Source organism: Larimichthys crocea, chromosome I (genome assembly GCF_000972845.2).
Source record: "Larimichthys crocea isolate SSNF chromosome I, L_crocea_2.0, whole genome shotgun sequence".
NCBI classification, from domain to species: Eukaryota; Metazoa; Chordata; class Actinopteri; family Sciaenidae; genus Larimichthys; species Larimichthys crocea.
This window is the reverse complement of record NC_040011.1, coordinates 2880693-2994287: the sequence shown is the minus strand read 5'-3', so window position 1 is coordinate 2994287 and position 113595 is coordinate 2880693. Positions and strand designations below refer to the sequence as shown.

Genomic DNA, 113595 nt, shown 5'->3' with positions numbered 1-113595 from the left:
GTCATTATATTTTGCAGCGTATATTGTGAGTCGGACTCAGATTTAGAAGCTGGTACATGAAATAAGTGAGAGAGTTTAGTCCATGAATCCACCTGGATAGTCTCTGCTTCACAGACATTTCAGGCTGTCTGTGAAATGTTTGACTGATCTGAGTGTCTGATTGGCTTACGGGTCGTGACGTGGGGCTTTTCCCAAAAGTCGAATCTGACTCAACTACTCTCCCGGACCCCGACAACGTTTTTTGCAGCAATGCCTGCGTGGTGCTGCCGGTGCGGAAACACATGACCCCCACTGAAATGAATTGAAAAACGCTGCCGGTGTCCGGTTTGCCTCTCCCTGTGTGAACGTACACTTACTGCTAAACCTAAGACGATAATAAGAAAACAAAAGTTTGACAATATTTTTCTCTTTAAATGAGAAACTACTGTTTAAATTCTTGATGGTGACTAACCCTTATCTTCCTGTCCAGGTTCAGTGTTTCTGTTTGTGGTTCTAATTACAGAATTGGTCTATATTATAATCACCTGAAAGAAGAATCGTTATTTGGTTTTGTTAGAATGAGCCATGTTTGGTTGAACAGCCTGTCTTTCACGTGTTTTATGTCCACTGTAGCTTTTCCTTCACACTTGCAACGGGAGGGCAAGTAGGAGGGGAGTTGCATTTCCCAGTTACATACTGATACTTGGATGCTATATGACTGTGTAACTAATGAACATAGAGACAAGAAGAAAAGTTGAAGCATCTGGACAAATACAAATACAAAGATTTGAGGTCTATAACCTCTTATCCTCATCAGGGTGCTGACTATGGGTGAGAGGCGGGGTACAACCTGAACAAGTCACCAGTTCATCACAGGACATAGAGAACCCACGCAGACATAGGGAGAACATACAAACTCCACACTGAAAGCTGAGGTTCGAACCAGGAACCTTCTTACTGTGACAGTGCTATCCACTGCATTCCACTGTAAATGTCCTGTAATAGATGTAATAGAACTATTAAAAGTAATGTATGTGTTATGTATGAGGATAAATCTTTGCCACATTCTTTTACGGAATGCAGTCACGCTCTTTGAAGTCGACTAGTTTGTTTGTCTGATGAGAAGTGTTAAGAGTGTCAGCTCTGGTTTCAAAGGTGAAAACCATCAAACATGGAGTGTGTGCACCTGCCCTCTGGCAGCCATTAATCTGTCCCAGACACACACTCAACCAGGACGGAGAGTTTCTCTCCGAGGTGTAGAAAAGTATGGTAGTAATGTGACTGAGGGGCAACAGGTTAAAAAGCTGAGCAGAAAGGGAGCTTGTTCCCAGATCTGTGGAGACCAAGGTGTCAGCCACTGACTCAGGGTCAGCCAATGGTAGCGCTGCTTCTTCCAAAGTTGTCCTTAGGGTAGAGAACAGTATCATGCCTGAGTGGCGGCTCGGCCAGATTGACTGATCTGTTCGCTCGCACCTGTGATGTCAGATTACCACAGTGATAAAGCACAGAGAAACGCTGTGTTGTCAAAAGCTGTCTCACAGCTCAATGCGGCGGGCCCAAAGCGGAGCCCCGGGGACACCAGCAACAGACACTCACTATTTAGCTCATATTTAGACGAGAGCGCCAGGAATGTGGCATGTGTGGGGATTAGCATTCCTGTAAGTGAGATCAAATCTACAGACGTGTGAAGAGGCAAAGCTGCCTTCACTCATGTTTAACAATCAAATCTCACCTGTTCTTCACTGCAACACGCGGCCCTTTATGTTTGTTTATGAAACAATGCAACATTCTTCTGTCTCTGACCTTCACATCCAACAGGGGGCGCATTCACAGCTGTCTTTGGGTTCATTTGGTCCAGAACATAGACAGTATAAAACATGGATGTAGACTCTGTGACATCCCCCAAAGGTTTATGAAGAGTCAAGATCAGTGTGGTGGTAGTGCTGCGTCTGCTAATCAAAAAATGGGCAAAGACATAGATAGAGTTGAGTTAAGCTGAATAAAGCCCGGTCAATCCAAGTGTCTTAATCCTGCATAACTTTAGTCCTTAATATAATGTGAACAGGTGAGTTGTATATAAATTCACCCTCAGTACAGTTGTCATGAACGGGGAAATTAGCTATAGAGACCAAAACAGTTTTTTGTACCAGGCTGTGAACATGTTTATTTCTGCTGTGAAGTTGGACATTTGAACATGGGGACTTATGGAGACTGACTCACTTCTGGAGCCAGCCTCAAGTGGACGTTAGAGGAACTGCAGTTTTTGGCACTTCTGTGTTGGCTTCATTTCACATTCACAAAGGTTGCAGCTTGGTCCACACCAATGGAAACAAAAGAAAAAATGAACATTTCATTTCTGGTCTAAATCATAAAAGAACCAAGAGTAAACACGAGGTAATTCAGACCGCACAAACAATTCTACAGCTCCTGTCTATGCATGCATGCCCAGTGTGGGTTTCATTCGGATGAATTCAGATGTTTGTTTGATCTCGTTTGAACTTGATGTTTGTTAAAAAAAAAGAACGAAAAGGTGACAGCCCTGAGAACTCACATCACCAGGTATCATGGCCACATATTTTAACACAGAGGGAAGTATTTTTGAATGAAGTATTGATCTTTTATTGTCTCTGTTGTTAGTTAGCAACAACCTCAAACTAAACTTTAGCAAGAAGAGAGAAGCTCTGAGTGATTGTGTGATTTGTAATACCAAGAGTCCTTTATTTGTTTCAATAATCACAGGATTTCTTTTTACTATAAAAATTGATCTTGGGCAGCACAGTCATGCAGTGGTTAGCACTGTCACTCCAGGCACCGTAACCCTGACCCCATTGTTGTTTGTAAATATAAATGTTAATATGTTTTGAGAAATATTTGGAATACATGTTACTTTTCCTGTTATTCTTATTATTAGCTATCTGACGAAGCCCCAGTGAGGAGTTCTGTGAGTGTGTTTTGTCATCTTGGCCTCTGAATCACCTGGGAAATGTTTTCCGGTAACATTGAGGCCAAACGTTGTTGGGCTACAGGTTTCATCGTGCAGAAAGCCACTGACATCTGTCTCACTCTGTATCTTCCACCTGACTGAACTCAAACCATGAGCTGTCTTTGTGTGCGCCGTGTATATGCATCACTTTTTTTATGATCAATTGTTTGGCAAAGAGGCGGCTGTTTGTCTTTCTGCCAGCAGCTTGACGGGGCGGAACAAAGTTATTCCACTCATGTTCACTCATAGCTCATACAAAGAGGAGGAAGGGATTTGTTGCATGGTGGGTAAATATTGTTGCCGTCTGTCAGTCATGAAACCAAGTGGAGATGTGGGTGGACTACATGTACTGTTTAGTGACCCAGATACAGCATGTGCGCCTATCGAGGTAGGACCTCTAAAATAAAAACCACATTGCAGGGAATCAAATCTGAGACTGACTGTTTGAAGAACCTGTGTAGCTGACTGGTCTTAGAGTGTACCTGTTCTATTTGTTTAAGGATCAAATGTTTTAAGGCTCAGAAAGTGAGGGGACCTAAGGATTAGACCTGGGTTTGAAGTTCACATGATTAGACGTTAGATGACATTAAAGTGTGTGTGAGGTGTGAATTTAAATCTATGTAGCTATAACTTTAATTATCAAGTTACTGTTTGGATAGTGTTAGTGTTAGTCATGGTTTATAAAGAACAAACTAGAAAAATTTCTAAAGAAATTTTGAGTGTGGCTGACTCTGGCGCCGTCGCCACCATACATTATTACTGACACTACTAAAATTCAGTATTAATGCAATAGGCTATGTAATTATTGCTTTTTTAATTAGCTCTTATTTTGAAGGGACCCTTATTTTGAAAGACTTTTGTCTTGTCTGTGTGTGTGTGTGTGTGTGTGCATGTCTGCTTCTCCTGTCTGCCTTTGTGTGTGTGTCTGTGTGTGTGTGTCTGTCCTGTGTGTGTGTTTGTGCTTCTCTTGTCTGTGTGTGTATGCTTGTGTGTCTGCCCTGTCTGTCTGTCTGTCTGCGAGTGGTGTGCGTGTGTCTGTCTGTCTGTCTCTCTATGTGTCTGTGAGAGAGAAGGATAAAATGGCCGACATTAAAATGTAGTCTTGATAGTCATTGATATCATACAGAGACTTCGACAAAGTTAGTCAAAGGCAGGCTTGAGGTTGCCAAGCAACCGGGGTCAGCTGCAGGCCAGAGTAATTAGGCACAGGTGCGTGTACATAGACATGTATACATAGACGCCGCATTGAGCGGGTTGGTCGTTGGTCGCGATACGTAAACGGCGCCGCCATATTGGTTCGGGCGGATCTGCCCGTAAACTAATACAAGGAAATGGACTGAACTTCATAAAGCGCCTTTCTACAAAGTTCTTTAAGTTAATGTCTCTTATACACCCATTCACACACACACACTAATATATCTGGGAAACAAACAGGCACCAAAAAACAACGTATGTAACTTTTAAAGTGATGATTATAAATGTTTACTCCTTATGTAAGCACCAAACCAACGTATGTCATTTTTCTAATGCTGAGTGTTTACAGCTACTAATGTGTGTAACACTGTTACTGTGATGATAAATATTGAAATATTTATATTTAACATTTAATCTGTGTTTATAATAACCAGATCCTGAAATGTAGATGTGACATGAGGGTTTTCTGAATAAAGAGCACACACACACACACACACACATATATATATATACACACACACACATACATAGAAAACCCTCATCTCACATCTACATTTCAGGATGTGGTTATTATAGACACAGATTAAATGTTAAATATAAATATTTCAATATTTATCATCACAGTAACAGTGTTACACACATTAGTAGCTGTAAACACTCAGCATTAGAAAAATACATACTTTGGTTTGGTGCTTACATAAGGAGTAAACATTTATAATCATCACTTTAAAAGTTACATACGTTGTTTTTGGTGCCTGTTTGTTTCCCAGATATATTAGTGTGTGTGTGAATGGGTGTATAAGAGACATTAACTTAAAGAACTTTGTAGAAAGGCGCTTTATGAAGTTCAGTCCATTTCCTTGTATTAGTTTACGGGCAGATCTGCCCGAACCAATATGGCGGCACCGTTTACGTACGATTCAGCGCTCAATGTGGCGTCTATGTATATATGTCTATGTGCGTGTATGTCTCCCCTGAGTATTGTGCCAAAAAAAGGGTGTAATAATGAGTTTGTTTAGTTTAACAAGATGCTTTTCTGTTGCATTTCTGAGCTCTTCATTAAATGTTTCCTGTACTATTAAACCACACTTGCAGTTACCACCATTAACTACAAGTGTCGTCAAATCAACGGCGCTCAAATTTGAAGGATTATGACATAAAATATGTTGTTTTTGTCTTGAATTGCCTGTAGCATCAATTAACCTAACAACATGTACAGAAACATAAACACACTCTGTCTCCATAGAGACACAGGAGCTTTGGACCACCAGGAGGAGGGGAATCTAGGCAAAGAGGCAAAGAGACATAACAAGAATGAAATAAATTCATCTTTGTAGCTAAAGGATCAGTGTGTAGGATTTAGAGGCATCTAGTGGTGTAGTTGTGCAAGACAACAACCCCCTTCACTTGTTCTCTTATTTCAAGTGTGAAAGGAGATTATGGTTGCTACCAAATGCACAAAAAACATGAAACATCCTATCTAAAGTCAGTATTTGGTTTGTCCATTCGGTGCTACTGTAGTAACATGGTGGTGCTACATGGTGTAATCTGTGGAAGAGGACCTGCAGCAACTGTAGTTATAAAAGGTTCATTCTAAGATAATAAAACAAAATGATTTGCAGGTGATTATACACTAATTAAATCATAGTTATATATAATACATTTAATGTCTGCCATTTTATGTGTATAGAGCCCCCAAATTCTGACACACTGGACCTTTACACAGCTGGGATCACTCTCACTTTCACACAGTCTGGCATCAACGGATCCAACTCTTTGTTGTCTTTTGGGACACCCTGTTGTCTCCATTCTTTGTCTTCTGTTCCATTTGGTATACCTCCTTTTCTGTGTACTCAAGTTTTGAATGAATATGCTTGGCCATCAAATTAAAATGCTTTGCAGTCGTCTTTATAATATTCCACAGGCTAATCCACTATTACATTTAGCTTTTTGAGCCCCCTTAGAGGACAGTATAATTGCAGTGGAAGTCAGCGTCACACATGTAAACCGGCATGTACAACTAAACATGCAGGGTGATTACAATATTTCCGAAGCCAGCAGTCATGTCTGATATAATGGCAATGGCAATTGGCAAGTTGACCCAGATGTAGTTGCCTATGCTTTAGTCTTAATGGCTATTACAGGGGGTATTTTAGGTCAGATTTAGAGTCCGGGATGTAAAATGATTCATGTATGTTTACTTAGAAAGCTGTAAGGGTCTCCTGCACCTTGCCCTGAAATGTGTATTGTTTTGCACTCCTTGTGGTGTGGTACCTCCTTACATTAGTAGTGGAGGTCGAGACAGCCTCTCCCGGACAGAGATCCTCACGTGGAAATGTGTTCAGAGCAGGGAACATGGTATCAAGCAATATTAAAATGACTGCAGTGTTATAGCTTATTGTAGGTTTAGTTACAGTCAGTGTAACAATCTATGTTTTTATGTAGGAAGAAAAAGGAGAGCAAGAGAAACGTGAAGGGACTGATGAGTAATGGTCAGCACTCATCCTTGAGGGTACTAGATGACAGGGGGGAGCATAAGAAAAGAGCAACCAGGTCTAAGAGAAGCAGCTGCTTATTAAGACAGATCTTGGTGTAAGTTTGGGAGGAACGAGGTGAAGCACAAATGCCGAGAAGGTCCGCTGTCAGGATGATGGAGGAGATCGCCAGGTGTTGCTTAGCATCTCACAGTGTTATGCACCTCAGGCAAAACTCTCACCTGCTGATTCCTGTGAATTCCTCTCCACCTTTTCCTCCTCACTATTTTTACTCTGACTCTTTCCCTCTTTTGACTTTCTTTATCGTTTATCTCTGTCATTCTCCTCTATCTTCTCCTCTCCTTTTTCCCCCTTCTTATTAGATTACATCCCAGCTTGTGGGAAACTGCCCTCAAATTACATTTGAGAGATGAGGATTTTTTTTTTACTTGAGGCTTGAGGACTCTGTTGTTGGTCTGCCCCAAGCAGCAATCACAGAATCTGATTTTCATAGTATCTTTTTCACAAACCTGTCACCAAGTGTAAAAACATGGTTATAGCAAACATTGTTTCAGGTATAGTTAAAACAATTAAAACATTTAGTTAAGGTTAGGAAACCATTGTGGTGTAACGTTTACGCCACGTCACGTTTAATAAAAAGATTAACCTTAACTACAGGACTGTGTGCAGGTCTTGATGTGAGAAAATCAACCTCCAATGTTCACACCTTTGATTTTTTTACATTGGTACATAAAGGTCACACTACTTTGCACTGAATGCTGATATTACACGTAAATTGTAAAGTGCAGGCTTGCTAATTCCTAGTAATTCCTGGGCTCATTTAAAAGGCTGTGTCTGTGGTGGTCTTGTTTTGTCATTGTTTGATTGTTTTTCCTGACGTTCATACTCCCCACAGAATGAATCCCACTGTCTTTGGTGATCGCCTGACTTCCAACTATTTGGACTTGGACTGGATCATATTTTATGGAGAAAATGTTTTCTGGTTTTCCCTCTGATGTCCTTCGGCTGCTCCACCTCAACTCTCTGTGATTTACAGAGTTTATGATGGACAGTGAAGTAAACTGCTGACAACTGTAGCTGCTATTAGTTAATGTTAGCTCAGTTTGTTAACTGGGCTGCCCGGGAAGAGAGTTTAATACATCGAGGGAGTGTTTGTGTTTGTACCACAGGTGATTTGGACCACCGGGAAGAAGAGGAGGTTTACAGGACCAGGGTGTGGGAGAATGCTGAAAGCGAGCAGAGCCTGTGTCATGACAGACCCAGAACGCAGTAAGTGAGCATTGTAACTGGTCTCAGCAGCCTGTGGGATTACATTCTGAAACTGGAGGTGCAAAATCACAAAAATACCAATTTCTACATAATGTCGCTTGAATTTGTCCAATACTTTGTTTTATGACCAAATCATGACATTGTCATCAGCCTCAAAGCTGTGGTTCATGGTAATTAGCAAATGTTAGCTAACAGGCTAATCTATGAGGATGGTAAACATTACTCCTGCTAAACATGAACATGCATTATTAACATTGTCACTGTGAGCATGTTAGCATACTGATGTTAGCAGTTAACTCAAAGTACAATCCCACAGTGTGGTCAGTTATTCTTACCTTGTTGACCAATGTTTGGAATATACAGTACTATTTTTGTTGATTTATTTTTGTAATATCTGATTAGGTCAGCCATCCTTGCCATCCTCAGGTAGGCCACAGCTCCGTAAGCCTGTTCCGAAGCATCGGCGAAGATGCGCACTTCACAAGTGATAGCCTCGAAGTCAAGGTCTGTGGGCATGTATGCCTGAGGAAGGGTAAGGACAGGCAAGAACTTCAACTCATCCTAGTAGAGGGCGATCTTACGGAAAAAGACGAACTTGATGAAACATCCCCTTGATGTCACTTACTGCGACGGGATGCTCCCGGAACCTGAGTAAGACACCCACCAAGGAAGCTCCAAGGGTGGGCCCAGGCAGCAAGTACTGGTTTAGAGTTTGCCCAAGGTATTGATGCGAGCAGTTAAAGACGAGCCGATTCTTCCCATTGTGAGTGACTAGGTGATGGGGAATATACCAACAAATCAAATTAAATCAAATAAATCAAATCAATTTGTATAGCACAAAGTCACAAAGTACATTTGCCTCGGAGGGCTTTATAATCTGTGCAGGGAGTGACACCCTCTGTCCTTAGACCCAACACTCTTCAGGTGGTTTCTCTTGGATGACCTCCTGAACAGCACCTGCTTCAATGAGCTTCTGGTGCGGGTCTGACTGGTTCTTCAGGTGTTATGAGATGTGACTGATCAGAGCCGAGAAGGAGCAATGGCTTGGCATCTGTCAAGGCAGGTATGGGAAGACCACTGAGGTGTTTATACTTCTTCTGAAGTTGCTCCATGGGGTAAGTATGCTGAGCTAAGCTGAGGCGACTAGCTGTGAAGGCACCGTCAATCGTATACCTGACCTTAGGATTTGGAGCTGGAGAAACCTGTAAGGATATCTTATGTCCATGTAGCACCTGGATGCCCCGCCGAACTGTCTGCAGAGGAAGATCATCAGGGGCCACCCTTTATTCCCAGTGATTTGGCTGCAGCTGGTAACAACATGGACCGCTCTGTACCATCATCCAGCAGAGCGAAGGTGCTGAGACTACGCCCTTTGTGATGCAGAAGCAGCGGGACGACCTTCCACAGACCCGATTGCTGGGTCGAGGTAGAGGGAGTCAGAGGCAGAGCTAGTCAGGCAGCTCTCTTCCTTCCTTGCAGCCTCCTTATTGCTTCTCTCGGGCCTCAGGTTTATCTCATGAAGGGCTAGGAGGTGTTTCCCTTGACATATGCTGCAGGGTTTCTTCAAGGTGCACTGAGCTGCTTGATGGTTCCGCACACAGCGCCAGCACTGCTTGTTGACCTGAATCCACTCCTTGAGCTGTTTTTTAGAGAGTTTGTCGACCTCACTGCACTGACTGAGGTAATGTTTACCACTCTGACAGTATGCACAGTAGGCTTTCCTTCACAGGATTGGATGTAGAGACGTCCTCAGAAAGCTCTCCAAGACCGTGTAGGACCATCACTATGTGTTTCCCAGAGCGAATATCCGGTCTAGGAGTCTGTCTTTCCCTGTAGGTTCTTGCGCTGACTTGGCTGTCAAAGCTCAGGCACCAGAACTCGTACCTGAGCCATTATGACAGATCATGCAGGGTGTGTGAGGTCCCAGGCTGCCTGAACCGATGCAGACGGAAGTCAGTTTGCTGTTCTGCTGGCCAGGAGATGAGCTACATGGGAACCGCAATTGAGTTCAATCTCTTCCTCTGGGCCTAAGATCTTGAGTAAACCCACTAAGGATTAGATCTGAAGAGAGAAACTGTATGCTGCAGAGTCACCACGTCTAATTTCAGGGGCTTATAGAACACTAGCTATCTTCTTTAAAGCTAGTTGATGAGGCTGGCCAAATCTGTTGTACAGAGCTCTTATGGTGTCAATGTGTTGGTGTGAATGCTTAGCTTCCACTAACTTTAAGTGAAGGATCTGGTACCTGAAGAGTTCTGTAGAGTCAGTACTGGGGGTCTTGAACCTGTGTAGATGGGAGCAGGGTGAGAGGGTGACTGAGCTGCACCAGGGGATGAGACAGGGCCTGGTCAGAAGGGGTCGGATGGGTGAACTGATAATGTGGTGAGGTGGAGGAGCAGGCCAATCCTCCTCAGCTTCTTCCTCAGGCTGTAGTAAAATAGGGTTGGGCTGGGATGTTGCAGCACTGGCTCCTAGAGGTCTGTAGCTGCTGTGACTTGAAGCTGAGCCAGGAGGCCGTTCCATATCCTCTCTCAATGAGCGGGCTTCACCTATTAGCTCTTTCATCTCCTTTCGGGCTTCATACAGTTTCTTTAATATAGCCTGAAATGCCTGCTGGGATTGTAGCAGCTTTGCATTCTCTTCCTGGATGCCTCAGATATATGGATAGAAGGAGGGGTCTATATAAGAACTCCACAGCTGTGAGGTAGGAGCTCCAGGTAGGATATCCATGGCTAGGTTTCTCCTCTGGAGGTGGCCTTGGGCTACCTGAGGTGTCTTGTAGTGAGCAGCATCCCTAGGGAAGCCACCAAAAGGAGGCTGAGATGAGTAACGGTGGCTCAGATTAACTGGACCATACTGGGGGAGGAAGGCAGCCTGCTCTGGGGGAGGGGGAGAGGGTGGCGGTTTCCACTGTGATGAGTCTTGAGGACGATCTCCCACGTAGTCCACCTCATAATCCTGGAGCCTGGCAGGTCGACGTGTCTGACACTTGGGTCTCACATCAGCGAGGAGCTCTTCATCTGACTGCATCTTGAATGCTGTACCCGGCTCGAAGGACCAATGTTTGTGAGGTAAGGATTAATGCTCGCTCGTTTAGGGTTATACAGCAGAGAAGATGCGGTGTCAGTCAGGACACAGGAATAAGGACAGGATATGTCTTCTTTCCCGGCAGATCTGAGGACTGCAGTGATTTATTGAACACTTGAACAGTGTTGTCACAGTTCTGGAAATAATGATAATAATAAATCACATTATACACCATCATCTCCATAATCATAAATGTGCTCACATAAGCAGAAAAATATACACAACTCTCCGGTACATGTGCAACAATAATAATGACATAAATAAACCAACAGAAATACGTATTAGCCATAATAATAGGTTAACTGCTCCAATAGCTCTATCTACTGGCTAGTATTAAATAAACAATGGCACGTGACGCACATGTCGGTCCCCTGCTGAGCAATTAACCACCAGAACTATGTCAAGTTACCGACTGCTAGCTCACTGGACACTCAAAACACTCCCAAACATCAGCATTCACATTATATTCATAAACAATGTTAAACAACGGACCTCCGTCACCTATCGACGAAAAAACCCACGTGAGAGTTAACAAGGTGCATCGTAATGAACACAATATAGAAACGATACTTACTTCGTGCATCCACTTAACACTCGGAGTAGCACAATAAAACACACTCCAAACAAAAAACAACCTCAGTTAAAGGCGAAATATACTAAAAGTCCCCACAGGTGTGTCGAGGTGTAAAAAGCAGAAAAGAAGAAAAAGTCTGACCGTCACTTCATGCTCCTCTGGGGCTGATTGTGTCACTTCCCCTAAATGCGCCTTCAAAATAAAAGCCTTTTATACAGATTAATTAAAATTTCCTGTCAAGTCTTTCTCATGTGATTCCACAAAAGATGACAATTCAATAGAATGCATTTGTTTATTTAAAGTACCAACACTTTTGATAAGTTAGCAAATTAAAAATGCACTCTTAGGATGTCCAGATGATCTCAATGGAAAAAATAAATAGCAAAGCAATACTAATTTACACACTCATTAAAACAACACAAATACTGTGATAAATAGCAGAATCAAATAATCAATGAATTAGGATGCTTGTTTTGTGTATGTTACCATGGGGATCATATTGTATTTTTAAATAGAAATTTGAGATTTGTTGTATACCAGCACATTGGTGAGAAATAAATAAATTGCTGTCCAGCCTAACATGCAAAATTGGATGTTTCTGAAGGACAGTAATTATACAGAGAGCATTATATACATTCATCAACGGGTATCAATTAGTTGGCTCACAGACCTTTTTTACATCAAAATTATGTTTGCTTCATTGTGCGACTGAAAACAACATATAACAGAATTAATATTAAACTGTATTATGTACTGAGAGACATGTAGCCATGTTTCTGTGACACTTTCATTTGAATTAAATCTCTGACTGGAGCTTTAGTTCAACTTTTCAAATGACAAATAAACACATGATATCTGTACAAATGACAGCTAACCCTTCCAACAAAATGAACAAAGTTGAAAATCAACACACAAACTAAGCTTGACTGTTCTGTTTCAACTCCCCCCATGCAGACAGCGGGGGGCATGTGGAGGCATGTGAAATTTCAGTTTCAAGTTTTCCCTTTCCTTTGGCTGGTGGAGGTCAGTCAGGTATATTTGGTGGATTTCCGTGAGATTCCGTGACCTGTGGGTCTTGCATCTGTACTGTTGTGTACTCACTGGTCATGGCCTGGCCTGAAGATGGTATGGTGGCTGAGGTTGTACCAAAAATGATGGCGGGGTCTCAGGAGGCAAAGTAGGAGCTCTGCATGGAGTACAGGCGGTCAATGGGGTTCCCTGCTCGAGCCTGAAAGGACCCTACATCTGGAGTGGCCATGAAGCAGTCACTTAGACTTGTCAGAGAGGTGTCACTGTCAATGTCGTGGAAGATGGAGTCTGTACCTGGAAAGAGCAGAGAAAAGAGGGAGTCAAAGACTGCTGCACTAGCTTCACTGCTGAGATATAGTTTGGGTAATGCACTTTAGAGGGTGGTAGCCATGACTGTAAATTAGTCACTTAGTCACCTTTGCTTTTAAGCTTAAACTATTGGGACCACCAAATGGCTATGTATTTCTGAGTCAACGTCAAGGTTAGTGAATACAGCATGTGATGTACGTGTTATTGCATTGGGCCAGAGTGATTGATACGGATGGCAAGTGATGCATCATGGTGACTGTAAAGAAAAGGTGGATGCAGAATGCCGCGTATTCTAGGAAAAATAGACAAATGATTCTTACTTTGTTGAAGTGAAAGGCAAGCCAGTGTGCCTAGATTGTGGCGAGGCGCTGGCAGTGATGAAAAAGACAAATGCTGAGCGCCATTACAGCTTAAACATGCTAGCCTTGATGAGTTGAAAGGACAAATGCGTTTGGATAAAATTAATGCTCTTCGTCGGAGTTTGGGTGCTTAACAGGCAGCTTTCACACGACCACAGACTGACAGAGAGATACGTAGAAATGCAGCAATCATAAGGCTTAGTAACACAGTGGTTATAGACTTTTTTTTTGTCTTTTTTTTTTTTTGCACCCCCAGGTATGTGTTCATAATAGTATGGCCCTCAGAGGACTTTATAAAAATTTAAATGGCCCTTAATATGAAAAAGGTTCCTCACCCCTGGTCTAGCTGATGCATTTTGGACCAACAGCCCAGCAATTATTGGGTGGTAAACAATAAATTTTAATAGTCAAGATGGGAGGAAACGAAATCTTTTTCTATATCTTGACAAGATTTTGGCAACGTTTCTTTATGGTGCACTAAAAAGCACCAGTTCTGGGGCGGTTGGTAGCGTAGTGGGTTAAGCAGCCGCCCTGTGTGTGGAGGCTACTGTCCTCGCTGCAGCTGGCCCCGTTTCGAATCCTGCATCGGACGGCCATTTACTGCGTGTCACTCCCCCTCTCTCTGCTTCCTGTCTATCTTCAGCTGTACAGTACTATCATTAAAGGCATAAAAGGCCAAAAAAAAAAAATCTTTAAAAGCACCAGTTCTCATGTGCCCAAGAACAATGCAGATGAAATCCACGGGCAGGTTAAGTCTGTATCAGCAGCAGAACAAAGAGAACTGAACTGTGTTAGACAGCAAAGATTACAGCTACAATTTAGAGAAGATGACACTAAAAGAGAGCACTGGTGAATATTATGAATAAGGAATAAACCAAATTATGATGATGTGACTAAATACGCTGCTAGAGAAGGTGGAGAGTGCTACATGATGACAGATTGAAGTGTGATTTTGGACTATAAAAATTGACTGTGATGTTCATGCAGCTGTATTATGGCATATTCTAACATGTTGATGAAGGATTCCATGTCTAATGTGACATGTTTCAGATAAAATGACTTTGTCTGAGCTTTAGAATTATTTTCCAATCTGTATGTCTATTTCCTCTCTATTTGCCAGAACCACTCAGTGCTTCGTTGACCTTTACTTCCTGTAGTTCAGTGGTAGAAGAAGTACTCTGTACACTGCTGTTGCTATGTTACATTTGTAATATCAAAATTCATTCAAACTTTCAAAAAACAGACAGAATAGCTCTAATAGCAATAAATCCCAGAAAAAAGAAAAAGAAACAGTTGAAATTGAAATAATACAACAACTCTTATACAGTGACAAGAACACATTTGGTAATGGAAACCATTTGGAACAATTCTCTGTGTGCTCTGTGTGTGTGTGTGTATGTGTGTGTGTGTGTGTGTGTATGTGTGTGTGTGTGTGTGTGTGCACACTGTTCTCCATGTCTAATATTAAATTGTAGGGATGTGCAGTACTGCTCTCCTGGGTGTTACTCAGATTTTATTGGTCTCACTGGGTCTAAATTATGACAACTTGATGGCTTATCCATTTTTAATCAGCTGCCACACTTTATTGGTTTTACTGGCAATGATGGGAATCACTGCCAATAAAACAGGAGTGAGGGTAACATTGATAGCTGCCATCACACTGAGGCTGAGAACACAAGGCAAGTGTCATATCAGCCACAAGATATTTTCAAATACTTGTGTTGGTGTGTCTATCCCAACATGCACAGGATGGCAGGTAGGGAGAACATAAAGAAAGACCATATGCACAATATAGAGTGTGACACTTGTTATAGAATTTTATATCCTTAGGTTACATGAGGTCACGTATGGGTCTTGAGATCCTCGGCAGTATTAATTGTTTGGCTTTGATTGGGAACAGTAGGTGCCAGTCTATCTCAACACTGTGGTGACCAGGGTCAAAGAGACCTATTGCTGCCTTCCTGGACATAATAGATAGCTGGCCTTGATGTTCCAATCTGCGTAAACAGACATCTGTGTCTCCAGACTAGAATATACTGATAATAACACCTGCATGAATAAAAACATTCTCTTTGACTAATTCTGGGCGTGTAGTATTTGTGGTGTTATCTTGGGGTTTAAAGTCGATCCACCAGGATGAGTTTGGCAGAATGTGAGACTGACTCAGGCACTTCTGATGAACTTTGAGAGTGTAATTAGTGTAAATCTACTTCTCCTTGGCCAAGCGTCAATAAATAATACAGCATAAGACATCAGAGGCTCCTGAACACTTTCTTTCCTCCTGACCTCACCATTGACCTTTGACTTCAGCAATTTCTCCACAACAACACTCACCATAGGGGTTCATATGGTCACCGGGCATCTGTGGTGGGGTGAGGCCCTGCTGGAAGGGGTCAGCGCTGTAGCTGTTGTGTTCCATGGTCACCAACTGCTGCTGCTGGTTTGGAGCTAGAGGCCCTGAGTAGGAGCTGAGCAGGCCCTCCAAACAACCTGATATCACCTCTGTAACAGTCAGAGGCAAACAATGAGAACATGGTTACATCTCTCAGCTGCAGTATTCATTCTAAAAAGTTACAGAAGAAAAGCAGCATAGCTCAGGCAAAGCCAGGATTTGAAGCTTTGAATCCAATGGCCAAACTGTGTACCACTACATGATGCACAGTGAATTTTGAAAACAGTGTGAAATGTGAAACAGTGAATTCATTTTTTGAATGTTGCAATCTTCCTAAAATGACTTGTTTCGTTCTCACAATTTGATCTATTTGGTCCAATAACATTTGGAAATTCTAGAAGATGAAACCATTTTATACCCATTCAGTTAGCAGAGGGCTAAATTGGAAGGTAACAGCTGTAGTGCGGTTGCTCTCCAATACTGTATCCAGTTCTCTTTATACATCCATGGCTTAGGCACGACATTACCAGTTAAGCTAGCTAGCCAACATCCATCAGTTGAATCGACTAAGCACAGGAATGGACTAGAAGGGCTCAGCTCTCAGTCGACACCACTTCCTCACAAATCAGTTCTCGCTTACCCACACAGATCTTTCGGTGACTGCACTGATCCAGGATCAGTTAAATGGTACAGCAGCAAATTACATATTGTACTTACTTACAATAAATGTGTCACTTAAGCTGTCCTTGTGATAGTGGAAGAACCTCTAATGCATCATGTGGTTATGTATAAATGTGGTATATGTTTGAATGTGTAACATATAACAGGATTTTATCCTGATATGAGACATTTCAAATCAGCCTTTGTTGCCACAATTGGGATTTTCTGGCTATTTCTGTTTATCGCTTTAACATTATCCATGTATATGTATTGGATTACTAGCCTGTATGGTTGCATGAATATATATCTGTGGAATCACGAAGCAAAAAGCAATCAAAAAAATTGTGATTTTTGCTCTGGAGTATCGAGCACCAATCACCCCTATAGATGTGAACACAGACACTACATCCATGTTTTCCTACAGACTATGAATGCTGTAACAGTCGACTTCTTAAAAGCGTATACTGTTAATGCATTGTCTAAACTGACTGGCTGTTTGATGTTCAGGATATCTCACTCGTCATCCAGGAGGCTTCATCTCATCCTAACATCAACTTCAAACAACCCCCATTTGCTGGTTTGCTTAGCTCATTTGGTTTACAGCAGCAGCTTCCACTATAATAAACCCTGCTGCTATGCCAATATTGACATGCTGGAAGTCCCTGAACAGATAGAGGCACTGCTTGCCAAAGCAGTGAGACACTTATCTAAACTGTCTGTTCATATCCGCTGTGAGACCACAGTGGCAATAAGCCTGCAAGCTATGAGGATCTGTGCTGCAGCAAGAATCATGGCTGTGGCCCACACTTTATAGCCCCCGCGTCGGAAAACTCATATTTACCAGCAGAGATGTCACTCTGGCTTCTGAGTATGGGACTCATTCTAAAGCCTACAAAACTGGGAGTGTTTGCTGAGTGACTCTACTCTGTTTATTGTTCCCATAATAAATTTAATATTTCAAGCTGTTTCTCCAAATAATTTATAAATTACCTAGCTCTTCTCAGTAATCACTGTCATTACAATTATAATGGACAGATTACATCTTGCAGATGGACATCAACTGTGCTTTTGTTTTTGTAACATCAGAGAAAGGAGATAAACAGTTAACCAGTACACAAACACACACACACACACACACAAACACACACACACACACACAAATCCTCACCTTGGCCTAGCCTTTGGCTGTTGTGTTGCTCCTGCTGTTGCTGTTGTCTGCGGGCTAACTTCTTCATCTGTAAATAAATAAACACAGTAAAAACCTTAGTACGCGTCTCGCTGGCAATAATCGAGGAGACAGTGACAGATTGAGAGCTCACTCCTCCAAATTATATATTTAAAATATTAAATTACTGACAAAAGTGTGTCATATCAAATTCCCTCAGGTGATCAAACCACACCTGATACCACCACTAACAAAAATGTGCTCAGAACTCTGCTGACTGCTTTGTGTGCAGGATCAGAAACCACCAATGGAAATATACAGTGACATCATCTGACTACATACCGACAATAACAAAAATATAGAATAAAATAATGAAAGACTTTGAGAATGAAAGTATGGTGTGTAAGCGGTGTGTAGGATTTAGTGGCAAAAAGGTGAAACACCCTCGATCCAGTGTTTAGTTTGTCTGTTGTCAGCAATTGTAGAAACTTGGTGCTTAAAGTGGAGTTTCAGGAGCCGGACCACACCTCAACCACACCACTTCTGTCAGTCCTATAAATACCCTCCAAACCCTCTGGTCCTCTTCGCTCTCATATTCCACACACCGCTCCCACCCACCCCATTACTTTCACCTATTTCCCCTCTCTTTCCTACTCTAGGGTTCTGAGGGTGGTCCGTCGTGCATAGGTGCTACGACAGATTCCGTACCGAAGCTTCCTCACACCGCAGCATCAGACCAAAGTACACGCTTCACTCTCAGTCCTTCATTTAGTCAATAAAACATTTAAACGTATCTTGTTGATGGTGTGGTCCATGCTAGTGAAATTATTTTAACATGATGACTCTGTGTCTGTAGATATGAAAGGTTCATTCTACAGTGACAAAATCATAAGGGCTCTTATTTTCTTTTGAAAACTGAGTTTTTAATTATTATATTCTGTAAATAAAGCCCTCTAAATCAGATACATTGGACTTTTCAATATCAAAATTGTCTACACATTTCATTATTTCTTATACTGTCAAGCACACATGTTATTTTTTATAGGTGATGTGTATTTTCAGCAACAGAATATATGGAGCCAGGAGCACAGGTGTCTGCCAATATGCTGCGCTGCTGATGAAGCTGTGTACTGAGCATGTCCACGCTGTACTGAAAAGACATTCCTCTGACATCAACACTGATCTTTTTTCAGAAGAGGAGAAATAGTGACCATTTGAACAGAAACCAACTTCATCAAACACTTGAGCAATGATGCTCATATACTGTAGACTGTAGAGTAAACAAGCGATGTAATACTTATAGACGGATCACTGACTGCAGTCGGGGCCTGTTGGACTTCAGACTTTCAGACTTTGACAAGCTTATTCTCCCAAATGCCACCAAGCCAAGCAAATAGTCGATTATAAATTCTTGATCCACTGCAGCTTAACTGATGTAGAACTGGTTTAGACATTTAAGCACTTTGGCATAAAGAGACAGTAAGACCCTGTCTTCACATGTGATCTAGATCTGGATCATGTTATCAGTTCTGTCTGCATTGTGATCCTATCTCACATGAGGTTGGTCAAGTTGATGGACTTGACAACAAACACGGTGCTTCTCAGGTCAAAAGAAGGGATGTGTGAAGCTCAGATGACAAACACAGCTATAAGCATTTGTAGGCTACTCTCCGTTAGCCCTACTTAATGTTACCTCTAATGTAAGAGGCACGTGACTCTTATGCTGCACATCATAGCCATCATTTTTCCTTGCTGGGTTGGTGCCGTTTGGGATGTTTTGAAGAGGTAGCTGAACTGTACAGATTGCACTGACACTTCCACTGCACTATGAATACATGATTTCAGTTTCTAAGCTGTGTTTACTGATGCCAGTATGGATCTATTTTGGATCAGAACAGCAGAGCAGCTGAAATGATGGCAGTAAGACTGTAAGACAGCTGAAATCTCCACTAATGAGTGAAAAGCAGAGGCACAGACTGACTGATTTCCTCTTGGGATGGGGGGAACATGTTGCCTTTACTTGTAAAGTTTCAGTTATTTTACCAAAATCTGAACTCCTCGTCTGATTGCCCAGCTGTCATAGTTCAGTTGAGAGAAAAGATGACCTTTAGTTACTTTTGTGTACTGAAAGTTCCAAGCATGCCTTGAAGATATAAAAAGTTGGATGACCTACAATTTTCTGATGTTAAATTCAGACAAAACTGAAGTTCTTGTAATTGGACCCAAACACCTCAGAAACTCTCTTTCTAGAGACTTAGTTACTTTAGATGGGATCACCCTGGCCTCCAGCTCCACTGTAAAGAATCTTGGAGTTGTTTTTGATCAGGATTTGTCCTTTAACGTCCACATAAAACAAATTTCAAAGACTGCATTCTTCCACCTACATAACATCGCTAAAATCAGACGCATCGTCTCTCAAGTGGATGCAGAAAAACTAGTCCACGCATTTGTTACTTCTAGGCTGGACTATTGTAACTCTTTGTTATCAGGCTGCTCCAATAAGTCTCTTAGGACTTTGCAGTTAATTCAGAATGCTGCTGCACGTGTTCTGACAGGAACCAAGATCAGAGATCACATCTCTCCCATTTTGGCTTCCTTGCATTGGCTACCTATTAAATCTAGAATAAAATTTAAAATTCTTCTCCTTACTTACAAAGCTCTTCATGGTCAGGCACCATCATTTCTAAAAGAGCTCATAATACCTTACTACCCCTCTAGAACACTGCGCTCTCAGGACGCTGGGTTCCTTGTGGTTCCTATAGTTTCCAAAAGTAGATTGAGAGCCAGAGCTTTCAGCTATCAGGCTCCTCCTCTGTGGACAAACTACCATTCTGGGTTTCAGGAGCAGACACGGTCAACACTTTTAAGAGTAGACTTAAGACTTTCCTTTTGATAAAGCCTATAGTTAGGGCTGGCTCAGGTCATCCCTTAGTTAGCTAGGACTATATTAGAGTTAGTTATATATATATTATATAGATATATTATATATTATATATATATATATATATATATATATATTATATAATTACTGTCATTACTGCTACCATATCTCCATTACAGTCTATAGTTAGTTGATGATTTGCTGCTGCTGTGCATCTGTGTGTCTCTATCTCTATCACAGGTTCCACTCACTGTAATCATTTTATCATCATTGTTTTTTTTTAATTCATTGTCATTTTATCATTCACTGTAATTCATTGTCATTTTATCATTCATTGTAATTCATTGTCATTTTATCATTCATTGTAATTCATTGTCATTTTATCAGTCATTGTAATTCAATGTCATTTTATCAGTTATTGTAATTCATTGTCATTTTATCATTCATTGTAATTCATTGTCATTTTATCATTCAGTGTAATTCATTGTCATTTTATCAGTCATTGTAATTGTACAATATGTTTGTGTTGATTTGTTCTGTACACGTGACATCCATTGCACGTCTGTCCGTCCTGGGAGAGGGATCCCTCCTCTGTGGCTCTTCCTGAGGTTTCTTCCACCTTTTTTCCCTGTTAAAGGTTTTTTGTGGGCAAGTTTTTCCTCACTTGAACCGAGGGTCTAAGGACAGAGGGTGTCACTCCCTGTACAGATTGTAAAGCCCTCTGAGGCAAATGTGTTTTGTGAATTTGGGCTATACAAATAAAATTTGATTGATTGAAAGCAATCAGCTCATCAATTTTATTTTTACAGATTTTGGTTTATCTTTATTTTACTGACCTTTGCTCTCTGGTTCTGGAACCAAACCTGGACCACACGTACACTGAGTCCTGTCTCTGCAGCCAGGGTCTCTCTCACCTGCAAGTCATAGCAATCACACTCATCAGCCATTTTTACACACTAAAAACGTGTGTGAATATTTTCATTAAAATGTCTCAGTGAGTCCAGCCCGCTCACCTTTCTGCAGGGTTTGGAGGAGACCTCAAAGGAGGCCTTGAACGCTCTCCTCTGCACGGTGGTGAGGATGGTGCGTGGACGTTTGGGTCTGCGAGGATCTTTGCTGTCATCGCTGCCTTTCCCTCCTGCAGGGCACTTCGCTGACTTTACATCCAGATCCTCATCCTCACTCTTATCTGTCACCACATGGTTTTATTGCAGAATCAATATTTGATTTAGAGATTAGCACATTAAATCTTTAATTGGATGGGTTTGTAATAGTCTGTTATAAAAGCTGTAGATAGGGTTACCTGAGTCTGAGTTGTCGAGACTGACTGTGCTGAGCAGGTCTTTCTCCCTCTCATAGTCAGTCTTGCACAGCAGCTGACCTTCTTTGAGCACAAACTCGTCTCCCTTGCAGAGCTGGCGTTCACAGATGCAGCAGCAGAAGCAGCTGAGGTGGTAAACACTCTCCAGAGCTCGCATTACAAACTCTGTGGGTGCTATCTTCTCCAGACAGCCACTGCACTTGGTGGCAAACAACCTGAGGGCACACAGAGAGGGCTGTTAATACAGAGTGTGCAGTAATCACATTTCAATCAATCAGGAGAGACTTGATTCAAAAGAGGATTAGTTTGATTAATTTATTTGACACTGTGCACAAAAAGAAAGATGAAGAGATTTGAAAGGAATCTTTGCAAATTAGTGTGGACATGGATCGTGGTGGTAAAGAGCAATGGCTGAATGTGATGTGCTGACTGGAAGGACCAATGGATTCTGGATGTGAAGAATCTGACACAGAACAGCTAACAGCTGCAGAAAAAGGCACAGTTAGAGACAGATGATTGGCTCACAGAGGTTGTGGTAGTGAGCGAATGCACGTCAGCTGATTGAACTGTAAGATAAAGGAAGTCCTGACCAACCTCCTGCAGTGGTATGAAGTTACTACTCAGATAGTGTACTTTGACTTGACATAACTGGAAATGCAGTCAAGTCATCAGTCACACCTCTGGCATGTCAATGTGGATTTTTGACTTTATTTGTGCCATGGCAGAGATCTGCAAACACGTGTGGAGATTTGTTTCTCTACCTCAGCAGCTTACGCCTCAGTGATGTTAAGCATGTCATTTGCGGGCTACTGTAGGTAGTTTTAGTGGCTGCAGTAGATGAACTACAACTTCTGTGGTGTACTTCCACATCAAACATCCAAAATCACATTCACATTTAGTCATTTAGCTTTTATCCAATGTGACTGTGAAAGGGATACAATCATGGTACAGTGTGACTAGGACATGTCAGTGCAGCAATGAGTACTGTGACAGTACTAGAGGGGTAGATGTAGTTGTCTAGTTGTTTGTAGTGTTGGAGAGGAGGTCCTCTCTGAAGAGCTGGAGGTCTTCAGGAGGTTTTTAAAGGTAGAGAGGGACACCCCTGATCTGGTAGGAACTGGTAGGACGTTCCACCAACAGTGAACAACAGATGAGAAAAGTCTGGATTGCCCTGGCGGAACAGGTGGTTAATGGATACTATCAAGTTTAAAAATAAGGGTATTGAACATGTCATTGTGATGGAAGCTGCCATCCTGGTTCAACTTCATTTTACATCATTTGTACACTGACAAATTATGAGCATCCATTACCCATTAACCTTTCATTGGTCAACGCTGACTTAAAGCACAAGAATCTTTCAGTATTCAAACAAAACAAAACCGTCATGGTTTCCCATCCTTAACCAAATGTTTTATAGGTTTAAGGTTGATGTAAACTAGTTCATACAAAGTAGTACAGTCAGACCGTAAGTGAAGGCTAAGTTTCATTGTCAGTGGCTACTTTTGAGGAGGGGTGAGACATAATGAATTGCAAAGACATACAGTCTCTACTCAAAGGCATCATGGTGTTGGATTCACCAAGTCGTTGAGCACCTCCAAATCCGACGCCATGGTTCTCAGCCGGAAAAGGGTGGAGTGCAGTCTCCGGGTTGGGGATGAGATCCCGCCTCAAGTGGAGGAGTTCAAGTATCTCTGGGTCTTGTTCACGAGTGAGGGAAGGATGGAACAGGAGATCGAACGGCGGATCGGTGCGGCTTCTGCAGTGATGCGGACTCTGCACTGGTCCGTTGTGGTGAAGAAGGAGCTGTGAAGCTCAGTGTGGTGGCTTTGATCGCCACCATTATGGCAGTCCTGCCTCCACTGCCTCCCGGCTAATCAAAAAATCGGCAAAAACTTGGATTGTGGATGAAGCTGAGGCTGGCTGAAGCCTTAATATAATGTGAACAGGTGAGTTGTATATAAATTCACCCTCAGTACAGTTGTCATGAATGGGGAAATTAGCTACAGAGACCAAAACTGTTTTTTGTACCAGGCTGTAAACATGTTTATTTCTGCTGTGAAGTTGGACATTTGAACATGGGGACTTATGGAGACTGACTCACTTCTGGAGCCAGCCTCAAGTGGATGAGAAGAGGAATTTCCACGTTGGTTTCACTTCTCAGCTGCAGAGTTTCTCACTTGCATGGCACACACACAGGCTCACAAGGTGAAAACAAAAGCAGCTACTCTGTCTCAGCTGCAGTTCATGTGTGTTTCCATTCACTAAGAATATTAGAATAATAGTTTAGTAGTGGTTGGATCATTACAAATCACAAAATAAATCTGTTTTGACAGTGGTTAGGTTTAGGCAAAGATCATGGACTATTTCTTATAGTTAGGGGACCTTTGTCGCCATGGTTACAATAAAACTAGAGCAAGCGCAGAGTGGGTGTTGAATCTGGGAACAGGTTAAAAGAGGGCAGGGCACAGGAATGGGAGGAGGAAGGAGGTGGCTATAATGCAGGTACAGAAGGGCTCAGTGTTTGGACAGCTGCACTCCTCCTCTCTGAGCGGGACTGTCCTCCTCTATTCATCGGCTCTTTCTCCACTCTGTCCACCTTCTTCTATCACTCTCAGTTTCTCTCTTTCAACCTCTGTGTCTCCGGCTGTCTCATCAGAAGGTGACATTTACACAATGCCTCTCCAGACCGGTAGAGGAAACAAACATACAAATATCTTTCTGATAGAAATCTTTTTTTTGTAGGAAATGAACTGACCTAATGAATAGAAGCTTCGTTAGTCATTATTTCTAAAGCAGTTCAGTAGTTTTTGTGGTTTTCATGTTGTTAATTTTTCAGTTCTTCACACATTTCATTCACATTTGTCCCATTTATTAGAACCACTCTGTCTGTGGTTGGTTAGAAGATCGCTGTGTGTTGGTCAGCTGCATAGTATTTAAAATGATGCAAATAGATGAACAACTCAACGACACATGGCTGACACATGGACCCACAGAAACTTCAAATACTCAAAATAGAAAAGAAAATGACAATATGATGTCAAGATCGACTTAAATCCGCAGATCATCAATCTGCTTTATCCTCTGGAGGATGTCAGAGGACAGAATGAGGAACATGTAAAAAAAAAAACTAAAAAACTAAAAACCACCAAGAAGATTCACAATGATGACAAAATAACATAAAACATCTATGATCAAGGCTTTGTTTAGGATAAACCCAGATGAGACACAATGGTTGGCACGTGAAGACAATAATCAACCCAGGTTGGAAGCGATTCACTTTAATAAGACACAGAGAAGACTTGATTTGATTCCCATCAGAAATGTAAAAATACAGGGAGCAGTATGCACAGTTGTTTGTTCATCTCACAAACGTCCTATAATTTACACCTCATCATCCAAAAGGCAGATTTTGATTATATTTGGGAGCACATGTACGCTCCCATGAAAAACGTTTTGATTTTAATGAGCCCATGACCTCTCTTCAGGACAATCTTTACATGTTTAGAGCTACAGCTGCTAAGGCTTTAAATATAGCAGAATTAGCATTCTGCTGTTGGTTCTGTCCCACACATGTGGGGTCTATGGAACACTGCAGCTTCAATGAGCAGCAAGTGAGGCTTTAGACTTTTAGTCCTGTTTATTTTAAAATCTTGTTTGGTGCAGCTTTCAGTGTGAGTGAACATTTGTTCCAACAGGGGATTCATGAAAAGTCCTCAGCGGTTCATTTCAGTAAGGACCTGGACCACCACTGCTAGGGGCCACCTCTTTGCAGGAGCCTCCTTGACCTCCTGGCCCTGCGCCCTATGCTTCCACACTGCTCCAGTGGCTTAACAAGCATAAAGAGGTACGGGATTAAAGAGGATAAGAGGAGTGGAGAAAGGATGAAGCAGTAAAAACAGACTGTGTGTGTTCCTTCACTGTTCTCTTGTTTGTTCTCACTCCTGAGGGAGCTGAGTGACCCAAAGGAGGAGGCTGGGTGGGTGGGTGTCGGCTTCGGGTGGCAGCTTGTTGGAGTTTTAATTAGTAGGAGTAATCAAAAGATGATTGTGAAGGAGGACGGGGTAAATAAAAGCAGGATTCACAGAGTGGGAATGTGCTGTTTGCTCAGCCAAAGCTCAAGAAGTCAGAGTAAGGCCTCAGGATTCTCTGGGGACTCAGTTTAACATGTTTATTAGCAGGGAAATGATCTCAGCAATCAATCAGACGCACTCATTTATTCACCTTCTGGAGGTTCAATAAAAGCCTGAAGGAGAATCAGAGGTGTTGGTGTTAGATAAAAGGGAAAGAAGAAGTATGGTGAAGTTCGTGGTGAGGTTGGGGAAGCCTTTTATCATTTCATACCAAAATGACCAAATGTATGTGGACACCCAAACAAAGTCTGTCAAATCCTTGTACATATGTGATAGATAAACATGTGTTCCAACACCATGTTTCAAGAACGCTTTTCACCAAATGTTGGTACCTGACTGCAGGGATTGAGCCACAGGAACATTAGTGAGGTCCAACACTGATGCTGGTTGAACCGGTCTGGATCGCTGTCTGTCTGTTTATTCAATCATGTTAGATGGGGTTCAAGTTTATGGAGTTGACTCTGTGGATGGGGGCACCGCGTTGTTGAAACAGGAGAGGGACAAACACAAAGTGTTGACATATCCCACACCAGGAGGGTGCTCACACACAAAATACACACACACACACACACACACACACACACACACACACACACACACACACACACTTATTACACAATATTCTTACCGTATTTTGCCATATTTAGTATATTCTAATAGAGATTGTTCAAATGATATGATTGTAAATGTAACAGACTGGAAATCAAATGTTTTAGTTTCATGAGGAGGATACACTGTGTTTAAAATGTTGAAACAAAATAACCTGACCATTTTTTGATCATTACTTCATACAGCGTTTTATAAAAGTACAAAAGTAGTTATCAATGAGGCAAAAAAAGAAAACATGCCCTGAGCCTGGTTTCACACATTTATCACTGCCTACAGCTTGAATTTGTTCAGCGACTGAAAGGTCTGGGGTTGTGCTCATTGCTGATTGTTGGAAAAAAATAACCGAGCCAATCTTTTTATGTGCAGGATTCCGATGAGGGCCATGATCTTCCTGTGCAAGAGGCAAAATCCACTCTAACTACAACTCTTCAGTCAGAGACTCAAAGAAATCACCATTTCCATCAAATGATTATACAGTTAGATCATGGGAAGAATGCTCTGCTCTTTAAGGGAGAATCAGAGCAGCATTGAGGATTTAATACTATACTGATACAATACTGCATTGGAAGCTTAAGTCCTGCTTTCACTTCAAGTATCCAATGTAAAAGTACTCATTAGGTAGCAGAATGCCGGTTGTTCAGTCTATAATCTCTACTGCAGATGTCAAGTTGCAGATTCCTGGAAGAAAAATAAGCACCACCTGTCTTTAAACCATAATGTGATGATGATGGAGAAAAACCCAGAAGAGGACACTTCCAGTAACAATTCCTGGATGCTTTTTCTACCAAAATCTAAAACAGACAATAGTTACATGATGCTCACTGGGCCTCCAAAAAACACTCAGATATCTACTGTGATAAAGTCCTCTTCAAACCTTTATACTAAAGGTATTTAACTCTTATTTTTGCACATACTTCAGGCCACCCCATGTCCCACTGAATGCCTTGACTTAAAATTGGCTTGGGTTTAAGAACTCAATGACCTTTCTTGAAGGAACCAATCAGTAGTCAAAGTTTACAGTCAAAAATCTGCTCATTCTACACTCATACTTTCTACTACACAGACGACTTAAGATACAGACAGGAAAAGGAGACATTGTACATGACTGCTCAGGGACAGTGGGACAGTTGCATTGTGGGAAAGGACAGGTTGCCATGGCAGCTGTTGGCAGGTTATATGATATTAAATCTTGGCTGTGATAGAGTGGTGGTGGACGGGTGAATCCCCACACTCTGGTTCTCAGGATCCCGTGTGTGTGTATGCGTGTGATTTTTGTATATACTTATGTATATGAATATAAATCCGAAATTGCATTAGTCTCCATTCATATTATACAGTGTATGTATATATCTATATGTATATGTGTGTACATATTTTCAGTGCAGATTTTTGCCTGTTTCAAGACTTTTTGACTTGGCAGAGTGCCCACAGCACCACACACTATTGCATTAAACTGTTGTATTTATGAATTCCATGTTCCATGTTTAATCAGCAGGTGGAGGTGATGGTGCATTCCACCATCACAGCAGTGCTGGATAGTGTTGTAAAGAGGACAGGGAGGGAGCTGAAGTTGGAATTGTCTTCTCTTGGCAACAAAACAAAACTAAATCTGATGCCAAGTACCACACAGAGAGATTTAAAGAAAGTGAAGGAGGGTGAGTCAACAGCCAAGAGGTCCTCAGGAGATCCTTGGATGTGGCTGTTCAATCCCAAGAATGGACTATTTTGAATCAGGTGCTTTATAGAGTCAGTGAGGCTTGTTTGCTGTCAAACAGAATCAGATGAGAAGATTTACTCACGTTAATCTTTATATATACACAGCGATGGGTCACCCTGCTTCCAGTCTGTGCGCTAAGCTACTCCTGCCTGAATAAGACAAATATGTTTCCCAAAATGTTTGACTGGTAAAGGTCCAGTGTGTCAGGTTTACAGGGCTAGAGAACATGTCAGAAATGGAATGTAATATTCATAACTATGTTTTTTTATTTTCATCTTTTGAAACACCATGGATTATTCACATTAGAGGGAGAAGGTGAGGTAAGGCAGCTGCAATCAGCAACTAAACCACTAGATGCCACTAAATCCTACTTTACCTTCAAACAAACAACGATTGATTTGTTTGGTCACTCTGTGATGGAACGAGCTCTAAACACAGCATACAGTGTCATCATCTAAGATGTTAATGAGACAGCAAACTTTAGAGCTCCTTAAAAAATGATTAGATGTACGAACAGGACACACAATTACTCTCATTAATTTACTACATTCTGCTACATCTGCATCTATGAAATATTAAAAATGCATAATCTTGTAAATGTTCACTGAGTGTTGTGGTTGCATTAGTGAATTTTGGATGTGAGATGAACTGTTGTGCTGCATGTTGTTTAGAAAAATTGAACTCAGTAAAGAGCAATGTGAGTTTGTACTATGATGTGATATCATATTCTTTTAATGTCTGACTGCAAGGGGAAATAGTTTGCATAACTGAGAACAAGAGACCCAGACGGAGAGTTGGACAGAGACACAAAGACAGACAATAGTCACTGAGTGTATTTCCCATGATAATGGCCTGGACAAAGAATCTGCACACACACACACACACACACACACACACACACACACACACACACACACACACTGTGTGTGTTCCAAAAGCCAAATTAAAGGTCCAGTGTGTTGGATTTAGTGGCATCTAGTGGTGTAGTTGCTGATTTCAACCCTCTCATTTTATCCTCTCCCTTGTAGCATGAAGAGAGAAACCCTTCTTCTGCCCTCCCGCCTCTCAGGTGCAGCCGGACCCCACCCAGGCAGTACAGGGAGCCAGACAAGTGGGCCATCACAGTGCGTGTGTGTACTGATTGGAACCCAACAGACTGTCTAGACATTGTTTCACCACAAAGCACAAAAAAAGACCTTGAAGCAAACCACAGGAGAGGAGAGTTCAAGAAGAGAAGAAAGGCTTTGTGGATCCTGCTTCAACATGCAGCTCTGATACTCTCATATTTATGTTTATCTCTATCTAGGGGATTTCTTACCCCCCCACCCCTCTTTCTCTGGGTTTGTGTGTGTGTGTGCTGTGGTGAAGGTGCCTCAGGTGATATGACAATTAGGGGTACTATTGTTCATTTGTAATCTGTGTCTCGATTTCAATTTCTATCGAGCAAGCATATGCAGGTGTACCAACCACACATAGACCTATTAATGGTGTCACCAGTTTAAATCAGTTTTAAGCTACACTGAATGATGTCATTCGTACGTCTGTTCTCTCACTATGTAACTTTGGGCTCCAGGTTGGGAGGAGTACATAACGCTTTACGGCCCTAAGTCACACAGCACCAACTATTTGACTGATTCTGGTGAAACTGGATCATATTTTATGGAGAAAATGTTTTCTGATGGACAGTGAAGTAAACTGCAGCCAACTGTAGCTGCTGTTAGCTACAGTAATGTTAGTTCAGTTTGTTACCATGGGAGTGTTAGTGTTTGTTTCTTCACAGGCGTTTTGGACTACCAAAAAGAGGAGGTGTTTAGGTCCAGGATAAATGCTGATGGGGAGCAGAGCTGGGTTTCATTCAGGGCCATCCCTCCCATAAGCACTGGTTTGGCTTATGATGGACTCATATTCCCAGGTGGATTCATGGCTGCTCCTCATCATTGCTTCCTAACGTGATGACACAGCCTCAGGCTCACTGGCTGGTACGCCTGGTGCTCCAGCTGGTTGTCACATTTCATTTGTTTCCTGACACACTGCTGTCTGTCACCGCACAATGCCTTCAATATCCCTGCCTTCAGGCCGCTAACCCCTCCTCCCCCGAGGCCGGCCTCTCACCTGTGCTCCTTTAGCGCTGCTCTGCTCACATCAACACCCCTTTGAGTCTCCCACCTCCTCATTGTTTTCTTTTCTTTCCTCTCTGTCCTTTTTTCTTTGACATGCAGCCCACACGGACCCTGACTAATGTTTCATGAATAAAACAATTTAAAATGTTTGCAGTGTATGTTTATTACTAAGACATAGCAACATCAGAGCACCATCCTCAGGTATGTTTTGTGTATGAGCCTGATCTCTCAAGAATGTTTCTTATTTGTAACAATAAATAAACAATAATTTGACTTTTCCATTAATGTATGTTCAGTCAGTGAAACGTTGCTGAAACGTTTGAGTGTCACTTAACTTAAAGTGGAACTGTCATGAGATGAGCAGCGTGATCACCCGTGAGTCCGTTTTTTCTTTTTCTTTTTTTAATGAAGAATGTTGCTGGGAGACCAAAACAACAAAACCAATCAATGTCTTTGACCCAGTGGATCGATCGATGGATTGAGCCAATCAACATCTCTGTCGGTGACAGCATCACCAGTGCTCATATCACAAAGAAAGGACACCATTTTTTTGCCATGCCTTTGGAGAGCGTCTGTTGGTCAATAGCTGCCGCCTGAAGCCGGGTTCACCTCTTCCTCACAAGGAGCAGCTGTTAAACAAGGAGCTCAACAACAAGACAAGCAGCTTCGCTGCAGTTCCACACAACATCCTCATCCTGTTCTCATTTATTATTGGGCCTCATTATGATGATCTCATCTCAGAGGTTGGAAATTGTGAGGCAGCACATTTTGTTTTCCTGTTTCTGCAGCAGTGTGTGTTTGCATGTGTGCGTGTGTGTGTGCGTTTGTGTTCATGTCTTTACCTGCAGGCCTAGATCATATAAACACAGTAGGAGTTACCTTTGTGATAACTGATACGTTAGGCTGAACACATGTGACCCAGAACGGTGCTCAGGAGTTCATTTCCTTTTTTCTCTTCATTGGTTTCACTGCAGTGTCATCTGCAGTAATAAAGAAACTATTATCCAATCATGAAGTTACAGTCTTTAAACATTTACAGAGGTCATCTGATCTGATAATGTCACATTCTACTTGCAGTGACATTTTCAGAGCAGCTGTTCTGGGCACTCACTGTACCTGCATGAGAAAGAATGCAGACAAAAAGCACCGTGATTTTGAGAGCTCAGAGTCTGTCTTGGCATCTTTGCTTTGCTTTTGAAATCCCATATTTAATCATGAATTCATTGTTTGACTCACCTTGAACTAAGAAATATTACATGAGAGGGTGTGCTTTACCTTCATTATTGGCACACTGACAGTGATATGGTCTGTAAGCATCACTGATGTGCCAGTAAAGATGGTAATGCACACCCTCTCAGGTAATAATGTGATAATACCACAATTATCAACTAAATTAATCTAAAGGTAATCAAACTGTTGAGCAATTCATCCTCAAAAGAAACATTTTATTCTCATCTCAGGATGTGATCCAAACATTTCCAGTAACAGAGTAATGTAAAGTGTAAAAGTCAAAATGTGTTGATTGACGTATTCATTTCATCATGTTTTTATCTGGTCAAATATTCTGCTTCAGTCCATATTAGTCGGACTTTAGTCTTTGAAACATTTTCCCTGTGGTCACTAAACTCTGATGTTCTTCACACAAACAAGGTAGTATCTGTATTGACGAGGCAGTCTAACAGCACCGTAAATTATATTCAATAAAGAAAGTTGATTTATCATAACAGGAGGTCTGCCAAGTCTATATAGATCCACTGCAGTTATGTTTTCATGAGCATTTGTTGAATAATTTGCTGGTTTATAAAATATCATAACATCCAAATTTGACTTTTTTTTTTTCAGATTGATTCGTTTATTGTAGCCGACCGTTTTCTCTGCTCTGACAGTTATAATCTTGACATGGAAATGGCATATAATATTTTTAGTGATGAGTAAGGTGTGCTATCACACTGATTTCATGTGTGTCCTAAATGTCTAGTTGACCAATCAGATTGTTTGGTTGGTTCGGTTACTTGTATAATAATCTTGTAAAGATCTTCGAGGATTTTTAATGGGATGTGTGTGTGTGTGAGTCCCTATTACATCTTGTCCATAATATTCATTATAAACTCATCTGAACTAACATCGATTATTATTCAACTGCGTCCTCATGCCTTTGTGCTGTTTTTGCTGTGCACAGTAGCTATGCTCTTTGTCGAGCACATTTTCTGTGCAGCTCACTGCATCAAATGCTAACAGCATGAGTTTCAGCCCTAAATGACAAAAACAAGAGCTGAACAATAAAACAGAGTGCGTGTGATCTTTTCACAGGACTGTGGGTGTTTAAACTGTAGCAGTGGTTTATGAGGCTCAGAGCCTGAGAGCATACAGGAGGACGGAAACATGCTGCGGAGGGCAAGGGCGACCTGATTTTTATGTCTGCCTCTGCATTCTCTGTTTTTCATCACCAAAATCACCATTGTTCACTGACACTGTTGTAATGAACGACAAGATGTGTTTATCTTTGTTCTTTGGGAACCCGGGACGCTGTGACTTTTTAGACCTTCGTGTTCTGTAAGTGTATGTATATGTGCGTGTGTGTGTGTGTACATATGTGTGTATGTACAACTGCACGTGTTAAGGTGTTTTTGGCTTCTTTTCTCTTTTTTTGGCCAGTGGTGAACACCAAATTACAAAAATATACATTTCTGATCCCCTGCCAGTTCTGTGGCTTAAATAAACCATTCATTTTACCCCCTCCATGTACTGTACCACAGAATGACAGGTGAAAGATGTAAAGACTGACTTGATGACATGCAACACAAAGTGAGTTATAAATCAGACTTAAACTACATGTGTTCATTGTACGAGCAGTCAGAAGAACTCGAGCGGGCCAGTTCTCCAAACATTATATGATTGTTTGACAAAATATGGCAGTCAGTCATAGTACTATCCATTCATTCATGCCTCGTGTGTTTAACAGGTAATAATCCAACACTGAGTAAGGCAATTTGTCACAACATCTCACTATTTAAATGTTGTCCAGTCAAACTGTGTTTCATTATTAAAAATGTATATAAATCCTATAATCCTGTCAGGAGGAGGTGAATTGTCTTGTGGTTCAGAATAACTCATTAGGTTAAGCTGCCTTTGGCTGTGGTCAAGATGGCGGTCTCATTTCATCTTTGTGAATCTTCATGCTGCAGAGGTCTGACCACATGAAATCAAACATGTTTGAGATAATCTTATGAAGGCACAAACTGATCTGGTGCAGCAGGAAACTAAATGACAGTCAGCACACAGCACATCAGTGAGTAAAATCAGTCTAGCCTAACAAAACTAATCTTGCTAGTTAGTAAGTGAAAATTATGGATCATGCATTGCTATAAGACATAAAAGGCATGAAAGTCATGTTACGTTCCACACAGTCTGTATATCCATGACACACTGCCGCACCGCTGCCTACAGCCTCCTCCTGTATTAGCCTTTATATGTATGTGAATTCTTTATGTTTTTTACATGTTCTTTATGTTCATCACATGTTGTGTATCTTAGGCTCTGAGGGGGTTTGGGACTTGTTGAGTCTCTGTAAATAATATTATAAAGCACAGCTCATGAAGGTGGAGGTCATCCCTCCTTTGCCCCCTCTGTCACAGTCAGAGCCAGGTGTCAGTGGTGTGTCAGTGCTGTATTGTCCTGGGAGAGGACTGTGGAGGATGGAGGCTGGGTACAGACACTCAGAGACAATCTGCACTGCCAGCAGTGATGAATTCTTCCTCATACAAATGTCTGGGCTGGGTGACGGGAGGAGGGATCCCCTGGGAAATAAAGTCCCCCCCACCCTCCCCTTCATATCTGCTCAAAGCCTTGCCTGTTTATGAGGGTATAAGTGGTGTTAAGTCTCTGTGTCTCCAGGATGTTTATTAGTAGCAGGTCCAGACTGACTGACATGTTGAATGGAAATAATGCCTCACCTTTAACCCACATAGATGAATATGTGGGAATATATTTTAAAACATTGTGCTGCAGAATCATTTAGAGATGAGAACTCAGCTGAGACAATTAAGAATAACCACTTCAAACGAGTCTCATTAGCCACAGTGGAGTGCTCTATGGATCAATCTCACATTGGTCCAGACTGAAACATCTCAACTATTGGATCCATCGACATGATTCAGACATTCATGTCACTCATGATGAATTGTACTAATCATACCATCATCAGGTCAATGTTTTAATGTGTTCAATACTTTATGACCAAATATCTGAAAAACTAATGACACCCCCATCAGACTCAGTTTTACTCATCAGCAAACATGAACATGGTAAATCTGCTACATCAGCATGTTAGCATTGTCATTGTGTTTAGTTTAAATCACTGCTGTGCCCAAGCACAGCTTCACAGAACAACTAGCATGGCTGTGTTTGTCCCTGTTTACTGAGGATCTGCTCCGAGGTTTGGTGCGTTTAAAATGGGAGGAAAAGTGCCACTGAAAATTGTGTGATTATTCTCAAGAAGTATTCTAAGTAGTTTCATTTCAGAAGATGGACAAAATAAATGTGGGAGGACAGAATGAAATTCCATACGAAAAACCTGATTCATCACAATAGACTGACCTCCTTGGAAGAAACTATCCCCACAAGTGAATAGACAATGACAAAAACTGCTTTCACAGACACACAGAGGACAGAGACAATAGCTAACAGACAAAGAGAGAGAAAAATGACAGAAAAGAAACAAAACAATGGTACTTTTTCTGCATCAACGTTTTCTGCATATTTTTCCTGACTTTTAATGGCCAATAGAAGTTCAAGTCCAAAACCACATGACTGATTCTGATCCACTTACAGAACTGATCGAGTCAAAAGAGTTTAAATGTTTTCCCAAAAGTTCATTCATGAACTGATCTTTGTGTCTTTTTTCATGAGAGTCAGATGAACTGCAGCTGGCCTTGTTTGCGTCTCACTACATACGCTGATATATTTTCAAACTGACACAAAATGTTTGAAGTCATTTTCAACAGGCTCGCTGTTAAAATGGTTTCATGTCATGATGCTCCTTCATAAACAGATATTTATATCTGAGCGGACAGAGAGAGCCAGTCTGCTCTATTGTCACACATACAGGACAGACATGGGCTCATTGTTTCCAGCTTCACACAGAGCTTGGCAGCGTGGCAGACTGTGGTTAGTTCAGGCCACCACCCTGTGAGGAACACACACACACACACACACACACACCAAGCTTAAATGTTTTTGGCCCATTTATGTTTTTTGTTTTTTTTTGCTGATTCATTTCATGCATTAATTTCTGCAGAGGTTGTTGGTTATGTTAATGCGCTTAATACACAAACAAGTCTTTGCCTTTTAAAAACAGCATGCTCTGTTGAAGCACATGATAGTGGAAAAATCTTCTTTTATTTTTTACTTGAAAAGACTGTGGATGAGCTGATAGATCAGGGATCAGATCAGAGTTAGTAAATTCCCTCTGAACACTCGACTCCTCCTTTGCTCTCATTTAAACGTATCTTGTTGATAATGTGGCTCTTGCTAATGAATCAGATGTGACTCAATCAAAAGTTGTCCCTGAACCCAAGTAACAAATACAAAAGACGGTTCCCAGGTAAAACTACAGACAGTGTGTCACAGTAAGCAGATACATTGTGAAGTAAAACAAATTCTACTCCAGTTATTAAATCCAAAGATTATCCTTCAGCATTTGACTCAATATATTCATTAAGATTCAATTCAAGTCTATTTTCCATGTTCACACTCAGACACAGTTCAGACATGCCACTCCAGGACAGTGTTTTTTTTACCTACAGTTATCTTTTTTTTTGCTCTGCACCAGTGGACAATATATGGTATATTAATGTTCCTTCAGCTGGTTGAGTAAATGTGTGTGAGAGAGAGCCAGTTAAAAAAAAATAAAAAACAGGCCTGAAGGATGATGAGTCAGCTCTAAATCATTTCTTTTAAATCAAACACAGCCTTAAGAGCCTTGCTGTGTTTCTAAAAGAGCAGCAGCTCGTATTTGTGAGAGAAGAGAACTGAAGTCCTCAATGACTCCTTCATTTTGAATTTCTAAGATTCAAGAGCTGCTGCTGATGATTCTTCCTCTTCAGACAGACTTTTTCAACAGCAATGTAACATTTGGCCTGAAAGAGGTTTGAACAGAGAGCTCATGAAGTGGAAAAGGTGAATCTAATGGAGCATGAATGCGCTCTTTGACAAAGTGTTGATTGTTAATTGATAGAACTGTTGAATGACATGATATCTACTGTCTATTGACTGTGATATATATACCTTCACTGCTACATCTCCCTTATTTACATGTAACAGTTATAAATAGATGAAATATTAAAGGAACATGCTGGCAGGTGGAGCTGTGGGTGTTGGAGGTGTTGATGGGTGCAAGAATGGAGGACATACAGCACCCCGCAGCAGAGGAAGCAGTTGATGTTCAGTTACATGTGTCGCTGTGTTGTGAATTTTGGCCTGTATTGTACAGGTATAACATGACTGCATGCTTTTATCACTGGCTTTGAGGTAAATGTATTATTATGACGATCACCACTGAGCTCCGTGCTCCAGATTGTCAGAAGTAATGCAGCATTGAAAACACAAAGATGCCACTGTTTGCCATGTATATTTGAAAAGTTTGGGATCATCCCTGTAAAGCTGCATGGCAACCTTATACCACCGAATGGCAGGAGGTGGTAACTGTTCATAGCAGAAACACTGTCAGTAAACTACACACACCATGATCATGTTTACCAGGCCAAAGTATGTCAGAGAGACGTCATGTGGTGGGATCTGAGATGTCTGACTTTGGTCCCCCTCAGTGGCACTGTACCTAAAACTGTACCTGGATCAGCACATGCAGGATAGAAAACTGAACAGATATGTTTCATAATGTTTCATTTGTCACATAGCTCATAAGCAAATACATGTCTATTCTATGTAGCTACACTCTAAAAATCCTTTTTTGAAATATATATATATATATATATATATATATTATCTATCTATTATTTACTATATATATATATACATCTCATGAACTGCTGTAGAAATGATGACACCCTGACAGACAATAGTCTGTACTTTGTCATTGTGCTGCAGCAGTCAGGAAAGTCTCACAGTGAACTGTGTGTAATTTGTACAATATGGCCTCCGGGGAGTGTCCCTGCAACTGTGGTGACTCTGGTGTGGTGAATCACCTCAGGACAGCATGTCTCAGTTTGAATGTCCTACCAGTAATTTACACATGAGAATATTTTATGTAATTATTATTGTTGTCAAACGTCCACATAATGTAGACTGAATGCATATGGTTGTAGCGTTATGTGATTGGTAAAGCACTGACCCGACAGTAAGCCTCATGATGTCGGCCATGTTCAGACAAACGTCCCGCCTGTAATAACCATGAAGATGCTTCAGTCTGCAGGGACTCGGTTTGGGAACCAGAGAACGGCTGGTTCAAGTCCAGCATGGATCACAGTACAGAGTGTGGACTGGTAGCTGGAGAGGTGCCACTGCTGAGATGCCCTTGAGGAAGACTACTTAGGGTCCATCCGTCTGCCCCACCACTCTAATATGTTTCCCAATATTAATTATAATAACTATAAGGCACTGATTCAGACAAAAAAAACTTGACTGACTTTAAATGACATATAGATATATAGATATTAAATGTCACACTGCACTGCATGGCATTCATATTTAATGTACTTTAAATAAACTTAAATAAACTGAAATATTTAAAATGAGTTACAGTAAAAAGAAGTTTCTATATCATCTTTTATGAGACATCTTGTTGCTCCATAAATACAAATTTGTATCACTCATCACTAAGCATAATACAGTTGCCGTAATTGTCGCTCTAGCTGGGTGAGATATTGTTTATTGGGCAGTATTTACTGTGTCAGTCAGTCACTGTGCAGTCAGACAGTAGTGTCTGAAGAGAGAGAGGCACACACACACACACACACACACACACACACACACACACAGATCCTGGAGGCAGACATAATATATGCTGCAGTGAAACGAGCCCAACAAGATTACAGACATCTGTTTGTCCTCATGATTAAAAAAAGAAGGGAAAAGATTTATGCAAATGATCCACAGCAGTGTAATTAGGCAAGGAATATCAATGAAGTAATTACTGTTACACTGGTGGTGGTGGTGGAGACGCTCACTGACAACATCTTTCTCCAGGGAGAATCAGACACAGAACACACGAGAAAGTGAAAAGAAAAAAGAAGCACAGAGCAGGAAAGCAAACATCAGACAGAGAGATAGAATCCTAAAAACAGAGTGAAGGAGTGTGTGTTTGTATCAGCGTGCGTGTGTGCCTTGTGTGTGAATGACTGAGGTCTCCTCTGAGAGCAAGAAGCTAATAATGTGGACAGCTTGGAGCGTGCAGGTTTTGGATGAGCCCTTGGGGTCTTGAGTCGTCTCAGCCTGCTAAATGCCAGCCTGATTCCCAGGAGAGGCCTGCAGCGCTGATAAAATGATTAAATAGGAGAAAAAGGGAAGGCAGAGGGAGGGAGAGAGAGAGAGAGAAAGAGAGAGAGAGACAGCCAACCACAGACTGGCAAACATGTATCTGTCAGAGCCGCCGTGCTCTGTGCTGACGCACTGAGAAGATAAGAGGGGCTCAAAATTTGGAATAGAACATCACAGATTATTACAACTTGTAGTGTCAGCTATCATTCCAATCAGCAATAATAACATTTTCTGACAGGGTGGGAAACAGTCATGTGATCAGACAGGGAGAGTCAAACTTTTAAATATCATTTTATCTTTTTGAATTTTGCAATTCATTCATTCATTCATTCATTCATTGATGTTCCATGTACAAGAGAGCACGCATTGAATGTTTAGACTCTGTTTACTCCATGTTGACTGAGCATTGTGATGCAAATTGATTAGAAAGAAAACATTGTATTCATTTTTAATAAAATAAAATAAAAAGATACCTCAGTTTTTATGACACAGTTATATGTTCTTGTTGGTACATGACCATTCACAATATACAATGTGTTGTATGTTGAAAGATAATGCATACTAATTTTGTTTCAAAGGCTTAGTGAACCTATGTTTTATAAAATGTTTTATTTGTGGATGCATGTGGCTGCCTTTTATGTGAAAATGATGGAAAGTAAAATGAGTGTATATTTTTCTTTAAATGTGTGCTTCACTGCTAAAACATTGTAATCCTAATTGTAGTAATATGTCATTTTTAATTCCTTAGACATGAACATCAGGTAACACTCTATGGTAACCATAATTTATAAATGATAAACTACATTTTGAGTACATTAGTAAATATATAAATAAAGAAATGTATAGAGCAGGGGACTCAAAACACTGCCCTGGGGTGCTCCAAGAAATGGGGGTGGATGAGCTGTGTCCACCCAACCTTCTCTGACGGTAAAATAACAAATGGTAAAATTTGTTAACAGTAAGATAACTATTAACTTTAGTTTAGTCAGTCTCCGTTTAACATTTATTAATGTTAATTATTATGTTATGTTAACAATTATAATTATTATTTTATTCTATTTTATTAACATTCTTAAGCAGTCTATGAACTGATAACACGTTTTTAATAAGTGCTTAAACATTTCTTTTAATATATTCATTAATTTAATTATTAAACAGCTTATAAAGATTCGAGGGGCTTATTATCTATTTACTAACTCTTATTGCACAGAAAGAAAAAAAAACAGTTTTGACCAAGTCAGCATTTCAACTGATCAGTCAATCTTGTAATGTACTACCCCGAAATTATAAAATTATTATTATTTTATTATTTATTACATAACAAGTATTGGTAAAAGTAAAAAAAAAAGTATTAGTCGGACTCTAAAGAGCTCTATGCCTCTTTGTATTCATTTTGCCATTAATGAAACTTAAAACTAACCACAACCACTTGGCACAACCTGCAAGTAGTCACTACCAACAGTCTCAGTTTTTTTACATGACACAGATCTCCTCAACAAGTGTTTGACTCGTGTTGGACCAATTCAAACACAGAACTATACTGATTTATAACCAATAATTACATAATAAAGTTCAGCTGTCCCTCTGTCCATATGCACAGCCTCTTTCTTTTCATTATCCATGTTTCTTTCTTTCATTTTCTGGTGTGATCAGGCTCAAAGACAGAAAGATGTTAGGATGATTTGTCGTTTACAAAGTTAAAATTGATGTATGTGTGTTTAAGAGAAATGTTACAACCCCACAGAGCCTAAGCTGAAATAACACACACACACACACACACACACACACACACACACACACACACGAAAACACACAGGGTTGGCAAAACAACAAAAAAAAGTTGAGCATGGCGAGTCCTGCTGCAGTGCAATGTGACATCATCTGGCACTGGTGTTAGCCAATCAGATATGTGCAAGCATTCCAAATGACTTTGTAATGTGGACGCTGTGTCTCTACAGCTACCTGGAGGCTGTGATGATGGACGATAAAATCATCAACACAAAGAACTTTCCAGAGTATAAATCTGTCTCATTGTATTATAAATACATGCAGACTTATGTATCTATCCCTGGATCGTATTTCAGGTAACAACCTGAAACAAAACGCCAACGCAACCCATTACAAAAAGTCTGGGTTTTTACAGTATTGTCTGTCTGTGAGGGTTAGGAGGACAGATTAGTGTTCATGGAGTCTGTCACACCAGAGAACAGTCTTTGTCTAAAACTAAGGATGTGCTTACTCACTTCTTCTGGAGCTTTTTAACCATATGACACCATAATAACTGTTCACAGTGCACCTTTAGATTTAAATTTCATATGTCATTGTATCAATGTCATCAACATCTCAGATCTCAGCAATAACACTGCTGAGTGCAGTGTTATCATAAACCATGGCGATGGTCAAGAGAGCAAAAACAAGACCTGGGTTGTAAACTGAAGTTACTGAGTTGATGTTTAATTGGTGGAAATGTGTCTGAAAGTAGCCAATGTGTGACTAGAAGGATGTGGGCTGTGAGCACAAAAACAGACTGTTTGATGTTGTGGGAAATGAACCCAAAACAATAAACCAATCAGTAGTCTGGCCAAGCCTCGGGTGAAGACATGACATAGTGGGAGATATATAAAATAGTGTCCACACTATGACGTGTGTCTGTCTCACATGAAGTCTTGTTGTGAGGGACGGGGAGGATCTGGTTCTTATTTTCTCTCTGGCTTGTCACTGGTAATAAAAGTAATTAATTTAACAAACTCCTCGGACATGCCATCCCACCCTACAATGCTCTATAAATCCAACTGTCCAACTGTTTCTGTCCAACAAATATCGACTCTGCCCCGACCTTCCCTACCACCCTCCACCCCCTGGTGGCGGTTTGGCTCTGTTGCTGTGGCTCGCTCTTTGATCCCCAGACCCATTATGAATCTACTGCATGAACGGCTTATGGTCAGGGACATGTTTAAAGTCGCAGCTCTCCATACTCAGACGTGGGTGAAGTGCAGAGGTGGTGCTGGGGTGGAAAAGTGAGCGTTCACTGATAAAACCGTGAGCGGTAAAAATGTGGTACGTCTGCGAGAAAGTCAAACCCGCAGACAGACACCGTTTATTGGCTATTGGCTTTCACTCAGGCATAAACAACACAAAGGCCAGCGAAGTACACAATCCTAAAAACAGCTGCGTGAGCTGGTCTGCGTCACATTGTTCCTGCGGTTATTACTCTGTCACATCACAAACATCTTCTAAGTGAACTAACTTTCTCCACTAACCCTTTCTAAAACCCATGATAACTGTCTTTCTCTACACTAATAATGATGCATATGATGATTCTGTTTTTGCAAATGATATAATGTGGACTAAATGAAATATTAGTATTCAAGTACTCAGCATTATCCACCAACACATTCAATGTGAGCAGCTTTTTCTTGGTACAAAGTAGTTTCAATAAAAACTGTTTACAGTGTGGTCTGTGGGTTACATTGAGTAACTGAGACTGTTTGTGGAAAAAAGAATGTAATTGTTTCAAGCTGTGAGAAACAAAACACTAAATTCTGTTGACCTCCATTGTAAATGGAGGGAGGCAGAAATGATATATGTATACAGATAACAAAGATAAAGGCCTGTCTCTCCATTCTAGGAATATGGAATTTCCTAAATAGACAGATAGATAGCTCAGTCTTTACTGAAGCCACATTCACCTTCTAAATAAAAAGGTCAACAGTTTTATCAGGTTGCCCAATTTCATACAACTAGAATTCAATATACAACATGATAATAACACATTACATCAAATAAACAACATTAACATGTGATTGTTTTCAAGCAATTATGAATTCTTGAATCATGCTACTCATACTTATGATTCAGGACACTGATACTGGACTCCATTAAGCGATGAATACACCCTAATTCAGCTTCTTCCTGACCCCACCTCCATCTAATACAAGTATATGGGTGTAAAAAGAACCAATAAAGCTGATCAAGACCTGACACAAGGAAGGCTGTACCTGTTTGTATTTGTCTGCTATCAATAACTCTAACTCTGTTCCACTCTTTGAAGAGATGAAGTATCAAAAAATCAACATTTCTGTTCAAAATAAAAGCCTGATTTTATTTTATACAGCGATCCACCATCCTACTCAACACTCTGCTATCCACCCACATTGCCACTGATGTTAGCACTGTAGAATAATTCAATATGAACATAATTCCTAATTGTATTAGCAACCCTGTCTGTAAAAACGATGCCTAAATACTGCTTTCCAGCAGAAAATACATTATGAAGGAACAGTAATGCCTCCCAGATTACATTTTTAAAATGTTTATGCCAGTCAGCTGTCACATTGGCATGTGCTCGCTTCCCTGCCGTCAAACTCTGTGAGAAGATCTGTGTAATCCATCTTGAAAAGATTATTTTCTATGGATATGGTGAACCCACATTTTAATAAAGTTTCAACTTTACTTTCTTTTCTTCCTTTCCTCAGCTGCCACTTTATTCATGCTCACATAGGATAGCATTTGTAAAACCAAAACTGGAAACACTGTATTTTTTTCTTTCTTAATTATGCATTATTATGATTTATAGTTTATCATTTATTTCATGTCTGCTGAGGTAAAGATTCATTGAAAAAAGAAAAAAACATGCTTACAGATTAGAAAATTCTAATGAATTGTAATTAATTTATATAGATTTTATTTAAAGGCAGTGTCATTTCTCTTCTAAAACTTTAACATAACATAACATAATGCATTGTTTGGACCAAACTTTAATACCATGATGATTTTTAAGACATTTAACCAAATAATCAGCCTGCATAAGTAAAAGAATTGATGAAAAGACCAAAAGATGGTGGGCTTTTGGTCTTTCCATCTAAGGCAGGCTTCCTTCCAAACCTGTGCTCATACTACTAGGCTGTAAATGTTAATGCTGTCTCAGTGTGGCCAAAGGGTTGGAATGGAACCGCCCTCCAAGTGGCTCCAGATTTAAACAACCACAAGCAGCCTGCACACATTCCCTGTTCTGCTCTGTGCACCTTTGTCATCACCTGTGATTAATATTAAAGGAAACCGATCATGAATTGTGTGAGTATTCAGATCATTTCTATTCACTCACATCTAGTAAATAATTACCGTACTGAACAATTATCCAGGAAATTCAGACTGACTGCTACTCTTTGTTGGTTATAACTGTCTCCATCTTTCTGCTTCTTTTTCCCAACCACATATTTTTAATTGCATGTCTATGAGTGCTATATGTCCATCATCCCTACCACACCCCTACTGCAGACATCATTATATGATTACCATATGAACACAGTGCCCAAAAGTAGATATTAGCACTGGACACAAGCCAAAAAAAAAAAAAAAGGAAACCCTCTCAGGTTACACCAGAGGCCTGTATTTTGAAACAAGAGTAGAGAGAGGCAAGGTGATTTCAGGTTTATAAAACATTGTATAAAACATTGCCTGTGAGGGTCCCCTCTTGTCTTCTTTATTCTTTTTCCATTGGCTGCTAACAATGTCAAAACCCTGTGTATACCACTTGGCCTACAGAAGTGCTAGGCGTTCAATCACTCTGCTTTGTAGGATCACACTGGTGTAAAATACAGCGTGCTTTGACATTGTTAGCAGCCAAGGGGCCACAGTAATGACAGCATAACTTTAAGGAACTTAATACCTGATTCAGTTCATCTTGACTTTTTGTTTCAAATGTGACATGAATCTTTGTCTCCTGGGTGAAAGTCCTGCTTGTTTGACACCTCACAGAGTACTGCTCTTTACACTTCATCACCTGACACAGATGGATTACACTGGACAAGCTGTTAGTATTTGATGCTCTTGGAATGAGAGAAGGCTGTGTAGGCTTACGTCTAAGATATGAAAGTACACTTACAACATTGAAATGTTATATTTTAAAATGTATGTTTTTTATTTGTTCCCAAAGTCCATTCCACATGCTGGAATAAATAAAAGAATTCAACTTAAAAGAATAGACATAAGCAATATTTGAATTTCGCTCAGTGGAATATATAGTATAATAATTATAGTCAGCTCTACTCATGCCCTATTGATGAGGCAGTAATATTAAAAAACTATCAGCCTACACATTCACACAGTCTCTCTCAATTTCTTCTTTATTTGTCTAATAATAGAGTTTGCTCTTTGTTTGCTGCTTGTCTGTGTATGTGCTACAAACCTTTTTATGTGAATGTATTTATGGTTGGATTTGGAAAACCAGGGCTGACGTCCTGAGATGATACCTGTCATTGTGTGAATGCTAAGCATGATTACAGTTTAATGGAGAGATGTCCTGGGTCTGTTGAGCTGGTTTTGTAGGGCAGGCCTCTGGTCAGTCACCCCATGTTGAGGCTCCAGCACAAAAAGAACAACACTGTAGTAACGATAGTGATACATCACTGTTGTTTTTTACTCAGCAGTGTTTGTGGACCTGGAATTAGTTCAAACAGCTATGATGTGGTACTAACTCATGATTTATGGGGTGGCATGAATGTTCAGAGGCAGATTCATCATCACCCAGCATTCATCAGAGGGTGCCTGCAGCCCCTTAATGATTTGTGGCTCTGTCAACTTTTAGAGTCTGTCCCAGTGTGGTAGAGGAATGCCGAACTGTTCTGAGGTCAGTGGGAAGAAACATAGATCACTTCCTAAATAATGCTAACACCTAACCTTGTGTAATAAAACAGGAGGATGACTGTATGTGTTGTCAAATGTATTTTGTGCAGTGGCAACAAGCTCCTGCATACTCACTATTCAGCATGACATCGTTTATGCAAGCTTTATAGATGCATAAATGATGGTGACACAGTTCGTGACAAATATCACAGAGTCATAGTAATTTGTGTATTTCTCTCTTCACAGTGAGTTCATTTGAATGTTTACTGGGCATAAATGCCTTCAGATGGATCAAATGCATGCGCTGACAGAAGATGGTGTGTAACTGACGTTAGGGATCATCTACAAAGTGCATACAAAATGGCCACAAGAACTATTTAGCTATTTCTATTTGTTTCATTTCAACTTTACTTTCATTCATCCAGTCCTCCTCCCATTTCATTATACACTACCTCTGATGTCATCCTGCACTCAGGGGCATGTACTAATTTTACACCCAAAGAAACGCTTTCTCTCTTCTGACCCTGCCAGAGCAGAGTGTTTCCTGTTTGATCCAGTCTATAAGTGACTCTGAGGGCTGCTACAGTCATCTATGGCCAGGCCTCACTGATTACTGTACAAAAGCACAACTTTAGAACTTTATTCAGTGATTTTGGTCAAACTAGATCAGATTTTATACACAATATATTTTCTGTGTTTCCCTCTGACCTAACCTGCAATGCAGGCAACAGAACCGGAGCTTTGTTCGAGCACAGCCTTTAACTTTGAACTTTACAGTTTTTCAACTAAAATTTTACCTTTGTTAAAATCTCTTATTCTTTTATTTAGATTTACTTTTGTCTTTTTTAATTTCTGTAAGTTCAAAGTTATTTTGTATATTTTTTTCTTACACACATACACATGGATAAAATTCTACACAGACCTTCTTAAGCCTTCTAAATGATTTCCAGGGTCAAAGAAATCTGAATGCATATTTGACACAAACTGATACTGAGTGTAGGTGTGAGTCATACCTTCAGTATCTTTATAAATATCTTTACCACTAAAAATATATATTATTGTTTTTCCTGCAGGGCTTTTCAATGGTCATCATCATTCAATAGAAACTCGGTTGGTTAAGTGTTTCTCCCGCACAGCACATACAAATGTCTTTGCATACAGTCCTGAAAAGCAGTTTTCCTCAGCTAGTAACTGTATCCTGACACTGTGAGCTGAACACTCTCCCTTCACAGCTCCCTGTATGTTGTGTCCACTGACTGTTTCATGTTGCCTCTGTTTGAAGTCAAGGTGGGGTCAGACGACCAGTAACATAAATCATTGTAGTTAGTTGATGTTGGAGACTGTGAGAGGAGGACAACCTGTGGCTGTCGGGGCAAGAGTCTGGAGAGGCGATGAAATCCAATCTGCAAAGTTTTCATGATGGCTTGTTTTTCTAGTGCTGAGCTCGGCCGTTGGTCAGCTGTGGTATCCAAACAGAACAGGGCTTTAAGGAGCTCCTGCTGGTTCCTGTGTAGTTTCTTTGGGTTGACTTGGTACACCCCCCCCCCCCTCCTCCTCTTTTCTTTGCCCCCTGCTCCCAGGGGGATGGAGCATATTTAAAGTCCTGGACAGCCTGCTGGGTCTAGGTCCAGGATTTACTCCTGAATCCTCACCTGCAGGGGTCTTTGCTTTGATTAATGCTGAAGACACCAGGGCCTCTGGTTTGGAATCAAATAAACCTGCTCACTTTTACAATGACATATCCCATATACCTCCTTGTTTAATAGTGAAAAATGCAGAGCTTATACTGAAGGGCAAAGAGCAAAAGAATTTAAAAAAAGATGAATTATCCAACTGTATTGGTATCAGCACCAAAATAATGTGAGCTGCATTTCCTAAAGCGCAGCAAAAAGTGATCATTCTATAGAATTGATACATATACTGTACAATATAAACACATTCTCACTGTCAATAAAAATATATGTAGAAGAGACAATTGTATAAAATTTGTAATTTTAATTTTTCAATTTTTTTGTCGGAAAAAGATTTTTTTTTTAAAGTTATGCCAAACTTTTGATGTTAAAACAGGAAATCGAAGGTACACACATTTTTTCTCCTTTGACATAGTGTTGATCGTGGTGGAATTGTTGGGTCTCTGCAAATAATATTCATAATAAAGATTACATTCTAAATAGAAAGAGTTATGAAATAACTTCAGTTTGGTGCTATGTAAATTAAACTGAAAATTCATCAAACAAAATAGATAACCAAAAAAAAGCACACCACGGAGGGACACAGAGCGAAGACGTGGAATATTATCAGCCAGATTTAGTGTTGACAGATATTAACTGTTATGTCCTGTAGTCTGCATGATAATCATATCTGAGGTAAAGGCCGAGCATTGTAATGATGAAGAGATACCTCAGCTCCGATGTTCAAAGCTTACAACACACATTATCGCACTTGTTTAAAATTCTTTGAAATGTGTCTTAATTGCTTTAAAATTTAAAAAATATTTTTGAAATTAGTTTTTTGGCTTTGTTGACTTGTTTGTTAGATTATTAACCATTTCAAGATAATAATAATAAAAATAAAACACCATCATTTAAAAAACACAAAACAAAAAGAGCTTCATTCAGTCACATAGTTTTGTTTTCTTGACTGAATGAAATCATGAAATGAATGATGACACACAGGAACAGTAAATGTACATCACTGTTAGAGGATGTCATCCAGAAGAAACACAACCTTTAACCCTCCACCATGTTCCTCCATTAACATGAACTGTAAGTTTGACCCAGTCTCACACACACTGCCTGCTGCCCCGAGTCAAGCGCCACACGTGGATTAATCCACCACTGAAAATAGTCCCCAAACAAATGGACTATGTGCTCCTGTTTGTGTAACGTTTGCTACAAACTACAGCTGATACTGAATCTACCTGTCTGTATGCTGACACATGAACATAAAATCTCATTCATTGTTCATATGAAGTTTATGTACAACGTTTCAGTACTTCATATTTTATTATATTTATTTCATTTATAAAGTGATTCTATTTCCTCACATGATAAATAACAAATAAATGTGAAACTCATATATTTCTCTGTCACTCACTATTGTGTTTTTATGACTCTATCCAACTGTAACTTATCATTTTTACATTTTTTTAAACTGCACAACAGTAGACTCCATGCTTTTACTAAGATAAATGTGTGTGTGTGTGTGTGTGTGTGTGTGTGTGTGTGTGTGATTTTGGACATTTTTGTGTTTCACAGTCAAGTTTTTAACGATCACCTTTAAGACACACGTACAGCCTCAAAACTAGTTTTTGCCCAAGAGGCATCCACTGCCCCAACATCATCAAAAAGTTCACACTACAAGATTCTAACTGGACAGAGGGATGTGCAATACATCTGTATGTGTAGGTCTGTATATCTCTCCTTAACATCCAATAATATCTTTAAGTATGAATAAAAGGTGCAATAGCAGCTCTGAATATAGTGTTGGTTTTTTTATTTTATTTTATTACTTTTTAAAATCCACTTTTGTATTTTTCCGCTGTAACTATTATTCATCTATGAGCAGGTGAATGTATGTGTGAATATATGGAGTGGAGCACACCCCTCAGCTCTGAGGTCTTTCACACACTCTCTTAATCTAAATTGTATTTTATTTATTTGTATTTATTTCTATTTTGTTTGATTCAATCTTTAATGACTTCAATATTTTCATGTTCAGATGGCACTGAAAAAAACAAGTATTTGAAAGAATCTCTGTGACGTGTGATGAGGTCAGTCTGTGTGCAGCACACCGTACTGTGACATTCACTGCTTGAGCTGAAAGCTTACACCAGTGTGTCTCTGCACTGTAATGTTATGGGGAGATGCTTGTTGGCCATTGTAGGTCCTCAGACCTCCAGCATGCAGCAGTGACACATGGGGCACAACTGGACAAAGGCTCTTTAAGAAAAGCAGACAGGCTCACAGAGAAACCCAGCAGAGAGATGATCTGACAGTCAGACGGCCCGCTGTCAGCGCGCTGCCCAGCCTGTCTGGGAGAAAAGCTCAATACAAGAGGCGAGACCACCCAGCTGCAGGGTCCCCCCTCCAACAACACTGCTCATATCACACAGCACCGACACCAGAACCACAACAAACACGTCACATCTAAAAAGGTTTCTGTTGTGGCAGTGTAAATGCTGAGAGCGGCACATGGTGTTTTTTCTTCTCACCTGTAACTGTGTAAATGATTCAGGGTCATTAATGTAACATACACCACACACTCCTATAAGAGTGTTATGACAGTGTTATGCAGCTTTTGCATTTTCATAACATTTTGAAGGTTTTAATCTCCTCCCACAGTTTGATAATAAAATCAAAAATTTCTTAGTCTTCATTAATGCAGCCTCTCTGATACTACACTAGATGATCAGATCATTCAAGTTTAGATTGATTAGACTCTGGCTATTTTATCAACAAACTCAATAATCTGTCGTCAAAATTGTAAATATACATTTACAACAGCTCATCCAGACTCAGAAAGAAATGATATCCACAGAGCATGGCTTGGTAGTAATAAATTAAATGCAATCAGATTACATAAATAGAAACAACATAAGTAACTATAATCAGCCTAGATTATGTTTGAAAAAAACATTTGTATTTAGAGTATGGTTAAGTTGTTAACAACTATGTAATTACATTTTTATTATGCCTATGTACCGAGCTTTTCTTCACAATATCAATTTTATAATTATGATTCATAATGTTCTATGAACTAAAGTGTATCTGCTCTGACACACAGCAGAGCTGACAGGGGGGAAATAATGAAATATGACAATATTTTCACTGAATTTATTTGAGAAGTTCAAAAAGAGAGAGGGAGAAAAAAAAGAAAAAAGAAAAAAAAACACAACTAATTTTTTGTTGTTGCTGCGTCTATTTTTAGTAGAAGGTTCAATAATTTCAAAGTTTGGTTTTGTAATTCAAAAGTATTCAGATTACATTTTCTTTTAATGCAATGGATTTCGTTACTCGTTACAGAAATTATCATTTAATTTGTACTTAGTGACATTTCAAAGTAATCTGACTGCCTTTATTTTCTCCAGGCATTAAATAAAATGTTCATTTTATTTTTCAATCATTAAAATTCATAATTCCTTCAATAACTCCGTTTTGAAGATGGAAAGAAACGACAGTATGAACTTTGTGACAGCACGCGGCTCAAATACATGCTATTACATTTTCCTTCCTCAACAAACGCCGCACACACACACACACACACACACACACACACACACACACACTCCGCCCTGAAGGCCCGAGTCTGAGCCATCACACCCCGGCGTGAAGCCTTCACATGCGGCGCTCTTACCTCTGGTAGTCGGCCTTGCAGTACAGTTTGCTGTCCCTGCAGTAGCAGGTGGCGGTGAGCGGCTGCTGGCACGCGGCGCACTGAAGGCACTCCTCATGCCAGGACGCGTCGTTGACCCGCATCAGGAAGCGGTCTGAGATGATCCGCGTGCAGCCTTCGCACACGGCCTGCTGCGGGGATTCAGCGCCTGACATGCGGGAAAGGAGAGCAGAGGAGCCGGTGAGCTGCGGCGGCCAGGCTCAGCAGTGAACAGCATTATTTCATTGGTGTTGTGTTCACGGACATTCTGTGTTGAAGTCCTCGGTGAGGTTAAAGGGTCACTTTTCAAAAATGATTTTAAAAAATAAATAAATAAAACATTGTGTCCAGAAATATTTTTTATTTGAACGCAACATGAGGCAGATAATAGAGGTGTACAAATAAATTACTGTTTTGATTTGTTCATTTCAGGCTGCTTGTGTTTCATACGGGATGAATATGTGTCATAGGAATAAGTCAATAAAACGAACAATACAGAACCTGCTCCCATTCTCTCCATGACGTTTAAATATGAGTGAAGAGTGACGCGTTATGTCACGGACATACCTGCTGGCTCCATCGATACAAATGTCCTATAAACAATTACCATGGTGACATCAAACATCAGATATATTTGACTCCATGTTTCCACGGTGTTTGAATAAATGAATATGAATGTTTGAACTGCAAAGTGAATTCAGTCACAGTGATATAAAAAGAGAAGAAGGAATCATCAGAATTATTGTATACGATTTTATCAGAGACTCCGTGAGTTGTTTTTTTTTTTTACTTTGATTTTTTTTTTAAATGCATAAATTGAACATCAGATGAAAAAATAAAATCCGAGGCCTCAAACAGCAGTGATAATGTAACATTTAATGAAACCAATAAAAAACAGATTTCTCACCTCGGAGAGAAAAAGAATGAATAATGATAAATAGCGCAGAGGTAAACAGACAGAAAACACAACAGTTCAGAACTGTCCGTTTCTGTTCACACTGATGACAGACCGGATTATAATCCGCTCTGTGGCCGCTCAGGAGGGAAGAGAATGCGCTGAACTCACCGATCAGATGATCCAGAGAGCTCGCGTCGGTGCGCAGACGGTCTTCTATTTTAATGTCGTTCAGCATCTTTGACAGAGGTGACTGCTGGAGGACCGTCAGACCCGGCCTGTGCGTGCTCTCTCCTCTCTGCACTTCAGGGCAAAAAGAAGCAAAAGGAGTGCGTCAAATCCGCAAAGTTCAAACCTTCACAAGTTTTTAGTCTCCGAGAGAGAAAAAAACATCAACTGGTGTAAATCCAGAGGGGTGCCATGAAAAGGGTCCAGCAGTCCGGAACTCGATGTGCCATCCTGAGCTCAAGCCTGTCTCAAAGAGGGGAACAGCAGAGGCAGAAACCCTCCCCCTGCCTTTCGCCGAGCACTCTCTCCGCAGATCTGGACTTGTATTGGCGCCGGAGTCTCGATGGATCCGCCTCCACAATGTCCACAAAGCCTACAGGGATGAAATGAAATAAATCTGCACTTCAGCATCACACAACTCCACACAAGCAACAGCCCTGATCTCAGCACATGATGACCCCTCAGTGTCTGTCATGACACTGAGCGACCTGAGCGACTTTACTCTTAAAATCCTGCACATGGTTTGTGTTTTAGAGACTGACAGCGTCTCTATCTGAAACATTAGAAATCAAATATAAATCATTTCATATTATATTATATATTAACCGTCATAGTATATCCACCAGTGTATTCTGCAAACATTCAGAGTGCTGCCCACTGTTCGGGATTTATACTTTATTTAAAATGTAACATTTCATTAACATTGAACTACAGTACATATTTTAAACATGAGCATTCTCAATAAACTTTTTTGAACCCAGTCAGATTTTTCTGGGTTTGCTGCTGTCCACGGCCCTGTCCATACTGTGTGTCTCATAATATCATAATATGGTCAAATAATAATATAAAGCTGCGCCTGAAAACACTTTAGTAATGAATTATTCAGGAGTGTCATTATTATTTATGATTAAAAATCAAATATTCTACGTGTATTGTGAATGAACATGCACAGATTCAGATTCTTTGGACATTTCTCTGGTTGAAAATGAGCTGCTGTCAGTCTGAACGACACACACCTCACATGATATTTGTGCACGTGCAGCCTGATTGTGAATCTGCATAATGAGCTGATAAGGAAACTTTCTTTTTTTCTGCTCTGTTGAATATCAGTCACAGATCACAGATCAGATCAGAGGCAGACATGAAGCGCAGACGATATACGCCTCTTTCAAATAAAGCATCTCAGATTGATCAGTCCTCCGCTGCAGGCCTGAGATCAGCTGTGTGAAAAGCAATAAAAAGCAATATTCATCAGCTGTCTGCTCTTTTGTTCGCGCGGGGGAATCTTCATGACGCACGAGGAGCTTTTATTAACGGAAATTAAATACAGAGAGATGCGCGCGGGTCAGGTTCAATTGACGAGGGTTGAGGATTAATGTGAATTGACATTGTGCTATATTGTGCTAGATTATATATATATGAGTGGATATAATACATGTATTGGAATATATATATATATATAAAATCTGAGAGGCTTAATGAGCTAATAAGAGATCATGAAATGACATGCCTGTCCAACACAGGCGATTTTTACGATGTCACGTAAGTGACATTAATAATATAAATCATATAATAAAGGAGAAGAGAAGGAAGAAAAGGCCTGATGTGGAAAAATAACGCGACATGCAGCATCGTGACTCAGTCATTGTTCTTTCTCAAAGGACTGTCAGAGATTCTCAAATGAAGAGATGGATCTGTGTCTGTTAGTACTCAAAATGTGTTTCTGTTTTTTTTTATTTATGAAAGAAAAAACATGAAACGAAAGAAATCATGAAATAACATCACTCATCAGTGGATCAGAATTCCAGTTTAATTTCGTGAGAAAAAAATGTTTAAATATCATTCATTAATTCCTACAAACTGATCTGACATTAACACGTTTGATGTTAGTTCATCACATGGAGAGCTGTGAAAGGTGTTTGCTCATGGTGGAATTGTTGAGTCTCTGATAATAATATTATAAAGAGTACGGCCTAGACCTGCTCTATATGGAAAGAGTCATGAAATAACTCCTGGTATGATTTGGGACTATATGAATAAAACTAAACGAAAAAGTAATCAAATGTGTGTGAGGAGGAACATCATAAAATGTTAATTAAGTTCAAAATGATGAAATAATGAACTAAAGAAGGACCTAAAATGTGTGTGTGTGTGTGTGTGTGTGTGTGTGTGTGTGTGTGTGTGTGTGTGTGTGTGTGTGTGCTGACATAAAATCAAACCAGTTGTATACCACTTTTTAATAGTGGATTGAGTCCACCTCTGTACAGCTGTCCAATCCTGACGCCATGTGGTCAGAAGCTGAAGCTCAGCAAACGCAAAACAGATCTGGTGGACGGTGAGAGAAGATTTCATTTACAGATTCAAGAAATATTTTTAAATATGGTGATTTATTGAATATATGTAGCTGATCATTTGGGCTGAGGTGATAAACATAAATCAATCAATAAAAAACCTATGAGAGCATAAGAGATGGCTAATCTCTGAACAGACTTCCTATCGTGTTCTTACGCTACAACCGAAAAATGTTCCATGGTTCACTTAATGAAGACAGAATGCAGCACCAGCTTCTCATGGACTGTTACAGAGCTCAGAGGGTGTGCTGAGCTGCAAGGCCTTGCTCTGGATTTTATATTAGAACTCTGTTCTGTCTGAAAAAAATGTGACCTAAATGTGTGTGTGTGTGTGTGTGTGTGTGTGTGTGTGTGTGTGTGAAATTATGGAAAACCAATGCTTTGGTCATTAATGTTAAGAATCAAACAATATGAAGAAACAGTGTTAACTATGACAACAACAAAACTATGATTTCTCTGCACTCCGCACTTTTTTCTGGCACTTTGAAAGGACAAATGACAAATCCAGGACGTTATCACTCTGTCCCTCACAAAGTCTAACATGTACTTTATGAATGGAGTTAAGCCAAAGGACAACAGCATCAAACACCTGCATTCTTCTGCTGGCTGTGTGTGAGTAACACTGTGGAAAGCCATTTAACAAAGATTAAAATTAAAATTAGGCTGGCTTTCTTCAACCATTTCAAGCACAGCGTTGTCCTTTCTTTAGCTCTGGTGTGGTCTTCAAAACTACTTCATTAGCACTCTGTCTAAATCTTTATCAGCCGGTGGTGTAGTGGGTTAATCAGACCATTGTATCATGAACGCACTCCCTAAAAGCTCATTTTCCAGCAGCTGTTGTGTAAAACAGATGCAAAGACAAGAGGAGCTGTGATCTTCTTAACCATCGGATGCCTGTAAATGTGCAGCGACGCACATATGCACGAAGATAAGAGTGAAGACTCTTTGATGACATGTGTCCCACACATTGACTTCAATCATTTATATGATTTTAACGAACAACTTTTGTCAAAGAGCTGTAAAACAGGGACTTTGAGGGAAATCAGCAGCAGCTGATGTCCTTGTAAACACGTTTTTATAAAGTTGACTGTGTGATGTGTCGGAGCAGTTGGAAAAGGTTGTGGAAAATTAGGCAGCAGTCTTAAGGTACAGTAGTTGTGGTAGCGACACAAAGCCCTCTGGGTATCTGTGCCCAAAAGCAACAAGCAGAGTCAGCTTTAAATGTGTTCTTTATGAACATGTTGTCATATCTGTGCTGGGACCAGTTTAGCATCTTTGGTTGGGTCGTTGTTCAACTCTTCTGCAGGTCCTCTTGACAATTCATAGCTTGTATTCCAATCATTAGTTTTGTTTGTTCCACTCATGCATTTCTTTTCCCTGCTTTAAAGATCTGTAGGATTTAGCGGTGTGGTTGCTGATTGCTAACTCCTTGCCTCACCTTCTTAACGTGAAGGAGAAACTACAGTGACCCCAAAACACATGATATAAGTCTAATTTTTCATGTCTCCTCTCTCAAATACAGCAGGACAGATGGTCATTAGTCCCTTTATCTTGGTTAAAATGCATATTCTGTCTCTTTCCTATTTCAATGTGTTCCTATCATTATCCCAAAATAATTTTTTGTACCTGTTGAGACCAGATAGGTTCCGCTACAACTTCTAAATACTTCAGTCTCAGTTGCGCCACCTTCATGTTCTGCTTTGGTTTACAGGCCTGATGGTCCAGCCTGGTCCAGACCATTTTCAAAATCTGGAATCAATTTAGATGCAGTTTGCAAACCCTTTTACTACAGGCTCCTATTTTCAAAATTCATCCCTCTCTCACAGAGCGGGCTTTTCCATGTGGTCTAACCTTGGCATGAAGTCATTTCATGATTTGTATATTGAAGATGTCTTTGTATTCTTCAACAGATTTCAGCTAAACTCATTTTACTGGGTAACTAAAGGTGCACAGTGCCATGATGAGAAAATCTGTTTTCTTCACTGTTCCTCATTATTAGAAAGGAGCAACCTCTGTGGTGAAGTGAAGCCAATGCAAAAGTGCCAAAACTGCAGTTCCTCTTGTCGTCCACAGAAGTGAGTCAGTCTCCATAAGTCCCCATGTTCAAATGTCCAACTTCACAGCAGAAATAAACATGTTTACAGCCTGGTACAAAAAACAGTTTTGGTCTCTGTAGCTAATTTCCCCGTTCATGACAACTGTACTGAGGGTGAATTTATATACAACTCACCTGTTCACATTATATTAAGGCTTAAAGTTATGCAGGATTAAGAGTGTGGACACTCTGACTGACAGGTGGGTGCTGTCACAGGTGGCTTGGTTTGAACTTCCAGGCTTCATTCATCCTGACTTAGCTCCACTCATGATCCACCTCTTTGCCAATTTTTAGTTAATGCAGAGCTGGAGGTAGGATCGCCATGGTGGAGACAACCAGAGCCACAGTCTGAAACCTGTCGATGACATCACAGAGATTACGTCCATGTTTTAAACGATTTATGACTGTTAGTTGTCAAAAAATCATGGCAGTAGGATAGAGGTGATGGTGTAGTTATGTATGTGGTCTAATCCAGGGTAAAATCATTGACCACACTCACTGGAAAAAACTCAGACTGACCCTGTTTGTGACAGATGTGGACAAGCGACTGCCTCACTGATTCATACGTTTTGGTCTTGCCTATATCTTCATAATTATTGATGCAATGTTTTTGAGGTGTTATCAGGAAGTACCCTTTGATCCAGTGACACTAATAGCCCTCTTTGGGGTAATTAAAGTGGCCCTACCAAAATAAAAGCAGACGTTTTTCATAAACAAAAAAACATTTATAATACATGTATTGGTTTGACTTGTACCTCGCCTCTCGCCTCAGCTGGGATAGGCCCCATTGTGACCCTGGTGAGAATAAGCGGTTACAGATAATGGGTGGATGGATAGATGGATGTATTGGTTCTACAATAACCAGATATAACATTATCCTCTGTATGAAAAAACAAAAATCATACTGGAACAGTTTATGAAACCTGAAATTGCTATTATTGATATATTAGAATCACACAGTTGGTGATTTGTCTGCTGTACATCCCAAATCCCCCTACCATTAGCACCATCAGCAGGGGTGGATCCATGCTTTCATGTTGTTTATGTTGAATGTCACAGCGTAAATTGAGAAAACCAAACACGAAGCATCTAAATAACTCCTGCTCCTCGTAGAAACCTGACTCCAGTAAAAAACAAAGTCATTTGGCTGACCTGCAGCTCCTCTGCACCAGCTTTCATCACTCCACAGCCTGTCTGTGCTGCCCTCGGGCCAGTCTTTCTCAGCATTTATGTGAAAACAAGCCAGTGTGCCATTAATCATCAGCTAAGTACCACCATCAGCCCACTACAAGCATTCATCTTACAGTAATTGCTGACATGTTAATTACACGTAATGACAATCTGTCTCATTCACACTCATCCAGGAGCTGTAAGAGGAGGTGGACTGTGTGTGTGTGTGTGTGTGTGTGTGTGTGTGTGTGTGTGTGTGTGTGTGTGTGTGTGTGTGAGTGAGAGAGAGAGAGAGAGAGAGAGAAATGGAGAGATACATAGAGGCGTTTCAAAGCCACAGGTCTCACCATTCATAAGCTGGCCTTCCGGGAACATCAGAAGGCCTACTCCAAGTCGCTTAGGGAGGCGCGTTCTCTCAATTTTTCCGACATTATCAATAAAAACCCTGGACACTCGAAGTAGCTTTTCTCAACCGTCAACCATCTCCTCAACCCACAGTCTCCCTTACTGCCAGAAATAACTGAAGAACACTATAACAAATTCATGGTCTTTTTAAAAAATAAAATCGACTCCATTCGCTCTGGCCTCCCTGGTTCTTCCACTCTGCCTGCCATGACCACTGAACCACAAATTGTGATCTCCCAGACCCTAAATTCCTTCCCTTATGTCTGCCTCCCTGAGGTTGAGAATATCATCTGGAGAATGAAACCCTCTACCTGCAGTCTGGACCCCTTCCCAACATCCTTGGTTAAAGATAACCTCTCTGCAATCAGCCCTTTGATAACCACAGTAATAAACCTCTCCCTTCAGACTGGATTTGTCCCTGCTGCCCTCAAATCTGCCATCATCAGACCAAGTCTCAAAAAACCCACACTTGACCCAGAAGATTTTGCCCATTACTCAAAAAACCCACACTTGACCCAGAAGATTTTGCCCATTATAGACCGATCTCAAATCTCCCATTCCTTTCCACAGTTTTTGAAAAAGTAGTTGCAAATCTTCAGGACCATCTTAAAAACAACAATATCTTTGAAAAATTCCAGTCTGGTTTCCGATCTGCGCACAGTACAGAAACAGCCTTGTTTAGTGTCACAAATGACCTTCTGATGGCAGCAGATTCTGGCTCACCTTCGCTCCTGGTCCTCCTCGATCTGTCTGCTGCATTTGACACTGTGGACCATACTATACTCCTCAACCGGCTACATCACTCCATTGGACTCAATGACACTGCTATAAACTGGTTTCACTCCTACCTCACTGACAGAACTGAATACATCTCTTTTGGCAATGCACAATCCCAGACACACACGGTTACCTGTGGGGTCCCACAGGGGTCAGTCCTGGGCCCTATCCTCTTCAATTTATACATGCTCCCACTCGGCCGTGTTATCAATCGGCATGGAATTTCCTTCCACTGTTATGCAGACGACACACAACTCTACATAAAAACTGGCACAAACCTCTCCCCAAATTCTCCATCACCACCATCGGTATCATCTGCTCTGCCGTCACTCTCAGCTTGTCTGTCAAATGTAAAGTGCATTATAAATTAAATCTATTATTTTTATTATTATTATTATTTAACACTGCATAACAATCACTGTTAACATGGACGTAGTCACTGTGACATTCATCTTCTTGGCAGTCCTGCCTCCTCCACCTGCTTACTAATCCAAAAATGGGCAAGAGGTGGAGCTGAGTCAGGCTGAATGATGCCTGGTTGCCAAGCAACCTGTGACAGCACCCACCTGTCAATCAAAGCATCCACGTTCTTAATCCTGCATAACTTTAAACCTTAATATAATTTGAACAGGTGAGTTGTATATAAATTCACCCTCAGTACAGTTGTCATGAACGGGGAAATTAGCTACAGAGACCAAAACTGTTTTTTGTACCAGGCTGTAAACATGTTTATTTCTGCTGTGAAGTTGGACATTTGAACATGGGGACTTATGGAGACTGACTCACTTCTAGTTTTGGTACTTTTTGGCTTTTCCAAGATTTATTTGACAGAGACAGCTGAAGAGTGACAGAGATGTGGGGAAAGAGAGATGGGGAATGACATGCAGCAAAAGGCCACAGGTCACACTCAAACCCTGGGCTGCTGCTGAGCCTTCGTACATGGGGTAGATGCTCTACCAACTGAGCTAATTCACACCCCCTAGTTGTGGTACTTCTATGTTGGCTTCACTTCACAGCCATGGCAGTTGCTGCTTGGAGAGACCACAGTCAAAAGTACAGTTCAGGGTCTTTAAAGAGATTACATGAAAGTACTGTGCAATATATTTCTCAGTAGAAAACTAGATATTTAACATATAACACATTCAACCTCCTACACTGGAAGGTTGTACTGTACTGTTACTCTATACACTATACACACTGGTTTGGCTGTAAGGCCTGGTTATTGAATTACTGTGGGCTTCCTGTCAGCTTGAACCAGTCTGTCCATTCAATTCTCACTGCTCTCATTATGAGGGTGTTTTTGGCTACAAAACTGCTGCTGCTTACTGGTGTTTCTTGTTTTTCACACCATTGTCTGTAATCTCTGGAGACTGACAGCAGATCAGCAGCTTCTAAGATACTCAAACTACCCTCTGGCACCACTAGCCATTAGTCAAATTCACTTTAGATCACATTTGGTCCGAATTGTTAGAACAACTGAACTTTGTGTGCGCTGAGTTTCTGCCACTTCTTCTGTGTAATTAGTAGATGAGATATATCTGCAGTACAGAGTAGGTGTGCAGGTTTGTAAGGGGGTGGGCTGTTTCAAAAGAATACCAGCCGAGTGAAAACCCTCTTTTCTACCAAGAGAAGTCTTCAGTGTTGCTCTTCTTTCAGTGAAGAAATACTTTCCAGTTGCAACTAATGCTAATAGGAAGCTGATTGGTCCATAATCAAATACAATCTGTGTTCTTGTTCCTGGCAAGAGAAGTTGTGTCATGACACTTTCCATACAGAGCAGGTGTAGACTGTACTCATTATAATATTATTTACAGAGATACAACAATCACCACCATGAGCAAGCAAGGAAAATATGATGAAGTAGGGTCAACCATATATGAGGTTTTTCCACTTGTACCTTTTGTGGTGTGTAGTGAGTGGTTCAGCTCCAGCTGTCTATCAGCCACTTCACTCCACTCTCTAAAGCTCATGTGGTGGCAGTGACAGAAGCCATATGTTTGCTGGAGAGCTAATTGACTCATGTTTGTAAGTAAACCGAACAGAAAAAACACACAGAGATGAAATGAACCACCAACCGTTTGGAACCTTCAACATGTGTACAGGTTTAAGGCGATGGAAGACAAGCACACAGAGAGGCTTATGTTGGCTTGTATTCTCTGAGGCTCACTGTAAACTGGGCTTTGAAGCTTTAATGGGACACACAGGAAAGTCTGAACACGTGAGACCTTTAAAAGCTGCAATTTTCACAACACCACAAGAGTGGATCGAGCAAATTTACAGACTATTCAGTTATTTGTTTTAAGAAACTTTCCACTTGTGTAATTTGTCCTCATGGTGGCACTGATGATTCTTAAATTGGGGCGTATTCATTCAAGCTATTTACAAAAGGCTTCATAGTTCAACAAATTACACTTTTTTATTATGTATAATAGTTAATAGATTACATTCTAATATAACAAATCTTACACAAAGCATGCATCATGGGAATTTTGTGTTGAGACGATGCATATATTTTGAATACAATGTTCTTGTGTTGTTCTTCCACATAACTAAGACTATAGACGTGTAAAAAAAGGACTAAATCAAATGAATCAAATGGACACACATGAGGAGCCCTCAGTAGATTCCAGAACTTGGACAACAACTGAAAACCATGTACCACGCCTGTGGTACAAACACTAACAGTCCCTGGTGTTCTGAGCTCACAGTCCAAACAACCCAGCTAACAAACTGAGCTAACATTAGCCAACAGCAGCTACAGTTGTCAGCAGTTTACTTCACTGTCCATCATAAACTGTAAATCACAGAGAGTTGAGGCGGAGCAGCCGGAGGACATCAGAGTGAAAACCAGAAAACATTTTCTCCATAAAATATGATCCAGTTTCACCAAAATCAGTCAAATAGTTGGTGGTGTGTGACTCTGCTGACCCGGAGCCCAAAGTTACATACAGAGTGAAGGCCATCCCGGGTTGGCTGGATTGTTGTTAAACTCTAAAATATCTTCATGGACCTCAGAGGTCCAGCTCTGATCACCATTGTTATGAAAACAAAAGCAAACCTTAGGCCAAACTGTTCAGTTCATCAAAGTTTAATAAAACTTCAGTATAATACAAATTCAACTGATGCTGTTTTGTTCATTCTTTAGTGAATAAAATCTATTTACTGTATGAGACAAAATCTGTGACTTCTGATCAATAACAAACTACAAAAATAACTGTCCTGATGTCACCATGCATGCAAACTAACAGACATATCAAAGCAGGATTGTTATTGGTTGTTAATGCAGACAGCGTATTAGCCATGAAAACTGTCTGGAAGTGAACACCACAGCTGAGAAATGCATACATGTGAAGCTTATCACAGAGAAGGCCGATATACTCAGCTCAAATACACAGAGCTTCACCCTCATCAAACATGACAGCAGTGCAATCGACAATTTAGAACGTTACATCTCTGAAAACAACAAGGCTCACAATACTGAAATGACTAATAAATTAGAAAAACATTAGAAAATAAAGGGAGTTAATACATGCATTTATGACTTGATAATATTGCAAAAACATTTGCAGGTTAAAAGCAAAACAAAGTCTTTTCTTTGAACACTTGTCTCATGAAACAGATGGAGTGAAATAAGCTATCAAACGGTGCTTCAAGACAATACTGTATGAACAGAAAAGAAAAGACACTGAATACACACATCGTGGAGCTGGAGTGACCTGATGTCTCAATGAACGCATAGTTGGGTTTTAAAATGTCCCTTTACATAAAGATTATGGTCTTTGGGCAATTGGTAGTCTTACTTTGAAACATTTACAGTGTGAAGTTTAATTTTCAGAAGCTTAACAGTAACTGGGAAGCAGTGAATGAAAACAGCATTTCTGTGAGAAGAGCAGCCGAGGGGCGAGTATGACGTGACTCTTACTGTACTAATGGATTTGGGGCTGTGGGAATAGAAACGAAACGATAAAAAAACAAGAGCACAAACAAAATGTGATCAATTATATTAAGAAAACAGAGGACATGAGGGGCTAGACATTGAATGTCTGATATATCAGTATCAGCTTATGTGGTTATCTGTAAGTAACAAGTCAGTACAGATATGCCAAAGATATGCTGAGATTGTTTAGATACACTGTCACCATTTCTTTGAGCTCTATACACTGGAATATGTCCAGCTCACTACACAGCCTGCTCATAAGTCTTTAAAAGTACATTAACAGTACATATTGTTAGTGTGTCTTGTACATTAAAGCCAAAAAACAAATATGAGCCATCATCTGTATTTGTGTTAAAAACAGAGTATTGTTGGGCTCAAATTCACAGAGTTCCACTTCTCAGAGCCAGCACTGACCACATTAGTATCATTAAATATACCTCTAGTGGTTCTGAGTGGATAGTGGTCTTCACATGTCAAATGAGTAAAAAAGAAAACATCTAAAGTTAGAAACCAAGCTACAAGAAACAGTTTGAAGAAAACCAGCCGATTGGAGGATAATATACACGTGTAATAAAGTACTCACATAAAATAAGTATGACGAAGAACACCATTTGGAACACTTATACTGTAACATTGCTGTCTGTAACATTGTCTGTTTGTCAGTGTTGTGCTTAGAAAAGTAACTTTAAAAAGTGAAGATGGGCTGGATATCAAAGCTTATCCCTTTTTTGTATCAATTCAAATCTGTGTGGCTAAAATTGTGTGGTAAACTTCATATGTCAAAATATGGATGATATTGAATATTAAAAAAGCAGTGTCTGCAGCTGATACTCAACACAGTGTGAACAGCAGTTCTAGTTACAGACGTAACTCACTGTTTACACTGCTGACGGTGTGCTGAAAAAATGGATGACTGGAAGTTGTGAATGGAACAGATTGGAGTTATGTGTACGCTATGTGTACGCAAAAAAGGAGTGGTTAAAAGAACGTCTGGGACTCAACAGGAAGCACAGTGAAATTCCAAAAACACATGTTGCACTCACAGTCACACCAGCATATTACAGTAACATCTAGAGAACAATGACAATCATTCCCCATTAAGACCAGTACAAGATTGAAAAAGAATCCCATGACATGACATTTTCCTTTTGTATTTTCAACATATGAACTGAGATGATGTGCTCTCCCGGTGTCTCGATTCAGACCAATGACAGAGCAGCGGCTAGGTCATGAACGAGGAAGGCAAATATGATGAGGCCCAACAGGTGCCCTCCATCTCCTTTTAATCATTTTGTCTTGTTTGTATCAAGTCCTTTAGATGGGGAGGGGTCATTTGGACTACAGGGAACAACACTCACGCACGGATGTTTGGGGAAAGAAATGTACTTTAAAATTCCCTCTATTAAGCCAGCCCATCAATGTCGTACATAGTGGTTTGAGCCAAACCCACAGAATATTTTTTCTTGTGTTTTTTCTTCTCAGTACAGGTGTTTGGGACTGTTTGTAGTGGGGAGGTCCTCAGTAGTTGTGTACGGGTCTCTCCTGCTGGCGTCCATACGGGACAGTGTTGTTAGGGAGGGGATAGGAGGGGGTCCTCAGGCCTCAGAGCTCAGGGAGGTCCGTGTTGGACTGGGAGGGAGGCGAGCTGCTGCACTGTGCTCTGTGCGGAAACTGTAATCATACTGAGAGAGGGAGGGAGGGTCAGTCAAAGATCATTACTTACTAATGTAATCATCCTATTCTACACTGAATCTATCAAACATTCACCCAATCATCTGTGACTTACGATGATTCAGTTCGAAGTAAAGAGCACATCGGCCTCTGGTGGACAAAGTGTGTAATTACCATTTTCATTTCACTTGAACTGTTAAAGCAGAGCAGATCAAATTCTGCTGTTTCTTTACATGTTCCGTCCAACAAGTGAGCAATTTTTCAGATGTCTTAGTTTGACCTGATCCACATCACCGCATCTTACCTATGAAACTTTGCTGAGTTATGATAACCTACAGATGCACACACTTTCATATTAACAATTCTTCTGTAATACTCACCTCTTTCTCAATCTCAGCCAGTGACTTGATTGTGATGCCCATCAGATCCACCTGCTGCAGCTGAACATGAGAGCAGCGGTACAGTTAGCTTCAGCAGCTCAGTGTTGCATACACAGTTCTTTTCAACTAGTACTACTACACATTTCAACACAATATCTAGCAGTCAAACGAGGACTGCGTTACAGGTAAAGCATTTTAGTTTTGCTAACACTGGTTTGACACTGCAGAAGGATAAAATGTGACCTTCCACCAAAAGACTAAAGACTCGACTCACATCAGACGAGGCACAGGCAAACTTCTCAGAAATCATGAAAGGCACTCCATCCATTGCTGAAAGAGACAAACAAAGGATACATGAATGTGTTTTCACGGCAAAGAGGTACAGTTCATTCCACCAGAGAAAGTACTGCAGACTGTGTCTGCCATTTTGTTCATGTATGTGCAGCAGCCCGAACAAAAACAAAAGGCCTGAGTGACTTTAAAGTCCCAGTAAGAGCAATTCCATGTTTTCTTTCAAAACACAATAAATATGTTGGGCAATAGTTTCTGAAAACATGTGAAAAGACTTTGAAAGATACATTACTGAAATGTGGAGTTAGAGGTTTAAACAGTTTTTTTAACCAGTTTTCAGTCCAGGATTTTTTTGGGCGGTCCTACAAGGAGACCGTGTGACGACCACCCAGCCCCCCTTAGCGCAACAGTATAAAAGCCTTTAGCACAACACCCCATGAGATATTTACACAGAAAGAGGGTACACGGAAGATTTTTCATCAGCAGTACGGCACCAACACGCCATCAACACAGCACCAACACGCCATCAACACAGCACCAACACGGCACCAATACGCCATCAACACGGCACCAACACGGGATGCCAAGATTACGTGCAGTAGCTCTATTTCCTTCTTTGACAGCCAGATTGATTGGCTTTAACTGAAAAGCTGCATCATATGCATTTCTTTGTGTGTTTTCCATGATGAGGCTGTACGCATGATGCACAAAATGACAGTTCAAAATCAAAACTAGTGTCTTCTTCGGCACATAATGTTTCCCCATGTCTGTCTGTTGCATTTACAGAGAATGCCCCCTCGTTGGCCAGCAAAAATCTAGAAATTAGCCGCACCATTGTATAGGCCGCAGGGTTCAAAGCGTGTGAAAAAAATAGTGGCTTATACTCTGAAAATTACGGTATCCTTATTACTTCCGCTTCAGTTTGCTCATTTTCGCTGTTTTCTGTCCCGGCGTCTGCCGTTCTGAACATCAACACTTCCACATCCGTCCACACACGTTACTAAAAGCCCCCTAAATTATATTTACCCACAACTTCTTCCCCCATAACTCAACCTTGTGGAACAACAGAGAATCAAAAATCAATCTTTAAAAGTGATTGGTTTAAGAAAGACATTATGTATATAACAGATCTGATGGATGATAGTGTATTTTTAAGCTACACAGACTTTTCAGAAAAATATACCAGAATATACTAAGTTATGTAAAATTATTCCACTGCCTCTGGTTCAATTGATTAAAAATTCTATGATGTACAGTAACTCTCCATCAGTTTTACCTAAGTTAATGGTGGGCCATTGTAATTTGACTGAAAAAAATGTAATAACAAATTATTACTAGTTTTCTGACAGCTAAAATATTTCATGATTTTTGACGGATCTGATTCTGTTACTTCAAATACACTAGACAAAGCACACTCAAAATTTATCAAATGGCCTGTTTCACCTAAAGTCAAAGAAACACATTTCAAAGTCATTAACAAAATTTATCCAGTGGCAGAATTTCTTTCTGTAGTCATAAAGATGAAACCCCTGCACTTGTTTTTTCGCCCACCACACATCGTTTTTGCTGTGATATAAAAAGTTCGATTTTTTTAAAAATTGAAGACATACAGCCATTCGAATTATATGATATTATCTTTTATTTTAATCATCCAACCTTGTGGTGCACAGTAACATGATTTTACATCCTGTACTAACATAATCACGTTAGGGTTTCTCATCATGTTCATGTGTGTTATCTAGTAATGTCAGTGCATGTAACGTTAGACTGCTGTTTCCTGAGCGTAATCCAGAAGAGAATACACCGGTAACGGGACACGGGATGCTCTTATATGCAACGGCAGCTTGTAGCTATGACAGTGAATATATGTAGTCAGATGTGAGACACCTGCCTGGGTGTGACCACCTGCTGGGTGTGCCGTGCTGCCAGTGAGACACCTAATTTAATAAACTTGTCGTTATTTTTAATCATTCAATTTGGCTGGGTGGTTAATAACACTTTTTCTTCAGTCTGAGACTGAAGTCTGGAGAGACCGCCATGAAAGCTTTGATTGAAATCAGGGTTATTCCACCAAATATTGAATCTGACCTTATCCTAACTTACAACATTGTATAGTGTGATGTTATTTCAAAATGAATGTTTCTTTGCATTCAAAGTCTGGAAACATCTTTTGTGTTATTTTAATCTGTTGCCATTTTCTACAAAAACATTTCAGTGACATCATTTTGATTTGGAATGTGGCAGAAATGTGGTCAGAAGTTTATAGAATCAAACTAAAATGTTCATTTTACTCAAACGCAGACTTCAAAGTAGTAAAACCAGAGAAAGTGATCATTGTGTATATTCAGTGTGTCATGTTGTACTCTGGATGGAGAAGAGTGTTGAGATGAAAACAGACAGAGGCAGATGGTGTGAGGCAATAGAAACAAATAACACAACAATGTTGAGGAGGACATTTGTACGATCACATGAATCCACCAGTTTGAGTCACAATTCTCCTGGTGTAAACAGTCACATCACATCATAACAGCATTTGCACTGCAACAACCTGTGTGTGTGTGTACCTCTTGCCCTCAACAGGTACTGATCTGCATTCTGATATAGCAAGTTTGGAAACAGCTGTAAAACCTGATATGTATTTAGAGTCTTTTTCTCCCATCGACCTTCACTAAATAACTTTAATAATTTCTGCCACTAAGCTGTCAACCTGTCTCTTAGACCCCATCCCAACCAGGCTGCCCAAGGATGTTTTACCTGTAGTTAGTCATTCTTTATTGCATATGATTAATCTGTCTTTATTATCAGGATATGTACCACAGTCCTTTAAGGCAGCTGTACTTAAATCTCTTCTTAAGCCCACTCTAGATCCAGAGGTCTTAGCCAACTACAGACCGATATCAAACCTTCCCTTTCTGTCTAAGATACTTGAGAAAGCTGTAGCTAATCAGCTGTGTGACTTTCTCCATAACAATAGTCTATTTGAGGATTTTCAGTCAGGATTTAGAGTGCATCATAGCACAGAGACCGCATTAGTCAAAGTTACAAATGACCTCCTAATGGCATCAGACAAAGGACTCATCTCTGTACTTGTCCTGTTAGATCTTAGTGCTGCATTTGACACCATTGACCATCAAATTCTTTTACAGAGACTGGAACATCGAATTGGCATCAAAGGAACCGCCCTAAGCTGGTTTAAATCGTACTTTTTAGATCGATCTCAGTTTGTTCACGTCAATGATGAATCCTCCATGCAGACCAAAGTTTGTCATGGAGTCCCACAAGGTTCTGTACTTGGACCACTTCTATTCAGTTTATATATGCTTCCTTTAGGGAACATTATTAGGAATCACTCTATCAATTTTCATTGTTATGCTGACGACACCCAATTATATTTATCGATCAAGCCTGATGAAACCAATCAGTTACCTAAACTCCAAGCATACCTTAAGGATATAAAAAGTTGGATGACCTACAATTTTTTGATGTTAAATTTAGACAAACCTGAAGTTCTTGTAATTGGACCCAAACACCTCAGAAACTCTCTTTCTAGAGACTTAGTTACTTTAGATGGGATCACCCTGGCCTCCAGCTCCACTGTAAAGAATCTTGGATTTGATTTTGATCAGGATTTGTCCTTTAACGTCCACATAAAACAAATTTTGAGGACTGCATTCTTCCCCTTATGTAACATCGCTAAAATCAGACGCATTGTATCTCAAGTGGATGCAGAAAAACTAGTCCACGCATTTGTTACTTCAAGGCTGGACTATTGTAACTCTTTGTTATCAGGCTGCTCCAATAAGTTTTTTAGGACTTTGCAGCTAATTCAGAATGCAGTTTATAGTTAGTTTATGATTTGCTGCTGCTGTGCATCTGTGTCTCTCTATCTCTATCACAGATTCCACTGCTACTGTAATGTTCCTTTTAAACTTAAAAAAAGACCAAGAACTGACAATACACACCAGCAAAACACACACTCCCTATTCGTCAGCACAACATACCTAATGTCAATTTTCCCACAGCTGGAACCTAAACCTAACTCAATAACCCTGTAAAACTGGATCCTAGCCCCTAACAGTCCTCTGGAGACATGAGACATGAGTCACAGTGACCTCACTTATACAAATGTAGTACAGAAAGACACAGAGCAAAGGGAGGAACAGTGAGAGGCAGAGGAAGTCGGTGAAGCATGTCTTTAAATAGAACTTTGGTAAACTCTGCTCTGCTCCACTTCTCCAACACTTTGAAGGTTATTCAAAAGTTTCTACAGTGAACCTGCTCACACTTTTCATTTAGACAATTTTAATGTGTTCTGATAATGAAGATGATGAACACGATAAAGAACCAAGTCTCACAGTCGCACAGCTCTGCTTTGAGCTAAAAGCGAACATGCTGATGTTTAGCAGCTAATTATTTACCATGCTTTAGTTTGTTGGCATGCTAACATTTGCAACATTTTGCAACTCAAAATACAGCTGATGCTGATGGGAATATTATTAGTTCTGCAGGTATTTGGTCATGAAACAAAGAGAAAATTTGATGTTGTCTGAGGTACAAGGTTACTGTTTTATTTTATTTATAGGTCAGTCACTTTTTTCTAGCAAATGATGATATGAGTAATAAAGTGAATCCTCTCTGGGGTTCTGCTCTCGGGGAACTGGTGCATGATCCAAAAACTGCACAGCTCTGTATAATGGTGTTATCAGCATACTAATTAGAACTGATTATAGGCGTTGCTTTGATATTCTAATGCAAATGATTACACTAAAGCTAATACATCACATTGCAGCATTTAAAGTACATTTTTACTAATAACAACAGGTGTGTGGCATGAGTTTGATTGGCACATATCAAAAAAACATTTTGCAATTTTGTGGAAAGGATGTTGAGGAGAAGATGTCAAACTGTTGCTGACCTGAGATAGCATACAGGTTGGAGTTCTGGTGTTCATAGTCTGGCCTGGTGGTGTTCTTCCCTCTGAAGCTGGCTGGGAGGGTCATAGAAATATGCCTTGGGACAATAAGAACACAAACACAGCATCTGGTTATTTCAGTGGAGAAGAATGTGATGAGAATGAGACTGTGACAAGGGTCAGTGTGCATCAGCCAGTCAGGGTTAGAAGCTTACAGCCTACAACATCCATAGCAACCAACAGAATGTGCATGTGGACAGAGGAGTCAACTGACACTTTTTTCAGTGTTTATCAGTGGTGTGTATAAACTACACTGCAGACTGCAGTCTCTGCTGCCCAGCCTTTGTTTATCCTGTGACGCTATTGATGACCCTCTGGTGGAGTACTATTTCAGTCCCACTGGCCTTGAGAGTATGTGTGTTTGCTTTGGTGTGGGTGATACCTAGATACCTGGACTGGCTACATGATGACCAATCCACTGAGGCTCCACTCACCTCTGACAAACAGGCTCTGTAAACTCACTATGTAAGTCCTTCACTTTTCCTCACATCTCAGTTCAGGTTTATTGATTTAGTTTTGACTTAGTGACTCACCCTGAAAACTGCTACTTTCAATATTAAATTTGACGACAAAGCATTTAATATTATGCTAGGAGTAGGAAAGAGCAGATAGTATCACTGTCCACTGTCTCATGTTCAGGACACAAGAGAGCCACAACCTTCAGCTCTAATGTCCTGATAAAATGCAGGATGTATTACATTCAAAGTGAGTGCACAGTCCAAACCCTGATTATGAAATAAGCCGGGATGTTGTGATGTTGTGTGATATTATGTAATGTGTATAAATATCAAATTCAAGGACTTTTCAAGAACTCAGTTTTCAGGCTCAATTCCATCAAATTGAAGAACCCAACACAGCAGAGTCTCAGACACAGATCAAGGTTAATTAATGTTACAATAGTGAGAATTTAATCCTGAGAACTTGCCGGTTTTACACAAACTCACAAAAAAATCTTAAAGAGACACTTCTCATCTGTGCTGCATATCAGTTATAAAATATATAAATTCAAGTACTTGACCCATGTCTATTTATGTCCATTTTAAAAAACCTTCAAGGCCTTGATTTTTCCTGCCCCGTACCATGACTAAATATCTTGTCTTTGTACTGGATTTAACAGGTCAAAAAGGACGTTTACACAGCATCCTTACTGTTTGAAATCAGAAATGTACATTAGAAATTCAACTTTACTACAGACAACTAGGGGTGGGCGATATATCGAATATACTCGATATATCGCGGCTTGTTCTACGTGAGATGTATGAAATGACTATATCGCGACCATCGAGTACTTGTCATGTAAATGTTTTAAGCCATTGGCATTTAATTCTCCGGAGTTTTGCCTGTCACTCACTCCTGGTGCTGCTCACAGCACGCAGCACACTGCCCCGCCCACCCAGAAAAAACACAAGTGAGTTAATTGAAAATGGAGACGGACGACTTGGTTCCGAAGAAAAACAACTGCGGTCACGCCAGCCGTCTCTCGTTTTCGCGTGGTCACGTCAGCTGCTTCAATATTTTCAAGTGCGCCCTTATTGCGACTTTATGTCAAAAACTTTGAGAAAACTGGGAAAGTCAGCGTTAGCTTACTGCAGCGTGTGGACACTTCCGGTTTTCAAAATAAGACGTGGGTGTTAAATGTATTAAAGGTTTATTTATAAAATATGAAGAATGGTTAAAATTTGATTTAAAAAAAGTGTCTCATCAGCCAAGTATGATCCTGCACTGTTTTAAAGCTCATATTTACATTATGAAATGCATTAAAAATTCATAAAAAATATGACAAGTGTTAAAATGCTATAAAAAGAGTACAAAACAACAACAACAAAAAAAAATATCGAGATATATATCATGTATCGCGATATAGCTTAAAAATATTGAGATATTGGTTACAGGCCATATCGTGCAGCCCTACAGACAACTTTCCTTTTTTCTTTTGTCAGCATGGCAGCAATCTTTCCTGTGCTTTTCTTTGTTTTTCAGCTCAAAGCGTTGCCTTTTCGCTGTCATCTAAACATTGATCTGCTTCCTTTCCCTTGATGGAAGGATGTTCAATGACAGAGAACTTCCTCTTTCCATGATAGAGAGTCTCAGCTATGTGCGGATACGTGCGTGTTAACTGGATAAGTAAGGATGAATCAGACACATGTACAAAGCAGAATAGACATACTTGAGCATGGGAGCTGCTGGGACTGGGGCTGAGCTGGTGGAGGAGTTCACATTCTGGATGTTGTTGGTGGTTGGTGTTTGCGTGGAATCCTGGGCCCGAGGTACATTTCCCATGCGATACCAGATTCCCATGTTGTTGAGCTCTCTGTCAAACAAGTTAATGAACATTAATAAACAGAAAGCTGGAAAGATATTTACAGGTAATATAGAAAAGTTACCACTTTAAAATAAAGCTTGTACACTGTTTTCTATCTATCACCCTTCCAACTGAACCTCCCTGTACAGTCCAAACACCGGGATAATAAGCTACTGTCTTGTAATGTCTACACCTAAAACTAATGTCTCATCATGTGATGCCAGGCTGCTCACCCTATAAAGGTGTACTGGGGAGGGGCCTGCTTGGAACGTCCCAGGATGCGGATGTCACAGATGGCTGCCTCTGTGGAGTCTCGTGGAATAAACTTGATGCAGAGTCGCCTCTTCCTGAAGGCCTGCTCCTCTGTGGGACACGCATGACAGAGAGACAAACAGAGAGACAGACAGTCAGGCAGACTGAGGGTCACTTCCCTGCAAACAGCTTGCTCATTAATTATATATTAATGGCAGAGAGTTTCTCTCAAGTTTAACTTGGAAGTTCTTCTTATTAATGTCTGATGGTCTGACATTTAAAGATTGAATTTTATGTGATGATGTGATTTTATCACTGCCTTTTTGCTTGACTTGATAACTTACGAGTATCAACAGTTTCTTGGATGGGAATGAAACCCACAGGCAGAGTGTCCTTTATATCGATTAGCTTCATGTCCACGAGAACATTGCCTAAATGGCTCTGCAGAGACAGCCAAAAAAGAGAGAGAGACAAATGAGGCAAGAAGAAGAAGTGCATCTAACCCACTAAAAATCTTCACGTTCATTCAAATGCACTGCTGGTTGGTGAGGTGTGTTCACTTACATTTTCTTTAGAGAAGACTCTGGTGAAACAGAGGTAGCGGGTCACCTTGGACTTGAAAAGGCCATCTTTCCACAGGTCAGCATCCAGGCCATCTGTTGTTGTCGAGACCTGGATTCAGATAAAGAGGAGAGGTCAATATTATTATTATTATTATTTTTGTTGTTGTTATTAGTAGTCGTAGTAGTAGGTGTGTAAGACATTAACTATTACAGTTCACAACAAAAGGAAAGTGATATTGATGTCTAAAGTCAGGATTAAATGTAAATGAAGAAATTGGATCGGGACATCTAGAAATATCTGAGCTGTCCCATGTTGTGTTGAGTGCCTTACCACATCATATCCAGTGGGAGCCCTGTTCCTGGAGGCGACTACTCCAACTCCAGTGATTGGGTCCATGGACATCTCTGGCAAAGCTTCAGAAAGCTCCCGAACCTCAGGCATCTTTGTCGAGTTCTGCAAAACAAAGCACCACGACAGATGAAGCTCTTGGAGAATGGTCTGGAATAGGAGCAGGGTGGGATTTGCAGAGTTACTGGGTCAGTTGAACTTGCTTTTTTCTCCAGTGCACATAGAACTGCTGAGCTGACAGCCCTGTTGTTATGCTCAAGCTTCAATCAAGTTTTGTACATATACAACATTGTGTTTCATGTATTACTACTACAATGGATAATGGGCCACAAAGGTCTGACAAGAAACATCCAAGAGCCACCAAATGTTTCACGTCTCTCCTTCTGTCCATACATATTCTTCAATGCAGGTGTATCGCCTGTAAAACACTGAGCTTTAGAAAGAGAATTCAATAAATGTTCTTTTCTTTAACTTTATTTCTGTGTGTAAACATGCTCCCTCACCACCCCAGACTGCACTCTTTGCTGGCTTGCACCCACACAGTGAGTTTTAACAAAAAGAGGTGAGGAACATTAAACTCACAGAGCAGTGGCTGCAGTCCATGCTCTTTCTACAATAGTGAATATTCAAAATAATATACACCAGCATGACTAAAACAAAAACTGTTTCATTTTGTGTCTTCACTGATTGGCTCAGGTGTTAAATTAAAAAAGCAGTGTGTGTGTTAAAGAGTGCAGTTACAGCGACAGGAACTTGGTGAGTGGAAGCTGTTAGCTGCAGAGGATTTGTGCATGTTTGACTCAACTATCCAGCCTTGTTCTACACTCAAACAGAGCAGCATATTAATAAGATGTATGGAGTGTGGGATCTACACAGAGCAAACGCTCTACAAGCTGCCTGGACGACTGAGGCCTCCTGCATAGCATCTCCCTGACTACCACAGTGGTCTGTTCAGAGCTGTGGCACAAAGACAGAGAAGAAAAGGCTCTCCAGAAGAAAAGGCTGACTAACTCGGTATCAGTGTGTCTAAGGTTAAAGAACAGAACTGCTCCCAGGAGGCTGCAGACCAACGATCGGACACACTACACTCCTGATATCACTTCAATATCCAGACAGCACACACACATCTACACCTGTGTGTGTGTGTGTGTGTTCACATGCACATCAGAGGCCTATTATTACAGATCTATGGAACCAGTAAACCTGGTTAACAAGAGAAGCAGCAATGCAGCGGAACGAAGGAAAGATTGAAGCCTAAATGTCACATTATTATATTAACAGACTTTATTTAAATAACTCATTATAGTAACAATGATTAATTAATATATTCATACATACTGTAATGCACAAATGACCAATGATTACTTTCATGATTGATTAAACTGTCATTTTTTATCGGTTCATCGTCTGTCAATGAGAAACATCCTCACAACTAGAGGCAGGACAGAGGGACATGAACCTGTCACCTCTCTGCACCCATCAAACTGCCATGTTTAGGTTTAGGAGATATGCCAGATTAATATTCATGACTAATATCATGGCTGGGGCAAATATAATGAAGGCTTAATGGCTCAGCATTAAGATCAGCCAGTCCTATAAAAGAAACGGAAGTACAGTGTTGTGGAGCTCCAGTACATCTATATATAGCAAATGAAAGTGAGAGAGGAGCTCTCTCCTCTGACGTCTGTTCAACAACAAATCATGTTTACAACTGTAAAAACTGGATTATTAGTAGTGATCAGATATAATTAGTCAATGAAATATCAAATTCTCATCCAGCTAAAAATGATGTTCTTAAACTTATTTTACATCAACACCCAAATGTATGAATTCACTTTGAGAAGAATGTGATGGATGTACAGTGAGCACAAACACGCTCAGTTCAAGTCATCACTTTCCAGACTGCACCTGACCTCGACTTCTAATCATGTTTCCGGTGAAGACCTGTAAAGTCAGCCAACAGACACTAAACACACACAGACTGACATTTGATTAAAACTGGTTCCCGGGGTGTTGTTTAGCTCAGTTGGTAGAGCATCCACCCCATGTACAAAGGCTCAGCAGCGGCCAGCGTTTAAATCAGACCTGCAGCCCTTTGCTGCATGTCTTTCCTCATATCTCTCTCTCTCTCTCTCTCTCTCTCTCTCTCTCTCCACACATCCCTGTCACTCTTCAAACTGTCTCTGTCAAATAAAGCTTGGAAAGGCCAAAATCTAAAAAAGCAACAACAACAACAACAACTGTTTCCCCAACATATTTACAAAATGCAGGGAATGAACAACAGCCTGTGGGCAGGGTTAACTCACTTCTGCTGCTGTTACCCGTTAACCAGTATTAACCAGCTCCTATTATGGCCAAAGTGCAGGAATAGTGGGGCCAACTTTACCACTTTAAATAGTTTAGTCTGAATGATTCTCTATCCTGATTTGACATATTTATTTTTGATCCATAATGGAGGAAAATGACCAGATTTACTTTATTCACACTTCCAGTAGCTGGAAGCATCCACTTGATTTACACACCATGTCAGTGCGTTAACATAGCTCTCACACACACTCTCCTCTCTGGGGATAGCAGGTAGACTGTGGAGTGGAACTCACCTAAGGGAAGGATCGGTTACTTTTAACTGGTTCAACCCAAAACCAAAAACACATTTTCCCCATGCCTGTTGTGCTATATATCCAGACTGTTTTAGAGTAAGTTACCTATTTTTGGAGATACACAACCAGAGTCCTTCTGTGGTATATATGAGGAGGTTAATGTCATAAGCGTGAGCCTCTCATCCATGAGTAGATGCATGCTTCCTTCTGAGTGGTGATACAGTTAGCAGGTGTAGTTTGGTAGAAAACAGTTCCTGCATGACACTGCTCACAACAAGGTAAACATCTTGAAAGAGATATTACTGTTTTTCAGATTCATTTCTGATGCTTTGATCACCACAGCACAAGTGCCATTAGCCACAGTTCCATGATATTCCTTAATGGAGGCCACACCACAGAGACTGGTCAACACACTACAGGCAGAACAGCAGGTAAGAGGACTCACATGGATCTCTGATGGTGGGATGAGCTGACCCTTATCCTGCAGATAGAACGCTGCCCTCTGAGTACAGAGGAGTGAGGAGCAGCTTTTCTAACAGCTTACTAAATACAAGTACTGTGTTGTGTATTGTACCTGATCATTTGAATAAACGCCACCTCGTTTTAGTTTAAGTGAGGATTTCTGTTGAAAACAAAGCACACACAGACCAGCTGGACCGGACGTGTCCCCTTCACACTGGGCTGGGTACCACTGGTTCTGGACCAGCTCACCGTGTAGATAATGAACCTAGTTACCTATCCGTGTAAATGTCAATAATAACCGCTATCCAGTGTTCGTTTGTCGCTGTGCTTCTCTCGGTACAGACCGTGCTCTGTCAGCCGGGACGCAGCTGAAATGGAACGTAGCTAAAATAGCTTAGCAACAAGCTAGTTAGCTAGCACGCTACAAGTTAACCGGCCAGCAGCTGCGACAAACGGGCAGCGCTGTCAGAGCTAACGGCGGTTAACGTGTTCCCGCTCAGCTCGGTGGACAAAGGTTATCCGCAAGGCGACCTAAGAGTTCACTCTACATATCTAAGTCACTGCAGTGCCTCACCGTGTAGCCGTCAAGACACGCTTTTAACGCCATGGTGTTTGAGTCTGCAGCAACGCTAGCTGCTAATGTTAGCCGAGTAGCATATTCCACTTACCCAGCGAGGCTAACAGTTCGGGTCCGGTCGGTCGGCGTATGTTTTCTTCGTGTTGTGCTCTCTCACGCCTGTTCACAGTGTCGGGCAGGCTCGCATCTTTACGAAACGACTTGCAAAAAGGAACCAATCCAAACCATAAGCCGCTTTGTGTATGTTTTGCATGGTGGTTCTGCAGTTAGCGGTTTGGGGTGGGTGCCATCAGCGGGGCTGGGGGGTGGGGGGTGGCGATTCCCCCACTCCCTCCACCCGTCCCTGAACCTACACCACATACTGAACACATGCATACGCCAACATTTGCTCATGGTGTAGTGGTTCTATATTCTGTTCTATATTATATTCTCCCATAATCTCCAAGACTTGATATTCTTCAAGTAGTTATTAGTTAGTAATAAATAAATTAAAATTTTCTTAATCTAAACTGTTAGACATGTGAAGACAAAACCTGAGGTGCCATCTTAGGTGGGCCTCACATTTTATGACCTTGTTTCAATATACATTGCTCTCACGTGGTGTAATTTATTAAATACAGTAGTGCAGATTACCAAAACTAATATACAATACAAAAGAATGGTAGACAAGGGTGGGGCAGAAGGAACACATCAAATTGTTCAAATATGGACAATCACCACAGGGAATTGTGTCTTGTTAGACCTATTTGATTCTTGACAAAATGTGAATAGATCAGTGTGAATGGCATGTAAAACCCATGAGGAAGAATGAGGAAACCCTTCATGTTAATGTGTTCATGGTGTGACTGGATCCAAAATATCTAAATACAGAGTTATCATTATCCATTCTACTTCAAACAACTTCAAAAAACTAAAAACATTGTTATTCCACAATTTTGTCAATTGACTAAAGCAAATAGTTTGAGGTTAGCAGGCAGATGTCAGCCTAATTAAATGAAGTTAATGAATTTGATGTGACAGTGTGGTTTTAGGTCTCTAAAGACCTGTGGTCTGTGTTTAAGAGTTGAAGGGAGTCTGGTTCTATCTAATAAACAGACCAGTGTTCTGAAATGTTCTTATTTGATCTCCCACATGTTTCACACAGACACAAAGTAATTTATTTACTTCATTACACTGGACATCTATTATTAGATATTATCTGCTAAATTAAAATGAATGATGTTACTTAATTAAGAAAAAACATAAATCATTGTGGCAGTTATTACCACACAACAATAACACATCTACAGCTGTGTTAGATAATAGACCAGTCGGAAGTGTGTGTTTTCAGTCATGATGAAGGTTTTTGGGTATCCTGCTGTTTATTGTGTGGTTGGTGGATTGATTATGTATATTTCAGAGTCTTTGTAAACGTTTAGTTTGGAGTCTGACATAGTTAGCAAGTGTACATGACTGTTTCATTACTGCGTAATAGTGTGAATACAATTATAAATAAAATATCCATACTTATGCCTGCATATGTTATATAGTTTACAGTCATCTGCTGAATACTGAATGTAGTGTTACTGTCTAGCTACATTCAGTGAGTCAGTGCCTTTCCCAGCCACAAGGTGCTGCAGATGCACTGTATATATTTTATAAGAGGCCTCTTCATTAAGTAAGCTATGAACGTCCATGTTTTAAATGAATGTAATCCATCTGATGGGACGATAAGAGTACTCCTAGGACTTTAAACAAACACAACTCCCCCTGAAGAGCAGTTGATACCACTTCCTCAAACATGCAAAGTGCCGAGGCCATATTCCCAAGCTTTCAGGGAGCTGTGAGGTCTGTGGAGGGAGCTGCAGGGCTGCAGGTATTTAGTAGAATGTGGGATTATTAAGTTTTAGCTCACAGATGAGGTGTGGGTAAACTGGGTAGTCAGTCACTGATCACATTGTTCAGTATTTTTATGTTTGAAAGACCATACCACAGTTTTTACATGTTTAAGTGAGTTTTCTTTGAATCATTCAAACCAATGACTTTAGCTGTTTTTACCCATAATGCAACTCAATAGCATCTTTTTTAGACCACCCCTGCATGGTAAATGTTCACATGTCCATGATTAATACAGCTGGTTTCTGTTAATTCAAGCTGATGACAGATTCAGGGATATTTTCTCAGACTTGACAAACTCCTCCAGAGCCACAGAAGACACTTCCCCCCTGGATGGATGAAGTTCATCGTATCTTACATGATATTATGTAGTGTTTATGTAAAGTCGTACTGCCTGACACTAGTGAACTGACCACTGATCATGTCAAGTCAGTGGAAGATAATTTACACTAAATAGGTACCAGAATGACCTTTTATGGGTACAGTTGAACAGTGGAGAGTGGACATGCTTGGGGTCCTGTTTGAGGTATAAGCAAGTTTAATTTTGAAAGTTTCTAATGTTCCCTCTTCAGTCTGTCTCTCTGTGCTTTCACGCCACAGTTCTGGTCTTTGGTCACTAGAGGGTAGCACTGACACAAAATATAAATATAAAGATACACAAGCTCAGCGTGAACCAACATCTTAGATAGGCTGGTAAACCTTTAGATTCTTTAGAATGTAGGTGTTTCATTTCAAAAAGTTTTGGAAGAAGTAAAATCAGGTGTATCAGACAGTGTTGTATGAAAACATATGCACATAAACAGATGATTTTGCTGTTCTTTGTTAAAAACACCAGAACAGTAAAGCTCTACCTGACTAAAATTATGTGTAATTATTCCTTTTAAATATTCATACAAAAGTCTGGCCCATATGACCTAGACCCCCCAGAGGCCTCCAAAGTTGGTTCACTGTGTGTCAGCTGGTTGGTGGTGGTGGTGAGAGTAATGTAATATCTGCAGCTGACATTATGAGGTCCATCTTTATGATATAATCTTGAAGCGCTGTGTCAAGATCGGTTTTTAATAAATATTTTATCATTGTGCTTTTTGCATATTCGCAATTTGTTTTAAATCTAATTACCACACAGCAAATCTGCAAGGGACAATATTGTATTTTAGTGTAGGAATATCATACACCATGCAGGAGTTCTTAGGTCCTAGGTCTTAGGTTCTGCCACTGAACAGGTCATTGCTGTTTCACTTGCAAAATACACTGATTCAAGAGATTATTTTTGTTTGAAACCAGTGATAGTTAATAACAAACTGGGCTTAACACAGTAAATAAAACAGACTTTGGTTAAATGTAATAAAGATTGCTTTCCTGGTGTTCATAAAAATAAGCCCCCCCCCCTACTCAGACTGATATAATATCATTCAAAGCATTTTCCATGATGGTGGTGAGTCTGAGAGGGAGTGTTGATTCTTCTCCACTCATGTAACCCTGGACAAACCTGACACTCACTACCTACAAATGTATTCCAGCTAGAGAAAATTACCCCTGCATCACAAAGAGAGATCCAATCTCTCAGTGCATGACACAAGACAGGAAAGGCTTCTTACTGTTATTACGATGTGTCAGCTTGCATTAGGTGCACAGGGAACTCGTTGGCCATTGGGGCGGGGGGGGGGGCTCAAGAGCAGAAATGTCTGCTGCCACCACAACCATCCTCCCTCCACCTCATCGCTATGATTACTGGCCCCAGATGGATCTTGAATGAGGTAGGGCAGCTGGGGGTGGAGGTCTGTACCTATGGAGGGAGGTGGTAGAAGAACAAATGAGACTCTAGTTTGCACACTAATTAAAAAAGACTGATTTGCTCATGAGCAAATTAAATGTTCTCTGGGATGTTAATATATTTTACTATCATTCTATTTTGTAAAACTTTACCTGTACACAATTGAGTTTTGAACAACGAACACAGGGAAGTAGTGTTTTGTAGAGGCCATGGGCTGATAGCTAGCAGAGCATGTGGGGGGAGGTCACCAAAGAAAGGAGAGGTCATTTGAGGAGAAAGCTGTGTAAACACATGTTGCCACGAGGCATTTGGTGACCTTTCAGCAAATGTTAACAACAAAACTCCAAAGCTCTAATAATCAGAGCGAGCTCCATACTCTGTCCAAGTTTAATGCATGATAGAGTGATAGAAATGTGGGCCTTATGATCTATCAAGGTTTCACCCCAGGGCACCAACATTCCAGTCATGTGCTTGTGTGGGTTTCAAGAGCTCACAAGGCAGCAGGGGTGTTGATGATCCGATGTACGACTATTGTCCATCTCTCTGAAGATCAACAAATATTCTAGGAGTTCCCAGGTCGCACATTGAGCTTAAACATTAACACAAGAACTTCATTGAAGAAAACTGATTACCAGTCTTATTTTCCTCTCAGGGCTTCTGTATGTTATCGATGCAGCATGTCTGTCCCTCCGTGTTTTTTTATGGCATGTGTATGTTCTTTGGTTTGTCTGCTATGTTTTCTCTGTCTCAGAAAGAAAACTTATTTCTGATAATGATGATGATCTATGTGCACTCAGGTGAGTTTTGGTGCACTACTGTTTCATACATGTGGAGACAATTAATGTCTGCTGAATCAAATAGACACAAAGGTCAATAATTATTACCCCACTTTATTGATAAACAAATTTGCTAAATGTCATGACCTCAGGTATTATCTCCATGGAAACTACCTATGGATGAACCTCTTTTGTGCAACGTCTCAAGAAATTTAGTTTCATCAGTCAGTTTCATTCATGTATTGTGAACGCCATGTGGCATCATAAAATGTGTGTTGTCCCTGGGCCTCTTAAATGTAACACTTACACAGACTAAACACAGACTAAATGGAAATGTTGTTGTGGAGTGAAAAAAAAAAGCTAAGCCAAAATCCTGGAGTAAGCATGGATATTTTTATAATCTAATAGCCACAATAAATCAACAATTAAAAGGACGACTTCAGGCAACTTCAGAACACAGTTAAAAGTAGAAAAGTGAAAGACAGTTTGAAGTAGCACTGCTCTTCTTCGGGTCTTTCAGTAGTTTAGGACCAGACTACATCACTGAGTATTGTTTACTATGAGAACCTTCTTCATCTGGTACTGTTACAGTGTGTTAACTGTTTAGTCCGGGTTACACAGACCCTGTAAAGTTTTGAATGTGATGGGATAATGAGCTTGCTTCTTGTCAGCTCACTTGTCATTTTCTATAATTAATGCAGCGGAAGAGGTCTTCCTGATGGTTCCTATTACTCATGTACAGAGAGGACTTCACCAACAATAATAATTCATTTTAATTATCCCAGTCTGGTATACTGTGGTATACTGGCAGGATAATTTATTGTGTCACCATTTTATGCAGTGATATTAGTCACTCAGCCCCTGTGTGATTTATTTATTCTCGTTTTGAGCCTTCTGCTCTCATCTGAATGTAACTGGATGAATGTTTAACAGTTTGTGAAATACATTTCTTTTCTTTTTGTTACTGAGAATGAGATGTTCAGATGGACATCAACCTCACATGAAAACAGAACCCATTTTACATACAAAAAACTGCTCACTTGCAGATTGAGAGTGGTGACAGTTTCACAAATGATCGGGGCATCTGGAGCACTGTGAGAATTCCAGGTGGATTGGCCAGCTGACTGGCCCGGAGTGTCAGGACTTATGTCAAAAATGCAAAAAGAAATTAAATCCAAATAAAGATGACACATGGCAGCTACATTCACTCAGGTACCTGATGGTATGATCTCTGCCTGTTAGTCTGGTGCATGGAGTGCACTTGGCGGGATTGTGAAAATTGGACAGCACAGGTAAAAGAGAGAAAAACAAGATTCAAAAGAGAGAATCCCTGAAGAGAAATCCTGCAAAGTGACTGCTGTGTTCTTAAGCAAGGGACATGGTTAGTGTTTAATGTCCTAATATCACAACACCCTCCTCAAGGTGACTGTCTGTTTCTAAAAAAAACAAAACAATAAATCAACAATCATCTTCTGTAACAGATGTGTGCATGAAAATAATCCTTAAAACAATAGTATAATAATATATAATAGTATTAGTATACTCTGGAAGTACCTGCAGTTACTCAAGTTCAGTCAGAGCTCTGAGGAAATGGCAGAAGCAAAACAAGCTTTACAAATGTGCACAAAAATTAGTATTGTAAATATTTATTATATACCGTATTTTTAATAAGTAACCGCCACTTACTAACTGCCCTTAACATGTTATGTTTTTTCTGACACAGCAAACAAACAGTTACAGTGCATAGGGCCTGTTTGCAATGTGTGGAGATTTGCCAGGGCTGACACTAGATCCCTAGCCTGAATTATTATTCCAGTCCAGCCCTGCAAATAATTTTCACTCACAAATTGCAGATACATTATTGAGGGCTCCCAAGTATGGACTGAAGTGTGAAACCTACAATTTGTGGGTTTTAGGTGGAGTTACTTGCTGGAACTATTCATCACTGTTGTTCACCAAGCTTACTGAAGTCTTGTTGCCACAGTTTGGTACCATTGTGCCAAAGAGATCAAAACCTGTGTTGTAGTGTGTGACTTAGTGCTGTGTTAATAAATTATTGCTGGTGATCGTAGCTGAAGCACAAGTTACAATGTTACACATTACTTCCTTCCTTCCTCTCTTCCTGCTTCTGACAACATTTTTCCTCTTCTTAATTGTTTCTACACATTCTGTTTTACCAATGAGAACATCACATCACTCATTTGAAAGGTGAGTGAAGGTAGTAAGCCTGGCCCTTAAATGGATGAAAACTCCCCATCAGGAGCTAATGGAGGACACACAGTGCATATAAAGTCAGATACGTATCTTCTCTGTTTGTAAGAACTTACCTGCCCTGATCTCAGGCTCTCAGGCAGTTCTTCCTACCAGATGGTGTACTTCTTACAATAAGATCCAGCAGTCAAATGGTTATGTTTAGATTTATTTTAGAGATGCTATGGTTGGGTTAGGTTAGGATATAGCATCTTCTAACTGTCTAAGGATGAGGAATTTAAAAACCCAGTGAGAAATAGAGTTGCCTGAAATGTTCATATCAGGGCAAAAATGTTCCAATTTTCACCCTGCCCACCCAAGCACCAGTCAAGCCCAACAGGCAGGCAGTAATGAGATTCATAGGGCAGCTCCACTGCAACGTGACTGATAGGCCCTTCACTTAGTCTTGCTGGTCACTCCTCTTAGAGCCCCCTCCTCTCAGCTACATTATCCCCACCACCACCCCAGGGACCAGAGGCAGGAATGCTGATCCTGTATAAATGATGCTGTGAGGAGGCCAGAGAAAGAAGACAGAGTAAACAGCTGATGATGAGCGGGGCAACAGCAGCAGGTGATGATCTGGCTTATTGAAAAATGGAACATCTTACTATTAACCTTTAAAACATTTCCCAAGCAATGTCCGGCTTATCTCACAGACCTCCTTCATATGCTTACTCAGTATAATTGTATTAACTACATGAGCTATTTTTAAAGATCAATTACTGCCAAGTTATTTATTGCATGTATTTATTTATTGCAAAGATATTTTTTTTTTTTGTTTCTCGTATGTTTTCCATTGTATTGATGTTTTTTTATGATGTAAGGTGGCCTTTAGTTCCATGAAAGGTGCCTCTAAATGTTAAATGTATTATTATTTATTATTATTATAATGCATAATCACTCAGTTAACCTGTGTCCTCATGCAGCAATTCTGCATCAGTGGTTCACATTATGACAAAGATATAAAGTTCAATGCCAATGCAAGATATAATTTGATGGCTATACATGTATAAATGTGTGTGTGAATGGGTGAAAGTGTTGTAAAAGCATTCTGAGTAGTAGTTCATAAAGGAGTTTCCGGGGAAAACCTGGTCTGCTTAAAAGAGATGGAATTCATCCCACTTTGGAGGGAGTGGCTCTAAAATCTAGATAATGGCTGAGTTTATTATTACTACACCGTGACAACTCACAGTTGAGACCAGGAGGCAGAGCTGCAGTCCTACACACTTCTCTGGGCTTCCATTAGAGCAGTTACCCACCCAAACCTCTACAGAGACTGTGTATGTCCCCTGACCAACTCCATTATGGAAAAAAGTTAAAAAAGTTAATCATAAATAACTAATAAGATTAATAAAATTCAGTCAACCTCAAAATAAGGGAATTACTGTATATGTGGACAAAAGCTGTATAAGTAAATTCCTTCTAAATGAATGAATGAATTATGATATTGATTTATTTTGTCTTACTTACCTGAGTGTGTGATGAAGAATATAGTGTATGTCTAAATGAATCCACTGCCTTTAATCATTTTAATACTCACATTCCTCAAGGTATCAGCTGAGGAGGTTGGGTTGGAGCTATATTTAACTCATGTCTAATAAATAACCCTGTTAGAAGGCTAAAAGAATGTCACATGTCCCAGCATCAGTAGTCTTACTACACTGTACTCATCTTACTACACTGTACTCATGATGAATCAAATGTTTTATTTTACTGGAACAGGGACTTCCCCTGTCCAGTCACATGTCATGTAAACTTCTATAAATAAAGGAACAAGGAACTGCTCTGCGCCTCTCTGCTATCTGTAGCTTAGATGTTGCAGTGGCAGGGTGCCCTTTGTACAAAGTAAAGCTCTCGTGTCTGACTCTCATTTGTTCTGGTCTCTCACAGGTGTCGAGTAAGTTGGTAAACTCCTCACAAACCCTAAATTAAATTCTAACTCATTTGCAAGCCAAAGTTAGTCAGTTCTGTGCTTGGACCAACTCTATTCACCTTATCAAATCAAATCAAATGAAATCTTATTTGTGTAAGTCACAAAGTACATTTGCCTCAGAGGGCTTTACAATCTGTACAGGGAGTGACACCCTCTGTCCTTAGACCCTCGGTTCGAGTGAGGAAAAACTTGCCCACAAAAAACCTTTAACAGGGAAAAAAGGTGGAAGAAACCTCAGGAAGGACCACAGAGGAGGGATCCCTCTCCCAGGACGGACAGACGTGCAATGGATGTCACGTGTACAGGACAAATCAACACAAACATATTGTACAATTACAATGACTGATTAAATGACAATGAATTACAATGAATGATAAAATGACAATGAATTACAATGAATGATAAAATGATTACAGTAGCAGTGGAACCTGTGATAGAGATAGAGAGACACAGATGCACAAAAATTCTATTCTAGATTTAATAGGTAGCCAATGCAAGGAAGCCAAAATGGGAGAGATGTGATCTCTGATCTTGGTTCCTGTCAGAACACGTGCAGCAGCATTCTGAATTAACTGCAAAGTCCTAAGAGACTTTTATTGGAGCAGCCTGATAACAAAGAGTTACAATAGTCCAGCCTAGAAGTAATAAATGCGTGGACTGGTTTTTCTGCATCCGCTTGAGAGACAATGCGTCTGATTTTGGCGATGTTACATAAGGGGAAGAATGCAGTCCTCGAAATTTGTTTTATGTGGACGTTAAAGGCATGCTTGGAGTTTAGTTAACTGATTGGTTTCATCAGGCTTGATCGATAAATATAATGTCGTCAGCATAACAATGAAAATTGATAGAGTGATTCCTAATAATGTTCCCTAAAGGAAGCATATATAAACTAAATAGAAGTGGTCCTAGTACAGAACCTTGTGGGACTCTGTGACAAACTTTGGTATGCATGGAGGATTCATTATTGACATGAACAAACTGAGATCGATCTAAGAGATACGACTTAAACCAGCTTAGGGCGGTTCCTTTGATGCCAGTTTGATGTTCCAGTCTCTAAAAGAATCTGATGGTCAATGGTGTCAAATGCAGCACTAAGATCTAACAGGACAAGTACAGAGATGAGTCCTTTGTCTGATGCCATTAGGAGGTCATTTGTAACTTTGACTAATGCGGTCTCTGTGCTATGATGCACTCTAAATCCTGACTGAAAATCCTCAAATAGACTATTGTTATGGAGAAAGTCACACAGCTGATTAGCTACAGCTTTCTCAAGTATCTTAGACAGAAAGAGAAGGTTTGATATCGGTCTGTAGTTGGCTAAGACCTCTGGGTCTAGAGTGGGCTTTTTAAGAAGAGGTTTAAGTACAGCTGCCTTAAAGGACTGTGGTACATATCCTGATAATAAAGACAGATTAATCATATCCAATAACGAATTACTAGCTACAGGTAAAACATCCTTGAGCAGCCTGGTTGGGATGGGGTCTAAGAGACAGGTTGACGGCTTAGCTACAGAAATGATTAAAGTTATTTAGTGAAGGTCGATGGGAGAAAAACAGTCTAAATACATAACAGGTTTTACAGCTGTTTCCAAACTTGCTGTATCAGAATGCAGATCAGTGCCTGTTGAGGGCAAGAGGTGATGGATTTTGTCTCTAATAGTTATAATTTTATCATTAAAGAAGCTCATGAAGTCATTGCTACTTAGACCTAAGGGAATAGATGGCTCAATAGTGTCAGGCCGGAACTCAAACAGGACTCAGGAGCAGAAGTGTCAGTGAGCAGATTTATTGGGAGACAACAAAACCTCTCGACAGAGTGATGCAACACAAAGGCTATGAAACACTAACCTAAAAGGAGTCTTTCAGAAGGGAGAACTAGACCAAAACAAAAGTAAACAAAAAACACTCCAAAGAAGGAAAAACTATCGGTTATGAAAATGATCAAAATCAAAATCACTCTCAAGGAGGAAAATCAAAAGGCTGCAAAACATTAACTGAAATCTCTACTAGAATAAACAGGGAAGAAACAAAAACTCTCCTGTAAGGTGGAGGCTAGACAATCATTTAACTAAACTAAACACTATGGAACCAAAAGCAAGACTGGAAAAGTTACAACAAAAAAAATCACAAACATACACAGGGGCTATGATCAAAGGCTATGGAACTGGCTTGGGTGAACGAATAGAAGACGAAACACTTTGGCACCGGACAAAGGGAGACACTTTATAGACACACACAGATGGGTAATGGGGAACAGGTGGAGACAATCAGGAATCACGGCAATAGGTGACACACAAGGGAAGGGCAAGTGATCTGAAACGAGAGGGCAGGTAAATTTCAAAATAAAGCAGGAGATGATGAAACAGAACAAAAACCCAGCTTGAATTCACTGCAGTGTGATAAATAGAGCTGTGGCTCTCTGTTAGCCTGGCTACAGTACTGAAGAAAAACCGATGATAAACAATTATATTTATGGATCAAGCCAGATGAATCCAGCTAACTTTAAACATGCTGATGTTAAACTCAGACGAAACTCAAGTTCACCTATGTTACATGGCACATCCTGTCTTAAATGGATACAAAACTAGTTAATGCATTTGTTTTGCTAGATTGGATTATTGCAGACTGCCAATAAGTCTATTAAGACTGGCTCTAAAATACTTCTTATTACCTACAAAGCTCTTCATGGTCACAACTACTAGTAGTCATACTTCTATTATAATAGTTAGATAATATAATGATGTGGGTGAGCAGGTGGGATCATTCTATTATCAGAAGACTAGAGGCTAGAGGGGGTGTCTGAACATGAACAAATGACAAGCTAGACTGAATGAATGAAACTAAGATACCAAAATCATGAAAGCAGCACAACCAGAGATATGATCTTTTTGATTCAACACATTATTCTTTTTGATCAAAACCTGAAAACATTACCCATAATGCAGCTTGACCACCAACAGTGAGCCTTCTGGGCCTTGATGATCTGGAAAGCCTGCTTACAAACTGATACCACACACATTAAACATTTGCCCTTTACCAATCAGTAAGCGGAGCAATAAAAATTTGTTATATCTAAGTTTGGCAGGCCCATAAATGACAGCCACACCTACTGGACATCCGCAACACCGAGACCGCAACACTGCTGCACAATGCATGCATTGGATTTATGTCTTACTGGATCCCAACTTGCTCTGATGGGCATGTCAAAGCCAGACTCCCTATATATTCTTTGAAGACTACTGGAAACTGCCTGACATGACTCACTGCAGCTTTTTGTCACCTCCTCCTTCTGTTGCCTGATCTCGTCCATTTTCCAGGTGAAGTTCATCTCAACCCTAACCCTAAAGACAAGCAGCCAGGACCCAAAAGAAGCAAGGTCATCGCAAGTAAGACATGCAAACTGCACAGTGATAACCGTGTCATTGTCTGACTTGGAATCACTGCACTTTTTCAGACCTAAAGCTATTCTTGCATATTTCGTTTGAACAAGGCTTTTGAAAAGTAAAATCTCCTCTATTTACCAGCTGTGACAGTGGATATCAGGAATAAAATAAAATAAAAGGAGAGAGAGATAATTAATTAGAAATAAGTTAAATATTTGATCATGTTTTATTCAGTGGACTGTCATTTTTCATTTAATAATAAAAGAATAACAAACATAAGCAAAAAATGTCAGTACCTCTCTCTCTCTCCCTTGCCATTTCAAAAGATTCCATGTGACATTTTCTTAACAAAAAGTATCACCAACTTATCACTTTGATGAATCGACATAAACGTCATTTAGCCTGACAATCCTGACATGGGATTTTGAAATATTACTCACTAATCTCCCAGATTTATGGAGGTCTGTGGAGAACTGTGGCAGATTTATCGTCTTTCAGCTGGAATTATTAATGACTGTCAATTTGGTGAGGCTAACGATAGTGCTCAGCTGCTCACGTGTTGTGGAATCAGCAGAGGTTTGTGTGGCCTGAAGCTTTCTCCAGGATTACTCTTTAAATGTTGTGATTTATATTTACTTAAAATATTTACTTTACTTACTACACAGACTCATGTTCATATTTAACATGAGGTAAGCTCAGAAAAATACTGCAAACAAATAAAATCACTTAAAAATACATGTGTACATGTGCTGTCTAGACTCAGATGGGTGGTCAAGTGAGCGATGGCATCCTCTGAGTTATTAAGTGGCTGCCCTCTTTCCTTTGTGTTTCACTGATAGGTCACACCCATCCATACAGCAAGAATAAACCATACTTAGCAAATATATAGATTTATGGACATTGATTCTCACACATTGCTTTATAATTCTTGAATCTTGACATTTAACCCTCCTGCACTCTGACCATGGCTGTGGTCTCATGTGTCCTCCCCGGGGACACAGTACCCAGCAGCTCTGAAAATGCAACATGGGCTTCTACACTCTCACATCAACATGAGGTGAGGCAGCCAGGAGTTTGTGACATGTCAGCACCCCAACTCAATCCACCATTTCCCTCCTCGACTCACTGGGGAGAGATGGCACTTTGCCGGTTTGCAGAAGTGTCTATGCATGGTTTGTTGCTGACGCAGAGATGCATGTCATGTTTTGCCACAGGTTAGGTTTGTGGGTTTGCAACTACCCAGTCAGAGATTATCAGAGTAAAAGTTACCCAGGGTGCCTAGAGGAATTCCCTCAATTCAGTGCCTTCAATTAGAGGAAAGACTTATGTGTTCCATGTGTACAACAGCTTCTTATTTCTCAGTGATTTCTCAATCATTGCAGTGTGTGCCTGCACATAAATGAACAGACCTGTCAACCAAATTCTCAGTATTTGAAAATGAGCCCAGGCTTTAAGGCTTTTATTCAAGAATTTGCTCCACTCTCACTGTTGACAGAAAAATCAATACACATGCCACCAGCAAATAGTTCAGCCAGAGCAAATTGAGAAGTGACATCTCGTAGATAAGAGGCTTTGAGAGGGTGAAGGCCACCTGATTTCTCCAGAGAGACGCCACTATATGCGAGGAGAAAGAGACAAAGAAAGCAAGGTAAGAATGGAAGTAAGAGGAGCAAAAGGAGGGAGAATGGAATGGTCAGGTACAAAGGAGCATCAAAGACATGTCATGAAGCTATGGTAAAGCTCTTGAAAAGATGAAAGCGTGTGAATTTGGCTTCAGCCTGGCTCAGTTTATGCTTCGTTCAACTTTTGACACGCTTTCATCTGCCTGTCAAGAAAACTTTACCTTTTGGTCTTACATGAGAGGCCTTCCAAACACTGCAAAGATGAACACTCAAAACATTCATTCAGTTATCTTTGAAAAGCCAGCTTTTATATAATGACCATCAACAGCATGGACACTGTCAGCACTGTCTGTAGAGAATAAATAGAAACACTCAAAGCTCCCTTGTGTGGACTTAAAAGGGTAGCCAAGAGGCTGTATTGTTAGAGGTGATTCACTCTCAAATGATATATTATGTAGCAATGATCCAGATATGAATTGCCTAATGGACATGAAACAAGCCCTCCTGTCTAATTGCAGTTATCTGTTGGAAGAGGATTTTAATTCTAACTATATTAATGATCAATTTAAAAAGGAACATAACCTCTCCTTTTTGCATATTAATGTTCGTAGTATTCCAAGAAATCATGACTCACTTACCCTCTGCCTCTCTAATTTGAGGCATACTTTCTCTGCAGTGGGAGTTTCAGAAACTTGGTTAAACCAGGAAAATGCAGATTTGTATGGTATTGAAAATTATAATCATGTGTACAGATGCAGGGAAGATAAGGTGGATGGTGGAACTTCACTGTATGTTAACACTTGTCTAGAGTATAAGGAAAGGCATGATATTGAACAGTGTTTTAAGTCTTTTGGTGAGAGTGTATTTATTGAAACTTACAATCATACAATCATTGGATGTATCTATAAACCACCAAGTCAGAGCATAAATGACTTTAACTCTCATCTGGCAGATATATCTAAAGAGAGAAAAGATTGTTATATAATGGGAGATTTTAATATTAATATAATAGATTATGTGAAAAAAAACCCAGATTAATTCATTTATCGATATAATGTTTTCACATTGTTTTTACCCTGTGATTTCCAGGCCAACCAGAGTAACTGACACCTCAGCCACATTGATTGATAATATAGTTACTAATATGCTCGATAAAAACATGAGTTCAGGAATCCTTTGTATGGATATATCAGATCACCTCCCAATTTTTCTTTTAACTTCCACAAATTTATTGATGAAGGGCAATGACTCTAACCCACCTACCTATAGACTAATCAATCCATCTACCGTTAACACTTTCAAAGAGTTGATGGAGCATTTGCCATGGGATCCTGTTCTGGGCACAGATGATCCACAGAAGGCTTATACTATATTCATAAATGAAGTAATTAAATCTTATAACATTGCTTTTTCTGAGAAGAGAAGAAAGACGGTAAAGTCGCATTATAAACCAAAAAAACCATGGATTACCTCAGGAATTCTTAAGTCCCTCAAAAACAAACACAAATTGTACAAAAAATATCTCTCGAATCCGAATCCATTTCACCATCAACAATTTGTAAGATATAGAAACAAACTTAACAACATTATCAGAGGGGCAAATAAATACTATTTTAATACCAAACTCACCAAATGCAAAAATAATATGAGAGCCCTCTGGAGTGTCATCAATACAATTCTTAATAAAAAAATATCTCCCCAATGAATTTAAAGTCGATGGCTCACTCATAAAGGATCCTGCAACTATAGCTTACCATTTTAATCAGTTTTTTACAGAAATAGGACCTGAACTAGCATCAGAAATCCCTACGGTCATTGAAAGCCCCCTCCAATTCATGACAGCACCTCCTACTGGTGGACTTCATTTAAGCCCTGTAACCTGCAGTGAAGTTTGTGAGTTGCTAAGCTCCTTGAAGAATTCTGCTCCAGGTCATGATAAGGTCAGTGCAGAACTACTTAAAGTAGTTTCTAATGCAATTGTCAAACCACTGACACATATATTTAATTTGTCCTTCACTAAAGGAATAGTGCCACAAGAATTGAAAATGGCCAAAATTATTCCTTTACACAAAGGTGAAGACCCTACAATATTCACTAATTATAGACCTATTTCCATTTTACCCTCCATTTCAAAGATCCTGGAAAAACTAGTTTACAATAGATTGTTTAGTTTTCTTGACAAAAATAAAATATTATACAATCACCAATATGGTTTCAGGAAATCACATTCTACCTACATGGCAATTACCCATCTCATTAATGAACTACACAGAGCTAATGACAATAAAGAATATACTATAGGAATTTTTTTAGATTTGTCAAAGGCCTTTCATACTGTAGATCACAATATTCTGTTACAAAAGTTGAAATATCTGGGACTGGATGAGCAGGCTTCGCTATGGTTTTCTAGTTATTTAGACAATAGAAAACAGTTTGTTGTTTTTAAAGGAGTGAATTCCCTTTTTTTTTTAACATAAAGTGTGGTGTCCCCCAGGGATCTGTACTTGGGCCCTTGTTATTTCTTTTATATGTTAATGATTTGCCAAATGTATCAGATCAGCTTTCTAAGATTTTATTTGCTGATGATACTAGTTTGTTTTTTTTTTCTCATAGAGATCCCAATGTAATTGTAAAAGTGGTCAATGAGGAACTGAAAAGAATTTCCAACTGGTTTAAAATCAATAAACTGTCACTAAACATTAAGAAAACAAATTTCATTCTGTTTAGACACAACCTCAAGAAACACACTAAGAACATAAGAGTTTTGATTGATAATGTTTTAATTTCTAATGTTAAATCAGCTCGTTTTCTTGGGGTGTTGATTGATGAAAACCTATCTTGGAAACCTCATATCTCTCTAATTACATCTAAAATCGCAAAAAATATTGGAATTATTGGGAAAATCCGGCATCTTCTAAATACAAAAGTTTCCCTGAACCTATATTATTCTATGATTTATCCTTTTTTAAGTTACTGCAACATTGCTTGGGCTAGTACCCATCAAACTAAACTGCAGCCCATTTTTAGGTTGCAAAAACGTGCAATGAGAATCATGGCTCTTTCTCCTCCAAGAACCCATACTTTACCTTTGTTTCATAAATTTGGTATTCTTAATATTTATCAGCTTAATTACTTCCAGATTGCTCAGTTTGTATATTGTTCTTTAAACAAAACACTTCCCTCCTTGTTTGACAATTTATTTTCTGCAAACAATCAATTTCATAATTTCTCAACTCGTAAAGCCTATCAGCTTCGGCCCCCACAATCGAGAACTGTTTCATCACAATTTAAGATTTCCTACAGAGGTTCCAAGATATGGAATTCACTTCCTCCTCATTTTCTTAAACTCTCTCAACCAGCTTTTAAAAAATCTGTTAAACGTATGTTGTGTAATCAAGAACTGAATGTTCCGTTTTAATTTTTATAACACCTTGATGTGTGTATATCCTGGATCTATGTGTTCAGCTGTGTTTTATTTTTTATTTTTTTGAAGCTGTCCTTAGTTGTGTATGCCCTGTATAATACAGTAGCTTGCATTCTTATTCATACCCTGTAATTGTTTCAGGAGGTTCTCTTGACAAGCCCCTTGAGGGTTTTTTCGGACCTCCTTGCATGTCCGCTGTGCATAATATTCTTTTGCTATTCGTTTGTTTTTGAGTTTTTTTTCTTCTTTTTCTTGTTTGTTTTATCTTTTATGGATAATGTAATTAATTATGTGCTAAATAAATCAAATCAAATCAAATCAAGTATCCCAGAATGCATTATATACCAACCAGCAGCAATTTATCGAAACAATGCCTGACAATGTATTCCAGCAGCCTGGACATTTACACATTCTTGTTGTGGTGTTTCTTTTAATTTAGCATTTAAAAGTCGAGTATGTCTCAACTATGTTCTCATTAGTGTATAATCACATGGAAGTAAGAATTGTTAGGTTTTTGTTGGAATGAACCTTTTTTATCTACAGATTTTGTGGGAATCTTTTACATAGCGATGACAGACACACATGATGAAGTAAACACTGGCTTCTGAGAATTGAATTTTGAGGGCTAATAAAAGAAGTCAGAGCATTTAAGCAAAAGTTTATTTCACATTTGAAAATACATATTGACTAACACAGAGGATTCTGTCTGGTTATAAAGTTCTCCATATGAATGGATAAAAAAATGAACACAATATATTTACTTCAACACAGGCACAAATATTTACTTCAAAATGTTATACCATAAAAATTAATTGGAAGAAGAGAGTCTGAATATACACGTGTGATTATTTAGTTCAGATATGAAAGAGATACAAAACTTAGCAACATTCAAAATATCCCTCAGTATTTACAGCAGTCTGATTTACTAATGACATAAAGCACAGACACAAAACATGGCCACGAGATAAAACCAGCCACTTTCACCCATTTGAAAGCCTGGATGAAATGTAATAATGAACATTCTGTATCTAAAGGCATATCTTGTTTTGTCTTTATGAATATTTCTGGTTTATTAGTAATGTACCCCAAAATTGCTTTGAGATCTGAGAATATGTCAAAACTAACTTTGTAAAGTCGCTAAGTGTCTCTACAAGTCCATGTCCATCATTCATTGGCTTTTTGTCATTTTGTGGTAATGCTGCCATGTTTACTAAACTGCAACACATTGAAGATTGAATACAATGCTGATATGATTCAGTATGTTCAGTATTGTCAACAAAGAAACATAAAAAGTCCTAAAAACCAACAATGTAAGCCTATCTCTCAACACTCTCCCTTACAGCTCCAACATACTGACTTCTACAAAAGATGTAGATCTTCAAAAAACATCTCAAAAGTATATGTCATGAAAAATGGAATGGAATAAAACAGCTGGACACTAATTTTAATTAAGCCCCAAGACTAATCAAACCTTGGTTGGTTCCTGTGAAGCTCAAGTGTCTTTTAGTCTCACCTGGTTCCCTCATAATTTTAACACAGTGTGACTCTTACACAGATTTTTGGAAGAAAACAAGCTGGCACAGGATAATGATAACACATATCAGGCTTTGATACACACACAATACATGTTTCAGGAAACATTCATTGTTGGTTTGGTTCTACACATGGGATTAAACAATATAAAAGACCTGATGAAAATAAATGTGGACGAGTTTAGAAGAGGTAGACTACAAGTATTTAACTTAAGTGAAGAGGAAAATAAATTGTGATTGTTTTGATAAAGAATCACAATAAAATTGTGTAAAATTCAACTGTAATTAAATGATAATGTGATCATGTCATCTTTTTCATAATTAAGTATTTCACTCAGAAAGTCTCGTCATAGCTCCTATTAAACACTTATTTATTGCAGAATTATCTTGACATCCTGATTGGCTGAACCATCAGTACATACAGTGAGTGCAGCTCAGAGCGTTAAACAAAATGCCAATAGACACAGAAGAGGGAAGGAAAGTGAGTTCACTTCTCACTTCAGTTCTTCATCCCAAATTTAAAAAATCAGTGTTTGTAGTCTGTGAATTCACACAGTGTAGTCTCAATGTGTCCCCCTGCCATCAGAGAACACCAGTCCTGAAATGTCCAACTGGTCATCATCATAGCAGAGCCCGTCGCCTGTTTCAGCTGGATTTGGTTGGTTGAGTTGGGGAAGTTAAATGTTGTGGTCCATGATAACACTGTGCTAAGGTTTGAGAGGTCAGGTTGAGGTATCAGAATGCATACTGGCTGGCCTCTCATTAGGGGAGGTCACTGAAGAAGGCCTTGGGGCACCATGCCAGCCCCCATTAACCTGGCAGAGAAATAAAGCTCACATTATTGACTAGTGATGTTACACATGAGCTTTGTTTTGGTTTCCACCAACTCCTTAAGAAGATATCTGAATCTTTAGCTGCTAAATGCTCCACTATGATCACCAGCTAGTCCCTATCTGCTCTTTGGTGCTGTGAAGGTCATATAGAGTACTGAATGCTACCGGAAACTGGTTTCTTGATGTGAGCCACTGAATTACTGGAAATGAAAAGATCCAAATGGTCAGCTTGTATGAGTATATTTATCCTACTTATAAGTTCAATTAATTTAGCAGCTGATTGCAGTGTGGGAATTCTGGGAACAAACACTGACAAATTTAAAATGAAAATTACCAATAAGCCGCCTGTTTTTTTTATTGCCATCAAGACCATTTTTAATCCAGGTTATTTGAAGAACCTTGTTTGTTTTTTCACATATACCTGCTTCAGCTGTGTATCAAGAATAAGATTCTACTTTTCTTTCTACTCGTGAATATGAACATCTAACTCTCTCCGACTTGGTCCCCATTTGTTGTGTTCCTGCTAATAACTCGACTAACTCTGAGCTGTTATCTTCTCTCTATCCCTCCCCTGCTCTAGTTTTATGAATCAGTGCGCAGGCTGTGTTTGATTCCTTGGACAATCACATCTTTCTTACTTTGCCTAAGCCATGGCCTAGATAAGGAGTTGTGAGTACAAAGAGCAGACAAAGAAACTTGAAGTTGCTTGAGGTTGGCATATTGTTTCTACTGCCCAGGGTAATGCAGGGCACTCAGTAAAACAGAATGACACCATGCTGTTCATGTGCATCAGATCATATGACTTTATTCTTCTCTTAGTGCTATATTATTGGTATGTCTGCTGCATGTCAGCTTAGGTATTGGGTGATAACAAATAAGGCTGAAGGCAGCAGCTCTGGTCAGAGTGGAGAGCAAAGTGTCTTGTTCATTTAATTATTCATCTTTTTTTGTATTCATGGAATCAGTACACTACGGTGGTCGGGAACCCTCAGTGCTGCAAATAAAAGAAACGCTGCAAACAAAAAGAAACAGCGCTGCAAATAAAAGAAACGCTGCAAACAAAAAGAAACAGCGCTGCAAATAAAAGAAAGAAACGCTGCTACAAATAAAAGAAACGCCGCTGCAAATAAAAAACTCCACAACGGAAGTGAATTACCGGGGACTATTATTGCCGGTGCACCTGTAGTTTTTTATGTGAGAGAAGAAGAAGAAGAAGAAGAAGAAAAAGAAGAAGAAGAAGAAGAAGAAGAAGAAGCGTATTGCATTCACTTGAAAAAATAAATTAGACACCTGATCTTGTAATTATGAGATAAGGAAAGGTGCCTTATTGGCCACTGCACTTCGGTAAAGTTGGAAAGATATTGGCACTTCCGAGATCAATAACTCTTAATTGAAACGTTGTTAAAACACAAAACGCATATTTTCAACCATAGTAAGACAGACAACGAGCTACAACCTAATGTTCATCACAACAAGCTACAACCTAATGTTCATCACAACGAGCTACAACCTAATGTTCATCACAACGAGCTACAACCTAATGTTCATCAAAACGAGCCAGCCTTGGAGCCACACTAACAACATTAGTGTTTACTAGGACTTTTCATAACTTCTGGGATTTTTTATTAGGAGTATTAATCAATAACTTTAATATGATACAGTACTGCGGTGACGCTATCTACACTTTAAAATCTAGTGCCCGACGGAAACTCAGAAATCAAACAATAATCTCTTTTCTAAGATACATATGCAGATTTATAAAAGTCATTAAATAAACAAATCAAATTGTTTTCTGACAACTCCACCTGATTCTTGTTCTACATGTTCCCAGCTACTTCTGGGGTGATTTTCAAGTTCTTTTACTGTACCGTACCGGTTTGTACTAGATTTTAAAGTGTAGCTAGCGTTACCGCAGTACTGTATCACATTAAAGTTATTGATTAATATTCCTAATAAAAAATCCCAGAAATTATGAAAAGTCCTAGTAAACACTAATGTTGTTGGTGTGGCTCTGAGGCTGGCTCAACATTAGGTTGTAGCTCGTTGTGATGAACATTAGGTTGTAGCTTGTTGTCTGTCTTACTACGGTTGAAAATATGTGTTTTGTGTTTTAACAACGTTTCAATTAAGAGTTATTGATCTCAGAAGTGCCAATATCTTTCTAACTTTACCGAAGTGCAGTGGCCAATAAGGCACCTTTCCTTATCTCGTAATTACGAGATCAGGTGTCTAATTTATTTTTTTCAAGTGAATGCAATACGCTTCTGTACTTCTTCTTCTTCGCTCACATAAAAAACTACAGGTGCACCGGCAATAATAGTCCCCGGTAATTCACTTCCGTTGTGGAGTTTTTTATTTGCAGCGCTGTTTCTTTTATTTGCAGCGGCGTTTCTTTCTTTTATTTGCAGCGCTGTTTCTTTTTGTTTGCAGCGTTTCTTTTATTTGCAGCGCTGTTTCATTTTGTTTGCAGTGTTTCTTTTATTTGTAGCACTGTTTCTTTTTGTTTGCAGCGTTTCTTTTATTTGCAGCATTGAGGGTTCCCGGCCACCGTAGTACACTGCCTGTATAATACTTTAGCGACGATAAAACAAAAAAAAGAATAGTGGTTGAGTTTGCGTGTACATGTCCTCTGTGCTTTGTATTATTACAGTGACTACAAAACACACTTCACTCCTTCATAGATCTGTTTTTTTCTTGCTTTTTCCAACTACTTCCAGATCACATCAGCATATGCCACTATCATCGTCATCATCATCATCATCGTCCTCCTCATCATTATCACACTTGTCATCTTTGCAGCACAGACATTTGTTGTTATGGTTCCTTGTACTTACGTGGAGGCCATCATTGTATCCTGTCTGACTGATAGCATATTGTCCGGTATCCACCTAGAGAAAGGACAGAGGAAATGAAGACAGACAGAAAAAGACAATATCAAGATCAAGTAAGAGCGGAGAGACGGCAACAATGTAGGAAAAAAAAAGCAACTTGAAAGACAAATCATCATCAACATCCTGGATAATCTCTAAAAGGACTGTGATTTAGGGAAGCCAAGGTAGTCAAATGAGCTCACAAGAGACATTATAAAGGAGCGAAAACAAGCACATATAGTACAGACAGAAAACCCATGTACTGATGACACACCATGGACTGGATATAAAGCTGGACCATGCATTTCCACTTCCTCCCTCACTGCTATCTTGTGCTGGTGTTTCCTAATTTGGAGCCAGAGCACAGTAGTGATCATGGTTGGAGCTGCTGTATCAGGGTCCTGGCCATAAGCCTTACAAGCTAATTTGACGGTTGGCACCCATAACAAAACTTATAACAAAAAATGAATACTTATACATCAGCATGACAAGAACTACCTACAATTGCAGAAACCATTTTTGGAAAAAATGTCTTTGAAACTTTCTTAGATTTTTATGTAGTTAAGCCCATGCCTCATCTGTTAAAATGTGGGGGGCAGGTGTTGGAGCCATATTGAATTTTCTAACAGATGTTAATGTTTCCATTTTCATTTATAGAGGAAATTAATATTAAATCTTTCTGAAAGGAGATAAATGTATGTAAAATTTAAAAGCATTTATTTCATTTTCACATACTGTATGTGACTCGCCTCCAGGTGGGCTTTAATTTCATGAATGAATGTTTGTGGATGGTTTAAATCAGTTTTCCAGACATACCCACACACGCACTTGGTATGTTTTGGAACTCTACATTTCGTTTAGTTTAGTTTAGTTTAGTTTAGTTTGATTTAGTTTTTTAAGGTCAACCAGAGTTTTATAGTTCAATAAATGACATCATAGTTATTTTGACGAGCCAGTCTCATCTAGCTAAAAGAACAATGTTGGACAAAATGCCACTTTAGCTTCAGAGTTTATGACCTATACTGCAGCCAGCGAGAGGGAGTCATCAAGATATTTTGGATTCACTTTTGGGGAGCCACCCATCTTTACAATGCATGGGACAAGGATATGAGAGCAAATGACAAACATAAAGAGCACAAATTCTTGAAAATGAAATGAGGACAACAAGGACTTGAATCAAAGCCCAGTAGAGCAATGCCAAAGTAATTTACATTTAAAAAAGGACAAAGAAACTAAAGAAGACCATGCATCATGTTAAACATCAGTAAAACCCATGTCATATATCTAAGGAATTCATGAGGTACAAAGTTCAGATCTTTAGCTGGCAATTCAACTTGTTGGCCTTGTACTGTACCAAGCTCCTACCTGGGACTGCACATTGACTCCAACTTGAGCCACCTGGTAAGAGGCCCCATTAACAGTCTGCAAGCTCATGAACAAGTCTCCCGAGTTTGGGAGGTTATAAGAACCAGGAGAACCTGGAGAGGGAGAGATGGAAGCAGCTAAACAGAAGAGCCATGCTGAGAAGGCAAACACATGCACACACATATATGCATGCACACACCACAAAACAAAGGTATATGGAACTGAAACATTCATGCAGCACTGAAGTGTCTTTGAAATGAGCAGAACAGAGGTGATTTAGTAATTGAGACGCCAACAAGCCAGTTATCAGTAAGGAGCTGTGTGCAGTTGGGGTGGTTGTGTGTTTTATTTTTCAAGAGGGTGCAATTATGTAAGGCTCATCCACACAATGTATTTGGGGCCTGAAACTTAGTCATGTAGTGACTACACAAGATGTCATTGTCATGCCTCAGTGTTTTCCTGGCTGACCATCTCATCCTCCACCAAGTCAGTCAGCCAGCTCTCAACCGTGGGATTTCCACCTCCACCTCACGCCAGCTAGCCATATTGCGCCATTCCTCCCAGTAAACCTAATAAAAGACCTGTTTTCACCTTACCTGTCTGCCCTGTGTCTAGCCTTTCTCAACACAGTATGATCCAGCCAAATGTAAACCCAGCAGACAAAAATTCATCAACATTTTTTTGAAGATTTGATGAATGACTTCATTTGCCTCAAAGACAATGTAGAGTAAGATCGTTAATGTCTACCATAGAAAGGCAGTCTTGTTTCTTGCACTCCAGAAAGTGTCTCCTAAGTGATAGCTGAGGAACTCCATACCTGCGTGTGCCATGGACTTCAAATCCCACAAGCCTCAGCCCCAGGTTCCAACTTTTCAGCCCCAAAATGCTGGCTACCGCCATTCTAGCCTTCACCCCACAACCTGGCCTACTGACTCCTAATGTGCTAGCCACCAGCATGCTAACTGCTGGACCTATATGTGGTCCTCAGCTCTAAGCTCATTTGTGCCCATGTCACCCAGTGAAACAGTGGAGCTCATTGGTCTGTTGTGTTCTCTTTGTAAAGGGACAGTACCAGAGAACATGCTGCTTAACAGGGAGTTTTTGCTGTCAGCAGCATCCAGCTGGAAATCTTCATCCTTCATTTGGAAGCCTAGGGGGAAAAAAAAGAGAAATCATGGCAGTTCGAAATCCCTGTGCTCAACAAAGTGATGCTGATGATCAGCTTTAGGGAACATCATTTCACTAGTGTACACAGAGAAGACAGAAAGAAAGAAAGAAAGAAAGAAAGAAAGAAAGAAAGAAAAACCTTCCTTTAGAAAACTACATCTTAGGTTTTCAGTTTTATTTAAAAAACGCCAAATCAGGGTGTTGTTTAGTTCAGTTGGTAGAGCAGCTGTCCCATGTACAAAGTTATTATTATAAAATTATTATTTTCTTCAACAATATTTTTTAACTCCTACCTGAGTTGGGTATGGTAGGAGAGTCTTCCTGACCGCTGTGGACGGCAGCAGCTGCTGCTTGGGCTGCTGTTACTGCTGTTTTTGCTGCATAAAGATTGGCCTCCTCTTGGAACTTGCCAATGTTCTTTTTATACCGAATCCTCTTGTTACCAAACCAGTTAGAAACCTGATGTAGAAGGACAAAGAAAAGAAGAAGGAAAAAAGCAGCTTTCTCACATCTCCTATTTCACCACCAGTCCAACAGAGTTCAAAACCATCCAAAAACAGTGTGTTGACAGTGTACTTCTTGGTTTCAACTCATCATTCATTATATATGGATGTGTCTGTGTGTGTGTGTGTATGTTTAAAAGAAGGGCAGTGTTATGGAGTAGGAGTATTCCAGGTCATACACACAAGGCTTATAAAGAGCAACCAAGGATAGACAATAACAACATACGACAGCTTAAAGGTCACTGGTAATGTGTAAATGTGTGTGTGTGTGTTGGGCTGGTGGCCTTTGTGTGTATGCACTGACATTTACCAAACAGTTTGAATAGAATGAAATGAAAAACCTAGAATGAAATTGCCTTTTTCAAAACACCCCACCCTCCTTAAGTTGGTAGGTTAATAGCCAATTAAGAAATTGTGACAATGTTGAATAATATTCCAAAAAAATACATTTTGAAAAAGTTCATCCATCCATCTTGCCAGAAGTGGACTGTGCAACACAGCTACAAGCTCCCAAGCTTTCCAACACTGTTTCCTGAGGTCAGCACTCAAAATGATCAGTCATGTTGTAACTCCACAGACTGTATAAACATGAGTGTCATATCTGTGATGTCACAGGTTTCTGAAGAACCATTGTGAAGCTCAGTTTCGTGGCTGTGGCACGCCTGCATCTGCCCAGCTAATCTAAAGATGGGCAAGGAGGTGACGTGTGGGTGGAGCTGTGGCAGGCTGAATGAAGCCTAGTTGCTCAAACACGCCACCTGTGATAGCACCCACCTGTCAACCAACTTGACCTTGCTCTTGACTGTGCATAACTTTAAGCCTTGATATAATCTGAACAGGTGAGTTGTATAAAAAATTCACCCTCAGTACAGTTGTCATGAACGGGTAAATTAGCTATAGAGCAGAGGTTGCCGCTTGTGTAGCTCTGACTACAGAGTATTGCATTATGAGTTTCTTAAAGTCTGTCCATAGTGTGTCTTTCAAAGTTAAATAGTGTTTCATTAGTCCAGTTTAGTTTTAGTTTAGTTTAATCTTGTGTTTAACATGTTTTGCTGAGAAAATAAAAACTAGTTCAAAGTGTCTCCCAGCCTCCTGTAATTGCAGTTGTCATATATTCAGGTCAATGCAGTGAACTAATCTTTAAATGCTGATGTGATGGAGCCTTTAGGCTGGAATCCTGACCTTTACTGTAACATGTGTAGCTCCTTTCTAATCTATCTACTGTACTATTCCAGAAGTTTCTCAGTAGTCTCCTGACACTGGTGAGTAATCCCACTTTGATGCCACTGATGTTATTTCTGTCTGTCACACAGTATAAAATTGTGATCACATGGCACACAGGTTTGCATCGCAGACTCTGCCAGGGCATGTACGGTGGCCCTGAAGTGCAAAACACAACAGCAAATTCAAAAACACAATAGCAAATCAAATAACACAACAGCAAATCGAATAACACAACAGCAAATTCAAAACCACAATAGCAAATCAAATAACACAGCAGCAAATTCAAAAACACAATAGCAAATCAAACAACACAATAGCAAATCAAATAACACATTAGCAAATTCAAAACGGAAAGGGTAGGTACCCACGGGTGACATGAATCGTCGCTGATTGGACTGGTGGTCCTCTGAACCGGAAAGACATGGCTTACATGTTTTCAAAATATGAGCGCTGTTAGTGACAACGTACGTGCTGCTATTAAAGAATATTTTGATGCACGACATGGATACGTGTTACTACGGAAACGCATGATATTCACTGGATTAAATTTTTTTAGTTTTTGACACTTTATCTCGTAATTACGAGAAAAGATCTTGTAATTACAAAATAAGGAAAGGTGCCTCATTGGCCACTGCACTTCGGTAAAGTTAGAAAGATATTGGCACTTCCGGGATCAATAACTCTTAAGCGAAACGTTGTTAAAACACAAAACACGCATATTTTCAACTGTAGTAAGACAGACAACGAGCTACAACCTAACGTTCATCACAACAAGCCATCCTCGGAGCCACACCAACAACATTAGTGTTTACTAGGACTATTCATAATTTCGGGGAATTTTTATTAGGAATATTAATCAATAACTTCAATATGAACAGTACTGCAGTAACGCTATCTACACTTCAAAATCTAGTGCCCGACTACATCGGTTTGTACGGTAAAGCGTGTGAGTGCTTCATGATGCCTTAAAGTGCACCTCGGAAACTCAGAAATCAAATAAAATAATCTTTTTCTAAGATATGCAGATTTAGAAAAGTCATTAAATAAACAAATAAATTGTTTCTGACAATTCTTGTTCTACATGTTCCCAGCTACCTACTTCTAGTGCCCGACTACATCAGTTTACGGTAAAGCGTCTTCACAGTGACGCTTTACCGTACAAGGGCAGGTGCAGTGAAGAACTGAAAATCACCCCGAAGTAGCTGGGAACAGTAGAACAAGAATCAGGTGGAGTTGTCAGAAAACAATTTGATTTGTTTATTTAATGACTTTCTAAATCTGCATATTTTAGAAAAGAGATTATTATTGATTTCTGAGTTTCCGAGGTGCACTTAAGGCATCATGAAGCACTCACACGCTACCGACAAACCGATGTAGTCGGGCACTAGATTTTGAAGTGTAGATAGCGTTACTGCAGTACTGTCATATTGAAGTTATGATTAATATTCCTAAAAAATTCCCAGAAATTATGAATAGTCCTAGTAAACACTAATGTTGTTGGGTGTGGCTCCGAGGAGGGCTTGTTGTGATGAACGTCAGGTTGTAGCTCGTGTCTGTCTTACTACAGTTTGAAAAAATGCGTGTTTTGTGTTTTAACAACGTTTCGCTTAAGAGTTATTGATCCCGGAAGTGCCAATATCTTTCTAACTTACCGAAGTGCAGTGGCCAATGAGGCACCTTTCCTTATCTCGTAATACAAGATCTTTTCTCGTAATTACGAGATAAAGTGTCAAAAACTAAAAAATTTAATCCAGTGAATATATGCGTTTCCGTAGTAACACGTATCCATGTCGTGCATCAAAATATTCTTAATAGCAGCACGTACGTTGTCACTAACAGCGCTCATATTTTGAAAACATGTAAGCCATGTCTTTCCGGTTTAGAGGACCACCATCAATCAGCGACGATTCATGTCGCCCGTGGGACTACCCTTCCGTTTTGAATTTGCTCATGTGTTATTTGATTTGCTATTGTGTTGTTGATTTGCTATTGTGTTTTTGAATTTGCTGTTGTGTTTGATTTGCTAGTGTGTTTTGTGATTTGCTGTGTATTTTGATTTGCTGTTGTGTTATTTGATTTGCTATTGTGTTTTGAATTTGCTGTTGTGTTATTCGATTTGCTGTTGTGTTATTTGATTTGCTATTGTGTTTTTTAATTGCTGTTGTGTTATTCAATTTTGCTGTTGTGTTTTGATTTGCATTGTGTTATTTGATTTGCTAGTGTGTTTTTGAATTTGCTGTTGTGTTTTGCACTTCAGGGCCACCGTAGGGATGCCTTTGTTTCTGTCATAGTCTTTGTGATGGTCAAAGTTAAAATCATTTTCACAGGCCCGCCACCACCACCCTACTTTTGGAGGACAACTTTATACTTTATTTACAGAACAAAAAAAGTCAAAACAAATAAGGAAGACATAAGGTAAATAATCAAACAGAAAGTAAATATGTGCATAGTAATACACCAGGTGGCGTTAACATTGATCTCTGATAGTAAACAAGAAGGAGGAGGGTTATTGTGTGGCCTTACATTTAACTGACAAGCAGACCAGCAACAGACAGCACAGACAGGCAGACCAGCAGACAGACAGAAGACAGACAGATAGGCAGACCAGCAAGACAGACAGAACAGACAGACAGGCAGACAGGCAGACCAGCAGACAGACAGACAGACAGATAGGCAGACCAGCAGACAGACAGACAGACAGACAGACAGACCAGCAGACAGACAGACAGACAGACAGACGACAGTGTGCATGTACTCTGTATCTATAAGTGTTGTATATATGTGTGGATATTTCAGTGATATCAGGCATTTGTAGAGGTGCATTTTTGAATAAGTGGACCAAGTTTTGTTGAAATGGGGTATGCTGTGATTAATTGATGCTGACATTTTTTCCACTGAAATTTGATCTGTTAAGAAATTCTTCCAGTGTGTGGTGTTCAGGGTGTGTGTTGTTGTTTTCAGTTTAGAGGATGTTTTTCTTGGCGACAGCTAGAGCTGTGAACGGTGTAGTGTTATAGTGTGATTATGTAATTGTACTGATGATAGTCCCTAAGATGCAGAGTTGAGGGGATAGGGGGGTTCGGCAGTCTAATATATGTGATAAGTGATCTGTGATTGTATCCAAAATTGTCTAATTGGTGTACAGTGCCAGAAAGCATGCATGTAATTGTCTGTGGTGTGCTGTGTGCAATAAGTGCAATGAGGTAGTGAAACCCATTATGTAATCTCTCCACCTGTGTAGTGTGTTCTGTGGTTAACCTTGAATTGAATAATTTGTACATTTGGGATTTTCTGTGAGTACATTTATTTGCATATTTGAGACCAGAATTCTGCATTTGGAGTGATGGAAAGATCCTGTTCCACTTGAGGTCGAGAGAAAAATTAAAGTGTCAGTAGTGTTCAGAAATTAATACCTTGAGAGTAATTTAACAGAGCTGGAAATCTTTGAAAAGTCATCTATGATAATTGCTTGATCTTGCGTGTTAAATGTATGTTGAATTTAGGGAGGATGGTGGACTTAAGCTGTAAGTATCGGAGATACTGACTGTTACAAATGTCGAACTCTGGATTATTTGTTGAAAATGATGATTTTGGAATATTTTGGAATCCGTATGGTGGAGATGTGTGATACCTTTTTGTTTCCATGACTTAAAGTTTAATGGTTTCCTGTTTTGTAAAATCTAGGTTGTTCCAAATTCGTGAACAAGTGGATGGTGCAACCATGGAGCTTTTGATACGAAATATTTCCACTAAGCTGTCAGAGCTGAGGCTATGGAAAAATTCTGAAAACAGGTGTCATTTTTAACTGTTTGGCGATGAATGGGAGGTCTGAAATGTTTATATTCTTGCATAGTGCCTGTTCAGTTTCTAACAGTGATGAGAATCATGAATTGAGACATTGCGTATTGAGGGACTTAAGCCAGGGTAAATTTGGAAGTGAAGAATCATGGTGAATAGGTAATTAATTTTAAGGAGGGACTGACATTTTATTGTTGAGATTCTTCTGACAGTGAGATTGGTAGATTTGTCCAACATGAGGTTGTAATGGGGTGTAACTTAGATTGAACAGCTCTGAGAGCTTGGAGGATATGTGATATGAGTTCGTGCTCTGCTCGTCGTCCAGCAGGTTCTTGTGGATCGTGGCTGCTGCTGGATCCTGCACGACGTCCACTATGCATAATTATTGTCATATTGCTACCATATCTGTTACTGTGGTCATTTTATCATTCATTGACATTTTATATCATTCATTGTAATTGTAACAATATGTTTGTGTGATTTGTCCCACGTGACATCCATTGCACGTCTGTCCGTCCTGGGAGAGGGATCCCTCCTCTGTGGCTCTCCTGAGGTTTTCTTCCACCTTTTTTCCTGTTAAAGGTTTTTTGTGGGCAAGTTTTTTCCTAACTCAACCGAGGGTCTAAGGACAGAGGGTGCACTCATGTACAGATGGTAAAGCCCTCTGAGGCAAATGTACTTTGTGACTTTGGGCTATACAAATAAAATTGATGTGATTTGATTTTATATGTGAATTCCTAAATATTAATATTTTCCTATGGGAAGGTGAAACTGTGAGGTGAGTTGCCAATACCCTTTGGTCCATCAGAGGGGGTGAATGGTTGATTTTGATAAGTTGATGGAGTAGTTTGGATAGAGTGAGAATGATTTAATGGCAAGGCAAGTTTATTTTGTATAGCAGAATTCATACACAGGCAATCATAGTGCTTTACAGAGGCAAGGAAAAACATTGGACATTACGACAAGCAATAGAAATAAAACAAAAAAAAAAAAAAAAAAAGAGAAGAAAATTTAATTAAAACACCAAAATGTCATTTAAAATCATTAAACAGCAAATTTGAAAACAATTTAAAACATTAAACGAATCACTGGATTATGATTAAAAATTCTTTAAAAAAGCTCAGCCATAAGCACGTGAAAAGAGAAAAGTTTTAACCTGGATTTAAAATGCTAAGAGTTGGGGCTGATTTCAGTCCTGCGGGTATTTGTTCCAGTTGTGAGCAGCATAACTGCTAAATGCTGCTACTGTGTCTGGTTTGAACTCTGTGCTCCACTATCTGACCTGAGTCAGTAGATCTCAGAGCCCTACTGGGTCTATATTCTACTAACATTTCGTTATGTATTGTGGGCCTAAACCATTCAGTGATTGTAACTAGTAGCAGAACTTAAAAATCTATTCTGTGGTAACTGGGAGCCAGTGTAAAGACTTAAGGACTGAGGTGAGTGTGTCTGATCTCTTTGTCTAGTCAAAACTCGAGCGCTGCGTTTCTGAATGAGCTGCAGCTGTTTGATACTTTTTTGGGGGAGTCCAGTCAAAAGACCATAGAGTAGTCAAGTCTACTGGAGATGAAAGCATGGATCAGCTTCCCTGATCTGTTTGGGACATAAAGCCCTTAACTCTGGATATGTTCTTAAGTTTGGTAGAAGGCTTGTTTTGTGACTGATTTTACGTGACTGTTGAAGGTCAGATCTGAGTCTATCAACACGCCAAGGTTTCGGACTTGGTCTTTAGTTTCTAGAGACAGTAAGCCAAGGTGTTTACTGACAGCAACCCTCTTCTCTTTATTGCCAAAAACAATGACCTCAGTTTTTCTGATTTAACTGAAGAAAATTTTGGTTCATCCAATTTTTGACTTGCTCTAGACAGTTACACAATGACTCTATAGGACTGCAGTCATCTGGGGACAGCCGCAAGATATATTGTGTGTCATCTGCATAACTAGGGTAGTAGAATTTTGCAGAATTTGACCCAAAGGCAGCATATAGCAATTAATGACTGACAGACATTCTTGTAGTGATGAGTAGGGTCCCGGAGGAGGATCACACATCGTCGGCATAGAGGATTGTTTTCTGTTCTGTGGATAGATCTGATACCTTGATGTCGTTGTTTGTCATAGGCTAGCTTGGGCTCCAAGAAAATTGCAAAGAGTGACGGAGAGAGTGGACATCCTTGCTGTCCTTGCCATGTAAAGCTTTGTCAGTTTTAAAAGACAGAGTAATTACAGCTGTATTCATCATTGGGAGTTATGCTGTTGGTTAGGAATATAAGGAAAAGGGGTGAGATGTGGGACCAGAAGTTATAGAATCAGCAGGGAGCCATCAGGACCGGTGCTCTATTGTTCTCCATTTTATTGAGTGCATTATGAAATTCAGCTGGGGTTAATGGTCGTCAAGTAAATTTAGTTTATTCTGTTGTTAATTGGGGTAAATTAATATTATTGAGGGGATTTTGTATGTCAGAAGCATTTGGGTTGTGAGAGGATGTGTATAAATTCTTAATAATAATCTTAAAAACATTGTTGATATCTTTCGATTATGGTAGTGCTTCCCCGCGGAGTCTTTCATTACTGTTATAGTTGTTCTATCTTTATTTTGTTTAAACATATTTGCAGATATGTAGTTTGATTTATTACTGTTCTAAGATGTATTGAGTTGAGTCTTCAATAATAAACTTGTTTTTTTATTTAACAGTTTGTTCAGTTCCTTTTGTTTGTTTCTGTCAGTTCACAAAAATGTATCATAGATGGTTGCATGAGTGTTTAGCTCTTTAATTTTCTTTTCCATTCAAGTTCTAACTTTGTGTCTTTTCTTTTTTTTTGAGGATGAGTATGAAATTATTTTGCCTCTTTAAAACATTTCCGGTTTGCCAGAGTAGAGTTGGCGAGGCCTTCAGAGAGAGTCATTTCATTTTCATAAAGAATGTCCACTCTCTCTTAAAATATGTCAAATCTTGAACCCTCTAGTATTGATGTTGTGAACCTCCATCTGAGAAGTACTGAAAGTTGTCTTTGTGTGCAGTTTTAACTGAGACGAGTGTGTGATCACGATCGTGTTGGATGAATTTGTGTTTCAATATATCAGAATGTAATGAGTTGCAGTGGAGAAAAGTCATTCTAGAGTATGTATGGGTGTACTTTTGAAAAATGGGTGTATTTCTCTGTTTAGGATGATTTAGCCTCCAGCTATCACTAAGACCCCAATATCCATATACTGTTTTAAAACTATAAGTGATTTAAGTGGTTCTGATGCCCTGTGTGTTTGATTTATCTATTGTTGATCAAGTATGTTATTGAAATCTCCACCTGTTGTTAAGTCTGGTTTTTAAGGTAGAGAAAACACTGTGAAAAAGAGGGTTCATATTTATAGGGCCATAAAGATAACCCTATTGTGAGAGGGTTTGCTATCAATGGATATGTTGATAATAAATTATTGTTCTTTCCGGTCTACCACCACCATTCACCGACAAATCCACCCAATTGCACGTGCCACCACAGATTATTAACATCTCATTCTGTGTTTTCTGGAATCTACCTATCTGGACCCGTCCAGTGACTGCTGAGAAAGATCAGCCAACCAGGGGAAAGTCTTGCGACTGCATGGGAGACAGCTGAGGGAGGGAATAGACCCAACGGGACAGTCGTGTGGTTAGCTGCCCCGCGGATGTGTAGTCTCTGATGCCTTGCAGCATGTAGAGTCACCCCGCAGTAGCTTACAAAGAAGCAGACAAAGAGAACACCCCCAGAGTCTGCGAGAGCGGGGCGGAAGAGATCACACGGCTGACAAAATAGTAAACGACGGACCGAAACGAGTAAAGTCAGCACAGTGAAAGAAAACACACAGCAACCCAGCTCAAGCCTGCCACAAGCAGCGGACCACAATCTGCAGATCTGTAAGCTGCGGATGTGGAGGAAATATCCGGGGTTGAGGATTCACAGGGAAAGAAAAGGTACTGAGCGAAACAGATGGGTCAGGGGCCTCGCAATTGACTATTGTCTTTTGCAGAAGGAGTCGATCAGTTGAATGAAGTTTTCACCAATTCTGGACGAAAAACCTAGGCTTGGAGAGCATCAGCACTCCTGTCATGGAATGGGGCAAACCAGCCTCACGAGGTGTAGGATGAACAAACATCAGCGGTGGAACCACCAAACCCCCCCCGACCTGCCAGTCGAGCGGAGCTCCAGGTCACAACCCGCGTGGAACTGGCCCGGCGCTGTGGAAAAGAAGCTGTGGGAAAGTGAATAGTGATCTGATATCCGGTCCCCTGAAGCTCAAGGCACAGTGGAGAAGAAGTTGGAAGAAAATGGAAACATCATGTATCAATATGGAGCAGAACGCTTTGGAGGCACACAGGGTCGAAGTTTTCCTATACAGGCTCCCACTCCACCATCCTCCAGGAGGCAACAAGAGATCAGCGCCTCGTTCCAATGAATGGAGACAACTAGGAAATTTGGGAAGAAGGCCTTGGAAGTGGAAAGAGGGCATAAGTAACCTCCAAGCTGACATCAAAAACACGTCTGGTGGCCCCCCCTTCCCAGAACAGAACTCACAGAACGAAGGAGGAGAAAGACAACGAGAACAACGGTTCTACAAAGATCCCGTCAAAATGTATTAAAGACTCCTTCACCAAGGAGAAGAGTGGAGTCCTAAAAACAACACAGAACGATCTGGAGGAGTTCTCTGAGAGCAAACCCACTCGGATCAAAAGCGCCATTAACAACCTGGCCATTCCCCCAGAATGCTACCAATTGACCCCCAGAGCAATCAATTTAGAACGGTCCTCCAACATGAAGGAGGTGGAGAAGTTTTTGTCGCATTGGGCGAGGAACAGCGTCCAGCGCGGGGCCCAAATGGAGTTCCATACAAGGTGTAACAAGAAGCAACCAGAATGCTGTAGGTTTCTCGGAAGCCTCATGAGGACGGTATGCAGAATAGGTTCCCATTCCAAGCGTGGCGTAAAGGGCAGGTGGGACCTTATCCCAAAGGAGAAAGACTCAACGACATCAGTCAGTTTTTCCACCCAATTGCCTTGCTAACGTGAGGGTAAGATCTTCCTCGGATGTCCATCGCCAAAGAATGGCCGAGTACCTGCACAGAAAGGAGTGATGGTGGACACAATCGGTGCAAAAGCAGAATATCGGCTTCAGCTGGGTGCCTAGAACATGCCAGCATGATCTGGCCACCAGATCCAATGGCAAAAACGAGAGAAAGGACCTCCATGCAATCGTTTTGGATCTGCCAACCCTTCGGCTCTGTGCCCCATGAGCTACGTCTGGACCTGCCTTAAAGTTCCTTTTTCTCTAGTTTTTGCCATTTGGATCTGGTGCCAGATCATGCGGGCATGTTCTAGCCCCAGAGAAGCCCGATATTCCGCCTTCTGAACAATGTGTCGCACATAACCTCATTTATGTGCAGGTACGCGGCCATTCGTTGTGCGATGACTCCGAGGAAGATCTTACCCCGCCACGTTAAGCAAGGCAGTGGGTGGAACTGACTGAATTTCGTTGCGTCTTTCTCCTTGGGATAAGATCCCACCCTGCCGACGCCACGCTTTTGGGAATGACCTCTTCTGCCATACCGTCCTCAATTAGCTCCAGAGAAACCTACAGACATCTGGTGCGTTCTGTACACTTGTATGGAACTCCATTTGCCCGGAGCTGACGCTGTCGGCTCGCCCAAATTGACAAACTTCTCCACCTCCTTCCATTTGGAGGACCCGTTCTCAAATTGATGCTCTGGGGGTCAATTGGTAAATGTCTGGGGGAATGGCCAGGTGTTCATGCGCTTTGGATCCGAGTGGGTTTTGCGCTCAGAGAACGCCTCCAGAATCTTCGGTTTGTTTTTAGGACATCAATCTTCTTCCGTGTGAAGAGAGTCCTTTTAAGAATTTGAAGGGAGCTTTGTAGAACCGTGTTCTTCGTTTGTTTCTGTTCTTCCTCCTTCGTTTCTGGTAGTTCTCTGTCTGTGGAGGGACAACAGAGACGTGTTTTTTGATGTCAGCTTGGAGGGTACTTATGCCCGCCTGTTCCACTTCAAGGCCTTCTTCCAAAGTTTCCGTAGTTGTCTCCATTCTTGAACGAGCGCTTTGATCTCCTTGTTTGCCTCCTGGAGACTGGTGGAGTGGTAGCCGGTATAGAAACTTTCGACTGTAGTGCTACAAGGCGTTCTGGCTCCATAATTGATACTGATTTTTTCCCATTTTCTCCAACTTCTTCTCCACTGTGCGGGAA

The 113595-nt window shown here is 40.1% G+C and overlaps 3 protein-coding genes across 6 annotated transcripts in view; all 3 read right to left on the bottom strand.

The window, feature by feature from the left end:
• Nucleotides 1–12544: 12544 nt before the first annotated feature.
• On the bottom strand, nucleotides 12545–52093 carry LOC104934586 (LIM/homeobox protein LMX-1.2). Its single transcript, XM_010750279.3, has 8 exons — nucleotides 51830–52093; nucleotides 50746–50932; nucleotides 21680–21912; nucleotides 21390–21565; nucleotides 21213–21290; nucleotides 17499–17565; nucleotides 15613–15780; nucleotides 12545–12904 (listed from the first exon to the last, which is right to left on the bottom strand). Exons 1-8 carry the CDS (start codon nucleotides 51894–51896, stop codon nucleotides 12747–12749), a joined length of 1134 nt encoding a protein of 377 aa, XP_010748581.1. The 5' UTR covers nucleotides 51897–52093; the 3' UTR covers nucleotides 12545–12746.
• Nucleotides 52094–61754: 9661 nt separating this feature from the next.
• Nucleotides 61755–77381, bottom strand: mvb12ba (multivesicular body subunit 12Ba). 2 transcript variants are annotated; one of them, XM_019272171.2, is made up of 10 exons: nucleotides 77132–77381; nucleotides 73384–73506; nucleotides 73054–73161; nucleotides 72834–72930; nucleotides 72471–72600; nucleotides 72103–72246; nucleotides 69879–69973; nucleotides 64947–65002; nucleotides 64673–64732; nucleotides 61755–64303 (listed from the first exon to the last, which is right to left on the bottom strand). In XM_019272171.2, the coding sequence occupies exons 2-10, from the start codon at nucleotides 73492–73494 to the stop codon at nucleotides 64217–64219; spliced, it is 888 nt and encodes a 295-aa protein (XP_019127716.1). In that variant the 5' UTR covers nucleotides 73495–73506; nucleotides 77132–77381; the 3' UTR covers nucleotides 61755–64216. The 2 variants fall into 2 exon arrangements, with proteins under 2 accessions (XP_019127716.1, XP_019127715.1); XM_019272170.2 differs by lacking the exon at nucleotides 77132–77381 and adding an exon at nucleotides 77038–77105.
• Nucleotides 77382–94766: 17385 nt separating this feature from the next.
• Nucleotides 94767–113595, bottom strand: part of LOC104934745 (pre-B-cell leukemia transcription factor 3) — a 37878-nt gene continuing 19049 nt past the window's right edge. For all 3 annotated transcript variants that reach the window (XM_027284578.1, XM_027284571.1, XM_027284575.1), the window contains 5 exons: nucleotides 102137–102302; nucleotides 101749–101826; nucleotides 100677–100789; nucleotides 99276–99329; nucleotides 94767–96423 (listed from right to left, as the gene is read on the bottom strand). In XM_027284578.1, coding sequence (XP_027140379.1) covers nucleotides 96331–96423; nucleotides 99276–99329; nucleotides 100677–100789; nucleotides 101749–101826; nucleotides 102137–102302 — 504 coding nt within the window. In that variant the 3' untranslated portion in view covers nucleotides 94767–96330. The remainder of the gene's footprint in view (nucleotides 96424–99275; nucleotides 99330–100676; nucleotides 100790–101748; nucleotides 101827–102136; nucleotides 102303–113595) is intronic.

Coding starts and splice junctions, on each gene's coding strand:
- LOC104934586 (XM_010750279.3), bottom strand. CDS start 51,896: ATGCTGAACGACATTAAAATAGAAGACCGTCTGCGCACCGACGCGAGC. Junction 21,566..21,679: donor TCTCGACAACTCAGACTCAG/GTAACCCTATCT, acceptor ATGTGGTGACAG/ATAAGAGTGAGGATGAGGAT. Junction 21,291..21,389: donor CCTCCAAACCCTGCAGAAAG/GTGAGCGGGCTG, acceptor TATGACTTGCAG/GTGAGAGAGACCCTGGCTGC.
- mvb12ba (XM_019272170.2), bottom strand. CDS start 77,070: ATGGCGTTAAAAGCGTGTCTTGACGGCTACACG. Junction 72,601..72,833: donor CCAAGAAACTGTTGATACTC/GTAAGTTATCAA, acceptor CGTGTCCCACAG/AGGAGCAGGCCTTCAGGAAG. Junction 65,003..69,878: donor CAACCTGTATGCTATCTCAG/GTCAGCAACAGT, acceptor TGTCTCTTTCAG/CAATGGATGGAGTGCCTTTC.